This window comes from Vipera berus (genome assembly GCF_964194415.1).
Source record: "Vipera berus genome assembly, chromosome: Z".
Classification (NCBI taxonomy): Eukaryota; Metazoa; Chordata; class Lepidosauria; order Squamata; family Viperidae; genus Vipera; species Vipera berus.
The window spans coordinates 8,517,305-8,634,804 of NC_138205.1; the positions used below are offsets into that span (position 1 = coordinate 8,517,305).

At 45.3% G+C, this 117,500-nt stretch overlaps 1 protein-coding gene across 3 annotated transcripts; it reads right to left on the reverse strand.

The window, feature by feature from the left end:
* Window positions 1-4,403: 4,403 nt before the first annotated feature.
* LOC308677424 (vigilin-like) lies at window positions 4,404-100,229 on the reverse strand. 3 transcript variants are annotated; one of them, XM_081343792.1, is made up of 29 exons: window positions 100,006-100,229; window positions 55,798-55,877; window positions 54,275-54,387; window positions 53,901-54,049; window positions 51,029-51,244; window positions 49,832-50,038; window positions 45,257-45,472; window positions 43,259-43,465; window positions 40,940-41,047; window positions 39,505-39,609; window positions 37,775-37,853; window positions 36,564-36,703; window positions 36,322-36,426; window positions 33,972-34,085; window positions 33,686-33,772; window positions 32,751-32,882; window positions 28,886-29,104; window positions 26,062-26,283; window positions 25,198-25,416; window positions 19,748-19,886; window positions 19,376-19,503; window positions 17,789-17,893; window positions 17,683-17,697; window positions 14,802-14,936; window positions 14,262-14,405; window positions 12,975-13,154; window positions 12,126-12,242; window positions 8,949-9,080; window positions 4,404-6,015 (listed from the first exon to the last, which is right to left on the reverse strand). In XM_081343792.1, the coding sequence occupies exons 3-29, from the start codon at window positions 54,348-54,350 to the stop codon at window positions 5,923-5,925; spliced, it is 3,789 nt and encodes a 1,262-aa protein (XP_081199918.1). In that variant the 5' UTR covers window positions 54,351-54,387; window positions 55,798-55,877; window positions 100,006-100,229; the 3' UTR covers window positions 4,404-5,922. The 3 variants fall into 3 exon arrangements, with proteins under 3 accessions (XP_081199918.1, XP_081199919.1, XP_081199920.1); XM_081343793.1 differs by lacking the exon at window positions 100,006-100,229 and adding an exon at window positions 56,512-56,551; XM_081343794.1 differs by lacking the exon at window positions 17,683-17,697.
* Window positions 100,230-117,500: the final 17,271 nt, after the last annotated feature.

Genomic DNA, 117,500 nt, shown 5'->3' on the forward strand with positions numbered 1-117,500 from the left:
GCCACCTCATTCTCTGTTGTCCCCTTCTTCTATTGCCTTCAGCCTTTCCCAGCATGAGGCTCTTCTCCAGTGAGTCCTTCCTTCTCATTAGGTGGCCAAAGTATTTGAGTTTCAACTTCAGGATCTGGCCTTCTAAAGAGCAGTCAGGGTTGATCTCCTCTAGGACTGACTGGTTTGATCGCCTTGCAGTCCAAGGGACTCGCAGGAGTCTTCTCCAGCACCATAGTTCAAAGGCCTCAATTCTTTGACGCTCAGCCTTTTTTATGGTCCAACTTTCACTGCCGTACATTGCAACTGGGAAGACCATAGCCTTGACTATACGCACTTTTGTTGACAGGGTGATGCCTCTGCTTTTTAGTGTGCTTGTGGTTACTTTTAACTACCTGTAAAAGCAGCTTGTTGAATATCCCGTAGGCACGCTTGATTAGAACCTGGCTCCAAACCATGCTTCTTAATTCGGCACAGAAAACCAGGTCTGAACCTGAGTTTCCTCTGCCAGGGTGATTATTGGCTCAAAAGGCACCTGGCAAAATGAATTCGGTGCTGGGCCAAGCCGGAGATGCAATAGGGCTCCTGGCCAAGGCCAAGCATCTCTTTTTGCAGCCATATGGTGTTAAGAGGGACCAAAAATTGTCCTGGTCGATGGCCAGACCTGGTGGATGAGGACTTCCACCTCATTCCAGCCTTTTTAAGTTGATGGCAAAGTACACCTAAACCTGCTGCCAAAGAATGCAACTTTGTCATTTCGGCAAAGGGAGCCCCCCTGTGGGTTTTTTTCTCCTCCCTCTAGCAACTGAAGAAGAGTGTGCTTTATACAAGGGAAGGACCGTGTTTTTCAAGCTTGCTGTCAATTAAAGATGCCTCCTGCGTCCTTGGTCCGCTGCTTTGTGTTTTCATTTATGTTTGCAAACTCCCTTTTCACATTTCCTGTGGTACATAAAGCCATTTGCATTAAAATAAAAACAAATCAGGGATGAAAGGGACAGGCTCGCCGGAAATAGCTGCTTATGTAGGAAACGGCCGGTGATTAGCCAAATTGAGATAGTGCCAGAAAGTTACTGTGGGTTATTGCAGCTCCCTTGTCCCTTCTTGGTGGGCTGCACAAGGCAAACTTGTGAGACTCACCTTCAACGTGTGTATATGTAATCAGTTTCCATTATCATAGTTTGCTGGATAATGACCAACAAGGGGGGTCCATTCGATATGTTAAGCCAGCGGTAGGCAACCTCGGCTCTTTTATGACTCATGGACTTCAACTCCCAGAATTCCTGAGTCAGCATGGCTCAGCTTGGAAACCTCTCCCTTTTCCCTCAGCATAGCTGACTCAGGAATTCTGGGAGTTGAAGTCCATGAGTCATAAAAGAGCCGAGGTTGCCTATCCCCGTCCTAAGCCATAAATAGCATCGGCCAAGTTCCTTAATACATAAAACAAAAAACTGATGTGGCTTTTGGAGGGGTGAATGTGTCTCCTGGTAGATGCCTGGATTAGTCGCTGCAGCTTTCTTGGCGAGGTTTTTCAGAAGAGGTTTGCCGTTACGTCCTTCCTAGGGCTCAGCCACAGTGACTGGCCCAAGGTCACCCAGCCCGGCTTTGTACTTAAGGCAGGACTAGAACTCACCGTCTCCTGGTTTCTAACCTGACGCCTTAACCCCTACACCAAACTTTCTCCCCCCCCCCTCTTTTTCTCTCACTTTAATTTCTTCCTCTACAACCAGCCATCTCACCTAAGTGAGTCTCATTAGGGCCCGACAATTTCTGATCGTTGTGATTTAACACTGTTACGAGACAGGCTTGACAGAGCAAGGTACAACTTTTGCTAAAGGATCACCTGAATGGTGAATTTGCCTCCCTCCCCCCCGCCTCACAATTTTAAGCATTTGGTGGAGTTTTGGTGAGATGAAAGACACCCTAACCCGCCCATAACTGGCTGTGCTGGTGGGCCCTCTCCAGTTTCGTAAGTAATTATAGTGGAGGAAAAGCAGAAAGCGAACAACGGCTTGAGTTGTCCTGGCCGATCCTCTGAAGGGAATCGGCGCTGAGCAGAGCCCAGAACTGCTTTCCGCGTCCCAACCTTGGCCTGCTGCTTTGACCCCGTAGGATTAGAGAGTCAAATCTGTCAACCGAAACGGCAGTTCTTAAGCAGATTGGATTGCGTTTCCAAACAGGCCGGAAAGACCTCATTTGGAGGGCTGAGAAGAACACAAAAGAGTATAGTGTGATGGCTGTTACATAAGATGGTTGCCTCAGCTTGGTGTTTCTTTAGCACAGGCCTTTTCAACCTTTTCACACCCACTGTACCACTTTTAGGATATGGCCACATCCGAGTACCACCAGTCGCCTAGCAAGGTGTCAAAAACTTGACGACCAAAAAAAAAAAAAAAGTGATGAAGTACAGGTAGTCCTCGACTTACAACAGTTCGCTTAGTGAAAAAAGTGTCCCCCCCACACCACAGCCGAGCAAGACACCTGCCTGCCCGCCCGGCGGCGCTCTTCCTCCTGTCCGAGGTTTTCATTGTTGTGAGCATTTCTGTTGAGGATTGGCAGCGGGGGTGGGGTGGGGTGTGTTTGGTTTTTATTCCCCCCCCCCTCTGCTGGGTGGTTGCAGCAGGTTTTGGTCACTTCACACGACCCTGGGACACTGTGACCGTCATAAATAGGAATCAGTTGCCAAGCATCTGAATGTAAATCACAAGACCCTGGAGATGCTGCAACATGCCAGCTGATCGGCGCTTCTTCTGGGCTCAGCAGAAGCGCCGGGATCAGCGCCGAGCTCCAGCTGGAGCCTGGCGCTGATCCTGGCCCTTCCGCTGAGCCCCGACAGCCCTGCAGCTCCAGCCGTCTCTCGCTCAGGCTTGTGCGGTGCTGCCACCGGTTCAGCTCATTCCCCTCCCCCACTACCACTGTTCTAGGATGGTCGCGTGTCACCTGCCAGGTGCCAATGTACCACAGGTGGTACCTGTACCACTGGTTGAAAAGCCCTGCCTTAGCGACTACAGGCAGTCCTTGACTTACAACTTGCTTAGTGACCGTTTGAAGTTACAGAAGCACTGGGAGAAAAAGTTGACTTGGGACAAGTTTTCATATTTAGGACTGTTGCAGAATCCTCCTGGAGGTCACGTGGCCAAAATTCAGGTGCTGGGCAACTGGCGTGTATTTATGACAGTTGCGCTGTGATGGGGACATGGGCTCACCATTTGTGACCTTGCCCGCCGACATGCGACAAGCAAAGTCAATGGGGGAAGTTGGATTCCACGTCGACAGCACGCTTTACTTAACGACCAGTGATTTGATTATAAACAATCGGGGGGGAGGGGAAACCGACCCGACCTAAAAACCTATTTGTTCAAGCCGGCCTGGCCTGATGGGTTTTGTTTTTAATTATTGTTTCAATGTAATTTATTTTCTACATTTGGGCACTAGGGTTTAATTTGTTTTAATTTCTGTATTTTGGGTATTTTGATATTTATGTCCCTGTTCACCGCCCTGAGTCCTTCGGGAGAAGGGCGGTATACAAATCAAATAAATAAATAAATAAATAAAAGGACCATATAATAGGATGAAGCTCACTTTTAACAACTCCTTGGCTTAGCAAAGGAAATTCTGGTCATTAAGTCAAGGATTAACTGTGCATGCCAGTTGCCAAGTGTCCAAATTTTGATCATGTGACGGTTGCTAAGTGAGATATTTGTTTTGCTGCATTTTATGACTTTTCTTGGCCACATTTGTTAACCAAATCACTGCAGTTAGAATAGGATAACAAGAGTTGGAAGGGACCTTGGAGGTCTTCTAGTCCAACCCCCTGCTCAGGCAGGAAACCGGGCCAGGGGTAGGCAACCTTGGCTTTTTAATGACTCGTGGGCTTCAATTCCCAGAATTCCTGAGCCAGCATGGCTCAGAAGGGAAACCTCTCCATTTCTCCTCAGCATGGCTGGCTCAGGAATTCTGGGAGTTGAAGTCCACGAGTCATGAAAGAGGCAAGGTTGCCTACCCCTGCCCTATACCATTGTTAAATTGTTGTTAAATTAGTAATATGGTCGTTAAGTGAGTCTGACTTCCCCCATTGACTTTGCTTGTCAGAAGGTCGGAAAAGGGGATTGCATGACTCCGGGATGCCGCAACCGTCATAAATGTGAACCACCTTTCAAGCATCTGAATATGAACATGGGTATGGTGCAACAGTCATTAAGTGCAAAAATGGTCCTAAGTCACTTTTCTTCAGTGCCGTTGTAACTGCGAATGCTCACTAAATGAACGGTTGTAACTCAAGGACAGCCTGTATTCGCTTCTCCACTGGAATAGCAACAGAAGAGCAGCTACAACCATTTGGATTTCCCTTTCAGCTTGGACAAAGTCAAAAGACCCTCAGGCAGCTTGACTGGCTCATCAAAAATCCACCCAAAAAGTTTTATTTTCCCCACACTGTTTTTTTTTTTATTTGGAATTAGAAAAAAAAAAATTCCGGTCACTGCGTGACCTACAGAGTTTGCATATTTCCTTTTGTCAGACTTAAGTTTCTTTTTTCTCCCTCTTATGCCCCACCCGGTTGTTGTTGTTTTTTTTCCTGTTTAAGGCCAATAGTGTCTTCTGATTTTCGTCATATTTTCATTTCTCCCCAAAACCCTGCCTTCTTCAGAAGAAAAAAAGAAAAAGAAAAATGAAAAAAAAAAAACAGGTTATGTCGCTCCGCTAAGTTGAGTTTCTTTTTCCTTTTTTTTTCATTTGTTACGTTGTGCCCCGTCACGCAGATAGGGCAACATGGACGTGGGGAGGGGGGGAAGAAGAGATGGAGCTGGGGAGGGGGGGGGTCTTAACTCGCATCTTCGCCTTTCTCGTTTACCCGCACTCTTGTGTGGACACACACTCAAAACACACACATACACACTCTCACTTGAGAAATCACAGTTTAAAACCTGGGAAGGATGATGAGGACTAGTCACCGAAAGGGAAGGAGACTTTGCCTTGCATATTTTCCCCCCCGACACGGTTCAAAGCAAGTGGAAGGAAGACACGGGGAAAGGAGAAAAAGGGGGATCCAGGGGGGAGGGAAGAGGAGATGGGAAACAGATGAAAATGGAGAAGAGGAAAAAAAATATTAAAAACATTCTCAGACTCCAGATGGATGTGAAAAAGGGAGGAGGAGGAGGAGGAGGAAGGCTGCTAGTTGCCAAAGTTTCTCAGTGCTAACTGCTTCTAAAGTGGGACTTTCACCCACACCAAGCCAGAATCTTGTTCCTAGACCTTCACACACACACTTCCTCCTTGCAACGATGATGCTTCTTCCACTTTTGCTGCTCCCCAGCTCCAAATTCACTAACGGGGGGGGGGGGCAGGAAACAAGCCAAGATTAAGCTGCTCCTGGCATCCGAAAGCAGAGGGCGATGGTTTGGGTGGGCAAGGAGGAACTGTGCTTCAACCTCAGCAAGTCCAAACCACCCCCCACCCCCCCAAAAAACCCCTCCGGCTCTTCCAGGAGATCTGGAAGCGTGCCCACGCTCAGCACCACGGGGGGGAGAAGGGACCAGCTAAGAAAAGTTGGGGGCCTTACGCCTTTCTCGGTTGAGAGGCGGAAGTGGGGGGGGGTCTAGCTAGGAGTTGTAATGCCCTGAAATCTGGCAAATGGAGAGGAGGAGGAGGGGGGGGCAACCCCACTAGCTGCACGAGGCTCCTTTACATACGTGTGCTTACAAAACCTGGCCTACTTTTGGCTCCATGAGAAGAACAGGAGGGGGGCTATGGCTTTTTTGATCGGTTAATGGTTTTGCAGAGTCGCGGAGAGGAGTGCAGGCGAGGAGGAGGACGAGGAGGAGAGAGTCTTGGACAGCAAGAGGCAGCTGGCGGCAAGAAGCTGAGGGTGCCACGGAGCCCCCGCCCCGCCCCACGAGGCCTTTCCTGGAGAGCCAGCCGTGGTGGTGGTCCCTGACCTCAAAACTTCTTGGGGCCCCAAACCGATGCCTGCTTAGGGACCACGCCGGTGCCAAAAATGGGGAACTCTTCGGCGCTGCTCACGTCGGGGGCCTGAAACAAAAAGAGGAGAGTTGAGTTCGGAGCGTGTGCTTTCTTTCGGTACCCCAAAATGAAAGGGGACACTTTGGATGATCTGCACTAGATAAGTTAGTGCAGCTGACGCAAAGCTAAGTCCCTTCTTTCAGCTACCGTATTTCCCCGAAAATAAGAGCCTGTCTTATATTAATTTTTGCTCCAAAAGATGCATTAGGGCTTGTTTTTCAGCTGATGTCTTAATTTATTTCATGTACAACAGTCTACATATAATGTCAATAATATTTGTTTATAATTATATTAGTATATATTAGTATATTATTAGTATATTAGTATATATTATATTAGTATTATTAAAAGGGACACGGTGGCTCAGTGGGTTAGGACGCTGAGCTTGTCGATCAGAAGGTCGGCAGTTTGGCAGGTCGAATCCCGAGTGCCGCGTAACAGAGTTACTCGTCCCAGCTTCTGCCAACCTAGCAGTTCGAAAGCACGTAAAAAAAATGCAAGTAGAAAAATTGGGACCACTACGGTGGGAAGGTAACAGCGTTCCGTGCGCCTTTGGCATCTAGTCATGCCGGCCACATGACCATGGAGACGTCCTCGGACAAGCGCTGGTTCTTCGGCTTTGAAACAGAGATGAGCACCGGCCCCTATCATTGGAAACGACTAGCACGCATGTGCAGGGGAACCTTTACCTTAGTATTATTATTTTATAATTCAATACGTCCGTCGTGTGTTGCAATGGACGTACTAAATGCGTCCATCTGGTTGACAACTGGGGCTGATTTGGGGGGGACAGGGCTTATATCATGAGCATCCTGAAAAACCACATTAAAGCTTATTTTCAGGGAAACATGGTATGTCTATTCCGGTCAATGAAAAAAAGGAAAAACTCAGTTGCTGAGTTTATTTCCCCCCCCTTATTCCTTCCAAGCCTACTGTCTTTTAGATGACAGCCCAAGAGCAGAAGCTCTGATGTGAATCAGGAATATTCCCCTCGTATGGTATTGTGGTTTGGTATGCTGGTCTGACAGCCACGGATAGGAAAGTATTACAGAGGGTAGTGAGCACAGCACAAGACATTGTGGGCTGTTCCCTGACACCACTGGATGACATCGCCAGGGCTCGTTGCCTTGGAAGAGTGAGGAAGATTCTCAGGGATGACTCACACCCTGGACGGTATCTCTTTACTCTCCTACCATCCGGTAGGAGATATAGGAATATAGCCAGCCGTACCAACAGGCTGAAAAATAGCTTTTATCCGTGGGCTGTTAGGCTTTTAAATGGGACGTAATCTTATGCAGAATTGACTTGGGAGGCTGGTGTGTGGTGTAGTTGGTTCACCTAGTGTGGTGGGATGGAGGGTTTGTTGTCACTGTGTGTTGGGGGGAGGGAGCACGGGGGGGGAGGCTCAGCTAATCTCAATGTACACATGTTGTACTTTGACAATAAAGGTTTATTATTTATTATTTAAATGATGGGCTGCTTTATTCAGGGGCAAGCTGAGAAATTAAAAATGCACCCAGCGTTTCACACAATGCAGGCAGTCCTTCAACTTACGACCACAATTGAGTGCAACATTGCTGCTGCTAAGGGAGGCATTTGTTAAGGGAGTTGCGGCCCATTTGACGACCTTTCTTGCCATTGTTGTTAAAGTGAAGCACCATGGTTGTGAAGTCAGCAACGTGGTCGTTAAGTGAATCTGGCTTCCTCCATTGATTTTGCCTGTCAGGAGGTCACAAAATGGGATCACCTCACCCGGGACAGTGCAACTGCCATAAGTACGGGTCTGTTGCTAAGTGTCTGAATTTTAATCACGTGACCATGGGGAGGCCGCAACAGCCATGCGAATGCCATTGTAAATTTGAACGGTCGCTAAATGAACTGTTGTTAAAAGTCAAGGACTACTTGTATTTGTTTTTAAAATCCCAAGACCTCACACTTCTCAAAATAACAACAACAACAACAACAACAGTACAGGTAATCCTCAACTTACGACCACAACTGAGCTCCAAAATTTACGTTGCTCAGTCAGTGAGAAATTTCGTTAAGCGAGTTCTGCGCCATTTTACGACTTTTCTCGCCGCAGTGGTTACTAAGTGAATCCCTGCAGCGGTGTTAAGTCACACGGTCGTTAAGGGAATCTGGCTTTCCCCGTTGACATTGCCAGTCAGAAGGTCGCCAAAGGGGGAATCACGTGACCCCCGGGACGCTGCAGCGGTCATAAATGCGAGTCAGTTGACAAGGATCCGAATGCAAATCGCGGGACCACGGGGGCGGGGATTGCTGCAATGGTCGTAACTGTGAAAAGGGGTCATAAGTCACTTTTTTCATTGCCTTTGTAACTTGGAACGGTCACTATAAGCAAAATGCTGAAATTCGAGGGCCACCTGTAATGTAGCCCATCTGCCTATCCTGGGTCTTGGAGAAGGACTCAGTAGGGGGATAAAGGTAAAGGTAAAGGTTTCCCCGCACATGCGTGCTAGTCGTTTCCAACTCTAGGGGCCGGTGCTCATCTCCGTTTCAAAGCCAAAGAGCCAGCGCTTGTCCGAGGACATCTCCGTGGTCATGTGGCCGGCATGACTAGACGCCAAAGGCGCACGGAACGCTGTTACCTTCCCACCGTGGTGGTCCCTATTTTTCTACTTGCATTTTTACGTGCTTTCGAACTGCTAGGTTGGCAGAAGCTGGGACGAGTAACAGGCGCTCACTGCTACGCGGCACTCAGGATTTGACCCGCCAAACTGCTGACCTTCTGATCGACAAGCTCAGCGTCCTAATGCCAAATTCAATCTATAAACATCTGGCTACTGTGGGATCAACCCCAAATAATTTGGAACTAGGGAGATGGATCTCAGTCCTCCAACTCGTTATCAAGATCTGGTCAACTGGTCAAGCTAAGGGGATAGCGGTGAAGGAGGGACCCCAGACGGTGTTGTGTGGCCAACCTTGTTCCCAGAGGCGTTCCAGGGAGCGTCACGCACTACAAAGCCCTTGGCAGGGCCCCGAGGCTCCTCTTCCAAGCGGGAGGGGGGCTTCATGTATGCAGCCATGGTTTCCGTTTCCACCACATCCATCATCTGCAATGAGACAGCTGTCCATTAAGAGCCAGAGAAGACACTGTTGATGTATTCAAAGATTCCTGGCCTGTGGACGATAACTCCCCAATTTTTGTTTTGCTGTGAGATGGGCAGCTATATAAATTTGATAGGTAGATGAAGATAAGATATATAGATAAAGACAGATGATAAATGGACAATAGATGATAGATAATAGATCGTAGGTTGACAGATAATATAAATTAATGATAAATAGAAACACATATAGATGATAGATTGATAATATAGATGGCAGATGATTCATAGGTGATAGCTAGATACAAGATAGAAGATAGCTAGATTATCATCTATAGGGAGATGAGATATAGATAGATAGATAGATAGATAGATAGATAGATAGATAGATAGATAGATAGATAGATAGATAGATAGATAGATATAGAGAGATGATAAATATAGAAATAGATATAGAAAGATAATAGATATAGATATAGATAGATAGATATAGAGAGATGATAGATAGATGATAGATAGATAGATAGATGAATGATATAGGGAGATGAGAGATAGACAGACAGACAGACAAATAGATAGACAGATAGATAAAGTAGACAGAGATGAGAGAGAGAGAGAGCGGAGGAGAGATATTTTATTTTGGGGATGAGAAAGTCATGCCTGTTCTTGCCCTCTAAAAGAAAATCAGCACAGAGTTTTTCTTCAAAGAAACAGACAGCTGCTTTTGGAGTCCACCACTAGAGTCGGAAATACATCACAACTGTCACGTCACAAGAGACTGCGAGGCTGAGCACTTTGTAAACAACAAACAAACAGACTGATTCATGCTGGTTATTATATGGCCACTTCACTGCCTTGCCTGGCAGGGCAGCTGGCACGACGTCCTCTTTCCTGCTCTTGCTTGAAGAGGGCATTTGAGATGCAAATAACTGGTATCTCATTTCCTTTGGGCACTGGGTTTTGGGGATGCATGTCCAGAATATGCAATTACTACTTTCACACCGCACAGCTGGATTACCGAAACCTGCCATTGTCAAAGATCTCACCACGCACTCAAGCGTTAAACTTATGAAACAGGTTGGATCTGTGGAACAGGTCAAGCTGTTTGTAAAACCCAGCCAAGATTAAGATTAACGAAAGCTCACTCTTTTGTTTAAATGCACCTGCTGATCAGGTCAGGGGTTTTGTGGAAGCTACAGTTAATGATTCTACCTGCAACTACTGTATTTCCCTGAAAATAAGACCGGGTCTTATATTAGGTTTTGCTCCAAAAGACGCATTAGGTCTTATTTTGGGGCAAATACGGTACTAACTGTGTCCGTCTGGCTGACGATCTTAACTGGGTTTTATTTTTTGGGGGTAGGGGTATAGTACGAGCATCTTGAAAAATCACGCTAGGGTTTATTTTCCAGGTAGGTCTTATTTTGAGGGAAATACAGTAGTGGCAAAAGAGGAAGTAAAGAGGCTAGCCAATAATAACCAACGAAAGTTTAACTGTCTTGTGGAGTTGGTTTCTTCTCTTGGTCTATGCTGGTGAGGCGGGGACATGAAGCAGCAACCTTGGGAAAAGGTTTTTCACTGGGAATCTGGTCTCAAAAAGTCTCCCCACCACGCCAGCTGCACAGCTGACGAGAAAACAGTGAAGTAGCAGAACAAAAAGATGCAGATCCCTTCTACTCTGTTCATTCAACCGCTTTCTAATCAGTTTTTATTTTATTTTATTTTTTTAATTTTAATTCCATTTACCGTATATACTTGAGTATAAGCCGAATTTTTCAGCCCACTTTTTGGGCTGAAAAATTCCACTTCGGCTTATACTCCAGTCAACAAAAAAACGTGGCTTGGGAGAGGTGCGCGCGATCCTGGAAGCACCGAAGCAAGTCCTCGGTAAGCTCCGGGCGGTCACTTGCTTCGCGTCTCCTGAGGGAAGGGGGGGTGACTGGAGCGGGCGTGTTTCCTCGCCTGCTGGGCGCCGCGATTTGCCCGGGGAACGCGCGGGCCCCGAATGGCAGCGTGGAGCGAGGAAGCGGACAGCCAGGGCTTCCCCGAGAGCCGCAGCCACACAGGGTATTCCTGTGTATTCAGGCTTGCAAAATGGCGGATCGAGCCTCTGCTGGCGGCAGAGGCTTGCAGAACGGCGGATCGGCTTATACTCGAGTCAACAACTTTTTCCAGTTTTTGGGGGTGAAATTGGGGGTCTCGGCTTATACTCGAGTCGGCTTATACTCAAGTATATACGGTATATCCCGCCCTTCTCCGAAGACTCAGGGCGGCTTACAAGCTTAGCAGTAGCCTTCATTCTATGTATATTAATTTTTAATTTTAATTTTATTAAATTTATATACTGCCCTTTCCCGAAGGACTCAGGGCGGTTTACAGGGTATTTAAAATCAAACAGTACAAAATACAAAAGTTAAAAAAAATTAAAAAAGATTAAATTATCCCTTAACTAAAAACCTCAGTTAAAAATTCTCAGCCTGGGCCGGAGAGCTCAAAGAACCAGGTCTTCAGGTCCCAGCGGAATGAACGAAGGTCAGGGGCGGTCCTAAGCTCCACGGGCAGCTGGTTCCAGAGGGCAGGCGCACCCACAGAGAAGGCCCTCCCCCTGGGTGTTATCCGCCGGCAATCTTTTACCGGCGGCACCCTGAGAAGACCCTCCCTGTGTGAGCGCACTGGACGAAGGGAGTTTGATGCTGGCAGGAGGTGTTCCCTCAAATATCCTGGACCCAAGCCACTTAGGGCTTTATAGGTCATCACCAGCACCTTGAATATGCCTGCTTATTAGGGCTTTCACACACACCCCAAGCGGCATTATTACAAAGTCAGCTTAATTGCCCCCAACAATCTGGGTCCTCATTTTACCTACCTCGGAAGGATGGAAGGCTGAGTCAACCTTGAGCCTGGTGGGACTCGAACCTGCACTAATTGCAGGCAGCTGGTGTTACTTAAGGAGGCATTAGCCCACTGCTCCACCCGTCTCTCTCTCTCACTCTCTCTCTCTCTCTCTCTCACACACACACACCAAAAAAACCAATGCAAATTCCCTCTCACATATTCCTCTTCCAGGTTAAGCATGTGGTCAATTGCGTCATCCACGTTTTCAGGCAACCCTGTCACGGTGACTCTGTCCGGGTCACTGGAACCCGGCTGTGGGAAGCGGATATCCACCTGCCAAGAAGAAAAAGCTCTCTTGAAACAAGGTAACCCCTTACCTGATCTTGGCTGGTCTCCAGAAGTTGACTGAGAAAATCCCAGAGCTTTAAAATCCCAAACTGGGAACTTAAAATAAGAGCCAGTCACATTTGACCTCTTGTAGTCCAAACAAAGCCACAAAGCCAAGGAGATGTTACTTTTTAACATCTTTAACAAGGCGAGTTGATTTTTCTTTCCACACATAAAGAAAAAAAAAAGCCTCTGGCTACCGTTTCACTCAGCCGTTCCTTGTGCTAAGCAAGACGTTTGTTAAGGGAACTGTGCCCCGATTTCCGACCTTTCTTGCCACAGTTGTTAAGCGAATCACCGTGGTTGTTAAAAGTTAGAAGCGCAGCTGTCAAAGAGAATCTGGGCTTCCTCTACATTGTCTTTGCTTGTCAGAAGGTGGCAAAAGGGGAATCAGGTGACCCTGGGACAAAGCAACCGTCGTAAGTATGAGTCAGTTGCCAAGCGTCTGAATTTCGATCACGTGACCATGGGGTCGTTAAGTGTGAAAAACGGTCATAGGTCTGCGTAATTTTGAACGGTCATTAAATGAACTGTTGTTTAAGTCAAGGACTACCTATAGTAGATGAGCAGAGCAGAAACGGAGGTGGGGCACCATGGCTTTGTGGCTTCTTTCCCAGAATTCCCTGGGAGGGGAAAGTCCCCTGCACTGTCTCCCACCTAAGCCGAAGAGACCCCTACCCGGAATTCCTCCATGAGCTTGCGGATAGCTTTGCCTCTCCCACCGATGATGCGGGCATGGACTCTGTGATCCAGGTGGACATCTTCGCTGACCATCTCCTCAAGATCCGCCACGATTTTCAAGATGGCGTCTCGGGCAGCCTCGGCGTTTTTCTTGTAGCCGGTGATGGTGATGAGGTCCTTAGAGGAGGCAGAGTGGGAATGAAAGCAGCAAGAAAGAGAATTCATTTTCTTGTTATGTCTTAGTTTAATGAAGAGAAGGACCAGGGGAGAGATGATAGCAGTGTTCCAATATCTCAGGGGCTGCCACAAAGAAGAGGGAGTCAAGCTATTCTCCAAAGCACCCGAAGGCAGGACAAGAAGCAACGGATGGAAACTAATCAAGGAGAGAAGCAACCTAGAACTGAGGAGAAACTTCCTGACAGTTAGAACAATTAACCAGTGGAACAACCTGCCTCCAGAAGTGGTGAAGGCTCCAACACTGGAGGTTTTTAAGAAGAGACTGGACAGCCACTTGTCTGAAATGGTATAGGGTTTCCTGCCTGAGCAGGGGGTTGGACTAGATGACCTCCAAGGTCCCTTCCAACTTCTTCTTCTTCTTCTTCCTTCTTCTTCTTCTTCTTCTTGCTGTTGTTGTTGTTGTTATTATTACTACTACTATTATTATTATTATTATTATTATTATTATTATTATTATTATTATTATTAGTCCAGCCATGGTTTATTCAAAGAAAGAAGCAACCTGGAATTAAGGAGAAACTTCCTAACAGTGAGGACAATTAACCAATGGAACAGCTTGCCTCCAGAAATTGTGGGCGCTCCATCACTGGAGGTTTTTAAAGAAGAGACACAACAGCCATTTGTCTAAAATGGTATAGGGTTTCCTGCCTGAGCAGGGGGTTGGACTAGATGACCTCCAAGGTCCCTTCCAACTCTGTTATTCTATTCTATTCTATTCTATTCTATTCTATTCTATTCTATTCTATTCTATTCTATTCTATTCTATTCTATTCTATTCTATTCTATTCTATTCTATTCTATTCTATTCTGTTCAGGGGTCTCAGCCCTTGGCAAGCTCCCATTTTATCCTTATGAATTTTATAGCAAGCCAGGAAACTGACTAGCCCCATTTGGAATGAGCAGTTCAGCAAGAGGGGAGGAGCCAAAGCAACCTTTGCTTTTTGTGTGAAACACGAGGCGCCTCATTGGAATGCCAGCTAGGTATTTTTCGGCCGCCACCACCCCCGAGATCCCACGCTCAAAGAGGGAAGAGACCCCCCCACACACCTGATGCTCATCCCCTTTGTCGGGGAACTGGACAGTGACATCATGGTCCTTGCGGATCTGGGAAATGACGGCCCCCTTTTTGCCGATGATCTTGGGATGGTACTTGGGCTCCACGCTCGCCGTCAGCTTGAAGCCCCGGAGGGCCTGGAGAGGAGAGGAAATCAGCAGGTTGTGTGTGTGTGTGTGTGTGTGTGTGTGTGTGTGTGTGAAGCAGCAGGCGGGGGGGGAGCTGCCACTCTTTGTGGGAGACCCAGGGCAAGTTCTGACTTGAGGTACCGGATCTCTTTTTTTTTTTGGCAATCACAAGAGATATTTCACGTCTGCTGCAGAGGAAATCAGAAGCAGCTTCGGCTTCTTTTTTTTTTACTCTTTCTTATTCTGCTTTCCTTCCTTCCTTCCTTCCTTCCTTCCTCCCTCCCTCCCTCCCTCATTCCGACTCTTCCTTCATTCCCTACCCCCCCACCCTCACCCCCAACCTGGTATTAATTTGTGCTTGTTTTTTATGTCTTCTTCGAAACTTTTTTTTTTTAAGGGAAGTACCCGATCTTCTTGCTCAGCCTGCAGCTCTCTGACCCTGTCCAGGAGGCCCGCCTTGGCCCGCTCCACGTTGGGGACCAAGCCAGTGACCTTGATGATATCGGACTGCTGCTCTGGCTGCGGGACAGAGATGGTCACCTGCGGGATGGAAAACCGTCATGTTAAAAAAAAAATGAAAAGAGGACAGCTGTGGTCCATTTCCTGGGAAACAGACGGCCAGCAAGGAGGAGGAGGAGGAGGAGGAGGAGGAGGAGGAGGAGGAGGAGGAGGAGGAGGAGGAGGAGCTGCCCTCTGCATCTGATCCTAGGACCATGGTGGCGAACCTATGGCACGCATGTCACAAGGGGGGGGCACGCAGAGCCCTCTCTGTGGGCACGCGTGCCGTCGCCCCAGTCCTAGGCCTTCAGCTGGGTTTTATAAAACCTTTTCGCTTTAGGCCTCCGCCGCCGCGTGCAAAAAAAAAAAAAGGTTCAATCAATCAATCAATTTCAACTTCTCGCGGGGAAAAAAAAAGATCTCGCAAAGTTAGAATTGATTGATTGATTGAACTTTTTAGTCCCACCCAGTCTGCCATTAAACCACTGTAGCCACGCCCACCCAATGGGGCACGCCCAGCCAATGGGCCACGCCCACCCGGCACCCGACGACACGTAAGTGGGTTTTGGGTTGCAGTTGGTGCACTTGGTCTCTAAAAGGTTGGCCATCACTGTCCTTAGAACAGGCAGGGCAGAGAAAAGGCTGGAGCAGCGAAGGCCAGCCAGACTACTCAAGAGAAGACCCTGCCTGTCTCGATGGGCTGCACCGGAAAGCTGGCTATTTATCACAGCAGATAGAGGGAGGCGCTGCTTGGAAGAACAACGTGCGGGCTTTCCAGCTGTTTGTTTGATTGTCGTGATTCCTGTTTCACTTTGGGTTGACATTGTGCTTGGAATTAATATTCCCCATCCTTGAAGACTCTGAACCTTTCTTGCCACGTGAGGTCTCTTGCGTGTGGGTTTAAGTTTTGCCCGGCGGAGTTATTTTCCTTGAGCAACTTTCAATTGCTTTGTGGACCATTAGACCTTGGCCTGGGACAGTTCTGAGTTTTTGGTCGAGGGAATTGCTGGGGAACATATTAATAAGCTCGCAAAAACACAGTTACACGCATGTGTGAATGAGTGGAGCAGCACATACGAGTTAAATCTGCTGCAGAATGAAGTGGGGGAGCGTGGTCTGGGCTGTTTATTAAGCAAGATCGTTGAAATCCTCATTTCATGGGAGGGAAGAAAGGAGAGGAGAGGAGAGAGGGAAGAGAGTAGAGGAGGGGGAAGGAAGTAGGAAGGTTGGAGGGAAAGAGGAGGAGAAGTGGGGAGAAACGGGAGGGGAGTGGTGAGGGAAAGAGGAGAGAGAGGAGAGGAAGAAGAGGGAAGTAGGAAAGAAAGGAGAAAGGGAGAAAGAAAGTAGAGAAGAGGGAAGAGAGAGGAGGAGGGTGGATACAGTGAAAGGGGAAATGGACGAGCAGCACCCAAACTTACGTGTATGTATTTATGTATGGCGATATATAATACCTACAGCATTACTGATATAACAAATGTTAAATACCTGAAAAAAATGTTTATATTTCATTGGTTAGTTTGTGGTATATTAAAGGAACTGTGAAAAATAAAATAAATTTTTTTTAAAAAGAGAAATCCTCATTTCAAAATTCAGAATTTTAGAATTTTTTTTTTCCTAAAAGTTCGCCTCCAAACAGAAATTCGCAAAGAATGCGCCAAGCTCGAACCTAACTCCGACCGGCGCGCGCTGGGTTGATATTTGATTCCTTGTTTTAGCTTGAGCAAGTTGTACCAACAGAAGAGAACAATTTCCTTTGTAATAAGTGGCGAATATGCACGGCTCAGGTCTGTAAGATGAGGCTGGAGTTCCTTCTCTGAGCTTCTGCGTCTGTTTCCAAACATTTCGTTACCAGGCTAGTTAACGTCTTCAACCGGGTTTAGGGGGATGTCAGTGTTCTTCTGCTTGTAAGGGCTTCATGTGGTCAGTAAGCCTTGTGGTGGGGAGGTCGCGTCAGGTGAGGTTTCACGACCGGTGAGGGTCTCGTGATGGGTCTTGTAATGGGTCAGGTGTGGTTTGCGTCAAGTGAGGGTCTTGTGATGGGGCATCCCCTCAATTCTGCTGAAGGTGTTACCCAGCCCGATAATGAAAATTCGGGAAAATACAACCCGCCAGCTGGGAGAATGAACTTCCACCCTCAATTTCCTTTGCATAAAGAAAAACCTCCCGATGAGGACAATGAAGACACCAAAGACTCTATTTCAGGAAGCCAATTAGCTTATTGAGATACGATTCTGAAGATACTTATTAGGGCTGTTCATGACAACAGAACTGATCCAAACTACTTCAGGACTCTTGTCAATCACATTAATCTTTATTAGTTTGTTTTTTTTAAAAAAATAGCTTATTCCTCTTCCTCTTCCAAGTTGATGAACAGACAGGAATAAACTATTTTTTTAAAAAATAAAAAAATCTGCGAGCTAGGGTTAGGGTTAGACCGCTGCGAGACAGGAGGCCTGTAAATTTAATAAATAAATAAAATTTAAATAAATCGAGTGATTCTGGGAATCATCTTTTAGCAATGATTTTTTTTTACCTTCAAGCATTCCTTTTGTTTCTCTCCTCTGATCTCTTAAAAAAGGGCCTGACGTTTTTGAGATTGTCTAAGCCTACGTATGTCACTGCGGATGATTCACACGTCAGTTACGACGACGTGGTCTTCGTCAGGGGACAAAACTCTGCTGCGCTAATAGCTTAAGGACTGTCTGTGAATCGGCTTTGCTTCAGCGATCTGTTGCAAAGCTAACGGTTCTGCAAGCAGCAGGAGCCCAGAACGTTCCATGAAACTCACCCAACCGTTTAAAATCTGTCAAAGCAAAAACATCCAATGTTTGCAGCGTTGACATCCAGATTTAGATTAAGAGCAGAGGTTCACAAGTAGGGTCGTGTCCCCCTACCTCGTATTCTTCCATCATCTTGCGAATGCCAGTTCCCTTTTGCCGAATGATGTAGCGATGCAGGTCAAAGGGAACGTCAACATCCATGGTGATGGGAACCAGAGCCTATGAAGAGAGGAACAGAGCAGAATCAAGATCACGTGAAGTATTAATACCACTTTACAATGCCTTGGTAAGGACACACTTGGAATACTGCATCCAGTTTTGGTCACCAGGATGTAAAAAAAGATGTCGAGACTCTAGAAAGAGTACAGAGAAGAGCAACAAAGATAATCAGGGGACTGGAGGCTAAAACCTATAAGGAACGGCTGCTGGAATTGGGTATGTCTAGTTTAATGAAGAGAAGGACGAGGGGGGACATGATAGCAGTGATCCAATATCTCAGGGGCTGCCACAAAGAAGAGGGAGTCAAGCTATTCTCCAAAGCACCTGAAAGCAGGACAAGAAGCAACGGATGGAAACTAGTCAAGGAGAGAAGCAACCTAGAACTAAGGAGAAACTTCCTGACAGTTAGAACAATTAACCAGTGGAACAACCTGCCTCCAGAAGTGGTGAATGCTCCAACACTGGAAGTTCTTAAGAAGAGACTGGACAGCCATTTGTCTGAAATGGTATAGGGTTTCCTGCCTGAGCAGGGGGTTAGACTAGATGACCTCTAAGGTCCCTTCCAACTTTATTATTATTAGCTCTGAATGCTTAAATGGCAGAGCAGTTCGTACTTCTGTGTCTTTGTAATACAGGCAGTCCTCGACTTATGAGCACAACTGAGCCCAACATTTCTGTTGCTAAACGAGACATTGGCTAAGTGATTTGTGCCCCATTTTCCAACCTTTCTTGCCACGGTTGTTAAGCGAATCGCTGCAACTGTTAAGTTAGAAACGGAGGCTGTTATGTGAAATCTGGCTTCCCCCGTTCACTTTGCTTGTCAGAAGGTCACCAAAGGTGATCACATGACCCCAGAACCCTGCCACTGTCATAAGTATGAATCAGTTGCCAAGCATCTGAATTTCGATCATCTGGCCACGAGGATGCTGCAACGGTCATGTGAAAAACGGTCCTAAGTCACTTTTTTTCAGGGCCATTGTAACCTCGAACAGTCACTAAATGAACTGTTGCAAGTTGAGGACTACATATAGTAGATGGACAGAGCAGAAAGTGAGTGCAGTTGCAACTTCAAATGGTCACTAAACAAATGGTCGTAAGTCAAGGACTACATTAATGGTGAAGTATTTCTCTGGTTCGGCACTTGTAGCAGGTAACTAGCAGAAAGTCCAGCTTGGTTTAGGCCGGGGTGGGGAACCTTGGCTCTTTTATGACTGGTGGACTTCAACTCCCAGAATTCCTGAGCCAGCATGGCTCAGCATGGAAACCTCTCCCTTTCCCCTCAGCATGGCTGGCTCAGGAATTCTGGGAGTTGAAGTCCACCAGTCATCAAAGAGCCAAGGTTGCCCACCCCTGGTCTAGGCTAACCAGCAGAGCACAGAAGCTAAAGCCAAGAAAATTCTAGCCAGACTCCTTCCGTTAAAAACAGGTTAGAAAACCAATGAGGTCACATGTACTAGCCCAGTAAGAAGACAGGATCCTAACCAGCAAAGCTGATCGGGCAGCCTCACACTTCTCCTTGCGCCCAGAAATGAGGATGATGTCACACTTGCGAGGACTCGTGTCCAGTTCGGGCATCACATCGCCGTTTTCCTGAGACTGTGCTTCTGAACCTGCTTGTGAGGGGAAAAAGAAAAAAAGGAAAGAATAAAAGAAGAGTCCCGAAGGTGGGTTTTTTTTTCCCAGGAAGCAACTAGACTTTGGGACAACCAGGATCTGGATGGCTGAGAATCCCCATCGGCATTTAGCGACAAACTTTGGGATGTGACGGCCCTTCACTGCCCTGAATTTCTTTCTGGATTTGGAGGGGTGGGGTGGGGTTGAAAACCACGTCGCCCACCTCGCCATCCCACCCACCTGGATTGTCGTCTCGCTCCGGGAACTTGACGAGGACATCGTGATCCCGGGTGATTTGTTGTACCTTGTAACCTTTCGCTCCCATGACGACCCGATGGTAGCGCTGCGGGATGATGCATTCCAGGATCACCTGGGCCTCCTGGGGAAAAGGTGTGAAATCAAAGCCCGTGGGCTGGTTTATTTATTTATTTATTTATTTATTAGGTTCTTAATCTTGCTTTTATTACTTTGTAGGTAACTCAAGGCGGTGACTGTTCATACAGGTGGTCCTCGGCTTGTAAGAGTTCATTTATTGACCGTTCAAAGTTACCACGGCACTGGGGGGAAAAAGCGACTTATCACCATTTTTCTCACCTAACGACCTTTGTGGCATCCTCGTGATCACGTGATCAAAATTCAGAGGCTTGGCAACTGACTCATACTTATGATCGTTGCTCTGTCCCACGGTCACATGATCAGCTTTTGTAAACTTTTGACAAGCAAAAATCACATGGGGAAGGCAGATTCACTTAACAGCCGTGGTACTAACTTATCAACTGCAATGATTCACTCGACAACTGTGGCTAGGTTGTAAAATGGGGCAATACTCGCTTAACAAATGTCTCACTTAACAACGGAAATTTAGGGCTCCATTTTGGTCATAAGTCGAGGATTCTCTGTAATACTTCTTACGCCTCCTGTTTTCCCCACAAAAACATTGTGAGATGAGTTGTGCTGGGAGAGAGAGAGAGTGGTCCAATCACCCAGCCAGCTTTCATTCCTAAGGCAGGACTAGAACTCATAGTCTCCTGGTGATTGGCCCAAAGTCACCCAGCTGGCTTTCATGTCTAAGGAGGGACTAAAACACATTGGCCCAAAGTACAGGATCTGGACAGACTCGAACACTGGGCACTATCTAACAAAATGAAATTCAATTGTGAAAAAAGTAAGGTTCTACATTTAGACAGGAAAAATCAAATGCACAGGTATAGTATAGGTGGTACCTTGCTCAATAGTAGCAACTGTGAGAGAGATCTCGGAGTCCTAGTGGACAATCACTTAAATATGAGCCAGCAGTGTGCTGCAGCTGCCAAAAAAGCCAACACAGTGCTAGGCTGCAATTAACAGAGGGATAGAATCAAGATCACGTGAAGTACTAATACCACTTTACAATGCCTTGGTAAGGCCACACCTGGAATACTGCATCCAGTTTTGGTCACCACGATGTAAAAAAGATGTCGAGACTCTAGAAAGAGTACAGAGAAGAGCAACAAAGATGATTGGGGGACTGGAGGCTAAAACATATAGGAAACGGTTGCTGGAATTGGGTATGTCTAGTTTAATGAAGAAAAGGACTAGGGGTAACATGATAGCAGTGTTCCAATATCTCAGGGGCTGCCACAAAAAAGAGGGAGTCAAACTATTCTCCAAAGCACCTGAAAGCAGGACAAGAAGTAATGGATGGAAACTAGTCAAGGAGAGAAGCAACCTAGAACTAAGGAGAAACTTCCTGACAGTTAGAACAATTAACCAGTGGAACAACCTGCCTCCAGAAGCGGTGAATGCTCCAACACTGGAAGTTTTTAAGAAGAGACTGGCCAGCCATTTGTCTGAAATGGTATAGGGTTTCCTGCCTGAGCAGGGGGTTGGACTAGATGACCTCCAAGGTCCCTTCCAACAACTACTTCTTCTTCTTCTTCTTCTTCTTCTTCTTCTTCTTCTTCTTCTTCTTCTTCTTCTTCTTCTTCTTCTTCTTCTTCTTCTTCTTCTTCTTCTTCTTCTTCTTCTTATTATTATTATTATTATTATTATTATTATTATTATTATTATTATTATTATTATTGTCACCCAGCTGGCTTTCATGTCTAAGGAGGGACTAAAACTCATAGTCTCCTGGTGATTGGCCCAAAGTCACCCAGTTGTCTTTCATGCCTAAGGAAGGACTAGAACTCATTGTCTCCTGGTTTCTAGGCCAGGACTCCAACCACTACACCAAATTGGCCTTCTAGTTGTGTTCCAGATACGTTTGTCAGCCACGTTAGGTGTATTGCTTCTAAAAACATGCCTACAACAAACACATTCTTGGGGGAAGGAGATTCCATACAAAAACAAAATTGTTGACAAGCCAAGTATGCTGCTTCAGCAACAGCGATTTCTAGCAAGGATTGGTCCTGCTTAGATGCTGGATGAGCAATCACCAAGAAGTCACAACACTGCAGGCCAGACTGAGAAGTTGAAGAACATTCCAGAAGTAGAGAAGAACAACCCTTTTCCAAATTGTTGCCAAGAAAACTAGATGGACAAAGTCATCAAATTGGAGCACAACTGAACGGAAATTTAAATTATCCTCACTTCTATCGTTTTGATTTTTTTTAAAAAAAAACAACCCATGCTTTGTAACTGATTCTGCGCAGCCTGAAGAGCTTCAGTTACAGGCTGATGCTCATCATAAAATTTATCACTGCCGTAGTCCTGATGCCTCAAAAGAAAACAAGCAGAATTTGTAATGTATGATTTTTTATTGGCAGATTTGAAGTGTGAACTTGAATTTACACAATAGGCAAAGCCACAATGTGGCTTGCTTGTTTGATCAGCTTAACTTGTGGGTTGCATCTAGTTCCTGTGGTATATGAATCATCGTTCAATTGTTCAACGTTAACATCTGGCTTGATTTGCATAAAAGATCTGCACAGCTTACTACCAACTCCTCTCCAGGGCAGTGAGTATGCAAAATCCTAGGAAGAAACCTTACTCACCAATTCCTTTTAAGCAGGAATGGCAAAAATAAAACCCTAACCTCAGTAACTGAGTTTAAACATGCTTGGGATAAACATAAAACACACACACACACACACACACACACACAAACCCTCAAAGGGCAGATTCGACAGGCCAGTTAGGTCTTTTACTGCTACCAGTTTTCTACATTTCGGAGACCTTTATGAATGCAGAACAATTATAATCATCCCCCTCTATAGTTACTGCGGTTTATGAATCCTAGTTCAACATAACGTCTGGGCTTGATTTACATAAAAGATCTACACAGCTATAGATCCAAACTCTACAGATCTTTCTGGTGGATGTCAATCTCTACCAACCCATCTTTTAGATCAGGGGTGTCAAACTCAATTTCATCGAGGGCCGCATCAGCATTGCGGTTGCCCTCAGGGGGCTGGGTGGGTGTGGCCTGGGTGGGCGTGGCCTACTGGGTGGGCGTGGCTAAAGTGCTTATGGCCTACTGGGTGGGCATGGCCAGCTCTACATCGTTCGCATCAAGGGTGCCTATGGGGGCCTGGGCAGGAGAGGGGCAGATCTGAGGGTCTCTGGCAGAAGGAGGGTCTCTGGGCCAGGTCCAAGGCAGTGGGGGCCGTTCCCTCACTGTTTCCAGGATGGCTTCGCGGGCCGCATGAAACCACTTTGCGGGCCGGATCCGGCCCCCGGGCCTTGTGTTTCACATGTCTGTTTTAGATGTTTGAAGAGAAGATCCACTACATTGATAGAAGTCCTTGTGGCTCATGGTCGCTCAACACTGAGAGTCTAGCTCCCTTCGTCCAGTGCGCTCCCACAGGGAGGGTCTTCTCAGGGTGCCGCCGGTAAAAGACTGCCAGTGGATAACACCCAGGGGAAGGGCCTTCTCTGTGGGTGCGCCTGCCCTCTGGAACCAGCTGTCCGTGGAGCTTAGGACTGCCCCCGACCTCCGCACATTTCACCGGGACCTGAAAACCTGGCTCTTTGAGCTCTCCGGCCCAGGCTGAGAATTTTTAACTGGGGTTTTTAATTCTAGGGATGATTTAATCTTTTTTAATTTGTTTTTAACTTTTATATTGGTTGTTTTAAATGCCCTGTAAACCGCCCTGAGTCCTTCGGGAAAGGGCGGTATATAAATTTAATAATAAATAAAAATAAATAAATAGTTGAAGCAGGCAGAGAAGCGTCTGCTTTTTTCTGCGTTGCATGAGAAAAGCACATCTTCCTTCCCTTGTCCTTAACCACTTCCTATAGAGGGACAATTGAGAGCATCGTGTCGTATTGCACTACCGTCTGGTTTGGAAGCATCACTGCTTCAGACAGGAAGGCGGTGCAGAGAGTGGTGAGGACAGCAAAAAGGTTATTTGGTAGTTCACTTCCTTCTATCCAGGACATGGCATATAAGCCACGCTTGAGCACGGACCACAATATCGTCTGGGACACTACGCATACTGTCCATGACCTGTTTTCCTTGTTACCTTCTAGGAGGCGGCTTTGTGGTATCCGAAGCAGAACATCCAGAGTCAGTCACAGCTTTGTTCCATACAGTATCAACCTTGTGAACTCTCTTTCCGCTATGTATTCAAAATGGAGTGATTAATGCATAGATACATACATATCTATACATACATATCTATACATACATACATATCAAGGTGCTGGTAATGACCTACAAAGCCCTACATGGCATGGGTCCGGAATACCTTAGGAAGCACCTGCGGCCGGCATCAATTTCCCTCCGCCCAGTACGCTCCCACAGAGAGGGCCTCCTAAGGGTGCCACCGGTCAAAGAATGCCGACTGGTGGCCCCCAGGGGGAAGGCGTTCTCTGTGGGCGCCCCGGAGCTATGGAATCAGTTGCCGGTTGAGCTCCGGATGGCGCCCGACCTCCGCTCCTTCCGGCGTGATCTAAAGACTTATTTGTTCGAACAAGCTGGCCTGGCCTGATGGGATGGGGTCGGGTTTTATTACTGTTTAATGTATTTTAACCTATTGTTATAGTTTTGGGGCACTTTGTTTAATCTCTTTTAATTTTTGTATTTTTGTCTTTTAACATGTATTGCCCTGTTCACCGCCCTGAGTCCTTAGGGAGAAGGGCGGTATACAAATAAAATTATTATTATTATTATTATTATTATTATTATTATTATTATTATTATTATTATTATTATTATTATTATTATTATTATTATTATTATTATATTATTATTATTATATTATTATTATTATTATTTGCGCATGTGTGTGTACAGCATGTATATATGTGTGCATGTGTGTATGTGTGTGTGTGTATGTATATACATGTCTATACTTGTGTTATGTATGTGTATGAGGACTCTCTCTCTCTCTCTCTCTCTCTCTCTCCCTCTCTCTCTCTCTCTGTCCCTCTCTCTCTCTTTCTCTCTCTCTCTCTCTTTCTCTCTCTCTCTCTCTGTCCCTCTCTCTCTCTGTCTTTCTCTCTCTCTCTCTCTCTCTCTCTTTGAGACTGGGCAACCAAATTTCATTTTTAATGTGTGCCAGTAAAAAAAGACAATACAGGTTATCTAATCTATCTTATGTTGCTGTGAGCTCTAGGGATTTGTTCATTAAATGGGACATTCTCTGCCAGCAGATTCATGACAGAAGGATGGGAAAGGTGCTTTTTTTGTGAGGTGACTCACGCTCTGATCCACCCGAGGGTGACTTTTAATGCCCACTGCAATCCAGAGGTGCAGCATGACCTACCAGGTCACCGATGATCTCCAGGATGCGCTTCTTGGCCGCCTCCACGCAATCTTTGGCTCCCTTGAGCGTCACGCGATCACTCTGGACACCTGTCCGGGGGAAACTCACAGTGACCCCACCGTACTCTTCTGCAATCTCCCGCAGCACATGTCCCCGACGGGCCACAAAATGGCGGTGGTACTTGGGATCCACCACCATCGAGTCTTCAATGACATTATCCTAGAGGGGAAGTAGCGGGTGGGGAACAGAAGGAGTCACTAAGCTTTCGTGCTTCTTGGAAGCTGTTTCTCCTCCACCTTTCAGAATTCGATCCCGTCTGGGAAGAGAGTATTTGGCCTGGTAGAACCATTAGCGGCAGTATCGTTACAAGGAATATTGAGAAATGAGGAATAAGGGGAGGTTTCAACCCCTATAAAAACAGTGACTGCAACTCCTGCAATCACAGCTATAGGGTAAGGAGGTTGTGTGGAAAGAATGCAGGTCTTCCCGCTTATCCAGCATCTCACCCAGCTCCATCCAATAGCTCAGGGATCTCCAAACTTGGTAACTTTAAGACTTGTGGACTTCAACTCCCAGAATTCCTAGGAGGAGCCCTTACCCATCAATTCCTACTGGTGTCTCTTAAGCAATCAATTGCAAAAATAAAACCTTCCTCATGCAGAAGAGTTATAGTTATCCCACCCCCTCCAACTAGAGATAATAAAACTCTACAGATCTTTTTGGCGGTCCTCCATCTCTGCCCACCCATCTTCTAGAAGAGAAATGGGCTAAGAGAAGATGGTGCTATGAGCTCTAGGGATTTGTTCATTAAGCTGAAGTCCATGAGTCTTAAAGGAGATCCCTGCAAAAGCTTATGACCCATACCAAGTTACGAATGAGACTCTCCAGTTCTTGTTGGGCCTGCCGTACTGCGTCCTCCTTGCCCACAATGGTGATAACATCCTGGTCCTTATCTTCAGGGGTGGGGAAGATAATCCTGGCACCGGTGTGGTCCCTAACTTTGCGGATATTAGCACCTCCACGCCCAATCAGGAACTTGTGGTAGTCTGGCTTAGCGTGCAGTTCCACTGAGTGGTTGTTGATTTGCTGGAGGAAGAAAACACGGACATGCATCAGTCCTCCAAAAGACCTCATGTAGGACAGGTGATCCTCGCCTTCTATCACCTGAAGTTATAACGGCACTGGAAAAAAAGTGACATCTCTGGTCTTCACACTTTACGACCATGGAGGCATCCCCACGGTCACATGGTCAAAATTTGGGTGCTTGGCATGCATTCTGTCAAGTGCCGGGGAAAATTCAGGCAGTTCAAATGAGTATAAAGATTTTTTGCAAGCTCTCTACAAGAATCTGAGCTACTAACGGTCCAGGCAAATGAGCGGGAGCTAAGAAAGGAATTCAAGTAGGGCTGGACTTAGATCTGTTGCGGGCGCGCAAGGACTTGTGACTTATGACGCCTTTGACCCCTCCCTCGGGCTCAGTCTGGTCATCTCCTACATATTTATGACAATTGCAATGTCGCAGGGTCAGGTGATCGCCATTTGCCAGGCAAAATCAACGGGAGAATCTGGATTCATTGGACGACCATTGATTCGTGGCCTGCAGCGATCTGCTTAACAGCCATGGCAAAAGTGATTGTAAAATCACTTAACGTTATTTTCCGTTACTTAGCAATGGAAATTCTGGTCCCGATTCGTCATCGTTAAGTCAAGGACTACCTGTACTCAAGATAAAGATCAACTCCTACTGCCAATATTTGCTTCTCCATGTATTGCACATATTGAAAACGGAATTTGTGTTCCAAAACATAACTTAGCTACTCTCCATTGTCCACTTGGCGAATCCAGAAAAAGGAACTCCTGGGACATTATTTTACCAAGAGCATAAAACTTTACTGAATAAACCACATTGGCACAGAAGAAGCAAAACCACCTCTGGATTTCCCGCACAAAAGCAAGCGTAGTTCATTCCCCCTGTTCCCTTCGGGCCAAAACGTCCACCAATCTCGTCTGTTCATTTTGTGATGGGAAACAGCCAGCCACATGGGACATCTGCTCGGTGTGTCCTTGAGATGACAGCCTTGTCTCATGAAAGCCAAGGGATCCTTGAATACCATTCTTTCCACCACCCCCTGCATTCCATCCACCCCCTCCGTTATTGTCAAGCTGCCAGCAAAAGAAAAAAGTGAAAGTGCAAGTCAGTCTTGACAGCTATCTATTCCTAACAGAATTAAATTTTGTGTATGTAAGCGATCTGTGCTCCAATTCCAAGTTCTGGAAAAACACAAGGCAATGTTTAAGTAGAAAAAAAAATGAGGTCTACGTAGAAAGAAGACCTAAAATCTTTGGCAACCAAAACACTTCAGAAAAGGCATACATTTAAGGTTGACTACCAGAAATGACAGAGCCACTCAGAAAACACAAAATGCAACCAGTGAAAACCCACTTATTATCCAGAGAACTCCAGTTTGAAAACTGGTTTCTTAGGTCACTTTGTAGCATTTTGCATTTCTGTTTAGCTCTTTGGATTTATTGTAGTTGATAATAGATAAATCTATGCTTTTCCTGAAGGCATCTCTTTTATTAGCACTAATTCCTGCTTTCTTATTAGATTCAGCTTAGCGTCTGTGGATATTCCTAAAAATCTGAGCGATTCCTAACTTGAGGTGTCCCCCTCAGCCCTTCCACAACTTAACTGACAAGACATTAAAACTCGGAAAGCGTTGAAACTGAAATGAGATTTAAAAATTCAGTTTTCTCCCAGGCCGGATCCACAACTGTACTAAAAATAAACTTAAAAAAAATATTATTGATGTAATGTTAAATAACAGCCCTATTGTCCTATAACAAAGCAAAGAAAAAAATGCAAATTTTTGACACTTTGGAATGCCTCTTAAATGCAATTATTATAAGAGGAAAAAAATACAAATATTAATTGAAACCTGAAGTGTGGCAATGAAAGAGTTAAGGGCATGAGAGCTAAGGAGAAAAACTCTATGGTAGGGATGGGCAGCTATGGCAACTTTATGACCTGTGGACTTCAACTCCCAGAATTCCTGAGCCAGTCATGCCAGCCGTGCTGGCTCAAGAATTCTGGGAGTTAAAATCCACAGGTCGTAAAGTTGCAATAGTGGCCCAACCCTGGTCTATGGTGTCTCTCCTTTCCCTGGTACCCTAAATACCTGATTGGTTTGCTTAATGGTTAATTGGTTAATGGTTAATTCAAGGCTAGTCCACAAATATAATGCTGTTTATATTGTGGTCCGTGCTTTGCATGCATTAAAGGTAAAGGTAAAGGTTCCCCCGCACATGCGTGCTAGTAGTTTCCGACTCTAGGGGCCGGTGCTCATCTCCGTTTCAAAGCCGAAGAGCCAGCGCTTGTCCGAGGACGTCTCCATGGTCATGTGGCCGGCATGACTAGACGCCAAAGGCGCACGGAATGCTGTTACCTTCCCACCGTAGTGGTCCCTATTTTTCTACTTGCCTTTTTACGTGCTTTCGAACTGCTAGGTTGGCAGAAGCTGGGACGAGTAACAGGGGCTCACTCTCTTACGCGGCACTCGGGATTTGACCCGCCAAACTGCCGACCTTCTGATCGACAAGCTCAGCGTCCTAACCCACTGAGCCACCGCGTCCCTTTAACTTCTCTGCAAACCATCAAACTGTAGATGGAGGTTTACCAATCACCTACCTTTTCCTCGGCAAGATGCAGCAACTGGCGCTTCGCTCTTTCCACCTCTTCACCGGGCCCTCGGATGGTGACTTTCTCACTGCCCGAGCCTTCGGAAGGGAAATGAATGTGCACCCCGCCACATTCCTCCATGATTGAACGTACCAGCCGCCCCTTGGCCCCAATCAGCGAATTGTGCAGTTTGGCTGGGATGGAGATATCCACTTCCTTGATGTTGGCCTGAGGGTGAGAAGAGAAAAGCTATAAAATCCAAGTTCAAAATGAACGGTGGTGACCTGGCCTCCGCGCCAATTCATCATGTTTGATTTCTCTTATAAGAGAATATTTGTAGCTCAAGGGTTGAACTGTGAGGTCCTGGGTGCTCTCTGAGCTTGGAGGTTTTCGTAGAGACGTTTCGTTACCAAGCTAGGTTACGTCCTCAGTGTTCTGACGACGTGACCTAGTTTGGTAATGAAACACCTGGAAGAAAACCACCAAGCTCAGAGAGCATCAAGGACCCCCACCAATTTCTCTTCCTCATTCCAACAGGTGATACCCTTCGGTGAGAGACTCAGCAGTAAATGTAATAAAAATGTGCTAGAAAAATAAATAAAAATAAAACGTTTATGGGTCTAAAAATTCCCAAACAGGGGGGGGAAAAAGGTGGAAGGATTCAAATGCTTTTATTTAAACGAAGGTTGCAAGCGTAGAACAGAGTTGATGTGGTGCAATCCCATTTCCCCAAAAATAAGACCTAACTGGAAAATAAGCCCTAGCATGATTTTTCGGGATGCTCGTAAATATAAGCCCCACCCCAAAAATAAGCCCCAGTTAAGATCGTCAGCTAGACGGACACATTTAGTACCTTATTTTCCCAAAAATAAGACCTAAGTGGTACCATATTTTCCGGCGTATAAGATGACTGGGCGTATAAGACGACCCCCTACATTTCCTGTTAAATTATAGGGTTTGGGCTATACTCGCCGTATAAGACTACCCCTCTTTTCAACGCACACCAAATGAAAATTAAAAAACATCAGATTTGATTTTAAGATGGTAATTTTAATTCAAATGCTTATGACATGCAGGTACTTAGTAGGAAAACTGTCACTTATAAACATAAGGCTGTTTGTCATCAAACATGTAAAAATAAAACAGCGCAAGTGGATTAAACTTTTCCTAATTCACTCTAAAGCTTTCCCTGCGCAGACCAAATGGGAGATCCGCTCCAGGTTTTCCAGCCAGCCCGCCCAGTTCCTGAGTCAAATGTGTCCTTAGAGCTAAGCAGCTGCTCTGACTGCTGCATTCCCCACCTGCCTTTCAAGTTGGGATAGACTGCAGCTGCTCTTCAACTTTAGAAGGAAAGACGCCCAGACCCCAGCCTGTAAAAAATCACAGACTGCAGCTTCTTCTCCAATTGGTCCCGCTTTCCCTGCGCAGACCAAATGGGAGATCCGCTCCAGGTTTTCCAGCCAGCCCTGTCCCTAAAGTTTCAGCACCCGGTGGCGTATAAGACAACCCCTGACTTTTGAGAAGATTTTCATGGGTTAAAAAGTCGTCTTATACGTCAGAAAATACGGTATATAAGACCCAGTCTTATTTTGGGGGAAATACGGTAACAGTATTAAAAAGGACCAACCTGACTTGCTATCGAGGATGGAAAGTCTGCAGATGAATTTACATTTTTTTTAGAAGGGCATCACTTAATACAATTTATGACCAGCACAAATGCATGTCACGCTGGACAACTGGTAGGGTTAAGTCCTTGACTTACAACTGTTCACTTAGTGACCGTTTGAAGTTATGGTGGCACTGAAAAAATGGCTGGTCTTCTCCCTTACTACTGTCATAGCATTCCCCAAGGCCACATGATCAAAATTTTCGGTGCTTGGCAACCGGTTATGTATTTGCATTGGATGCAACATCCTGGGGTCATGTGATTGCCATCTGTGACCTTCCCAGACAGCTTCTGACATGCAAACTCAATGGATTCACTGAAAGATCACTTAACAGCTGCAAGTGATTCGCTTAACCACCATGGCAAAATAGGCCATAATGTCAGGTGTGACTCACTTAACGACCGCCTTGCTTAGCAACAAAAATTATCGTCCCAATTGCGGTTATAAGTCGAGGACGACTTGCAACTCACCATTCTGGTGTTGCCTAGATAATTTTTTTCAATTTTGAGTACAACGCTTTGGGAACGGCTGAAGAAATCCAATGTAAAACATCTATTTATTTCAGGTGGGTTTTACGTCTAGGAAGCCCACATATTTATACCCAGAATTCTTAAGGACAGGCAAAGCAAGAAAACTCACAATTATCCATAGCTAAAAGATGACATACGGCACTGTACTTTGTTATTTGAAATAGGATCTGATCTGCCATTCTCTCTGGCTTGCTCAAGCACGGATAAATCAGAATCCGTAGTTCAGAAACGCACGTCTAGGGGTGTTGCACTTCCCTAGCACTCAGAAGCCCCCCAAGTTTGGGCCATTAACCTGAAAACTATACCAGGTTTACAATTTTACAAGTGTATTTCTGCTGTATCTGAAGTCTGGATTTCTTTTTGTGGCTAGTAGGAAGACAGGTATGGCCCGGGGCGGAGTCAAGAGAGATATTAGCCCAGAATCATTCCCTTTCCAGTAAACCTGACCAAATGCACTATGGACAAGATAAGATAGCCTTTATTTTCATTTTTTTTTTACTGTGGGCACACATCAAAAATGAAATTTAGTTGCCCGCTCTCAAAGTGAAACACATACATGACACACACCTAACCATACTATATACAACATATAAAAAATTATGCTTGTTTAAGGGAGGGAATGAACTCCTTGGGCAACGGGAAAACTTTTCACAACATAATTTTAGTGTTTTTTTTTAAAAAAAAAGTCATCTACAATTATTTCTTTAAATCTCCCTTTTTTGGGGTGGGGGGTGTGTGTGTGATGGGAAATTTAGAGAAACCACATCACGGGGTTTCTCTGTCAGTAGCAACCTAGCGCCAAGCCTCAAAAAATCACCTGTAAGAAGATCTCAACTGACTTATCAATTTTGTGCAAGAAAAAGCTGTGATTCAGACAGACCAGCTGCAAGTCAATATTCAAAAAATGTTCTGTTCTATTGTTCTGAAACTGAACAAAGAGCCAGGAATCCCTGGGTAGGAACAGATTAAGTTGATGGACCGCCTAAGTGGGCTTGATAAGAGTTTCCAGGTGTGCTTCAAAGGTAACCCAATAATACACCTTGTTCCCGATTGCATCCTGAGTGGGAGGCATTCAGATAGCTTCATTCAGAGTGTGGAGGAGGAGGAGGAGGAGGAGGAGGAGAAGGAGGAAGAAGAGAAGGAGGAGGAGGAGGAAGAGGGGGAGGAGGAGGAGGAGGAGGAGGAGAAGGAGGAGGAGAAGGAGGAGGAGGAGGAGGAGGAGAAGGAGGAAGAGGAGGAGGGGGAGGGGGGGAGGAGGAGGAGGGGGGGGGAGGAGGAGGAGGAGGAGGAGGAGGAAGAGAAGGAGGAGGAGGAGGAAGAGGGGGAGGAGGAGGAGGAGAAGGAGGAGGAGGAGGAGGAGGGGGAGGAGGAGGAGGAGGAGAAGGAGGAAGAGGAGGAGGAGGGGGAGGGGGAGGAGGAGGAAGAGGGGGAGGAAGAGGAGGAGGAGAAGAGGAGGAGGAGGGGGAGGAAGAGGAGGAGGAGAAGGAGGAAGAGAAGGAGGAGGAGGAGGAGGGAGGAGGAGGGGGGGAGGAAGAGGAGGAGGAGAAGAGAAGGAGGAGGGGAGGAAGAGAAGGAGGAGGAGGAGGAAGAGGAGGAGGAGGAGGGGAGGAAGAGGAAGAGAAGGAGGAAGGGAAGGAGGAGGGGGAGGAGGAGGAGGAAAATGGTTCACACACCCACCAGCTCTCTCTGGATGGCCAAGATACGATCCCGAGCGTCCTCACAATTGGCCTTCTTCCCAGTGATCAGGATCACTTCAGAATTGCTGTTTTCTGTAGGGAGGTCAATCTTGGTATTGGTTTCCTCTCGAATCTATTGTGAAGAGACAACATCAAACCCCAGAGCCTCAAGGCTAGACTACTCTCATGAGCTCTACAAGGGACTGCCCTCAGAGATGATGGGGCTGTGTCAGGAACCTACTTGGACCACATATTCTGGGTGGGTGTTGATTTCTCCTATTTAAGTGTCCCAAATACGGGAAGAATCTCCAAATCCAAGGGCCCAGGGTCCCTCTAAATGGGAATCACAACTGTTTTGGAATCCAGTGTGAGCTGGGAGTACTCTAATGTATATAAGACTGCAGTGTAACGTTCTAGATTTACATAGGTAAAGGTTCCCCCGCACATGCGTGTTAGTCGTTTCCGACTCCAGGGGCCGGTGCTCATCTCCGTTTCAAAGCCGAAGAGCCAGCGCTTGTCCGAGGACGTCTCTGTGGTCATGTGGCCGGCATGACTAGATGCCAAAGGCGCGCGGAACACTGTTACTTTCCCACTGGAGTGGTCCCTATTTTTCTACTTGCATTTTTTTACGTGCTTTCCAACTGCTAGGTTGGCAGAAGCTGGGACGAGTAACAGGCGCTCACTCGTTACGCAGCACTCGGGATTCGACCCGCCAAACTGCCAACCTTCTGATCAACAAGCTCAGCGTCCTAACCCACTGAGCCACTGCGTCCCTTCACTAGATTTACATACCTAGGCTTAAATCCTTGACCCATTGGCCCTTTTCATAAAAAAGGGATAGGTACCATTACCAACATGTATGTGCACATGTACCCGTACACGCACACAGAAGACAAGAGTGTAGCGGGTGAGGTGGGGAGAGCCTCCCCCTTTTACCTTTTTGATATTGGCGCCTCCTTTCCCAATGATATTCTTGTGGAATTGCTTGAAAATGGGAACCGGGATGGAAAAACTGTTTTCGATCTAAGGCGCAGAAAAAGGGGGGGGGAAGGGAGTTAAGCAGAGAGATTTCGTTTCCGGCTCTGTTCATCTCTATTAATGTACCTGGCCTTGTAGTCCAGCCTTTGACTAAAAAAAAAAAAAAAAAGAAGCCTCTTGTTTTACCCCAACAGAATAAAAGGCTCTCAAATGCTTCTCCGGAAGCTGAGTCAGCTAGACTCACCAGCTCTGCAATGACTTTTTGTAGGTACTTTCCACATTTCTCCACCTCGTTTTTGGGCCCACGCAACTGTACGATGTCGCTCTTCTGTGAAGGGTCGGGGAAATTGATGATCACCTGTAGGGTGGAGTGGCAGAACATGTGAGTTTTGAAAAGAAAGTGGTGAATTCATATCTAGATCTCTATTATCTCTTATCTATCATCTATCTATCTATTAATTTATCTATCTATTTATCTGTCATCATCTATTTGTCTATTTATTATCTATCTATCATCTCTCTCTCTCTCTCTCTCTCTCTCTCTCTCTATCTATCATCTTTCTGTGTCTATTTATTATCTATCATCATCATGTCTGTCTATTTATTATCTATCTATCATCTATATCTATCTATCTATCTATCTATCTATCTATCTATCTATCTATCTATCTATCTATCATCTTTCTGTGTCTATTATCTATCTATCATCATCTGTCTGTTTGTCTATTTATTATCTATCATCTATCATCTGTCTGTGTCTATCTATCTATCTATCTATCTATCTATCTATCTATCTATCTATCATCTATCTATCTATCTATCTATCTATCTATCTATCTATCTATCTATCTATCTATCTATCCATCCACACACACACACACACACACACACACACCTTTGTTTAAATCCTATTGCAAAGCAGAGACTTGGCAAGGATGGGAATGGTACAAAACTCCAGCCAAATTTACATTCACCTTGTTTTGAACCAATTTTTTGGATTGAAGTCCTCTTCCTGTAACAGTGAGCTATACAGTGTCTATTCTCTCATTTATAATTTTTCACTCATATATGGTCAACGCACTTTCAAACAGCTCTTATTAATTTGATTTATACCTCTCCCCCCCCCCAAATCCCACTTCCCCTCTGGCAAGTTTTCAAAACAGCTGATTACATTTAAATGAAACCAAAACAACATATAAAAGTTGATACAAATTAAAAGGAGTGCCAAGACCATTAAGCAGTTGTTAAAAGCCCAACAAAATAGTTGCGCCTTTAACGCTTTTCTGCAGTGTGTGTCCTTTTCTTTTAAAAAGCCAGAGATTCACAGAAAATACATTCTGCATTAAACATAAACTAATTTCCTCGAACATCAAACAATATATACATATATTTGTCTAACAGCATCTGCAAAGGCTGTGATACAACAAAGCTGTAAAGAAGACAAAATTGTTCAGTTTCAGTCTAGTATTTTGCATGTAAAGGGTGTCCAACGCTAAACAGAGAAAGTTTGATTTTAGGATTAAAGAAAGCTCAAGGTTCTATGCAGTTAAAAAGGGCTATAACCTATAACCTCAGAGGGCTATTGCTATGGGAATAAAATGAGGTGAGACTTGCACATATGACTTTTTTGCTAGGAAACTGTCAGCTGGAAGGTGGGGTCAAGCAGGGAATCAGCCTTGAGTCCTTGCACAGTTGAAAGAGAATTAATCTGACCGCTTGTCCTCCCAAGATCTATGAAACCTTATCTGGTTGTTCCCAGGGGAAAAAGTAAAAAGGCTGGTGAGACTCTTGTAATATAGGTAAAAAAAGGTAAAGGTTCCCCCGCACATGCGTGCTAGTCGTTTCCGACTCTAGGGGCTGGTGCTCATCTCCGTTTCAAAGCCGAAGAGCCAGCGCTTGTCCGAGGACGTCTCCGTGGTCATGTGGCCGGCATGACTAGACGCCAAAGGCGCACGGAACGCTGTTACCTTCCCACCGTAGTGTTCCCTATTTTTCTACTTGCATATTTACGTGCTTTCGAAGTGCTAGGTTGGCAGAAGCCGGGACGAGTAACAGGCGCTCACTCTGCTACGTGGCACTCGGGATTCGACCCGCCAAACTGCCAACCATCTGATCGACAAGCTCAGCGTCCTAACCCACTGAGCCACCGCATCCCTTTTATATATATCCCTTTTATATATATTTTATATATATCCCTTTTAATATAGATAGAAGTCAATAAATTGATGACTTGGGCTATTCATGAGTGACTCTGGTTGTCTGTACCTGACACTTCTCCAGTGTCTCAGAAGATGAGCTGCTGGACAGCCATTTGTCTGAAATGGTATAGGGTTTCCTGCCTGAGCAGGGGGTTGGACTAGATGACCTCCAAGGTCCCTTCCAACTCTACTATTATGATTATGATTAAAAACAATAAGTTGAAATGCAAAACAAAATATGTAATTTAAACTAAAATAAAGCACTAAGCCTCAAGGCTACCCAGAAACCACAAAACCAACTTTTGTATTTGGCCAGAAATCTGGAAAGAATATTTTTTTTTTTTTGCAAAAGCCCCAGAACGTGCTTTTTTTTGGGGGGGGGGGGAAATTCCTTACTTCTGGAAACTTGTCCCGGACCTCCTTGATTTTCTCGCCTTTTTGCCCGATGATTGTCCGATGAAAGCGCTGTTCGATGATCAGATCCTTGGTGCGTTCGTTTTCCTAGGAGAAGCCACCGTTCGTGAAAAGCATGGCACCCTATCCCAAAGCAACCGTTTCTTTGGATCCCTCCCCTCAGGACGTCTAGCAAATACACAGGGAGATGCTTTGAGGCCGATCAAGGCACCGTTTCTCCTTACCATCCGGGCCGCCATTTCCAGCAGCTCCTTACGAGCCAGCTGTACCCCTTGGGGGTCTCCTTCGATCCGGATCAGGTTGCTCTTCTCGCTGTCGGGAGGGATGCGGACTGAGACTTTGTGTTGTTCCTTGATGCGGTTGACTGGGGGAGGGGGAGGGGGAAGAGGAAAAGTACAGAAAAGAGAGCATTAGAGGAAGTCCTCTTCTTCCTGAGGAGGGCCGCCATCTTCCCCTCTCTCCCGCAAAGTGGGATGGGGAACACCCAAAGAATGGAGGAACCCCAAGTTTCAAATTCTAGCTAGCCACTCAACTCCCTCGGGGGGACCATCAATTAGGAATTCTCTAACTTTGCTGTGATTTTCACACCCCCGCCCCCCCAAAAAAACCTAAATAAAAGTGAATTTGTGTGGCTCCCATGAACGAAACCAACAAAGTCTTTAGGATTAGAACTGAGCAAGAAACAAAGACCGCTTTCACTTTGAATACAGGTAAGTCCCACGACTTACAACCGTTCATTCGGTGACCACTCAAAGTTATACGACAGCACTGGAAAAAAAGTGACTTATCGTCATTTTACAACTTTTTTTTTTTTGCAGAATTCCCATGGCCACGTGATCAAAATTCAGACACTTAGCAACCGGTTCGTGTTTAAGACAGTCGCAGTGTCCCTGGGGTGGTGGTGGGGTGTGTGTATGTGTGCGTGTGTGTGTCACGTGATCACCTTTTGCCACCTTCCGACAAGCCAAGTCAACGGGGGAAGCCAGATTCCACTTAACGACCGAGTGACTAACTTACAAACTGCGGCGATCGACTTTAAGAACTGTGGCCAGAAATGTCATAAAATGGGGCGAAACTCAGTTAACGAAGGTCTCGGCTTAACCACAGAAACTTTGGCCTCAGTTGTGATTGTAAGTCGAGGACTACCTGTAGTTAAAATTTTAAGGTAATGCATCAGAGGGAGCTTCAAAACTATCAGAAAGGCAACAAAGCCAAGAGATCTCACTCTTGTCTGTGAGAGGTTGATCAGGTCTTTCTTAAAAATCTGACACACACACAAACCCCCGCCCCGCCCCCCCCTCTTCAAAATTGCCCGGGAGCCCTGAGGATCCTTGAGTGATCAAGTCATCAGCAAGAACATGAACTTCACCCCAGCCACCTTAAATCCTTCAGCGTTCTTTTATTCCTCTCTAGACTTCTGATCAGCCTGACTCACTGTTAGCTCCGTTTTTCCCAATCAGATGGCGATGAAATCTCTGGTCGATAAGCACTTCGGTGTAGTCCATCCGTCTGAGCTGCAGGCGAGGATGGGACAGTGAGACACGAGACTTGCAAGACGAAAATGGAGCCTCAGACAGCAGGCACCAGCAATTGCACTAAAGACTTGTGGACTTCAACTCCCAGAATTACCCAGGCAGCCATGGGAGTTAAAAGTCCACAAGTCTTAAAAGTTGCCAAGTTTGGACAGCCCTGCATTAACGTACAACTGAGTAGGCTTGGCACACTCTTTCACGTCCCTCGCCTCCAAGGTCCCTTCCAGCTGTATGATTATATGACTCGCTTATCCTAGCAAACAACAAAGGTGTTGGTACTTACCTTTAAAGCCCTACATGGCCTAGGCCCGGGATATTTGCAGGACCGTCTACTGCTGGGAACGACTTCCCATCGCCCAGTGCGCTCACACAGAGAGGGCCTCCTCAGGGTGCTGTTGGCTAGACAATGTCGGCTGGCGACCCCCACGGGGAGGTCCTTCTCTGTGGGAGCGCCAGCCCTGTGAGCTCCGGATGGCCCCGGATCTCCGGTCCTTTCGCCGCGGCCTTAAAACATTCCTTTTCCATCAGGCTGACCTGGACTGACAGGGATTTTTAAAATATTTTTAACTTATTATTGGGGCTGCTAGTTTAATTCTTTTTTTAACTTTTGTATTATTGTATTTTTATTGTTGTTAGCCGCTCTGAGTCCTTCGGGAGATAGGGCGGCATATAAGTCCCCAAAACAAATAAATAAATAAAGCTCTTCTGAGAGCCTTAAAAAAAAAAGCCAAAACTGCTTCTCGGTGGATTTTCAAACGTTCACAGGTTCTGAATGGATGCCCGAATTGGAATCTATTTGCTCCCCCCATACAGTTTTGCTAAGGCTTTCCAAGAGATCCTTGTTTTCTGGAAAATCCAGTGCTTTTTGGCAACATGGCAATAGTTGTATACGTTTCCCCTGTCCAGTCCTGTCCGACTCTAAGGGGTGATGTTCATCTCTGTTTCTTAGCCGAGGGAGCCAGCATTGTCCAAAGACGTGTTTTTTTTGTGTGTGTGTGTGGTCATGTGGCCAGCATGTCCATATGCCAAAGGCGCACGGAATGTTCTTCTCTTCCCACCGAAAGTGGTACCTTTTTATCTACTCACATTTGCATGCTTTCAAACTGCAAAGTGGGCAGGAGCTGGAGTAAGGAATGGGAACTCACTCCATTGCACGGTGCTAGGTCTCGCATTTGGGCTGTCACCTTTCCAGCCATCAAGCCCAACGGCCTTTAACCGTTGAGCCATCACCCCACTCTCAACGTGGCAAAAGCTGCAGGCTGATAGGGGAGATAACCCACCGGACTTCAGCTTTCTAATTGGACCTCTGCTGCCCGGCAGGACTTTTTAATTTCTGGATTACATTTCGAGGAAGTTTTAAGAGACCAAATAACACCCGGGGGAAAAAAAAAGGGACAACGTGGGTGTTTTAAGCACCCTCTTCTGCAAATAGTTCTGCATCATCTCTCCAAACGGGTGATACCCATAATATCACTGGCCACAATTCACACTGCCGCCAAGGAGGAAACAGATAAAAATTTCTGACCTGGATCTACATTTATTTATTTATTTATTTTGCTCTTCCTGCTATAGTGATGGGTCTGATGAAAAAAGAGAGAGAAAGTACACACGTAAGATTCACAGGAGAACTCACCAGGTCCCGAATGATTTCCTGAATCTGGCTTTGGGCCAATTCCACCTCCTCGGTGGGTCCCTCCAGATTGATCTTCTCATCGCCGTCCGTGAATTCAATGTGAACCTGAAAAGTGGATGAGCCGGGCCATCAAAAACGTGTACACCAACAGATCTCAATAAGCATCGTTTTTAAGGGGAGGTGCCAGTCTCGTCATATGAAGCTTCCAGGAAACTCATCCGCAGGTAGTCCTCGACTTACGACCACAACTGGGGCAAGAGCTTCCATTGCTGAGCAAGGTAGTTGTGAAGAAGAGTGTGCCCAGGTTTATGACTTTCTCTGGCAAAGTCATTAAGCGAACCCCTGCGGTTGTTCTGAATCATGTGGTCATTAAGCGGATACGGCTTCTCCCATTGACTTTGCTAGCGAGACGTCAGTTGGGAAGGTCACAAATGATGGTAGCATCACACACACACACACACACACACACACACCGGGTTGCTGCGACGTTTGGAAATACACTCCTGTGGCCACGGGCCCAAATTTTGATCCCATGACCACACGGGTAGAATAGAATACAATAGGAGGGACCTTGGAGGTCTTCTAGTCCAACCCCCTGCTCAGGCAGGAAACCCTACACCAGAGGTCCCCAACCTTTCTGGGCTGCCGGCCCAGAGAGAAAGGGAGGAGTAGGGAAATGTGTGTGCATGCATGTGCGAACCGCACTGGTGGCAGTGCTGGCACCTGCGTGCATGCGCAAATGGGCCACTAGTGCCCGGGTGACGCTGGTGGTGCTAGCGCCCCGCACATGCGCAAACGGGGCCACTAGCACTGCGGGGCAGCCCTAGCGCGAGTGGGGAGGGTGCATGCACACGTGTGCACGCTTGGCAGCCATTCCCGTGATCCGGTGGCCAACAGGTCACTGACCGGTACCGGGCCTTGGCCCCACAGGTTGGGGACCCCTGCCCTATACCATTCCAGACAAACTGCTGTCCAATCTCTTCTTAAAAAAACTTCCAGTGTTGGAGCATTCACAACTTCTGGATGCAATTTTTTCCCCACTGGTTAATCGTTCTCATTGTCAGGATTATTTTTTCCCCCACCCTTAGTTCTAGGTTGCTTGATGCTATATGATGGTTGTAAATGTGAGAACTGATTGTAAGCTGAACGGTCACTCAGTGAATGGTTGCAAGTTGAGGACTACCTGCATTAGAACCCTTGTGGACCTGAAAACCACACATTTGACGTTTAAGGTGCTCCATATGATCTATTAAAGGAAGGGGCAAAGGGCCCAACGGACTCTTCAAATTTAGTTCCTGCTTTTCCAGTATCCTCAAGGGAGAGAGGCATGCTTTTCCTTTTTTAAAAAAACAATATTTCGTGCATCAAACCAGAGTTGTGTTTTTTTTTACTCTCGCTATTTTATTTGTAACCATGTTATTTTAAGAATACTTGCCTTAGGGAGTTGCTGGGTAATTCTGCCAATATTCTGTCCTTTCTTCCCAATTATAAAACGATGCAACCAGGCTGGGGCCATTACTTCAGCTACCATCACACTCTTCGCCTAGGGAAAAGGGACAGGACGGCAGGAAGAGTTTACCGGCTTCATTCATAAGAGCGGCTTTGAAAACCTGGCTACAGACAGGTCTCCCATTCGAGTGAGACACCAAGGCTGGCACATCTTTATGCCAGCAAGTGTTTTTTTTAATGCTGCAATACCTGCATTCCGCCTCCAGGTGGCATCGTTGCAACATTCTCCTGTTTGTTTTTCTTAATTAGATTTGCAAGTTGCCCAATTACACTAAGCCAGAGTTGATTAATCTTCGGCCTCTAGGATTCACATAGCCATTAAATCCCCATTTTGTGTCCCTCAAACCTATCCAATTTTGCTAAAACTCAACTTTTCTCCCGTTCTGCGTTAGGAAACAAATTTTATTAAAAACGGGGGTGGTGGTGGTGGTTTAGAATGAATGAACCTTTATTGAGCCTTGGTGGAGCAGTGGGCTAATGCCTCCTTAAATAATACCAGCTGCCTGCAATTAGTGCAGGTTGGCATCCCACCAGGCTCAAGGTTGACTCAGCCTTCCATCCTTCCGAGGTAGGTAAAATGAGGACCCAGATTGTTGGGGGCAATAAGCTGACTTTGTAATAATGCCGCTGGGGTGTGTGTGAAAACCCTAATAAGCAGGCATATACATAGAATGAAGGCTACTGCTAAGCTTGTAAGCCGCCCTGAGTCTTCGGAGAAGGGCGGGATATAAATGCAATTAAAATAAAAATAAATAAAAAAATTGTCAAAGTACAAACATGTATATACTTTGAGATTGGCTGAGCCTCCCTTCGTGCCCCCCACCACAATTCACAGTGACAACAAACCCACCATCTTGTTACACCAGGTGAACTAATTGCACAACACACCGGCCTCGCAAGTCAATTCTGCATAAAGTTTATAAAAATTATTTCCCCTTTCAAAAGCCTAAACAGCCCATGGATAAAAGCTGTTTTTCAGCCTGTTGGTGCGGCTGGCTATACTCCTATATCTCCTACCTGATGGTAGGAGAGTAAATAGATACCATCCAGGGTGTGAGTCATCCCTGAGAATTTTCCTCACTCTTCCAAGGCAACGAGCCCTGGCGAGGTCATCCAGTGGTGTCAGGGGACAGCCCACAATGTCTTGTGCTGTGCTCACCACCCTCTGTAATGCCTTCCTATCCGCGGCTGTCAGACCAGCATAAAAAACGGTAAAGGTTTCCCCGCACACGCGTGCTAGTCGTTTCCAACTCATCTCCGTTTCAAAGCCGAAGAGCCAGCGCTTGTCCGAGGACGTCTCCGTGGTTATGTGGCCGGCATGACTAGACGCCAAAGGCGCACGAAACGCTGTTACCTTCCCACCATAGTGGTCCCTATTTTTCTACTTGCATTTTTACGTGCTTTCGAACTGCTAGGTTAGCAGAAGCTGGGACAAGTAACAGGCGCTCACTCTGTTACGCGGCACTCGGGATTCGACCCGCCAAACTGCCGACCTTCTGATCGACAAGCTCAGCGTCCTAACCCACTAAGCCACCGCGTACAAAACCACAATACCATACGAGAGGACGCTCTCTATAGTTGACCGGTAAAAGAGGGTCATAAGCCGTTGTTCTACCCTGTTCTTCTGCAAGACCCTGAGAAAGTGATGCCTCTGTTGGGCCTTTCTGGCCACCTAGGTTATATTATTCTCCAAAGCCCCTATGTTTCCTTAAATAAAGTGGCCCCACATTCTTCCCCCCCCCTTTAAGTGCCACTTTTGACCATCAAAGTTTTCCCATCTCTACTTTTTCACAGTTTGTTTAATGTGGTTTCCTGAAAAAACAACACAATTTACTAAGTTCACTAGGACACCACATCCTGTTTGTGATTTACAATGGCCAAATTCACATAAAGCCTTAATCTAAACACAGTGGACCTTGCTTGATAATTTAATACCAGTTTATTTTAAACAAAACAGCAGGTATCCATCCATCCAAAGGAAAAGTGAGAGGAAACACACATACGCACAGAGAGAAAAATATCTTTGCTGCACGGATCCAACGTTTTTTACCCAGCTGGTCTTTAAAGTTGATGTGCATTTTGTTTTCAGTTATCTTGCACAAATTCTAGAGGAAAAGCCGGATTTATTTTACTGACTTTAGCACATCAATCAAGGTGCCTGGCTGCCAGTGATACTGCTGTGCTGGGCCCATGTGAAATATCCCTGGCTGACTAGGCCTTTTATGTGACCGTGGCAGATGGATACCTTGGCATAGACCTGAGTTAGGGCTGGCCCCAGTTTGTCTGGCTCTCCACGCAGAATGATGGTCTCCGAGCTGCTTTCAAGGGGCGGCATCTCCACCGAGACTCCAGTGGTATCTAGGATTTCCTGCAAGGTGTTTCCTTTTGGACCGATGATGTACTTGTGCTGGGACTTCTTCACCTCCACAGAGATGGTGGTGGTCTTGCGCTTCTGAAAGACAACCAGAGGCAGCTTCTCAAAGCCAGAAACGATGCAAAGCCAACCTTAATCACAGCCCCCCCAATAATCAGATGGGTAGGGAGCAGAGTGGAACCGTTTGCGCTTTGGTCTGAGATGCAGACAACACAGGCTCATCCCCAACAGCCTGAGCCTGTCTTCCACAGTGAAGGGACACAAGGCAAAAAAACACAACATCCTCCAGCCAAAAAGGCCCCACACACATTTGCACCACTCAGGTGACCCTGAGGACACAGGTAAACCTCCAAATGGCCTCAATGACTCTCTAAAAGAAGGCAAATGACCAGCTGTCTGCAAGGAGTATAAATCCTTCCACTGCCCCACCATCCAGTCAGAGCCGAAGAAGCTTCTGGGATGAGAAGCGAAATGTCTTCAAAGAAAAAACAAGAAAGTCCAGTTGCCTCTTGAAAAAGCACCCTTGGGACATACCCTTCGCACAATTGCTTCCTTCCCCAATTTGCCCTAGGATTATTAGCCATTTCTCTATTCAGACATCCAAAACATCTGCTCAGCGAAAACACAGATGCGGTCACGCAATGTATAGCAAGGTCATAGAATATATTAAAAGCAGGGGTGTCAAACTGCCGGCCCGCGGGCCAGATGTACCACAGCGAAACCGTGCCCAACCCATTGCTGACAATGGCAAAAAGGTCACGTTACGTCGCGACACGTCATGCGATGTTGCGAGTTTGACACCCCTGTATTAAAGCATCTGGAAATATTTACCTGAAAAAGACAATTTAGAGAGGATATGACAGAACTACCTTAAAGGGAAGTCATATGAAAAAACTCAAGGTTTGTCCTTTGTCAGCCCAGAACACAAGACATGGAATAATAAAGGATCTGAATTACCAGAAAGCAAATTCTGATTAAATTTTGGAAGAAAGTTCCTAATGTTAGAGCGCTTTGAGCAGAGAACCAATGTCTCAGACTGTACCTTCACATCTGTACCATCTACAGGTAGTCCTCAACTTACGACCACAATTTCTGTTGCTAAGTGAGACATTTGTTAAGTGAGTTTTGCCCCATTTTATGACCTTTCTTGCCAGGGTTGTTAGGTGAATCACGGCAGTTGTTACATTAGTAGCACGGTTGTTAAGTGAATCTGGCTTCCCCATTGACTTTGTCAGAAGGTCACAACAGGGGAATCCCGTGATCCCATGAGACTGCAATCGTCTTAAATATGAATCGGTTGCCAAGCGTCTGGAATTTTGATCACCTGACCATGGGGATGAGGCAATCGTTGTTAGAAAAATGGCCAGATGTCACTTTTTTCAGTGCCGTTGTTACTTCAAACGGGTCACTAAATTATTGTAAATTGAGGACTGCCTGTATGTTAATTTAGCCCCTTCTAACTCCAGGATTTTATAAAATTCAAACATGTGAAAATGTTTTGCTCCTAATGTGTCGGGCACGAACAATCAGATCCACACGTGAAGGGTTCAAGTTATGCTTTATTGCTCAAGACTATACCTAGGAATCATCTCAGGCTAATGGCTTGAACCTGGGAAAAACTAGATAAGGCTCAACGGCACTCGAGGGAAGTTGGGCTTTAGCCTCTTGTGACTATGCAGAGATTCCAAACTAACGCCTCACTTGACTCCTTCCCTTTGGCTCTGCCAATCTCTCTACCACAAAGTCTCAGCAACTCTGCCTCTGAGAAGAGAGGGGAAGTGAGGAAGCCAAGAAAGGAAACTGCTGCCACAGGGAAGTTAAAAAAAATATGGCGACAGATACTCCAATGGGGATCTTTCAGGCACCTACCTTGTCCTCGTAGATCTTGCGGATGCGCAGGAGAGCCTGGGAGACGGGTTCTTTCTCCCCCGTAATGATGATCTCATCCTTGCTGACGCTGGGCGGGGGGATGTTGATGCGTGCTCCCGTCTCCTGCATGATCTCCTGGACTGTTTTGTTGAAGGCCCCAGAGATGAATGGGTGAAAGACCTTCTCCAGGTTCAAGCGTTCCACGGCTCGTTTGTCCTAAAATAAAACCACGGAGAAGCCTCAGCCTGACTAGACACGAGCGGACAGATGGAACCATCCACCACACTTCCTTCCACTCTATGTGACACACCTGAAGCTCTTTCGGGTATTCATTGGCATCCCGCTTTTATTATTATTATTTTTTTTATAAATACAGGGAGTCCTCGGCTTACGAACCACAACGGATACCCAGAATATATGTTGCTCAGTGAGAAATTAGTGAAGTGAGTTTTTTTTTGTCCCATTTTACAATTGTTCTTGCTGCATTTCTTAAGGGAATCCCTGCAGTGGTTGAATTAGTAACATGGTTGTGAAGTGCATCAGGCTCCCCCACTGACGTTTTTTTGCCAGAAGGTCAGGAAAAAAATTGATCACATAACTCTGGGACAACGCAACTGTCATAAATATATGCCAGTTGCCAAGAGCCTTAAATATTGATCGTGTGACCGTTGGGGATGCTGCAAAGGTCGTAAGTGTGAAAACCGGCCGTAAGTCACTTTTTTCACTGCCTTTGTAACTCTGAACGGCCACTAAACAAACGGTTGTAACTCAAGGACTACGTGTAACTCAAAGTGGAGAACATATCCGACACAGCTTCCTCCTCCTATTTTCCTCAGAACAACCACCCTGTGAGGTGGGTTGGGCTGAGAGAGAACGACTGGCCAAAGGTTACCCAGCTGGCTAAGGTGGGGGAACTTGAACTCATGGTCTCCCATTTTCTAGCCCCGGGTGCCTTAACTACTAGGCCAGACATGTCAAACTCGCGGTGTCACGTGACGTCGCGCAACGTATCGGGATGGTTCTGCCACTGCTGGCAATGGGGTGGGCACCATTGAAGTTCAAAGTCTGCTTCATTTTTTGCGCACAAGAAAAGCTTCTCAAACAAGCACATAGGAGATGATCATAATAATTGCAATCTTCTAGTGCCAGGCATGACTGTACAGATAGTCCTTGATTTGCAACCACTTGTTCAGTGATGGTTTGAAGTTACCACGGCACGGGAAAAAGTGACTTATGACCATCGTGGCATCCCTGGGGTCATAATTCGGATGCTTGGCAACTGGCATGTACTTATGAGGGTTGCGGGGTCCCGGGGTCATGTGATCCCCATTTTGTGATATTATGACAAGCAAAGTCAACGGGGAAGCCAGATTCACTTAACAACCGTGTTAGTGACTTAACATCTGCTATGATTCACCTAAGAACTGTGGCAAGAAAGGTCATAAAATGGGGCAAAACTCATTTAACCACTGTCTTGCTTAGCCATGGAAATTTTGGGCTGAGTTAGAATAGAACAGAATAGAATAACAGAGTTGGAAGGGAACTTGGAGGTCTTCTAGTCCAACCCCCTGCTCAGACAGGAAACCTATGCCAGTTCAGACAAATGGTTGTCCCACCTCTTCTTAAAAATTTCCAGTGTTGGCGCATTTACAACTTCTGGAGGCAGGTTGTTCCACTAGTTAATTGTTCTCAATGTCAGTTAGTTCTAGGTTACTTCTTTCCTTGATTAGTTTCCATCTGTTGCTTCTTGTCCTGCCTTCGGGAGCTTTGGAGAATAGCTTGACTCCCTCTTCTTTGTGGCAGCCCCTGAGATATTGGAACACTACTATCATGACACCCCTGGTCCTTCTCTTCATCAAACTAGACATACCCAATTCCAGCAACCATTCTTTTTATGTTTTAGCTTCCAGTCACCTGATCATCTTTGTTGCTCTTCTCTGCACTCTTTCTAGAGTCTCAACATCTGTTTTACATTGTGGTGATCACAGCAGGATGCAGTAATCCACGTGTGGCCTTACCAATGCATTGTAAAGTGGTATCAACACTTCATATGTTCTTGATTCCATCCCTCTGTTAATGCAGCCAAGAACTCTGTTGGCTTTTTTGGCAGCTGCAGCACACGGCTGGCTCATATTTAAGTGGTTGTCCACTAGGATGCCAAGATCCCACTCGCAGTTACTACTAGTTGTGATCATAAGTCATGAACCACTTGTAATTATTGATTTATTTTCACTGCAAACCTGCTAGAAAAAAGCCAGCAACTCTTCCCCATGAAATCAAAAGGGAACTAACGTATAGGAAAGTTTCATTGCTTTTTACAGGGAAAAAATGAAGTACTTGTCTCTTTGCCTCTTTATCTAGCACTAAGAAGAAACTTCCTGACAGTTGGAACAATTAACCAGTGGAAAAACATGAGTCCAGAAGTTGTGAATGCTCCAACACTGGAAGTTTTGTAGAAGAGATGGTATAGGGTTTTCTGCCTAAGCAGGGGGTTGGACTAGAAGACCTCCAAGGTCCCTTCCAACTCTGTTTATTCTATTCTATTCTATTCTATTCTATTCTATTCTATTCTATTCTATTCTATTCTATTCTATTCTATTCTATTCTATTCTATTCTATTCTATTCTTTTCCATATTCTATTCTATTCTATTCTATTCTATTCTATTCTATTCTATTCTATTCTATTCTATTCTATTCTGTTCTGTTTTCCATATTCTATTCTATTCTATTCTATTCTATTCTATTCTATTCTATTCTATTCTATTCTATTCTGTTCTGTTTTCCATATTCTATTCTATTCTATTCTATTCTATTCTATTCTATTCTATTCTATTCTATTCCATTCCATTCTATTCTATTCTGTTCTGTTTTCCATATTCTATTCTATTCTATTCTATTCTATTCTATTCTATTCTATTCTATTCTATTCTATTCTGTTCTGTTTTCCATATTCTATTCTATTCTATTCTATTCTATTCTATTCTATTCTATTCTATTCTATTCTATTCTGTTCTGTTTTCCATATTCTATTCTATTCTATTCTATTCTATTCTATTCTATTCTATTCTATTCTATTCTATTCTATTCTATTCTATTCTGTTCTGTTTTCCATATTCTATTCTATTCTATTCTATTCTATTCTATTCTATTCTATTCTATTCTATTCTATTCTATTCTGTTTTCCATATTCTATTCTATTCTATTCTATTCTATTCTATTCTATTCTATTCTATTCTATTCTATTCTATTCTTTTCCATATTCTATTCTATTCTATTCTATTCTATTCTGTTTTCCATATTCTATTCTATTCTATTCTATTCTATTCTATTCTATTCTATTCTATTCTATTCTATTCTGTTTTCCATATTCTATTCTATTCTATTCTATTCTATTCTATTCTATTCTATTCTATTCTATTCTATTCTTTTCCATATTCTATTCTATTCTATTCTATTCTATTCTGTTCTGTTTTCCATATTCTATTCTATTCTATTCTATTCTATTCTATTCTATTCTATTCTATTCTATTAATGTAAGAAATAAAATAGAATCTATTCTATTCTATTCTATTCTATTCTATTCTATTCTATTCTATTCTATTCTATTCTATTCTATTCTATTCTATTCTATTCTATTCTATTGTTTTCCATATTCTATTCTATTCTATTCTATTCTATTCTATTCTATTCTATTCTATTCTATTCTATTCTATTCTATTCTATTCTGTTTTCCATATTCTATTCTATTCTATTCTATTCTATTCTATTCTATTCTATTCTATTCTATTCTATTCTATTCTATTCTTTTCCATATTTTCTATTCTATTCTATTCTATTCTGTTTTCCATATTCTATTCTATTCTATTCTATTCTATTCTATTCTATTCTATTCTATTCTATTCTATTCTATTATTTTCCATATTCTATTCTATTCTATTCTATTCTATTCTATTCTATTCTATTCTGTTCTGTTCTGTTCTGTTTTCCATATTCTATTCTATTCTATTCTATTCTATTCTATTCTATTCTATTCTATTCTATTCTATTCTATTCTGTTCTGTTTTCCATATTCTATTCTATTCTATTCTATTCTATTCTATTCTATTCTATTCTATTCTATTCTATTCTATTCTATTCTATTCTATTCTATTCTATTCTATTGTTTTCCATATTCTAGTCTATTCTATTCTATTCTATTCTATTCTATTCTGTTTTCCATATTCTATTCTATTCTATTCTATTCTATTCTATTTTCCATATTTTCTATTCTTTTCTATTCTATTCTATTCTATTCTATTCTATTCTATTCTATTCTATTCTATTCTATTCTATTCTATTCTATTCTATTCTATTCTATTCTATTCTATTCTATTCTATTCTATTCCATTCCATTCCATTCCATTCCATTCCATTCCATTCCATCCCATCCCATCCCATCCCATACCGTTTTAGAACCAAGATGTTGCAGGAGACGTTCAAAATATCAACTGCAGAAGACCTTCAAAGTTCTCCCACCAACTTCACGTCTCCACCCTGCCGCCTTTAGAGAGATGGACAGGTGCCCAGCCGCTCACCTGCTCTGCTGAGATGAGCAAGATCTCATGACGTGCTTTCTCGATGCCTTCTTTGGTGCCCATAATTTTGATCTGGCTGCTGAGGTCCTCGGGCCGCGGGATGTTGATCTTGGTGGCCGTCTTTAGTTCAAGCTCCTGCAGTTTCTCGCCATTCTTGCCAATCACAAAGCGATGGTGCTCTTTGGGGATTGTGACAGTAGCTGAAGCCTGTGGAGAGGAGAGAATGATGGGGAGGGGGATTTTCAGTCCTCCAGGTCATAGTTATCGCAAGGGGGCTTATTTTCACGAGGCGACTGGACTTTTTTGTTTTGCTCTGAAGACGCGTTGCTTCACCTGAGTGGTGCGAAGGGATACGACATCATCTCTCTCCAGTCTACAACACAATCCTTTCAGCAGTTCCAAGAAGGCTCCACACCCATTTGCACTACTCAGGTGACCCTGAGGACACAGAAAAACCTCCAGGTGGCCTCAACGACTCTCTTAAAAGAAGGCAAACGACCAGCTGTCTGCAAAGGAAGATAAATCCTTCCATTCCCCACCATCCAGTCAGAGCTGAAGAAGCTTCTTGGACGAGAAGCAAAACGTCTTCAAAGCAAAACAAAAAAAGTCCAGTTGCCCCCTGAAAAAAGGACCTTTGGGATGGGGAGGGATGGAAGCCTACGAGGGGCGGATTCGCTAGAAAAGCAGAGGCAGAGCAGGAATTTACACAAGGTCAAGTCTCACCTATAGCAACCGTCTTGGAGGAAGTATTTGGCCCAACAGAAGAGGACAGGGGCTGTTTGCAAAAACTCCTAAGATCAATTCTGGATAAACTTGGAGTAGAGCTGTCTGTCATTATGGAGAGTCTCTGCCAGGTTGCCAGTACTAGACTAAGGATAGCCCTTCCAGATGTCATAAGACTACAGAATGCTGCCTAGCATGATGAGAAAAAATAGGCCAACATCTGTAAGGCCCCCAGACTCTTCCTATGTGCTCCAGCCGAACTGGGCCAATGGCACGACTCTGTTGAAGGCAGCCTCCTTGCAAAAGATCTGATTTGCTGCCAGTTTTCAAAGGACGACTACAAAGTCAGCCTGTCAGCCTGGAAACCCTCAAACAATGTTAGTTGCAATGTTTTTAAGCGCTGAATTGGGAGCAGGAGATGGCAAACTGTCACCAACAATGGCCCTGTGGAACAAGGCAGCTCAACTGTGTTACCTGGGTCTGAAGCCGAGCGACAATTTCCTTCCGCGCTTTCATCACAGAGTCGAGTTTGCCAGTCACCATGATGGACAGGCCCTGGTCCTTGGCCAAGGAAAGCTCAATATGAGCCCCCGTCTTCTGCATGATGTCCACACAGACTTTGGCCTCATCGCCTTCTCCAAACTGGCTGTTGTCCTTATAGCGTCGCTCTTCCAGAGGAACATGAAACACCTGTCGAGAAGAACTAAGCACTAACTAAGAACTAACTATAGAAGAATGGACTTTAAAAGTTTCTAACTTGGCGGAAATGGCAAAGATTTCAGCGTGTTTTTTTTTAAAAAAAATCCATTTATATCCCGCCCTTCTCCGAAGACTCAGGGCAGCTTACAAGCTTAGCAGTAGCCTTCATTCTATGTATATGCCTGCTTGTTAGGGCTTTCACACACACCCCCAAGCGGCATTATTACAAAGTCAGCTTAATTGCCCCCAACAATCTGGGTCCTCATTTTGAAAGACCAATCGCAACAGAGATACATTGTGGAATGGAGGAGATGGATTGAATATATTCAGAATAAATATGGGACTAAAAAGTTTCATTTAGCATTTGAATAAGTAGTGGATCCATATGATGTATAATTAGTTAATAATTATTTTATTAATAATTTGACGATGGAGAGTTAAAGTGCGATAGAACTTAATGTTTTATTGTTGTTAGCATATTTTAGATTATGTTTGTTTGTATTTTTATACCCTGTATTCAGCTCTGGGAAGTCGGGGAGGGGGGAGGGGAGGGGAGGGAGGGGTTGGGGAGAGGGGAGGGGGGGTTGGGGAGAGGGGGGGGGCTTTTTTGTATTTAAAAATGTATTGTAAAACTTTTCAATAAAAAAAAGAACTAAGCACTGTTATCGAAACGCTACGACATTTCCAGACGAGAGCAGGCCTTGCAGGATCCTAAGGGAAATCCTAAGGGGGCCGCCACAAAGAAGAGGGGGGGGTCACCTTATTCTCCAAAGGACCTGCAGGCAGGACTTAGAAGCAATGGATGGAAGCTACTCAAAGAGAGAAGCAACCAGCACTAAGGAGAAATTTCACTGACAGTTAGAACAATCAGTGGAACCTCTTTGCCTCCGGAAGTTGTGGGTGCTCCACACTGGAGGGTTTTTAAGCAGAGTTTGGGCAGCCATTTGTCTGAAATGTCATAGGGTCTCCTGCTTGAGCAAGGGGTAGGACTAGAAGACCTCCAAGGTCCCTTTCTCCTCTGCTACTCAGATCGCGCCAAAAGAACTGATCCGGAACACAGCCTTCTTTGCCAGAATTGGAGCCCACCCATGTTTAAAGTTGCTGAGGGTGAGAAACGTTGCTCCGGACTAATTCCCTGGTTATCACAGCAGGATGCACAAAGCTCTTCCCCCCAAATTCCTCTACTTCTTTCTAAGCAGAATGCAATCGAGGGGATTTTAAATGGGGGGTGGGTGGGTGGGTGGGTGGGTGGGGGGATATTGGAATTCTGTTTTTTTTCATGTCCCTGTCATGATTAATTTTCTAGACCAGTGGCCCTTCAATGGTTTGACCCAATTACCCCTTTTCTCAATCGCCAACAACCCCCCACCCCACCCTCACCCCCACAAAAAACAGACTCTGAGGAATCCCCGGTGCTCTCTGAGCTTCTTTGTTTTCTTGCAGACATTTCATGGCCCAAACTAGGTAACATCATGAGGAGGAGGAGGAGGAGGAGGAGGAGGAGGAGGAGGAGGAGGACAACGACGACTGTGGGATTCTTGGTGCTCTCTTGAGCTTTTCTTGCAGACATTTCATGACCCAAACTAGGTAATACCATCAGGAGGAGGAGGAGGAGGAGGAGGAGGAGGAGGAGGAGGAGGAGGAGGAGGAGGAGGAGGAGGAGGATGACGACTGTGGTATTCTTGGTGCTCTCTTGAGCTTGTTTTCTTGCAGACATTTCATGACCCAAACTAGGTAACACCATCAGTGGGATGATGATGATGATGATGATGATGATGATGGTGATGGTGATGGTGATGATGATGATGAGGAGGAGGAGGAGGAGGAGGAGGAGGAGAATGACTGTGGGATTCTTGGTGCTCTCTGAGCTTGGTTGTTTTCTTGCAGACATTTCATGACCCAAACTAGGTAACACCATCAGTGGGATGATGATGATAATGGTGATGGTGATGATGATGATGAGGAGGAGGAGGAGGAGGAGAATGACTGTGGGATTCTTGGTGCTCTCTGAGCTTGGTTGTTTTCTTGCAGTTGTTTCATGACCCAAACTAGGTAACATCATCAGAGCTTGTCACTAACACTGCACTGCATTAGCACTGATGATGTTACTTAGTTTGGGTCATGAAACGTCTGCCAGAAATCAACCAAGCTCAGAGAGCACCAAGGACTCCTCATTTCAAATATGAGCTACAAATATTCTCCTTTATTGGTTAAAAAAAAACAAAAAACCAGAGTGCCTTGTGTTTTATGCAAGCATCCCAGAGGCATCCAGCCCTAACCGGATCCTCAATTCTCAAACAAGCCATTGCAAATGGCTTCATTATGCCCCAATGACTCCCACTGTTCTGAACCAACCCGATCCAGCTTGGATATCCTTCAGGTGCATGAATCAATGCCCATAATTGTCTTTAATTGGGGATGGGGGCCTCTTCCACTGGTTGGGGAGGCATGTTTTCATCCTAAAATGATGGTATTCCATTCTCCTGGCAGGAGCGTGATTACGCTGCCTGAGGAATTCTGGGTATGTAAAAGTCCACCCACTTGGAGGAAACCAGATTGGCCGAGGTTGCTCCCAACCAACAATTCCTTTTCTGTGGGAGATCACACCCACCACTGTGCACTGCACCCACCTCCTCTGTGCACTCACCTGGGTGATGACTGAAGATTTGATAGGCCGGATTTTGTTCCATACTCCAGTGAACTCACTGGACCTCTCAGCTGGAGCCCCCTTTTCCGGGAGCGGAGGGAAAGCTTCCAAATAAGTTGGGATATAGGCCTCATCTTCCGGGACACCTCCTGCTTGGAGCAGAGACCACAAGGAAACCAAGAGAGAGAAATGTATAAAGACAACGTCTCCTTTGAGAGAAGTTCAATTAAATACTATAGGTAGGCCTCAACTTACAACCAGTCATTTAGTTTACAGTTACAACAGCACTGAAAAAAGTGACTTATGACCAGCTTCGCCTCTCGCTGGCCGTGAGGATGTCCTTTCTACATCCTCCACCGGCGAGACCATCTCACCTCGTGATTCTTCGTCCCTCAGGCCGCTGCGGTGCTCAGCAAAGCTCTCGGGTGTTAACACGGCGACCGAACTCATTGTTTCAAACCCAGATTTGCGCGTTTCCGATATTCCACTGGAAAGAAAGAAAGAAAGAAAGAAAGAAAGAAAGAAAGAAAGAAAGAAAGAAAGGAAGGAAGGAGGAAGAAAGAGAAAGAAAGAAAGAGAGAGAGAAAGGAGTGAGGGAGAGAAAGAGAGAAAGGAGGGAGGGAGGGAGGGAGGGAGGGAGGGAGGGAAAGAAAGAAAGAAAGAAAGAAAGAAAGAAAGAAAGAAAGAAAGAAAGAAAGAAAGAAAGAAAGAAAGAAAGAAAGGAGGGAGGTAGAAAGAAAGAAAGAAAGAAAGAAAGAAAGAAAGAAAGAAAGGAGGAAGAAAGAAAGAAAGAAAGAAAGAAAGAAAGAAAGAAAGAAAGAAAGAAAGAAAGAAAGAAAGAAAAAGAAAGAAAGGAGGAAGAAAGAAAGAAAGAGAGAGAGAAAGGAGTGAGGGAGAGAAAGAAAGAGAGAAAGGAGGGAGGGAGGGAGGGAAAGGAAGGAAAGAAAGAAAGAAAGAAAGAAAGAAAGAAAGAAAGAAAGAAAGAAAGAAAAAGAAAGAAAGAAAGGAGGAAGAAAGAGAAAGAAAGAAAGAGAGAGAGAAAGGAGTGAGGGAGAGAAAGAAAGAGAGAAAGGAGGGAAGGAGGGAGGGAAAGGAAGGAAGGAAGGAAAGAAAGAAAGAAAGAAAGAAAGAAAGAAAGAAAGAAAGAAAGGGAGGAGGGAGGTAGAAAGAAAGAAAGAAAGAAAGAAAGAAAGAAAGAAAGAAAGAAAGAAAGAAAAAAGAAAGAAAGAAAGAAAGAAAGAAAGAAAGAAAGAAAGAAAGAAAGAAAGAAAGGAAGGAAGGAAGGAGGAAGAGAGGGAAAGGAAGGAAGGAAGGAAGGAAAGAAAAAGAAAAAGGAAGGAAGGAAGGAAGGAGAAAGAGAGAGAAAGAGAGAGGGGAGGGTGGGAGAAAGAAAGAAAGGAGGGAGGTGAAGGAAGGAAGGAAGGAGGGAGGGAGGAAGAAAGAGAGAAAGAAAAAGAGAGGGAAGAAAGGAAGGAAGAAAGGAAGGAGAGAGAGAGAGACAAAAAGAAAGAAAGAAAGAAAGAAAGAAAGAAAGAAAGAAAGAAAGAAAGAAAGAAAGAAAGAAAGAAAGAAAGAAAGAAAGAAAGAAAGAAATTGTCAGAGTTGACCAAACTCCTTTGGAGGAGGCCTTGGCATTATTTAACCCTGAGCATGGCTGGTATTTTACTCACAAGATGCCAGCTCAGCTCTGCTAAATTATCAGCGTGGATCTATCCAAACTTCAAATGTGTCCTTTCGCCTTGCCCAAGGCTTCATTTTTACAGCAAGCAATCCAGGTGCCAGAGATCGCATTCACTACTAATCCATCAGATTTACATCCTGGCACAATCATCCACGCTCTGCTGGCTGCCCACTCCTAACTCAGTGGGGCAAAACACGACCTTCCTCCTCGGCTTACCTGCAAAATGGTCAAATGCCGGAAAGGTCCGTCCGAAGCAAGGCTACCTGTGGCGCTTCAGCGTGACAGCAGTTTTGGTCCTGCCAGGAGAATGGAATACCATCATTTTAGGATGAAAACACACACACCCCATCCAGTGGAAGAGGCCCCCAGCCCCAATTAAGGATATACACAGGTAAGTAGAATAGCAATGGAAGACTATTTAAAAATTATGGGAGCGTGTTGCGTATCTTCCAAAAGAACTTATTTTTGTTCTATGACATCTCCCTGCGGCCGTGAGGCTTCCTGCACCCTCCAGGCATTCAGTGGGGAGCGTAGAGGAAACTATTAGGCCATTGGGATCCTAGTCCTCATGACCCGAAGAAAACAAATCTACAATGCAATCTAAAAATAGCCATTTCTTAGAAAACAAGCAGTCTCTCCGAGATAGAGCCGGTTTGGTCTATATTGGTTAAGGCACCAGGCTAGAAACTGGGAGACTGTGAGTTCTAGTCCCGCCTTCGGCATGAAAATTGGCTGGGTGACTTTGGGCTAATCTAGAACCAGGCTAGACACAGGCTCTGGTGGACTGTGAGTTCTAGTCCTGCCTTAGAGATGAAAGCCAGTGGATGACCTTGAGACAATGACCAGGAGACTGGGAGTTCTAGTCCTGCCTTAGAGATGAAAGCTGGCTGGGTGTCTTTGGGCCAATAATTCTCTCTCAGCCCAACTCACCTCACAGGGTGGTTGTAGTGAGGAAAACAGGAGGAGGAAGGAGTATTAGATATGTTTACCACCTTGAGTTGTTTAGGAAAAAAGGCAGGATATAAATAAATTAAAATAACATTAAAATAAGAGACATAATCATTAAATAATGCTGCGAAGCCACACCAGTCTCAGAAAAGTCACCGACTAAAGGAACTAAGGCCCTCTTTAAAATGAAATCTCACTTCCAGATCTTTCTGGGTGCAACTAGAATTGTTCCTTTACTCAAAGGGGTGAAGTGGTTCCTGGCATCCAAAGCCGAGTGCCAAAACTGAGAACTACAGTTATGAAACTGCGACAGGCTATACACAGCATAGGTAGTCCTCAACCTACAACCGCAAATTTCTGTTGCTAAGTAAGGCAGCCGTTGAGTGAGTTGCACCTCATTTTGCAACCGTTTCTGCCACCGTTGTAAGTGAGTTGTTGCAGTTGTTAAGGGAATCACGCAGTCGTTAGGAGAATCTGGCTTGCCCCCATTGACTCTGCTTGTGGGAAGCCAGCTGGGAAGGTTGCAAATGGTGATCACATAACCCATGGGGCACTGCAACATTCGTTAAGTGCATGCCAGTTGCCAAGCTCCCAAATCTATCACGTGACCATGGGGATGTTGCAGTGGTCCTAAGTGTCAAAACCTGTCATAAATCACTATTTTTTTCAGCGCTGTTGTAACTTCGAACTACAGAATAACAACCTAGAACTAAGAAGAAATTCTCTTGACTATTAGAACTACTTGCCTCAAGAAGTTGTGAATGCCCCAAACACTGGAAGTTTTTAAGGAGAGATTGGACAACCATTTGTCTGCCTGAGCAAAGGGTTGGACTAGACGACCTCCAAGGTCCCTTCCAGCTGTTATTCTATTCTATTGCAACTGCAACAGAATAACAGCAACAATAAACTCTGTTTATTTTTTTCTGTTCTGTCCTGTCCTGTCCTGTCCTGTCCTGTCCTATTCTAACAGAGTTGGAAGGGACCTTGGAGATCTTCTAGTCCAACCCTCTGCTCAAGCAGGAAACCCTGTACCATTCCAGATCAACGGTTGCCCAATCTCTTCTTAAAAACCTCCAGCGTTGGAGCACCCACAATGTCTGAAGGCCTATCATTCCGCTGGTTGTTTATTTACGGTTTATTGTTCTAAACCAGGGGTCTTCAAACTTGGCCCTTTTATGACTTGTGGACTTCAGCTCCCAGAATTCCTCAGCCAGACACACTGGCTGAGGAATTCTGGGAGTTGAAGTCCACAAGTCATAAAAGGGCCAAGTTTGAAGACCCCTGTTCTAAACGAATGCATTATAGGTCAGTGACTGCCTATAGCTTTTGTGACGCTCCAGCTGCAGAAGCAGAGAGGCATTACAGGTTTCCTGGAAATATTAATTAATGTGCAGATGTACTGGACTTTTCTACTCCCAGAATTCCCCAATGGCATAGACCAGGGGTAGGCAACCTCGGCTCTTTTATGACTCATGGACTTCAACTCCCAGAATTCCTGAGTCAGCTATGCTATGCTATGCTGACTCAGGAATTCTGGGAGTTGAAGTCCATGAGTCATAAAAGAGCCGAGGTTGCCTACCCCTGGCATAGACAAAAGCCTATATCAACAACACGCTCAAGAAGATGCCCAGCGAGAGAACGCTAACAATATTCACACGGTTAGGATAAGCTGGGGTTGCCTCTCTAATCAGACACGACAAAACCTCTTCCTTGCCCACAATGCTATCTTGTCTCTTTTCCCATCGCCGCCTAGCTTTTTTTATTTAAAGCACAGCACCGCGTAAGCTTCCTAGGACCCAAACTACAGCAAGGATTTCAGAGAAAGCCTCTTGTGGCCATCGGGAATTAATCACGCTTGGTTCTTACCTTCCCATCAGCCCAGAAGCGAGTGGCAGGGCTGCAGGTGAGGTGGGGAAGTGTAGGAGGACACGGACACCCAAACACACACACTCGGTTCATGGAGACCGTACATTTCTAATTGGGGAATACGCTTAAGTAACAGAGAGATCCCTCTGTTTGATTCTTTGGGTAACTCTTTCCAATCCACATTAAGGCCATAGCAAAAAGAAAGGCAGAGAAAGAGACTATTTTATCAAAAAAACAAAAAAACACCCCACAACCCTGGGTGGGTGAGTGGGAACAGATGCCACACAATGCACAACGGCCTGAAACCAACAGTTTAAACGTAGAAGGTAAAGTAGACAGGTAGTCCTCGATGTACGACCACAATTCAGCCCAAACTTTCTGCTACTAAGAGAAACATTTGTTAAGTGCCTGGCTTTACCACCATTCTTGCCGCAGTTGTTCAGTGAATCACGGCAGTTGTTAAGTTAGGAACGCTGTTGTTAAGGGATTCTGGCTTCCCCCGTTGAATTTTTGCTGGTCAGAAGGTCGCAAAAGGGGATCGCATGACCCTGGGACACTGCAACGGTCATAAATACGAAGCAGTTGCCAAGCGTCCGAATTTTGATCATGCGACCACGGTGAAAAAACGGTCGTAAAGTCACTGTTTTCGGTGCCATTGTAACTTCGAACAGTCAGTAAATGCAACGTTGTAAGCCGAGGACAACCTGTATATTCTGAAAGCATGGAGTTAGTGTGTGTGTGTGTGTGTGTGTGTGTGTGTGCGCGCGCGCACGTCTCCAAGAAAGTTTAACATCACCAGAACTGACAACCTCCCATCGGCTTTGTTTCTTTCCTTCAGAGGATGGAAGCTGAGGCTGCACGTGTCACAAAATGCAAAAAAGCTCATTAGTTTTTGCACAGGGATGTCACCCGTTGGGAATGTGCCTTTCTACAAAATGCATTCATTCAGAATCTGCCCTTCGCCATTGCTTTCCAACACCATTCTGTGCTGGGGGTGGTTGGGTGGGGGGGAGAGAGAAGGGTGACTGTGCATGCCTGGAAATATTGCCTGTTCAGAACGCTTTTTGTAATTAGTCCTTTACATTCAGGCAGGAGTGGAGTGGAATGGAATGGAATAGAATAGAATAATTGGAATGGAATGGAATGGAATGGAATGGAATGGAATAGAATAGAATAGAATAGAATAGAATAGAATAGAATAGAATAGAATAGAATAGAATAGAATAATAATTGGAATGGAATGGAATGGAATGGAATGGAATGGAATGGAATGGAATGGAATAGAATAGAATAGAATAGAATAGAATAAAATAGAATAGAATAGAATAGTAATTAGAATGGAATGGAATGGAATGGAATAGAATAATTGGAATGGAATAGAATAGAATAGAATAGAATAGAATAGAATAGAATAGAATAGAATAGAATAGAATAGAATAGAATAGAATAGAATAGAATAGAATAGAATAGAATAGAATAGAATAGAATAGAATAATAATTAGAATGGAATGGAATGGAATGGAATAGAAGGAATGGAATGGAATGGAATGGAATGGAATGGAATGGAATGGAATGGAATAGAATAGAATAGAATAGAATAGAATAGAATAGAATAGAATAGAATAGAATAGAATAGAATAGAATAGAATAGAATAGAATAGAATAATTGGAACGGAATGGAATGCAACGGAATGGAACGGAACAGAGTAGAGTAGAACAGAACAGAACAGAACAGAATAATAATTAGAATGGAATGGAATGGAATAGAATAATAATTAGAATGGAATGGAATGGAATAATTGGAATGGAATGGAATGGAATGGAATGGAATGGAATGGAATGGAATGGAATGGAATAGAATAGAATAGAATAGAATAGAATAGAATAGAATAGAATAGAATAGAATAGAATAGAATAGAATAGAATAGAATAGAATAGAATAATTGGAATGGAATGGAATGGAATGCAATGGAACGGAACGGAACAGAGTAGAGTAGAGTAGAGTAGAGTAGAGTAGAGTAGAACAGAACAGAACAGAACAGAACAGAATAATAATTAGAATAGAATGGAATGGAATGGAATAGAATGGAATGGCATGGAACGGAACGGAACAGAACAGAACAGGACAGGACAGGAGTTGGAAGGGACCTTGGAGGTCTTCTAGTCCAACCCCCTGCTCAGGCAGGAAACCCTACGCCATTTTAGAGAAATGGTTCTCCAGTCTCTGCTTAAAAACTAGACCTGAAGGAAGTTGGGTTTGATCGAGAAGCAATACAGGTAGTCCTCGACTTACAACAGTTTCTTTAGTGACCGTTCAAAGTCACAAGGGCACTGAAAAAAGTGACTTATGACCCTTTTTCACACTTACGACCGTCGCAGCACCGCCACGGCCACGTGACTGACATCTGGATGCTTGACGAATAGTCCATGTCTCTGATGGCTGCAGTGTCCTGGGGGCACAGTGTCCCCTTTGGCCATCTTCTGCTGAACAAAGTCATCAGGGAAGGCCGATTCACTTAACAACTGTCAGTCGGCCAGTTGCTAGGCGCCCAAATTTTGATCACATGACCATGTAAAAAAGGTCATAAGTCACTTTTTTCCAGTGCTGCCCAAAGGTACTCCAAAGGTACTCCCCCCCCAAAAAAAAGGCAACTGGATTTTGTTTTTCTTTGAAGCCATTTCGCTTTTTATACAAGAAGCTCCTAAAAAAAAACACTTTTGGGACAACCATGATCCGGATGACTGAGACTCTCCATAGCCTTTTTTCCAGCGCTGTTGTAACTTCGAAACAGTCACTAAATGAATGGTTGCAAGTCGAGGACTACCTGTAGCTGGAACATTCCTGTCCCAAAATATTTGTTCCCTTGGAAGATATCTCTGACTTCTCATTTATTTCCTTCCCACCTTGACTTGGAAGGCCGACCAAGATGGGGATGGTTTAGCAGTGGTGGCAAATCCTCACAGCCACGAGGACGCTGAACCCAAGAAAATTCAGCGGTTCACCCTAATGAAATTCCCTTGAGTAGGTGGAGCATTGCTTCCCCAAGACAGGCACAGGTGGTCCTCGACTTACAACTGCAACTGGAGTCGTGGCTAGGGGGGCATTTGCACAGATTCGCCTTATATACCAATTGCGCCCCTTTTTGGACCGAGATGCCCTACGTACAGTCACCCATGCACTCGTTACCTCCCGTATAGATTACTGTAACGCTCTCTACATGGGGCTGCCCTTGAAGACCACCCGGAGGCTTCAGCTGGTGCAGAATGCAGCTGCACGGGTTGTGATGGGAGCACCCCGATACTCCCATATTACACCCCTCCTGCGTGAGCTGCATTGGCTACCGGTTGCCCTCCGGGTGAGATTTAAGGTGCTGGTACTTGCCTTTAAAGCCCTACATGGCTTAGGCCTGGGATACTTGCAGGACCATCTGCTGCCGGGAACAAATTCCCATCGTCCAGTACGCTCACACAGAGAAGGCCTCCTCTGGGTACCGTCAGCTAGGCAATGTCGGCTGGCGACCCCCAGGGGGAGGGCCTTCTCTGTGGGAGCGCCAGCCCTATGGAATCAGCTCCCCCCTGAGCTTCGGACGGCCCAAAACCTCCAATCCTTTCGCCGCGGCCTCAAAACACTCCTGTTCCACCAGGCTGACCTGGACTGACAGGCATTTTAATTAATTATATTTAGAATTTTTAATTTACTTTTAATTTTTAATTTTAATTTATTGCACAGATGATTTTAATTTCATTTTTATCTTGATTTCTGTACTTATTATATGTTCTGTTGTTAGCCGCCCTGAGTCCTTCGGGAGATAGGGCGGGATATAAATCCCATCAATAAATAAATAAATAAATAAATAAACTGAGCGCCCAACATTTCTGGTGTTGTAACCGAGACATTTGTTAAAGTGAGTTGGGCCCCATTTTACGACCTTTCGCTGCAGGTGACAACTTAGTAATTCGGTTGTTAAGTGACTCTGGCTTCCTCCATTGACTTTGCTTCTCAGGTGGCGGCAAAAGGGGATCCAATGACCCCGGGACACAGCGACGGTCGTAAGTATGAACCAGTGGCCAAGCGTCTGAATTTTGATCACGTGAGCACGGGGATGCTGCAAAGGTCGTCACTGTGGGAAATAAGTGGTAAGTCACATTTTTCGGTGCCGTTGTAACTTTGAACGATCCCCAAATGAACTGTTATTTATTTATTTATTTATTTATTTATTTATTTATTTATTTATTTATTTATTTGAATTTCTATACCGCCCTTCTCCCGAAGGACTCAGGGCGGTGAACAGGGCATATAAATAGAAGTACAAAAGTTAAAAAGGATTAAATTGTTGCCCAAGTTAAAACAATCAAAATATAAAAACATTAAAACCCTAACATTCCTCCCTCAGGCCAGGCCAGCTTGTTCGAATAAATGGGTCTTTAACCCGCGCCGGAAGGAGCGAAGATCCGGTGCCATCCGGAGCTCAACCGGCAGTTGATTCCATAAGGCCGGGGCGCCCACAGAGAAGGCCCTCCCCCTGGGGGCCACCAGCCGGCATTCTCTGACCGGAGGCACCCTGAGGAGGCCCTCTCTGTGGAGGACCTCTAAGTCGAGGACCATCTGTACTCCACCAGAAAAACCCCTGACTTCTCAATGACCTCCCTTCCCACCTGCCATCCCTTCTCCTTGATGCAGCCTGTGGCCATCAATAAATAAAGATGAGAGAAGCGGCCGGGGGGGGGGGGGGGGGGAGAGACACAAGAATGGGAAGTAAGAAAGAAACAAACCGGTTCTGCATGAGAGAAAGGGCAGAGGACCAGCATCTAAAACAGGAGTTTGGACATTTAGATTAGAATAGAAATAAAAAGAGAATAACAGAGTTGGAAGGAAACTTGGAGGTCTTCTAGTCCAACCCCCTGCTCTGGCAAGAAACCCTATGCCATTTCAGACAAAGGGTTGTCCAATCTCTGCTTAAAAACCTCCAGTGTTGGAGCATTCACCACTTCTGGAGGCCAGTTGTTCCACTGATTAATTGTCCTCACTGTCAGGAAGTCTCTCCTTAGTTCTAGTTTGCTTCTCTCCTTGATGAGTTTCCATCTGTTGCTTCTTGTCCTGCCTTCGGGTGCTTTGGAGAATAGCTTGACTGCCTCGTCTTTGTGGCAGCCCCTGAGATATTGGAACACTGCTGTCATGTCACCCCTCATCCTTTTCTCTTTATTAAACTAGACATACCCAATTCCAGCAACCGTTCCTTATATGTTTTAGCTTCCAGTCTCCTAATCATCTTTGTTGCTCTTCTCTGTACTCTTTCCAGAGTCTCGACATCTTTTTTACATCGTGGTGACCAAAACTGGATGCCATATTCCAAGTGTGGCCTTACCGAGGCATTGTAAAGTGGTATTAACACTTCACATGATCTTGATTCTATCCCTCTTTTAATGCAGCCAAGAACTGTGTTGGATTTTTTTTTTGGCAGCTGCAGCACATGGCTGGCTCATATTTAAGTGATGGTCCACTAGGACTCCGAGATCCCTCTCACAGCTGCTACTATTGAGCGAGGTACTACCTATACCAGGGGTAGGCAACCCCGGCTCTTTTATGACTCATGGACTTCAACTCCCAGAATTCCTGAGTCAGCATAGCTGACTCAGGAATTCTGGGAGTTGAAGTCCATGAGTCATAAAAGAGTCGAGGTTGCCTACCCCTGACCTATACTGTACCCTTGCATTTGGTTTTTCCTGCCTAAATATAGAACCTCACTTTTTTCACCACTGAATTTCATTTTGTTACATAGCGCCCAGTGTTTGCAAGATCTCAAAAGGACCGGTGGTTTGTAATCCGCATAAGCCCCCAGTCCTCAAGGAATTAGAGAGAGGCGTTTGAAAGAGCAGACTTTCCATTCCCAGCTTTACAAGAATCAGAACTTTATACAGATAGACCTTGATTTGCATTCATTTAATGACTGTTCGAAGTTACAGCGGCACTGGAAAAAGTGACCTATTGCTGTTTTCCACTTATGACTGTTGCAGCCTCTTCATGGTCACGTGATCAAAATTTGGACACTTGGCCATTAAGCATGTCTTTATGACACGCCTGCAGGGTCCCAGAGTCAGGAGATCATCACCATTTGTGATCTTCTGGACAAGCTAAGTCCATGGGGAAGCCAGTGTCACTTAACCTCCGTGTTACTAACTTAACAACTGCAATGATTCACTTAACAATTGTCAGAAGAAAGGTCATAAGATGGGGCAAAATTGAGCTAACAACTATTTTGCTTAGCAATGGAAATTTTGGCCTCAATTGTGATGCTTAAGTTGAAGACTACCGGTAATTATTGATTTGTTTTCACCGCAAATCTTCCATGGAAAAAAAAAGGCAGGCCACCATGGTGGGGAAGTGCGACAGGCCCAGGAGAAACCGGAGTGTGTCGCTCATAACTTACTGCATGGGCCTCCAAATTTGTAGACTTTAACTCCCAGAATTCTGGGAGTTGAAGTCCACAAGTCTCAAAGTTGCCAAAGTTGAGAAACACTTAAGCAGAAAAACATTTTAATTGTAATCGCCTTCTAGGAAATGAATATGTGCGACCTATAATTTCGACAGGATCCATTTCCAATAGGATGAATCCTAAATACCTTTCGAAAACAAGTTCTGCTCCTATGTAAAATAAATCCTATTCAAAATTTATTTTCTTTAAAAACTAATGACTGCCCGCCCCTCCCTCCCCCATTAATTGGGACATCATTTTCATCAATTGAATCCAATCCAATCTGCAGACACAGCTGTCATCAATTCCCTAAACTCGCCGTCAAACACAGCTGTCCTTAACGAGCTCTGGGAGTTGAAAGCCACATGTCTGAACGATGCTCAGAGTCCAGAAGGCTCATCTGGAAGCATCCCCATGATCAGGCGATCAAAATTCAGACGCTTGGCAACCGGTTCATAGTTACGACCGGTGATTCACTCAACCACGGTGCCAAGAAAAGTCGTAAACTGGGGCCACAAACTCATTTAACAAATGTCTCGCTTAACAAGGGAAATTTGGGGCTCAGTTGTGGTCGTAAATCGAGGACTACCTGAATTATGGAGATCATACAAAGGGTTTTGCCTTGAGATTCCTGAAGGAAGAGAATTTATACATCTAACCTAAATGGGAAAGGGACGCGGTGGCTCAGTGGGTTAGGACGCTGAGCTTGTTGATCAGAAGGTTGGCAGTTTGGCGGGTCGAATCCCGAGTGCCGCGTAACAGAGTGAGCGCCTGTTACTCGTCCCAGCTTCTGCCAACCTAGCAGCTCGAAAGCACGTAAAAATGCAAGTAGAAAAATAGGGACCACTACGGTGGGAAGGTAACAGCGTTCCGTGCGCCTCTGGCATCTAGTCATGCCGGCCACATGACCACGGAGACGTCCTGGGACAAGCGCTGGCTCTTCGGCTTTGAAACGGAGATGAGCACCGGCCCCTAGAGTTGGAAACAACTAGCACACATGTGCAGGGGAACCTTTACCTTTTAACCTAAATGGACAGAGATGTCTTATTGCCCAAAGCCTAACCCTGATTACATTTCCTAAAGTATGCTGATAGGGTAAGATAAAAGGCCCTTAACCTAATTTCAAAGCAATCACTTCAGACCCCGAGCAAGGTAATCTTGATTAGCTCCAGCTCCGTCAATTACCAGTGTGTAGTCACTGAAGGAGATTATGCTCAAGGAAATGTAGGCTAGCAGGGCGGGGGAAAATATGTCTCTATCTCTCTATTTGGAACTAATATTGCCACGAATGCAAGAATTCAACAAGGCAAGGCACAGATTCCTCCCTCAGAAAACTGTACCTAAGATTTAAGGGCATGTTTGGTTTAGCTGCACAGTTGGGAATGCAAAACCAGGGGTTTGGAAAGAGGAGTGTCGCTTCACAGTGCCTTGGTAAGGCCACACTTGGAATACTGCATTCAGTCCTGGTTGCCACGATATAAAAAAAATATGTTCAGACTCTAGAAAGAGTGCAGAGAAGAACAATTAAGATGATTAGGCAACTGGAGGCTAAAATATACGAAGAATGGCTGCTGGAATTGGGGATGTCTAGTTTAATGAAGAGAAGGACGAGGGGGGATATGATAGCAGGTGTTCCAATATCTCAGGGGCTGCCACAAAGAAAAGAGGGTCAACCTATTCCCCAAAGCACCTGAAGGCAGGACAAGAAGCAACGGATGGAAACTAATCAAGGAGAGAAGCAACCTAGAAACTAGAGAGAAATTTCCTGACAGTTAGAACAATCAAATCAGTGGAACAACCTGCCTCCAGAAGTTGTAAATGCTCCAACACTGGAGGTTTTTAAGCAGAGACTGGACAACCATATGTCTGAAATGGTGTAGGGTCTCCTGCTTGAGCAGAGGGTTGGACTAGAAGACCTCCAAAGTTCCCTTCCTACTTTGTTATTCTGAGATCAAACCATAGGGGGCGAGTAAGGCTGAATTACCCTTGGTAGACCGGGGCGATAACATACGTTTGGAATCCGGGTCAGCTCAAAGGTGTTTCAGGCTCTTTCATACAAGTCAGAAACCCCCGTTATGGTGAAGGACTACGTCAGGGGTGTCAAATTCAATTTCATTGAGGGCCATATCAGCATTGCGGTTGCCCTCAGGGGGCCGGGTGGGTATTGCCAGGGTGGGCGTGGCCTACTGGGTGGGCGTGGCTAGAGTGCATATGGCCTACTGGGTGGGCGTGGCCAGCTCTACATCGTTTGCATCAAGGGTGCCTATGGGGGCCTGGGCAGGAGTGGGACAGATCTGAGGGTCTCTGGCAGAAGGAAGGTCTCTGGGCCAGGGCCAAGACAGTGGGGGCCGTTCCCTCACTGTTTCCAGGATGGCTGCGCGGGCCACATGAAACCACTTCGTGGGCCGGATCCGGCCTTGTGTTTGACATGTCTGGACTACGTCTATCACCAGGTTCCCAACCTGGGCACTCTGCAGATACCTGGATCAACTTCCGTAATTCTTAGCAGCCCTGAGGGGAGCCAATGGCGGCTGAATGTCTGTGGCTAAGACGCTGGGATTGTCGGCTGGAAAGCCAGCAGCCCAGTTTGAGACCTGAGTGCCAAGCAACAAGGTAAGTTCCAGTCCTCGTCCCAGCTTCTGCCAACCTAGCAGTTGGACAGCATGCAAATGCAACTAGATCAATAGGTACCACTTCGGTGAGAAGGTAACAGTGCTCCGTTGATTCACGCTGGCCACCTAAGCACGGAAATGTCTTCGGACAGTGCAGAATGGCCTTGGAGATGAGAATCCCCCCTTACGGTCGGGAAGAACTAGCAGAGTAAAATCTGCAGGCACTCCTTTACCTTGTTTTACTGGTGGGAACAGAAGCCCACCCAACCGGAAGCTGGTCAGGCTGAGGGTGAATTGCCTATATGAGGAATGCCAAGAGGATAACTGGAAATTGCTTCCCTGGCTTTTTCAGAGCTACCGAGGCACAAAGAATAAAGCATTCTGAGTTTTCAAGGTGACGCCACCGGAGGCCGAGGGAAGCCCCTGACTTTCTACAAATGAAGGCATCCAACCTGACATGAAAGAGAAGATGGCGTAGGCGCAGGAGCGACCACGGAGTTTGCTTAGAAACAAACCTTCCGTTGTGCTTTTTTTTTTTTTGCTCAGTCAGTCTGAGCAACCCCAAATTTCATACGGTGTGCGGCTCACACCTGTTGCAGAAACGCCTCGTCAGTGTATATACCTCTGCCAAGTTATTACACAACTGCACTAACGTACCGGGTGGCAGACAGTAAGGCGAGAGCGGATGCCACGCTGCCTTCTGGCTTACTCCCACCACTTTGAGTTGCTGATCCTGGAAGGACACCTAGCTCTCTCGGCACGCTGAGCTACTCTATCTCCTACCTAGCCATAATCTAGAGGTATTTATTTATGCACGCATTTGTAAAACACCAATTTCCCAAAGGCTTCAAGATGGTTTACGGCATGGTGCAATGACAATAAACATGCAACAATTACACCGGCCTTGGCAATTTGCTAGCTAGTTAAGGCACCCCGGCAACAACAGCAGCAGTAGCTAAAAGCTCTGAGGAGTAATGATGTTTTAAAGGCAGCAGTTCTCAACCTGGGCAACTTTTAAGATACGTGGACTTCAAGATACATGGAGTTGAAGTCCACTTGGCTTAAAGTCCTCTCTCGATTGAGAAACACCATTTTACGGTCTCTCTACAAATCAGGAGTTGGGGATGTTATCTTGGTGACGGGTGCTCAACTGAGAAGGTGCTCCTAAGATGTCCTCTCCATGGGGAGGACTCCTCACTATTCCTTTCCTTAAAGAATCCAAAGGACAAATCAAGGTTGGGAGAGATGGTCCTGAAGACCTTTGGATTAGGTTCATCTATCTATATCAGACCGAGCTAATTATGATTTATTGAACACATCCAACTGATTGGGTTGACCCAACAGTTTATGCCATGATCTAGAAGTGAGGGACTTACAACTCACTTGTAGGGGGTCCTCCTACAAGTGGGGTTCCCATTGAACATAAGAGATATCCTCAAAGATAATAGCTTCCTGAGATTTGGAAGTAGAAAGCCCATGTGGTGGAAACATAACCCATACAAGGGTTACACCCCAAAACTTGCTTCTGAAATCACCTCTGTCCAGATGCTCTTCGTGACTATCAGTCTTCTTAAATGCATGAAGGCCCCCAGCCACCAAAAAACACAGCTCTCGCCTTACTATCTTGCCCTAAGCCCATTTACATTTACTCATGTAAATGCTTAAGCCAAATTGCAGTTTTACACAATGCAAATAGTCCTCAACTTACAACAGTTCATTTAGTGACTGTTCGAAGTTGCGACGTCACTGAAAAAAGTGACTTGAGGCCGTTGTTCACACTTAGGACCATGGCAGCATCCCCATGGTCACGTGAACTATAGTTGGCATGCTTGGCGATTGCTTCATATGTATGACAACTGCAGTGTCAGACGGGATCATGTGATCACTTTTTGTGACCTTCTGACAAGCAAAATCAATGGGGAAGCCAGATTCACTTAACAGCCATGTTATTAAATTAACAACTGCGGTGATTCACTCAACGGTGGCAAGAAAGGTCGTAGAATGGGGCAAAATTTACCTGACAAATATTTCACTTAGCAATAGAAATTGGCGGCTGAATTTTGGTCGTGAGTAAAGGGCTGCTTTTATGTCAATTTAAGGGACGCGGTGGCTCAGTGGGTTAGGACGCTGAGCTTGTCGATCAGAAGGTCGGCAGTTTGGCGGGTCGAATCCCGAGTGCCGCGTAACAGAGTGAGCGCCTGTTACTCGTCCCAGCTTCTGCCAACCTAGCAGTTCGAAAGCACGTAAAAAAAATGCAAGTAGAAAAATAGGGACCACTACCGTGGGAAGGTAACAGCGTTCCGTGCGCCTTTGGCGTCTAGTCATGCCGGCCACGTGACCACGGAGACGTCCTCGGACAAGCGCTGGCTCTTCGGCTTTGAAACGGAGATGAGCACCGGCCCCTAGAATTGGAAACGACTAGCACGCATGTGCGGGGGAACCTTTACCTTTACCTTTATGTCAATTTAAGTTTGGCTTAATTCCATAAGACTTCTCCTGTTCTTGACACCCCTCGTGGAGACACCATATTAGCTGGAAAGCCATCTTCATAAATTAGCTGGCAATTCTCCTCAAAGAGCCTTGGTGGAGCAGTGGGCTAATGCCTCCTTAAGTAACACCAGCTGCCTGCAATTAGTGCAGGTTCGAGTCCCACCAGGCTCAAGGTTGACTCAGCCTTCCATCCTTCCGAGGTAGGTAAAATGAGGACCCAGATTGTTGGGGGCAATTAAGCTGACTTTGTAACAATGCCGCTTGGGGTGTGTGTGAAAGCCCTAATAAGCAGGCATATACATAGAATGAAGGCTACTGCTAAGCTTGTAAGCCGCCCTGAGTCTTCGGAGAAGGGCGGGATATAAATGGAATTAAAAAAAAAAAAAAAAAACTCCAAGGGGCGTAAAGCAAGCATACGGTAGCAATTTTTGCCCCTTCTCCCTTCTTGTGTTGACACATTTCTGCACCCTCTTTTGCAGGACCAAATTAGGGGAATTTAAAGCAAACTACCACCGGATGAGGAAGAACGTTGTTGGTATGGAGAGAAAAATGGCATAAACGCTGAAAGTTGCCCCAGGCTTTTTCCTGGCCCGTGCTGAGCGATCAAACCCAAAAAGCACTTGAGTTTCGACAGACGGAAAGCAGAAAATCCTTCCTCCAAATCTAAAGTATATTAATGCACCAGTTCTTTTTCACAACGATCTGAAATTGGCTATTTAGGGTAGCTTCCTCATTATATGGTCTTCCCAGTTGCAATGTACGGCAGTGAAAGTTGGACCATAAAAAAGGCTGAGCGCCAAAGAATCGAGACCTTTGAACTCTGGTGCTGGAGAAGACTCCTGCGAGTCCCTCGGACTGCAAGGCGATCAAACCGGTCAGTCCTAGAGGAGATCCACCCCGACTGCTCTTTAGAAGGCCAGATCCTGAAGCTAAAACTCAAATACTTTGGCCACCTAATGAGAAGGAAGGACTCACTGGAGAAGAGCCTCATGCTGGGAAAGGTTGAGGGCAAGAGAAGAAGGGGACGACAGAGAATGAGGTGGCTGGATGGAGTCACTGAAGCAGTGGGTGTGAGCTTGAATGGACTCCAGAAGATGGTAGAGGACAGGAAGGCCTGGAGGAACGTTGTCCATAGGGTCGCGATGGGTCGGACACGACTTCGCAGCTAACAACAACAACAACAACCTCATTATATCTAATATTTTTTATTTTATTTTATTTTTTTATTTTTATTTTTATTTTATTTTATTTTAATTTTATTTTAATTTGTTAATTAATTATTTTAATTATTTTAATTTTATTTTAATTTTAATTTTATTTTAATTCCATTTATATCCCGCCCTTCTCCGAAGACTCAGGGCGGCTTACAAGCTTAGCAGTATGGTATCTTGTAATATGGTAGAGATCCCTGATAAATACAAGAAAACTCCCGGCTTCTAAAATCTACCTATCATCTGATTTCTTTTTATTATGCTAAATGGGAACCATATAGCACAAAAAACACCCCTCAGGCTACCCATCAACTTGTTCTGCATCTTTTTAACTTTTAGGTCACACCATCCCGGCTGATCTTGTAAATATAAAAGCCAGCAGATTGGATCTACTAATGTACTTGGGTGGGATGCCTCAAAGAAAGCCAGGCTGTATAATCTAGGCTGGAAGGTTGAGGGAGGGGGAAAAAAAAGGATGGCATCATCATCTGTTTCCATACTATTAACAAGATGATATTTAGCTTTTTTTTCCCTGTGCTACCAAAACATAATACTAACTACCGTATTTTCCGGCGTATAAGACGACCCCCCCCAACTTTTGAGATGATTTTCAAGATTTTTCGTCTTATACGCCGGAAAATCAGCGAGCCCGGGAAGGCACGCCCTCCCTTCTCACTGTGGAGGAAGCAGGGCAGGCTGGCGTCTGGCGGGGATGTCCTCGGGGATGCTGCCTCAAGAGGGAAGAGCATCGGGCAGGAGCCGGCAGGGCAGTCCTGCACACGCGCGCACTCCCCGGCTGCTAAGGAGTGCTCCTTAACAGCTGGGGAGCGCGCGCGTGCGCAGGACGCCAGCCTGCCCTGCTTCCTCCACAGTGAGTGTTCTGTACCAGCCTGCTACCGGCCTTGCAGAAAAGGCAACCCCTTTACAGACGGCAAGAGGCTGGAATACGTCTGCCAAATTTATTACAAAAACAAACAAGACACGAACCAAGATACACTACCAAGATACACTATCTGAGCGGTTGCTTTCAGCAAACCAGCCCTCCCCACACAAGTCCTTTATAAAGAGTTCAGGGCGTGGCTTCTCTCTCCCTCCTTCCGAGAAGCCCCATTGCCTTCCTCTGTTTACTCCTACTTGACTGCCTCCTGCGTCGGGCGTCCTTGAACAGGGCCAGCTGTGGGTCATCTTCATCCACGCTGTCAGGCTCACACAGCTGGGTCTCCACCAGGTGGGAGGGGCCTGGCTGGGGGCTCTGCGGAGCCTCAAAGCCATCATCAGCAAGTTCTTCAACACCCCCCTCCTCCCCCTCATCTGAGTCATCCGACCCAACTGCCGAACCCACAGGCTGACCCTGAATCACAACAGTGAGAGGGGAGGGCGTGCCTTCCCGGGCTTGCTGATTTTCCGGCGTATAAGACGACTGGGCGTATAAGACGACCCCCCAACTTTTGAGATGATTTTCATGGGTTAAAAAGTCGTCTTATACGCCGGAAAATACGGTACCTGCTAATCCCTTTAAAGCAGCATGGTTTGGTTTTTGGAGACTGGGTCCAAAAAGAGCCACCATATTAAAGATCTTCATCAGGACACTATTTTTTTAGGTAAAGTGGACATGAGCGCAGGCAGTCCTCAACTTACAACAGTTCGTTTCGTGACCTTTCAAAGTTAGAACGGCTTTTGAAAAAAGCGACTTCTGACTGTTTTTCACACTTACGACCGTTGCGGCATCCCAATGGTCATGTGATCAAAATTCAGACGCTTGGCAACCGGTTCATCTTTATCACAACTGCAGTGGTCCAGGGTCATGTGATTCACCTTCTACGACCTTCTGATAAGCAACGTCAGTGGGGGAAAGCCGGATTCACTTAACAACCGTATCACTAACTTAGCAACTGCAGTGATTCGCTTAACAACTGTGGCAAGAAAAGCCATAAAAATGAGGTAAAACCCGCTTAACAATCAGAGAACAAAGACCCGTGATGGCGCGGGGGTTAGAATGCAGCATTGCAGGCTAACTCTGCCGACTGCCATCAGTTCAATCCTGACCCCTCAGCCTTCCGTCTTTCCGAGGTCGGTAAAATGAGGACCCAGATTGTTAGGCTGACTCTGTAAACCGCTCAGAGAGGGCTGTAGAGTACTGTGAAGCGGTATATACGTCTAAGTGCTATTGCTAACCAATGTTTCATTTAGCAATAGAAATTTTGGCTTCAGTTTGTGGCCTATGGAGATTCTCAGTATATCCAGGTCATGGTGGTTGGTCCCAAAGGTGCTTTTCCCAGTTGCCTCCTGAAAAAGCACCTTTGCTTCAATTGTGGTCGTACATCGATAATCGTACGTCATCTTTATCCAAGTCAAACTCAGATGCCCCTGTTCAGCAAACATCTCTCATCATCTGCCTTTCAAACACATCCGATCGTCCACATGACTTAAAACAACAACAACAATTCAGCAGCTTTGGCTAAGAGTCCGGCTAATCCCAAGACCTTTCCAAGAAAACCTAGGGCTGGAAGGGACCGTGGAGGTCTTCTAGTCTGACCCCCTCCCCATGCCCGAGGCAAGAGTCCTCATACCATCTCGGAGAAATGGTTGTCTTGAAAAACCATCAGCAAGGGAGTCACCCACAACTTCAAGAGGTGACAATCGGATGGGGCTCAAGACCGTCCCACTGGCCTCTAACCAAGGAAAGGAATGGTGGCCCAGCTGGTGTTGAAGCAATGGAGGACTAATTTGGACAAAAGGGGGAGGGGGCGATAAATTAATTCCCGTGCTTGCGCAGAATAACGTCTTTGGCTAATGTTGATGGCTGAGCAACTTTCCTAAACCCATCTGTGCAGTGATAGAAGAAGAAAGTAAAAAAAACAACAACCCAACTACAACACACTAACTTCCAATTGGAATTAATGAGATCCCAGGGCCTTTGACCTCGGATTAGTAATGCTGCTATTCCTACGGTTTTCCTGAAGACTACAAAGCTCACAACTGGTTTCGTAATCTGATGGATGCTAATTGCTGTCTGCACCCTTCTGCTGAGAATGAGCACAATTAGCAACGGCAACAAAAAAAAAAGGGGGGGGACTCTTGATTTTTTTTCTTCTTCAAACTATGGCGTGCTGCGTGACGAGGATGTTTTTTTTTAAAAAAAAAACCACAGCTACATCTGCATGCTCAACGCAACTAAAGTACAGGTAGTCCTCGACTTACGGCCGCAACTGAGCCCCAAACTTCGGTGGATAAGCGAGACACTTGTTCAGTGAATTTTGCCCCATCATTACGATCTTTCTTGCCACCGTCGTTAAGGGAATCACTGCAGTTGTTAGGTTCGTCACACGGTGGTTAAGTGGATCCAGCTTCCCCGTTGACTTTGCTTGTCAGAAGGTCGCAAAGGGGGGGGGGGGGTCACGTGACCCCGGGACACTGCAACCGTCATAAATATGAACCACGTTGCCAAGTCTCCGAATTTTGATCACGTGCCCTCAGGGATGCTACAACGGTCGTTAAGTGTGAAAACCGGTCAGAGGTCACTTTTTTCAACGCCGTTGTAACTTTGAACAGTCCCTAAATGAACTGTTGGAAGCCGAGGACTACCTGTAGAGATCTAGTGAGTATATTTTCTGCTCTCTCTCGAGTTTTTTTTCCCCTTGCAGACGTTCCATGACCAAACTAGGTAACGTCATCATCAATGCACTGATGATGTTACCTAGTTGGGTCATGAAACGTCTGCAAGAAAACCACCAAGCTCGGAGAATACCAAGGACGCCACCGGGTGCGATTTGTCGTCCATCTACACACAGATTACTGAATGATGCCCTGACTCAGGTAGCCCCATTCTGCTATAGACAAGATGTCGTGACCAAGTTCAACTTCCTATTTCAGCCTTCATAATTTCATTGCGAGAGCCAGCCTGGTCTATTGGTTAAGGCACCAGGCTAGAAAGCGGGAGGGTGTGAGTTCAAGTCCCGCCTTGGCCGCGAAAGCCAGCTGGATGATTTTGGGCCAGTTTCCCCACCCACTCTCTCAACCCAACCCAACCTACTTCATAGGGTTGTTGTGTGGGGAAAAGAGGAGGAGGCATGTGTGTTAGATATAGTCACCAGATATGTTCACCACCTTCAGCTGTTTGTAAAAATAATCAAATCGGGGGATACAAATAAATAAATTTAACCCCCAGGGCAAGAGTTAATAATAATAATAATAATAATAATAATAATAATAATAATAATAATAATAATAATAATAATAATAATAATAATAATAATAATAATAATAATATAAAGTTGGAAGGGACCTTGGAGGTCATCTAGTCCAACCCCCTGCTCAGGCAGGAAACCCTATACCATTTCAGGCAAATGGCTGTCCAGTCTCTTCTTAAAAACCTCCAGTGTTGGAGCATTCAACACTTCTGGAGGCAGGTTGTTCCACTGGTTAATTGTTCTAACTGTCAGGAAGTTTCTCCTTAGTTCTAGGTTGCTTCTCTCCTTGACTAGTTTCCATCCGTTGCTTCTTGTCCTGCTTTCAGGTGCTTTGGAGAATAGCTTGGCTCCCTCTTCTTTGTGGCAGCCCCTGAGATATTGGAACACTGCTATCATGTCACCCCTCACCCTTCTCTTCGTTAAACTACACATACCCAATTCCAGCAACCGTTCCCTATATGTTTTAGCCTCCAGCCCCCTAATCATCTTGGTTGCTCTCCTCTGTACCCTTTCTAGAGTCTCGACATCTTTTTTACATCGTGATGACCAAAACTGGATGCAGTATTCCAGGTGTGGCCTTACCAAAGCATTGTAAAGTGGTATTAGTACTTCACGTGATCTTGATTCTATTCCTCTGTTAATGCAGCCTAGCACTGTGTTGGCTTTTTTGGCAGCCGCGGCACACTGCTGGCTCATATTGAAGTGATTGTCCACTAGGACTCCGAGATCCCTCTCACAGTTGCTACTATTGAGCAAGGTACCACCTATACTATAACTACGCATTTGATTTTTCCTGCCTAAATGTAGAACCTTACTTTTTGTCCTCGGAGGTTTTGTAGAATTTCACCAGACAATTCAACTATTGTTTTATCCGCAGAAATGGCTATGGGAGACAAGACACAGCACAGCTGGATTTATTCGTCCTCCTTCTTGCACGGGGGGGGGGGAAGAAACCCCAACCAAATGCATTCTTTGAACTGGCCCTGAAAATACCAAGCTATTCCAATGAAAAGTGAAGGAGAAAAGCACCTTGTAAGGACACAATCTTTGTAAGCGTTGAACAGACACCCCCGCAGAAAACATCACCACAGCATCGAACTCTCTGAACAATGTGACAACAAAGCAAACAGAATCCGGTGACACTTCAGGGAAAAAAAAAACCTGATAAATTGGAATAATAGCTTCGGTATCACATGTCACACAACATTTGAAGAAGCAAAAAAAAAGGAAGGAAGGGGAAGGAACTCAAAACTGAGCATTGCCGAAATCCGAAGAGAGATTTGAAACTAGTGGACATACCCCTAGGACAGGGGTCTCCAAAACCAGGCAACTTTTAAGATTTGTAGACTTCCTGACAGTTAGAACAATTAACCAGTGGAACAACCTGCCTCCAGAATTTGTAAATGCTCCAACACTGGAAGTTTTTAAGAAGAGACTGGCCAGCCATTTGTCCGAAATGGTATAGGGTTTCCTGCCTGAGCAGGGGGTTGGGCTAGATGACCTCCAAGGTCCCCTTCCAATTGTTATTATTATAATAAAACTTTTATTCATTAAGCATGAACCTCAGTCAACTGAACACTCAAACTGACTGGCACTAATGGTTGATGTGGGCTGCTGCCAGCATCCTAGGTATTAAACAGGTATCTCCTTAAAATGTAAGATGTTCTGAGTAGCGCAGGTGTTTTTTTTTGTAGCTTTGCTGGAGTTATTGCAGGAAGCTGGAATTTCTTGATGTATTTTGCAAAGCTTTTGGACATTGTTCCCAGTGCCCCGATGACAATGGGTATCACTGTTACGTGTTTCATCCAGAATCGCGTGGTTTCGATGGCCAGGTCGCGGTATTTCGTAATTTTTTCCAGTTCTTTTTCTTCAACTCTGGCATCTCCTGGTACAGCGATATCAATCAGCTGTACGCTTCAGTTCTCTACGACTGCGATATCTGGCGTGTTGTGTTCCAAATGGCGATCTGTCTGTATTTGGAAGTCCCACAAGATCTTCACCCTCTCATTCTTGACAACTTTTTCCACCCTATGTTCCCACGACTTTTCGGACACAGGCGAATATTTATTATTATTATTATTATTATTATTATTATTATTATTATTATTATTATTATTATTATTATTATTATTATTATTATTATTATTATTATTATTCCCAGAATTCCCCAGCCAGCATGGCTATGGAATTCTGGGAGTTGAAGTCCACAAGGCCTTAAAAGTCGCCTGGTTTGGAGACCCCCTGCCCTTGGACAAAACAACACAGCCCAGTCAGAAGGACACCTAAACAGAGCTCTGGTTCAGGCGGACGCATCAGTTGACCACCGTCTTCTGCCATGTTGTCTACCCCAGGGGTCCCCAACCCCAGTCCATGGACCGGCACCAGTCCACAGCGTGCCAGAAACCAGACCGTGCAATCAAGCGAAGCCCCATCTGCGGGGATGCAGGCGACATGTGAAACCACACCCCCTCTGGTCCACGGAAAATTCTTTCTCCACGGAACTAGTCCCTGGTGCCCAGAAGGTTGGCGGTGGCCACTGATCTGGCCTGACCTGGTCTCTCTCTCTTCTGTCTGTCTGTCTGTCTGTCTATCTCTGTCATCTCCCTATATCATCCATCCATCCATCTATTCTACCTATCTATTCTACCTATCTATACTACCTATCTCATCTCTGTCTGTCTCTGTCATCTCCCTATATCATCCATCTATCTATCTATCATCTATCTATCTATCTATCATCTATCTATCTATCTATCTATCTATCTATCTATCTATCATCTATCTATCTATCTATCTATCTATCTATCTATCTATCTATCTATCTATCTATCTATCTATCTATCTAATCTCCCTATCTGTCTGTCTCTCTGTCATCTCCCTATAACATACATCCATCCATCCATCCATCCATCCATCCATCCATCCATCCATCCATCCATCCATCTATCCTACCTATCTAATTACCTATCTCATCTCCCTGTCTGTCTCTCTGTCATCTCCCTATATCATCCATCCATCCATCTATCCATCCATCAGTATGTATGTATCTCTCACCTACCTACCTATGTCTGTCTACTAGTATATATGTATGCATGCATGTATCTCTCATCTACCTACCTACTTACCTAGCTAGCTAGCTAGCTATCAATTAAATTTATGGACCACCCATCTTACCATAGGGTAACCCTGGGCGGCCTACAGTTACATCTAAGTTAAAACCTAAAAAGTTAAAATCAAACCTGAATACCAAAGACACATGGGGGAGGGTGCAAGGGGAGTGGGGAGGGATTGGTTATTAATCAACCACCTCCATCATTGTGCTGTTCCCCCACTGCCCCCCCCAAGTTGGCTTTTACGAAAAGATAAGAGGCCACCTCACATTGGGGGGGCAAGATGTTCCTGGGGGCAGGAACAACAGCAGATATGGCCATCCTCCTGGACCTCTTCTGCTGGCACAAGTGGTACGGGCCAATCCCAGTGGGGTGACAGGGTCCCTCAAGTAGCCCGGACCCCTGTCACGGAGGGCTTTGAAGGTGAACACCGACACCTTGAATTGCACCCGGAAGCGGGCTGGTAACCAATGCAGCCCGGGGAGCAGCGGTGTCACAGGGACCGTTCTTGTGGAGCCCAAACCTACCCGGGCTGCCCCACACTGCACCAGCTGTAGCTTCCGGATGCCCTTCAAGGGTGGCCCCGTGGAGGAGAGCGCATTACAACAGTCCAGTCAGGAGATGAGGATGGGCTACATTCCGCTTGGTCTGCCGTCAGCCTCTTTGTGCTTGCTGCTTCACTGTAGGGCAAACCCTGCTTGGTTAATAGACCTTAAGCAAGTCACAGTTGGAGACAGGGATCTGGGACGGTCTCCCACGCCTCTGATTAAAGCCACCGCAGGATGTGAGTCTACCTTGACAATGTTTTGCACCCGAAGGCTGCAGCCTTTGGCTGACCACAGTAGTAGCCTTCCTTCGGTTGTTGCTAGGTGACGGCACACATGCCCACATTTTTCTCCTACAACCGCTAGCCAGAAACGGACAAGGGAGACGCCAGCACATCACTGCGAAGGTACAGGCTCTCCTTGATAACTACTGTCAATCAGCCTGGCCAGGAATCTGCACTCGTTAGGAGTCTTTTTGCTCTTAGGAGTCATTTAAGTTTGAAGGAATAGAATAGAAATAGAATAACAACTTCATTGTCACTTTAAAGGTAAAAGTAAAGGTTCCCCCGCACATGCGTGCTAGTCGTTTCCGACTCTAGGGGCCGGCGCTCATCTCCGTTTCAAACCCGAAGAGCCAGCGCTTGTCCGAGGACGTCTCCGTGGTCATGTGGCCGGCATGACTAGATGCCAAAGGCGCACGGAACGCTGTTACCTTCCCACTGGAGTGGTCCCTATTTTTCTATTTGCATTTTTACGTGCTTTCGAACTGCTAGGTTGGCAGAAGCTGGGATGAGTAACAGGCGCTCGCTCTGCTACGCGGCACTCGGGATTCGACCCGCCAAACTGCCGACCTTCTAATTGACAAGCTCAGCGTCCTAACCCACTGAGCCACCGCGTCCCATATTGTCACTTTAGATGTACATTAATCAGCAGACATGAAAATGAGATTTCACTGTATACAGCTCTCACAGGGTAACCACCTCCAATATATACTGCATAAACATGACAATATTATGCAGGTGCCCTCAAACACACACACATATGACCCTGTGAAACAACACAGTCTAGTTCGTACGTGCATATATACATGGCGAGGGAAACGAGTCTTGCACAGCCACAGGTCCCAAATATTCAGCTTTCTTGAACAGGATAACCATCCCATCCAAAAAAAGGTAGTCTCAACTTAGAGCGGTTCGCTTAGTGACTGCTCAAAGGCACAACAGCCCTGAAAATAGGGACATAGGACTGTTCTTCAGAGTTACGACCTTTGCAGCATCCTCATAATCAGGAGATCAGAATTCAGACGCTTGGCAACTGACTCATATTTTATGACCGTCACAGTGTCCCGGGGTCATGAGATCCCCTTTTGCGACTTTCTGACAAACAAAGTCAATGGGGAAGCCAGATGCGCTTAACAACCCGGTTACTAACTATATCAGGGGTAGGCAACCTTGGCTCTTTGATGACCTGTGGACTTCAACTCCCAGAATTCCTGAGCCAGCATGGCTCAGCATGGAAACCTCTCCCTTTCCCCTCAGCATGGCTGGCTCAGGAATTCTGGGAGTTGAAGTCCACAAGTCATCAAAGAGCCAAGGTTGCCTACCCCTGAACTATATCAACTTCCCTTAACAACTGAGGTAAGAAAGGTCATAAAAGGGGGCAAAATTCCCTTAACACACGTCTCACCTAACAACGGAAATTTGGGGTTCAGTTGTGGTTGTACGTTGAGGACTACCTGTGATTATTTCACGATTTTTTTACCTGCCTTTTGAAGGGTGTTGGCTTTTTATAAATAGGGGCTCAGTGCTGAAGAAATGCAGGTCGAGTCAATGTTTTTGAAGTCCAGTATAGGAAGAAAAGGGATGCGGTGGCTCAGTGGGTTAGGACGCTGAGCCTGTCGATCAGAAGGTCGGCAGTTTGGCGGGTCGAATCCCGAGTGCCGCGTAACAGAGTGAGCGCCTGTTACTCGTCCCAGCTTCTGCCAACCTAGCAGTTCGAATGCACGTAAAAATGCAAGTAGAAAAATAGGGACCACTATGGTGGGAAGGTAACAACGTTCCATGCGCCTTTGGCGTCCAGTCATGCCAGCTACATGACCACGGAGATGTCCTCAGACGAGCGCTTGGCTCTTCGGCTTTGAAACGGAGATGAGCACCGACCCCTAGAGTCGGAAACAACTAGCACGCATGTGCGGGGGAACCTTTACCTTTATAGGAAGAAAGGTATAAAGAAAGTCCGGTATCAGATGGCACCATGGATCAGAGGTTAAGATGCGGGGCTTGTCGGCAGCCCAGGTTCAAGACCGTCCTCACCGAGCTCCTCTCAACCTAGTAGTTTGAAAGTAAATGCAAGTAGATATACTGTACAGGTACCACTTCCGTGGGAAGGTAACAGCAATCTGTGACAGCATGCTGGCCACATGACTGTGGAAATGTCTTTGGACAGCACTGGCTTAATGGCCTTGAAACAGAGATGAGCACCACCCTACAGAGTTGTCAACTACTAGGGTTAAAATCCACAGGGACTTTTTTGTTTTTTACTATAAGGAAAAAAGGTGCCAAAACATAACACATATGCCCAGTATCGAAATACTTTTTTCCTTTCCTCGAATATCCAAAGGAGAAGAAACCCAGAATTTAGAACTCCTATTTAGTCAGAATAAGAGCTGGAAGGGACCTTGAAGATCTTCTAGTTCACCCCCTTGCTCACAGTATAATAAGAAATCAAAGATACTACAAGTAAGTAAAAGTTGTCCACTCAATCAGGACAGGGGGAAAAAAGAAAACCTCTCAAGAGGTTTTTATAGAGCTTAAAGGTAAAAGGTAAAGGTTCCCCCGCACATGCGTGCTAGTCGTTTCCAATTCTAGGGGCCGGTGCTCATCTCCGTTTCAAAGCTGAAAAGCCAGCGCTTGTCCGAGGACGTCTCCGTGGTCATGTGGCCGGCATGACTGGATGCCAAAGGCACACAGAAGGAACGCTGTTACCTTCCCACCGTAGTGGTCCCTATTTTTCTACTTGCATTTTTACGTGCTTTCGAACTGCTAGGTTGGCAGAAGCTGGGACGAGTAACAGGCGCTCACTCTGCTACGCGGCACTCGGGTTTCGACCCGCCAAACTGCCGACCTTCTGATCGACAAGCTCAGTGTCCTAACCCACTGAGCCACCGTGTCCCTTTTATAGAGCTTACTGCTACCCAATAAGATGCTGGTCAGTGCGCTCCAGATATACTCAACTAAGGCTGTGTTTACAGAACGACATAAACTATGACTAGCGAGCCACAACGTCTGTGTTCTCACAAAGCACTGAGCCACAACTGATGCTGCAAAAAACCTCAATGGCTGGGTTTACACAATTTGGCGAAGTCAAAGCAAACCACAAAACGGTCTCTGATTCATACAACAGACCAAGAGGTAACGTAACGGATTAGCCACTCCATTTGCAAACCACATTGCGTTGTTGCCAACCCAACCTTATGGAAGGAGGCAATCGCAGACCACTTCTGAAATCCTGCCAAGAGAACTGCGGGGCTGTTGCCAGGAGTTGTGACTGATTCGAAGGCGCACGCACAAATGTGCTTGGGTGGATTGTAGCAAGGGGCTCTAGCGAGGGGATTGTAGCAATCCTTGTGGGCTTGCAAAAAGAAGCAAGATTTAGACTACATATTTTTAGGGCTGGAATAAAGGAAGGACTGAAGCTCAGAGATTGTTTTCCGGGATTTCATTTATGATTGTTCCCTCTGGCTTCTCAAGAGCCTTGCAACATCAGGAGCATTTAATTGGCCTCTGTGGGTCTCGCAGACTCAGGCATGTGCAGCTACTAAAAGCAGCTTTTATTTTCATAATCATTGGTAGCCAGCCTTTCCCACTTGAGTTGAAATACACAGAGCATTCAGAAGCAAGTGAGGGAGAAGGCAGGGAATAAATATGTTGTTGTTAGTTGCGAAGTCGTATCCGACCCATCGCGACCCCATGGACGATGTTCCTCCAGGCCTTCCTGTCCTCTACCATCTTCTGGAGTCCATTTAAGCTCACACCTACTGCTTCAGTGACTCCATCCAGCCACCTCATTCTCTGTCGTCCCCTTCTTCTCTTGCCCTCAACCTTTCCCACCATTAGGCTCTTCTCCAGTGAGTCCTTCCTTCTCATTAGGTGGCCAAAGTATTTGAGTTTTAGCTTCAGGATCTGGCCTTCTAAAGAGCAGTCAGGGTTGATCTCCTCTAGGACTGACCGGTTTGATCGCCTTGCAGTCCAAGGGACTCGCAGGAGTCTTCTCCAGCACCATAGTTCAAAGGCCTCAATTCTTTGGTGCTCAGCCTTTCTTATGGTCCAGGTTTCACTGCCATACATTGCAACTGGGAAGACCATAGCCTTGACTATACGCACTTTTGTTGGCAGGGTGATGTCTCTGCTTTTTAGTATGCTGTCTAGATTTGCCATAGCTTTCCTCCCCAGGAGCAAGTGTGATGCCTCAAAACACTTGGCAACAGATATACCATTACACCCTTGCAATCTGCCTACAGTCAACACACCAGTTGTATACAGCTGACCAAATTCACCCCTCCTTTGAGTTAAGATGCTTGGTCTGTCACCCTGTTCTATGTCGGCTCTATTCTATGTCTGGCAGAATACACACGGAACAGAGTTCAAAAACCACTTTTAGATCCCAGCTTGAGTTGTTGACTAAAACAAGCCAGGACAATTAAAAACATCAAAACACCTCTTCAGAAATCCTACATGCAAGGTTTACCTTCTCTGTCTTATCCACAATTTCTTTAAGTGGGTTTTCTTCGATAAGTGGTGAATGGTCAGGGGCAAACAAGCCTTGAAACCACCATTTACAAGCCACAAAGGCCAGATTCACGTCAAAGCCAAAACTCATGGTATGATAACTTAGCACAATGTGCAAATCCAGCCTCATCCACACTTGCCTTCAGTACTTTATTGTAGAATAAGGGTCAAAGACAGATTTTTTTCTCTAAACTGGGACAAGAATGACTCTTTCAGGCTTCCATTTGGACAACCTATAGATGGGAACACACATTAAAGGTAATACTCAACCTTGGAATCACACTTAAAAGTGTCACTGAGGCCATCAAGTCCAACTCTCTGTTCAACGTAGGAATACAAGGTTGAGGAAAGATCTTTTTATATTCCAGATCAGCTGCAGAATTGAGTTCCATCAACTTCCGCCAGCTTTCTATCAAGATAGAATATGGCGAGCTAAACTTTTAACACACCAACATGCAGAATGAACTTCTGAATCATCCAAAAGCACCTTACGCATGTAACATCAGACAATGGCTTGGGAACAGTCTGCACAGCGACAGACACAAGTGCTAAGGTTTCTTGGAAGATCTGACAACCCCAATCAGAAAATGTCCAGGATTACAGTAAACCACCTTCCCAAAGATGCTACAATATTTAATTTAGATTTTCTACCCTCAGCAGATCTAACTTGGCGACATATCTATCAGCCATGGCTATTACTGGAGAGTCATCCATGGTGTTGTTGATGTCAACCAGGGAAATCCTTAATAGATGATGGTTGGTTGAGGATGGCTTTAAAGTGTTCAGACCATCTCTGAAGGATCTGAGCTTTCTCTGTAATTAGTCTTGTCATCTGTACTTGGGAGGGGGCGACTCCCAAGAGATTGAGGTCCACAGAGAGCATTGAGGGCTTCCCAGAACTCTTTCAAGTTGCTTCTGTCTGTGTCTCCCAGTACTTTATCTGGCTTGGTGTTTGGCCAGGCATCTTGCATTACACAGTTTATTCTGGACTGTCCTGTGAGCTCTGATAAAGGCATGTTTCTTGGCAGCTGATGAGAAGTCATTCTGATGGGCCTGATGAAGTAGAACCTGTATCTGCTCATTATTCTCATCCAAGTAGTCATGCTGCTTATGGGTGGAAGGCCCTAGCATCTTTCTTCCCTGCAGATGAACGGACAGCACACCTGAAGCATTCCCTCCAATGGTTGGAAACCAACCAAAGAGAGAAGCACCCCGGAATTAAGGAGAAACTGCCCAACAGTGAATTAACCGGTGGAACAGCTTGCCTCCAGAAATCGTGGGTGCTCCATCACTGGAGGTTTTTAGGAAGAGACTAGAGAGTCACTTGTCTGAAATGGTATAGGTTCTCCTGCTTGAGCAAGGGGCTGGACTAGAAGACCTCCATGGTCCCTTCCAGCTCTATTCTATTCTATTCTATTCTATTCTATTCTATTCTATTCTATTCTATTCTATTCTATTCTATTCTATTCTATTCTATTCTATTCTATTCTATTCTATTCCATTCCATTCTACAAGCCGGTGGTCAGCAAACGTGGTTTCTAGATCTTCAGTTCTTCTAGATCTTGAGGCTGTACCGGAGTTTGCACTACTGGCGAATATCTGTAGCTCAGCTGTAGGATGCGGGTGAAGGTTCATTCTCCGAGCTCGTGGGTTGGTTTCCAAACGTTTCGTTACCAGGCTAGGTAACATCTTCGGCAGAGGTTAGGGGATGTCGGTGTCAGTGTTCTTCTGTTTATAAGGGCTTTGGGTGTGGGTGTGCCAGGTGAAGGTCTTGTGATGGGCCAGGTGTGAGTCATCAGTGAGAGGCTTGTGATGGGTCTTGTGATGGGGAGGTTACATCAGGTCAGGGCCTTTGGGAGATGAACAGATGGTGTGGGGCTTGCATGGGGTCGGTGCTGTCTCTACTTGGCTGTGTGGTTGATTTGGATTCTGAGGGGGTTCATAGGCTGGTTGTAGGTTAATGCGTCTGTTGACGGAATTGCTTGGGAAGTGCCAGGCTTCGACGAATTCATGAGCGTGGCAGGTGGTAGCGTGGCCGATGCTGGAGTTCTTCAGCCTGGCCACACTGATTCTTATCGTAGCCTTGTTTGGACACTTGGGTCTAATACGGATTTTTTATTTTGGAGACCGCGAGCCTCTGATCTGTCCAACAGATCAGCATCACACATGGCTTGGTCACTCTGACATCCTGCCTATCTTTTCTCCTAACAATGACATAGAATCACTGGGAGGGAAGAAGACTTGGTCCAGCTCTCTGCCCAAGGCAGGAGACTATTGTACCATGCCGGTCAAGAGGTTATCCAATCTCTTCTTGAATGTTTCCAGCAATGGAGCACCCATAACTTAATGAGGCAAGCTGTTCTCATTGTCAGAAAAATCCCTCCTCATTTTCAGATTGGATCCCCTTCGGCTGAGCTTCCACCCATTGCTTCCTGTCCTGCCCTCACGTGCCTTGGAGACATAGTCAATAAGATTCCAATATCTCAGGGGTTGCCACAAAGAAGAGGGAGTCAACCTATTCTCCAAAGCACCTGACAAGGACAAGGAGCAATGGATGGAAATTAATCAGAGAAAAGCAACCTAGAACTAAGGAGAAATTTCCTGACAGTTAGAATAATCAATCAGTGCAACTACTTGCCTCCAGAAGTTGTGAATGCTCCAACACTGGAGGTTTTTAAGAAGAGACTGGACAATCATTTGCCTGAAAAAGTATAGAATTTCCTGCCTGAGCAGAGGGTTGGACGAGAAGACCTCCAAGGTCCCTTCCAACTCTATTATTATTATTATTATTGATCATCGCACATGTTCAGACTGGATTTGGCATTTTTGTCTACCTATCGAGTCCTTACCAAGGACCTGGGATTGGCAGATGTGGATGTTTGATGGTATTACAGATATCATTGCAGGATGGAAGCAGTTCCTAGTAAAGCCACCTTTTGCAATTGACTAATGGCAAATTTGTCAATGCCGATGGTGTTCAAGTGGTGCTCCAGTTGTTTTGGGATTGCACCCAAGGCACCTATTACAATTACTTGCTTCCAGAAGTTGTGAATACTCCAGACACTGGAAGTTTTTAAGAAGACACTAGACAATCATTTGCCTGAAATGGTATAGAGCCGTGGTGGCGAACCTATGGCACGCGTGTCAGAGGTGGCATGCGGGGCTCTCTCTGTGGGCACGCGCGCTGTCGCCCCAGTCCTAGTCCTTCAGCTGGATTTTATAAAACCTTTTCGCTTTAGGCCTCTGTCGCCGTGTGGAGAAAAAAAAAGATTCAATCAATTTCAACTTCTCGCAGGAAAAAAAAGATCTCGTAAAATTGGAATTGATTGAACTTTTTAGTCCCACCCAGTCTGCCGTTACCACCACAGCCATGCCCACCCAATGGGCGATGCCCACTCAATTGGCCACATCCAGCCAATTGACCACACCCAGACAATGGGCCACACCCACCCGGCACCCGACAATACATAAGTGGGTTTTGGGTTGCATTTTGGGCACTCGGTCCCTAAATGGTTCACCATCACTGGTATAGTGTTTCCTGCCTGAGGAGGGGTTTGGGCGAGAAGACTTCCAAGGTCCCTTCCATTATTATTATTATTATTATTATTATTATTATTATTATTATTATTATTATTATTATTATTATTATTATTAACTCTAACTCTGATTTTTAATTTATTTTAATTTTAATTTTAATTTATTGTACAGGGGCCTTTAATTTTATCTTAACTTCTGTATTTATTGTATGTTATTGTTGTTAGCCGCCCTGAGTCCTTCGGGAGATAGGGCGGCATATAAGTCCCAATAATAAATAAATAAAATAAATTATTATTGTTGTTGTTGTTGTTGTTGTTATTTAGAGTGGGGGTGCACACAGGAGGTCTTGTTATGGATAGGCAGACAGGAAGCTGTGTTGGGGAGAAGGCAGTGTGCTACCCAGGATGAGAAGTGAAACGTCTTCCTCGAAGAAAAAACAATCCAGTTGCCTTTTGAAAAAGCATCTTTTGAGACAGCTATGACCTGGATGACTGAGAACCTCCACAGATATTACTAAGAGTACATCACTATTCTTATACCTGACCACTCTTGTGTCTTCCAACAATATCTTACCAGACTGCAGAGTGGCCCCCTAGGCTTGCATCACAATCACCGGGCAAGATCAGATTGTCAGTGCTGCTCAGGGATGATGGCAGGGCATCCAGTTCTCCATAGAAGCGGTTTTTCGTCTCATCTGAGTAACTCACAGTACTAGCAGAAGCACCCATCAGGGCAGCCTGACTCCTAACAGTGAGGACAATTAACCAGTGAAACAGCTTAGCCCCCAGAAATCGTGGGTGCTCCATCACTGGAGGTTTTTAAGAAGAGACTGGACAATCATTTGTCCGAGATGGTATAGGTTCTCTTGCTTGAGCAGGGGGCTGGACTAGAAGACCTCCAAGGTCCCTTCCAGCTCTCTTCTATTCTATTCTCCAGCAGAAGCTCCAGTGTCACGAACTGGTCATTCACGCCCTTGGGCAAACTGGCTCCTAAACAAGATATTCATATTCATGCAACTGTTGAAAATTTCCCGCAGGCTGGATCTGTTGTGATTCAGGGTCAGCCTGTGGGTTCGGCAGTTGGGTCGGACGACTCAGAGGAGGAGGAGGAGGGGGGTGTTGAAGAGCTTGCTGAGGGGGTTGGACAGCTTGATGAGAGCCCCCAGCCAGGCCCCTCTCACCTGGTCACGACGCAGACCCAGCTGTGTGAGCCTGACAGCGTGGATGAAGATGACCCACAGCTGGCCCTGTTCAAGGACGCCCAACGCAGGAGGCAGTCAGTCAGGAGTAAACAGAGGAAGGCAATGGGGCTCCTCGGAAGGAGGCAGAGAGAAGCCACGCCCTGAACTGTATTTAAGGGGGAATGCGTGGGAGGGCTGGTTTGCTGAAGGCAACCGCTTGAAAAGCTCCTGTTTCTTGGTTCGCGTCTTGTTCTATTTGTTTTTGTATCATTAAATTTGGCAGGCGTAATTCCAGCCTCTTGCCTTCTTGTAAAAGGGGTTGTCCCTGCCTTTTCTGCAGGGCCGGTAGCAGGCTGGTACAGAACAGGATCCGGCCGGGCATGTGGCTTCAAACACCCAGAATTCTCAGCAACTGGCAGAGGAATTCTGGGAGTTGAAGTCACATTTATGTGCGTGTGGGAGGGGGTGTGTGTGGAATATCCAAACCCTTGCTGCACTTTCTAGGTTTTGGTTTCTGTTCATTTATTTTTTAGTCTGTATTCCTTCTCATCTTTTTAACTGTAATGCTAAATAAAATTGCCGTGAACGTTAAATGAAGTATTTAATCTGGTTAATGTGAAATTAATTATTAACTCTTTCTAAAGTGGCTTAAAGACAATGGATGTTGAACACTAAAAATAGAATGGGTTGTACACTCTAGGGCACAAAACAGATTTCCTGTGAGCTGCTCTTCGGGAGAGTGACAAGAAGGGGAAATCTCTGCTTTGAGTCAGGCTCTGTGCTGTGTGGTTACATATCCATCCTGTGTGTAATGGTGTAGAAGTGGACTTCTGTTGCCTTCATCCAAACCTCATGAAAACCAAAGCAAAACCGAACTTGGACCACACCTGGAACATTGCAACCAATTTTGGTCACCATACTACAAAAAAAGACGTTGAGACTCTGGAAAAAGTTCGGATAAGAGCAGCTAAGATGATCAAAGGCCTGGAGATTAAAATGTATGAAGAACTTGGGTTTGGCTAGTCCAGGGGTAGGCAACCTTGGCTCTTTTACGACTCGTGGACTTCAACTCCCAGAATTCCTGAGCCACCATGGCTCAGCTTGGAAACCTCTCCCTTTCCCCTCAGCATGGCTGGCTCAGGAATTCTGGGTGTTGAAGTCCACGAGTCACAAAAGAGCCAAGGTTGCCTACCCCTGACCTAGGGATAGGCTAGGGGTAGGCAACCTTGGCTCTTTTATGACTCGTGGACTTCAACTCCCAAAATTCCTCAGTCAGCATGGCTGACTGAGGAATTCTGGGAGTTGAAGTCCACGAGTCATAAAAAAGAGCTGAGGTTGCCTAGCCCTGGGCTAGTCTAAAGGAAAGAAGAAATGGGAGGTGACATGATAGAAGTAATCCAGTATTTGAGGGGCTGCCACAAAGAAGAGGGGGTCAAACTATTCTCCAAAGCACCAGAGGGCCAGACAAGAAAGAATGGATGGAAACTAAAAAAAGAAAAAAAGCAACCTGGAGTTAAGGAGAAACTTCCTGACAGTGAGGACAATTAACCAGTGGAACAGCTTGCCACCAGAAATCGTGGGCGCTCCATCACTGGGGGTTTTTAAGAAGAAACTAGACAGTCATTTACCTGAAATGTTATAGGACAGTTCTCCTGCTTGAGCAGGGGGCTGGACTAGAACAGAGATAGGCAACCTTGGCTCTTTTATGACTCATGGACTTCAACTCCCAGAATTCCTGAGCCAGCCATGCTGAGGGAAAAGCTAAGTTTCCAAGCTAAGCCATGCTGGCTCAGGAATTCTGGGAGTTGAAGTCCATGAGTTATAAAAGAGCCAAGGTTGCCTACCCCCGGACTAGAAGATCTCCAAGCTTCTCTTCTCTCTTCTCTAGTCTACTCGTAGTCCTCCATTTATGACCGCAATTGAGCCCAAACTTTCCGTTGCTAAGACAACCGTTAAGTGAATTTCATCCCATTTACCACCTTTCTTGCCACTGTTGTTAAGCGAACCCCTGTAGTTCTTAAGTTAGTATAGTAACATGGGGGCTAAGTGAATATTCCCCATTGACTTTGCTGGTCAAAAGGTTGCAAAAGGCGATCAAATGACCCGGGATACCGCAACGGTCATAAACACATGCCAGTTGCCAAGCGCCCAAATTTATATCACGTGACCACGGGGATGCTGCAGCGATTGTGAATGTAAAAAAAAAGAAAAATGTCACTAGCCACTTTTTTGCACTGCCATTTGTAACTTTTGAACAGTCACTGAATGAACGGTTGCAAGTCGAGAACTACCTGTGTAATATTCTACGACAGGCTTGTGCACCCCGCCGTTGTAGTGTGAATGCAACTCCGGGTGTTTCCTCCTTGCGTTGGCCTCATGCTGTGGGAGACGACATGGAGGAACAATAGCCGTGGCACACATCCTTCCGTTGAGGGAAGAAGACCCCAAAGTTACCTCAAGAGGAAACTCCACCCAACCCTTTGGTTTCCATCCCCGCAAAGGCAAAATCTTCGATGGAAAAGCTTAGGACCAGTCAAGACGTTTTAAGGAAGGAAATTCTCTCGAGCCTGAAATGAACATTCTCAAAACCAAGCTACAAACTACAATCCAAGTTACTACAGCATGTGGAACAGAGGTGGCTCCAAATACAGTATCCCAGAATTCAACCATACTACCGGCAGCTGGGGAATTCTAGGAGTTGGGAGACTGCACCTCTTAAAAGTTGCCCTGGTTGAGAAACAGCGATCGAGATGTCTTGCCCAGAAACTGTAGTCAAAGGGGTTCTCCTTGTCTTCAGTTAAGTCAGACATGTCAAACACAAGATCCGGCCCACGAAGTGGTTTCATGTGGCCCATGAAGCCATCCTGGAAACAGGGAGGGAACGGCCCCCACTGGGCCCTGGCCGAGACCCTCCTTCTGCCAGAGACCCTCAGATCTGTCCCACTCCTGCCCAGGCCCCCATAGGCACCCTTGATGCGAACGATGTAGAGCTGGCCATGCCCACCCAGTAGGTCCTACGCACTCTAGCCACGCCCACCCAGTAGGCCACGCCCACCCTGGCCCTACCCACCTGGCCCCTTGAGGGCAACCGCAGTGCTGATGCGGCCCTCAATGAAATTGAGTTTGACACCCCTGAGTTAAGTGATTATGATCTATTCCAGATTTCTGCATCATTGCATCCTAGAAGTGGACAGGAATGAAATTATGGTACTCCCAGTTTGAATGGATGGAACCTATTATTAGCCCATACATCAAGTCAGGAAAGATGAAGTTACTCTGATTATCCACGGGTAGATAAAATAATAAATAATAAACCTTTATTGTCAAAGTACAACATGTGTACATTGAGATTAGCTGAGCCTCCCCCTGTGCTCTCTCCCCCCAACACACAGTGACAACAAACCCTCCATCCCACCACACTATGTGAACCAACTACACCACACACCGGCCTCCCAAGTCAACTCTGCATAGGATTACATCCCATTCAAAAGCTTAACAGCCCACGGATAAAAGCTGTTCTTCAGCCTGTTGGTACGGCTGGCTATATTTCTATATCTCCTACCGGATGGAGATAGATCTTCTGAGTTGCGTCCTCCTTGATCCAGCTCTACCAGTTCAATCAGAAATCTTCCTGAAATTTACTACTAAACCAGTTGCTGATTCTTACTCTGCAAGGGAAGTTTCTCCTCATCGTCAAAACTCTTATCTTGCTATCTTTGTGAACAGCCGATATAATGGCTAAGATACAGAAAAAGGAAAGTAACTAGGAAAAGTGTATCATTGTTTTTGGAGAGAAGACCCCTTGATGCAGATCAAGCCCTAAGCTTTGGTGTGCAGGGCACAGCCAATGGTTAGATCAGGATGGTCCAACCTTGGCCACTTTGAGACCCGTGGACTTCAACTCCCAGAATTCCTCTGCCGGCAGGGCTGGCTGGGGATTGCTGGCAATTGAAAACCACAAGTCTTAAAGTGGCCAAGATTGGACACCTCTGGCTTAGATAGTTGGCCAATCCAAGGTCTAAGAAAACAGATTTACGGCTTAAGTTGCCTGCCCAAAGATGGATGGCTGTTCCACCTCGGGAAAGCACCACACAGAAGACTTCATTAAGCTGCCATGACCTAAAGGGAAAATTCAAGGACACACGTCAAGTCCCAAAGGTGCTTTTTCAGGAGGCAACTGGACTTGTGTTTTTCTTTGAAGACATTTCACTTTTCATTCTTCAGCTCTGACTGGATGGTGGGAAATGGAAGGATGGTGAGGAATAGAAGGATCCCCACCATCCGATCAGAGCTGAAGAAGCTTCTTGGACGAGAAGCGGAATATCTTCAAAGGAAAACAAGAAAGTCCAGTTGTCTCCTGAAAAAGTACCTTTGGGACAACCGCGACCTGGATGACTTGAAAATCTTCAATGACAGGTGTCAAGGTTGCCACCTGTCTCGCCGACAACACCTTGCTAATTCTATGCCCAAACGACACACCCATGGAGTGCTCCAATCTCAGCTCCTTGAGATGCAGACGGTTGTACTTTTCTCGATCGCCTATCTCCAAACCTCTGGAGATACACACACCAAGGCTAGAGAAGTCTACTTAAATGACCACAGACTCTCGACCCCATCCATTGCCCCTGAAACACAGATCGTCTTTGTGATTCTCTCCTGTGTGCAGACTTCGCCTTTCCCTTCTCCTGGCTGAGGGATGTTCTTTCACTTGTTTTTCCATTGCCGTGCCTCAAGGGAGAAGTCCTCCGCCTCCAGTCACCCACTAGACTAAGCTGGCACATTTCCAGTCTGAACTTCTCCCTCGTTTCTGCCTGTCCTCTCTGTCCCCCAGGCACAAAAGGAGCCGGGAAGGAAACCAAGAGATGGGAGAAGAATGCAGCTGAACAAAAAAGCTTGCAGCGTAACTCCTAACCAGCAGGAATAGACAGACCCCGAAGAGGATTAGGGGCCATTTTTTGAGCCTCATGGTGCAGGTAGTCCTTGACTTACAACATTTCATTTAGTGACTGTTCAAAGTGACAGCGGGACTGGAGGTGGGGGGGAAATGACTCGTGACCATTTTTCACACGACCACCGTTGCATCCCCTTGGTCCTGTGATCAAAATTCTTAACACTTGGCAACTGACTCATACTTATGACGGTTGCAGTGTCCTGGGTGTGGGTATTTATTTTATTTATTTTATTTTAATTCCATTTATATCCCGCCCTTCTCCGAAGACTCAGGGCGGCTTTACAAACTTAGCAGTAGCCTTCATTCTATGTATATGCCTGCTTATTAGGGCTTTCACACACACCCCCAAGCGGCATTATTACAAAGTCAGCTTATTGCCCCCAACAATCTGGGTCATTTTACCTACCTGGGAAGGATGGAAGGCTGAGTCAACCTTGAGCCTGGTGGGATGCGAACCTGCACTAATTGCAGGCAGCTGGTGTTACTTAAGGAGGCATTAGCCCACTGCTCCACCAAGGCTGTATGTGTGTGTGTGTGTGACGTGATCCCCTTTTGTGAACTTCTGACTTGCAAAGTCAATGGGGAAGCCAGAGTCACTGAACCACTGTGTTACTAACTTAACTGCGGTGGTTTGCTTAACCTCTGTGGCAAGGAAGGTTGTAAACGGGGCAAAAATTCACTTAACAGACGCCTCGCTTGGCAACGGAATTTGGGGGCTCGATTGTGGCTTGTAAGACAAGGATTACCTGTGCTTCTTTGCAAGGCAAAAGAACCTCACCGGTGTCTACTCTGGAGCAATCAGCTCCACTTCTGTTTCTCCAATGACTAATGGTGGATCTATAAACCTTCGTCTTCAAGAGAGCTCGCCATTTTCCTTCTGCTTCCAATTCACACTTTTTTTTTAATCCCATTTATATCCCGCCCTTCTCCGAAGACTCAGGGCGGCTTACAATTTAAAGCACAAATCAATGTGCTTAGCAATAGCCTTCATTCTATGCATATGCCTGCTTATTAGGGCTTTCGCCCCCCCGCCCCCAAGCGGCATTATTACAAAGTCAGCTTATTGCCCCCAACAATCTGGGTCCTCATTTTACCTACCTCGGAAGGATGGAAGGCTGAGTCAACCTTGAGCCTGGTGGGATGCGAACCTGCACTAACTGCAGGCAGCTGGTGTTACTTAAGGAGGCATTAGCCCCCTGCTCCACCAAGGCTCTTTGAATAATAAGGATTTTCTTTTAACTTTTGTATTGTTGTTTTTATTGTTGTTAGCCGCCCTGAGTCCTTCAGGAGATAGGGCGGCATATAAGTCCCAAAATAAATTAATTTCAAAGCAGGTAGGCAGGCAGGCAGGCAGGCAGGGTTCCCAATAGAAGTGGGAGACTCTTTCTCCACCAGCGGAGATCCTAATGGAATGGTTAGTGGGTTTAACCAGGTTGAGGCCTGGGTTCAAATCCTTCCCCAGCCATAACCCTTTCCTCTGGCTCCACTTCGTAAGGCTGCTGGGAAGATAATATGACAATGAGAGGCAGAGTTCTGCGGATCCCTTTGAAGGAAAAGTAGGACGCAGGGGTGGCCCCTGACTTATAACCATTTGTTTGAAGTTACAATAGTACTGGGGAAAAATTAATGAGAGTTTTTCACACTGGCAACCATCGCGGCATCCCCGCGATCAAAATTCGGATGCTCGGCAACCGGCACGTATTTGTGATGGTTGCGGATCCCGGAGTTGTGTGATTCCCTTTTGTGACCTGACAAACAAAGTCAACGGGGAAGCCAGATTCACTCAACCACCGTGTGACTAACTTGACCGCGTGGTTCAGTTAACAACGGTGGCGAGAAAAGTTACGAAATGGGGCAAAGCTCTCTTGTCTTGCTTAGCTACGGAAAATTTGTGTTCGATTGTGGTTGTTTATTTATTTATTATTTGGATTTATATACCGCCCCTCTCCCAAGGGACTCTGGGGCGGTATACAGGGCAATTAACTCAAGGACTACAGTACCTGTACAGGTAATAAATAAATAAATAAAGCAAATCTACATGTACAGTGGCTAGAAAGCAACTATTTACTTCAGGAATTGAGGATTAAACTACAGTAGTTGTTCCTTAGAAACTCTCTGGTGAAACTGCTAGGCAACCTGAAACCTGACGGAACCTAATCTGAACGTCTACAGATTACTCCCACATTCCAACAAGTTGGTAACTAGATGAAAACTCCGTCAGCTTCAATATCAGCCTTTCCCCCCACACACACCTTCTTTCTTCCTTCTTTGTGGGTGTTTTTGTTCACTATCTTTCCCAGCAAAGAATTAAAAAGAAAGCAATTCCACTGCTAACAGAGAGATGTGGTCCTAATCTTTGTTTTGAAAGAACGTCTAAGCAAAATTCATGTTATACGGAAGCTAACGTGGAAACTGTAAGAATGCAATGCTGGAATGTAATAAATATGACTGATATTAAACATTGTTAAAGACTTAACTCCCTCAATCGTGTGAGGTACTAATAAAAGGTAAAGGTAAAGGTTCCCCCGTACATGTGTGCTAGTCGTTTCCGACTCTAGGGGCCGGTGCTCATCTCCGTTTCAAAGCCGAAGAGCCAGCGCTTGTCCGAGGACGTCTCCGTGGTCATGTGGCCGGCATGACTAGACGCCAAAGGCGCACGGAACGCTGTTACCTTCCCACCACAGTGGTCCCTATTTTTCTACTTGCATTTTTACGTGCTTTCGAACTGCTAGGTTGGCAGAAGCTGGGATGAGTAACAGGCGCTCACTCTGCTACGCGGCACTCGGGATTCGACCCGCCAAACTGCCGACCTTCTGATCGACAAGCTCAGCGTCCTGACCCACTGAACCACCGCGTCCCTTGAGGTACTAATACCACTCTATAAAGTCTCAGTAAGACCATACCTAGAATACTGCAACCAATTTTGGTCAACACGCTATAAAAAATGGATGTTGAGACTCTAGAAAAGTACGGAGAAGAGCAATAAAGATGATCAGGGAACTGGAGACTAAAACATATCAAGAATGGTTACAGGAAGTGGGCATGGCTAGTCTAGTGAAGAAAAAGACCGGAGAGACATGATAGCAGTGTTCCTATATTTGGGGGGGGTCTCACAGAGAGAAGAGGATTAACCTATTTTCCAAAGCACCCGAAGGCCAGACATGGAATAATGGATGAAAATAATGGATCAATGAGAGATACAACCTAGAAATAAGGAGAAAATTTCTGACAGTGAGAACAATCAACCAACGGAACACTTTGCCTTCAGAAGTTGTAGGAGCTTCATCACAGAGGGCTTTCAAGAAGTTGTCAGAAATGGTGTAGGGTCTCCGGCTTGGGTGGGGAGGTTGGACTAGATGACCGACAACAGGGGTGTTAAAACTGGCGGCCCACGGTCCGGATTCATCATTTGCAGACCACGTTCACCCCGGCTCCGCAAAGGCAAAAAACGTCATGATACGTCAAGTTTGACACCCATGTCCTACAAGGTCCATTCCAACTCTGTTATTCTATTCTAACACCTGAAGTGGTAAAAGAGGAAGTAAAGAAGACTTAACGTTGACATTATGTGAACAAGGGAGGCTTGTGGGATGATTTTTGCACTTTCTTTCATGAGTAACACTAACCTGAAAATATCTTTGAGAACATCTGATTTCTTGAGGACCCGGTCATTTCCAACTGTTTTATTGATTCCTTGACACTCAAGTGCAACTGTAGTCACAGGCCTAGATTTTATTTCCACATACATTTCATTTCACCCAACTCCAGTAGTTTTATTTATATTTATGTTTTTAATAGATTAATGGTTTTAAGGCTTTGTTCTTAGTTGTTTTGTTTCTACTGTACACCACCCAGAGTCACATCCGTGAGATCAGCAGATATTTAATAAACAAACATCTATCCATGCAAGGCATTTGGATGGAATACAATTTAAAAGTGGAATTACAATTCCTGCCTCAGGAAAGGAAATAAAATTGGAAGCCATTGCTTAACCTCCTTTGGATCTTTCCTGAGGAACATCTTGACCTGAATATAAATAGTTGTCTACAGATTTACCCGACAAAACCCTTCCAACAATCTACTCTCTGCAGTTTACATCAAGACATAAGGCTAAAGCTTAAGAAAAAAACCTGTTTTAAATGATGTGATTTTCAGGCTACAGCATTTCGTTATTCCATATCAACAACTGAACGAAATGAAACCATCTTTGGAAAGTTGTCGCAACCTATCTGGTTAGGGAATTCGGGGAGTTGGAAGTCCACGCATCTTAAAAGTTGCTAAGGTTGAGAAACGCCACTGTAAACCCTTACAGAAGAAAACAAAGGTTTCCAATCTCAATGACAAGAGATGTTTTTTTTTTTGGGGGGGGGGGAAAGCCCAAGTTGGCAAAACCCACCTACATATTCTCATTTAAACCTTGCTCTCCATCATGCTCATCAAGCCTTGGTGGAGCAGTGGGCTAATGCCTCCTTAAGTAACACCAGCTGCCTGCAATTAGTGCAGGTTCGCATCCCACCAGGCTCAAGGTTGACTCAGCCTTCCATCCTTCCGAGGTAGGTAAAATGAGGACCCAGATTGTTGGGGGCAATTAAGCTGACTTTGTAATAATGCCGCTTGGGGTGTGTGTGAAAGCCCTAATAAGCAGGCATATACATAGAATGAAGGCTACTGCTAAGCACATTGGTTTGTGCTTAAATTGTAAGCCACCCTGAGTCTTCGGAGAAGGGCGGGATATAAATGGGATTAAAATAAAAAAAAAATCACCGCTACCCCAGAATTCTTAGCCAGCAAGAGCAGGGAATTCTGGGCGCCGCAGTTCCAGCATAGCCAAAGGATCCCAGATTTATTCTTTGTTCCGATTTCCTTTTATTCAGTTTTGGACAAAAACATCCACTTTAACGTCAATCTCCTTCTCCAGCAGCCTCCCTCTTCCCAATTTGAACCCCCCCCCCTTTTTTTTTGGTCACAAAGCCATCCCTTTGGTGTCATTCTTTACTCTGATGCAAAACTCGCCTCCCTCTAATCCCTTGGCTCAACCACTCCCCTCTTTGTGGCCCTCATCCTCTCTTTCCCCATCTTCTCCTCCTGCACTCCTACCGGAAGGATCTCCCTCCCGAACTGGGATACACACTAATTCCTGCCGTCTTGGACAGGCAATCACCCCCATTCCCTAGACCAGGGGTAGGCAACCTCGGCTCTTTTTATGACTCATGGACTTCAACTCCCAGAATTCCTGAGCCAGCATGGCTGGCTCAGGAATTATGGGAGTTGAAGTCCATGAGTCATAAAAGAGCCGAGGTTGCCTACCCCTGCTCTAGACGCTCCACACTGTTCCCCTCCTTGGTTTGGACAGCCACATGGACCACCTAAAAATCCCCAATTTCTTTAGTTGCCCTTTGGAAAAGCAGAGAAGGGGACCTTAAGTTCTCACTTAACCATCTCCTTGAGAAACAAGAGAGAGAAAAGCAATATTGCTCTTTAGCCAGACCTTAGCAGAGACCCTCCCCCCCCTCCCCGCTATTATTTATTTATTTTATTTTATTTTAATGCCATTTATATCCCGCCCTTCTCCGAAGACTCAGGGCGGCTTACAAACTTAGCGGTAGCCTTCATTCTGTGTATATGCCTGCTTGTTAGGGCTTTCACACCCCCACCCCCAAGCGGCATTATTACAAAGTCAGCTTAATTGCCCCCCAACAATCTGGGTCCTCATTTTACCTACCTCGGAAGGATGGAAGGCTGAGTCAACCTTGAGCCTGGTGGGATGCGAACCTGCACTAATTGCAGGCAGCTGGTGTTACTTAAGGAGGCATTAGCCCACTGCTCCACCAAGGCTCCAAAGGCTCACCTTTGAAGGATAATCTGACCTATTTAATATACCTATATATATATATATATTTATTTATTTGTTATTTTATTTTAATCCCATTTATATCCCGCCCTTCTCCGAAGACTCAGGGCGGCTTACAAACTTAGCAGTAGCCTTCATTCTATGTATATATATGCCTGCTTGTTAGGGCTTTCACACACACACACACACACACACACACACACACACACACCCAAGCGGCATTATTACAAAGTCAGCTTAATTGCCCCCCAACAATCTGGCTCCTCATTTTACCTACCTGGGAAAGATGGAAGAGGAGCCTTAAGAGACATCCTTCCTTTGGGCCCAGCCTTGCAAACTCTGCCTCCCCCCCCCCCACCGTCCCCGATCGAGCTGATGCACCTGCCCATCACCGGCCCCAGAGGGACTACAGCTCCCATCCTCCCTTGCCAGCACCGAAGCGCCCTTCTACCTGCACCAGGTAGATCCTGCACCAGGTAGATCCCCTCTGCAGAGAAACAGGAGCTACACCTTCCCATTCACCGAGGAGCCCGATGCTCTCCAAAGGGGCAAAAGCCACTGCTTCGGCCTCTCCAAAAGCCCGGGGCCTGGTAACTCAGGCCGACCGCGGGAGGGGATGGAGGAGGTGGGGTGGGAAGCCGGGCCGAGCCTGCAGCCCTCCATGCAGCCTCACCTGCGCTGCTGCGGCGGAGGGGCTCCAGGAGAGGAGCTCAGCGTGGCGGCGGTGGTGGCGGCGGCAGCGGCAGCGGCCGCCGCTCGGAGCCGGGGGAAAGGAAGCCGCGAAGGGGGCGGCGGCGGCGGCGGCGACAGCTCCTTCACCGCCGGGCGCTGTCGCCGCTTTCGCTGCTGCTGCTGCTGCCGCTGCTGCTCCTGCCGCAGCCTCCGCCCCCTGCCGCTGCCCAGCGCCGACTGACAAGCCCGCGCGCCGACTCGCCTCCTTTCTCTCTCTCTCGCTCTAGGCACGCCCCCTTTCCCACTGTCCGCGCCCCTTTCCTCCCTCTCGGGGCCAATCATCGTTTCCGTTGCGTAGCCAACTCCGCCCACTCTCGTTTACCGGGGCGGGTTGGGGGGCGGGGTTTGCTCAGCTTCAGCGCGCAGACGCCGGTTTAAAGCGTAAGGTGGCGGTGGGGAGGGGCGGGGTTGAACCATTCGCGCAGTGGGGTGGAGCCGCGCGCTCCGACTCTCCTCCTTGTCCTTAGGGAGCCCTGAGGAACAGAGAGAGAGAGAGAGAGAGAGAGAGAGAAGCCTTCACTTCCGGTGTTGTTTGTAAATGCCGCCATGTGCGGGGCGACAGCGTGGCTGGAAAAAGGGGGAAGGTAACGCGTCGCTCAGGACTGAGCTGGCAAAGACAAGAAATCAGAAGATCATCATAATAGAGGGGAAGATAAGAAATGCCATGTTTTAAAGCAGGGGTCTTCAAACTTGGCCCTTTTATGACTTGTGGACTTCAACTCCCAGAATTCCTCAGCCAGGCATGCTGGCTGAGGGAATTCTGGGAGTTGAAGTCCATGAGTCATAAAAGGGCCGAGTTTGAAGACCCCTGTTTTAAAGGGATACCGTTGATATCTCCCAGCATGCCTGTCGGTTTCCAACCCAGGTCTAGTAACGTGCAAATGGAGAACCGGAAGTAAAAATGTTTACTTGTGCGCTTTCACTAGCTTAGGATGAGATCCTTCTGCAGAAAAAGGCACAATTTGAATAATCTTTGGAAGAGGGGACATTTTCAACTAATTTATTCTACAGGGTTTCCATCAATAAGGCTGTCACTCTCTGAAAGAATAGAATAGAATAGAATAGAATAGAATAGAATAGAATAGAATAGAATAGAATAGAATAGAATAGAATAGAATAGAATAGAATAATTTCTTTCCCCTTTCACCAACAATCAGCCAAATGTTCAGACTGATTTCAGGTCTCTGATTTTGGGGATCAGCTCAAAGTTGACTACTTACAGTGAAGATGAAAGAGGATCTTTATTGCCTGGTCAATAGGAGATCAGTTGCTGACCCCTCTGACCATGTTGAGCCACAGCAACCACAAAAGCTTTCTCAATCAGAATAACACAATGACAAGAGTTGGAAGGGACCTTGGAGGTCTTCTAGTCCAACCCCCTGCTCAGGCAGGAAAGTGAGGAAACCCTATACCATTTCCAGGGCTTTTTTTCCTCATAGAATGCTCAGAACGGAGTTCCGGCACCTTTTTCGGATGGAACCTTGTAGGGTAGGCAAAGGGGGTTGTATGACATGTGCGAGTTCTGGCACCTTTTTCTTTTACAAAAAAAGCACTGACCATTTCAGACAAATTGTTGTCCAATCTCTTCTTTATAACTTCCAGTGTTGGAGCGTTCACAACATAACAACAATAGAGTTGGAAGGGACGCCCTGCTCAGGCAGGAAACCCTATACATTTCAGATAAATGATTGTCCAGTCTCAAAACAACCTCCAGTGTTGGAGCATTTACAACTTCTGGAGGCAGGTTGTTCCACTGATTAATTGTTCTAATTGTCAGGAAATTTCTCCTTAGCTCTAGGCTGCTTCTCACTTTGATTGGTTTCCACCCTTTGCTTCTTGTCCTGCTTTCAGGTGCTTTGGAGAATAGCTTGACTCCCTCTTCTTTGGGGCAAACCCTGAGATAGTGGAACACTGCTGTCTTGTCACCCCTCGTCCTTCTCATCATTAAATATTTGGAGCCAAATTGTTCCACTGATTAATTAGGAAGGAAATGTACCTGTGATTTATGGGAAGAGATTTGTGGTGAAAAAGTTTGTGTATTAAGGGGCACATGACATGGATTTTTGCAACTTAACATAGTTACTTTGTATTTTAATTTGACTTATTTTTCTCTCTTTTGAAATTATGTTCAAGTTCATTACAGACTGGAATGTACAAAAACTGTCGCTGTACATTCCTACACTGAAAAGATAAACTACAGAAGGATCTCCTGATAAGGAAATGTTTCTTAGTGTCAACTGGCATCTGGTTATCTAACTTCAAACAGGCTTTGTAGTTGATTTACTATGCAAGGAGGTGTTACACTTATCTTGTCCAAGCAACTTTTCTCATTCATTTTTCTTTGTTGTGTTAGCTATATAAAAAAAAAGTCAGATGGGTCTCAAGGCTCTCCCTTTTCATCAGGAGATCCCACTTTATAAGGATACCCTATTTAATAAACTGCTTTTAAATGATCTTCCAACTAGGTTGCTTATTGGGAAGGTAAACCGAGGCAAAACCGAAGGCCAGATTTGGCTATCACTATGAATGGGATCATAGATCATGCTAGGTAAAGGTTCCCCCGCATATGTGTGCTAGTCGTTTCCTACTCTAGGGGCCGGTGCTCATCTCCGTTTCAAAGCCAAAGAGCCAGCGCTTTTCCGAGGACGTCTCTGTGGTCATGTGGCCGGCATGACTAGACGCCAAAGGCGCACAGAACGCTGTTACCTTCCCACCGTAGTGGTCCCTATTTTTCTACTTGCATTTTTACGTGCTTTCGAACTGCTAGCTTGGCAGAAGCTGGGACGAGTAACAGGCGCTCAATCTGTTACACGGCACTTGGAATTCGACCCGCCAAATTGCCGACCTTCTGATTGACAAGCTCAGCGTCCTAACCCACTGAGCCACCGCGTCCCTTAGATCGTGCTAAGCTTGTGCCAATTCATTTATAGTGGTTTATGCAAACCCTGCTAATTGTGGTTTGTAAGAAGATGGTTTCTCACTCAACCAACTTCTCTCTTCAAATACATGACCCCAATTGGAGCCTTCATAAAAAACAAGCATATACATGAAGCCCAGTTTTCAAAAACTATGCCTTCTCTTTTATTTATTGTCTGGAAAGACCGAACAAGTTTTCTGCTGAGGAATAACTATTTATTTATAAGGTCATCTTTATCCAAATGGAAGACCACACTGAACTTATAATGGCCCCAAAAGAAAAATGAAGTAAAACAAGAAGAAGAAAAAAAAGCCTGAATCCAGTACTTTAGGAGGAGGGCAATCTTCAATCTTCCCCCAATGTCCTCAAATTGTACTGCTTAAATTCAGAGGAATGATGATGTCATTATGGTCTACGGCAGTGTTTCTCAACCTCGGGAAGGATGAGATTTGTAGACTTCCACTCCCAGAATCCCCATGGCTGGCTGGGGAATTGTGGGAGTTTGAAGTCCACACATCTTAAAGTGGCAGAGGTTGAGAAAACACCGGTTTAAGTCAAGGACTAATAGATCAGGGTGGCTTTACTTTTATTTTATTCCCCCCCCCCACATTTTATTAAGTACAAAAGTTTAAAAACATTGAAGGTAGTGTATCATCTTTGACATACATCTTTGTCTGATCATTCCATATTGGTAACATTGCATGTGGTACATAAGAAAGTAACTACAGTATTACATGTTTATATACAACTATACATTCCCAAGAGGGACGCGGTGGCTCAGTGGGCTAGGACGCTGAGCTTGTCGATCAGAAGATCGGCAGTTTGGCGGGTTGAATCCCGAGTGTCGCATAGCAGAGTGAGCGCCTGTTACTCGTCCCAGCTTCTGCCAACCTAGCAGTTCGAAAGCACGTCAAAATGCAAGTAGAAAAATAGGGACCACTACGGTGGGAAGGTAACAGCGTTCTGTGTGCCTTTGGCGTCCAGTCATGCCGGCCACATGACCACGGAGACGTCCTCGGACAAGCGCTGGCTCTTTGGCTTTGAAACGGAGATGAGCACCAGCCCCTAGAGTCGGAAACGACTAGCACGCATGTGCGGGGGAACCTTTACCTTTAGTATACATTCCCAGTTAACCTTTTCCTACGTATATCCATTCTATCAACTTCCTTCTTTTTCCCCTCCATTTGTAAAATTTATTCCATACTATGCAATATTCTGTTTCATCCTGATCTTTTAGTTCTTTTGTCATTTTGTCCAGTTCTGCACAATACAAGATTTTCCTTATTAGTGCATCTCCACTAGGAGCCTCAGCTACTTTCCAGTTTTGAGCAAACAAAATTCTTGCTGCTGTTATGACATGTATGATTACTTTTATTGTTGTTTATTAGATAAGGCAGTATTAAAATCACTCCGAACTGCTGGCTTCCTGTTCTGAGCCATACAGCATCACCAGGCACGATGCACTAGTGAGACAATTGAGAAAAATTATGAACAACTCACTCCTACTGCTGCATGCTGAGCTTCCACATTTATCATATAACTATAAATATATAAACATATAAAGAACAGTTGCTGGAATTGGGTATCTCTAGTTTAATAAAAAGAACTAGGGGTGAGATGATAGCAGTGTTCCAATATCTGAGGGGTTGCCACAAAGAAAAGGGAGTCAACCTATTCTCCAAAGCACCTGAGGGCAGGACAAGAAGCAACGGATGGAAACTAACCAAAGAGAGAAGCAACCTAGAACTAAGGAGAAATTTCCTGACAGTTAGAACAATCAGTCAGTGGAACAACCTGCCTCCAGAAGTTGTGAATGCTCCAACACTGGAGGTTTTTAAGAAGAAACCGGACAACCATTTGTTTGAAATGGTATAGGGTTTCCAGCCTGAGCAGGGGGTTGGACTAGAAGACCTCCAAAGTCCCTTCCAACTGTTCTGTTCTCAGCTGGAAGACTCAAATCCAGAAAGCCTTCATTGGCATTTGCACAACATCTGCCCAACAACTGTAACATCGATTCCGATTGGAAAGCCAAATGGGTCACTGAACGCCCAGACATAGGAAGACACCTAAAGGACTCCATAAAAAAAAAGGAGCAAGGCTTTGAACTACCACGACAGCAATGGATAATCCTGAACAGGATTCACACCTCACATGGCCGGGACTCTGTATAAATGTGGCCTAGTGTGCTCCCCTTAGGGTGATTGTGGGGTCCCACGTCAAACTCTAGATCAGAGGTCCCCAACCCTTTGGGTACCAGAGACTGGTTCCGTGGAGAGAGGTTTTTCCACGGACCAGAGGGTGCATACTTTTGTGTGCTGCCTGCATCCCGTGGATGGGGCTTTGCTTGTTTGTGCGGACCGGTTGCTGGCATGCCGCAGCCCAGTACTGGTCCACGGACCAGGGGTTGGGGACCCCTGCTCTAGATCACATTGTGACTGGCAGCAAGCTGTGGGCATATACCGGTCTAAGATCTGTGTTTTTTCCAAATAAACAATGCTGCGCTTCAATGGTTAAATGGCCCAGACATTGGTCTTTGAACATACATCTTTTTAAAATTTATACTTCATTATGTCTTGCTATTCTAGGGGAAATCTTAATGTACAGGTAGTCCCCGACTTATGACTATAACCGAGCCCAGAAGTTTTGTTGCTAGGTGAGACAATTCTTAAGTGAGTGTTGCCCCATTTTCTTGCCACATGTGTTAGGTGAATCCCTGCAGTTATTAAGTTAGAGACATGGCGGTGAAGTGAATCTGGCTCCCCCACGGACTTTGCTTGTGAGAAAAGGTGAACCCAGGGCCCCATAATCCTGCAACCCTCATAAATTGGTTTGTGCTTAAATTGTAAGCCGCCCTGAGTCTTCGGAGAAGGGCGGGATATAAATGGGATTAAAATAAAATAAAAATAAAATAAATATGAACCAATTGGCCAGCACCCAAATTTTGATCACGTGACCAGGGGGAAAGCTGCAATGGTCGTAAGTGTGAAAAACGGTCGTAAGTCACTTCTTTCAGTGACGTTGTGGCCTTGAATGGTCAGTAAATGAACTGTTGTAAGTCGAAAACTACCTGTATATTTGCTAGTTCATGCAAGGTATGCTATACGCTGAATAAATAAGGGAAGGCAGCGCCATCTAGGGGACAGGTATCCATGTTGCAACTGTAGCCAGAAGAAGCTAGGAAAAGCCCATATTTTTAAAAAAACAAAAACTGCATTTAAGGGGGCCTTCTTAGATCCATTTTACATGGGGAGAGAGCCACAGTGTGGTCAAACTTAGAATTGTTTAACTGGGTGAGGCAATGAATGAGAAGCTAGGAATTTTCAGTGGGAAAAATCAAACCCCTGTAAGAATAATCAACCGCATATTAGGAAGCTGTATAAGAAGAATCTTTTTCCCCTAAATGTTTTTCCCCCCCTGTATATTAAAAGGGGGGGAAACAGCTCCAATTTACTCACCATGCCAAGGGGTGCTGCCTGTTTTATATTTCTTCATTTTTTTAATAGTTTACTCAAAAGATTAAAATGCAAAATCCAAATAAAAATAATTAACAAAGACAAAACTAGACAAGAACACTAAAAATTAAAATCTGAATTTAAAAGGATACGAAAAACACACATATTATCGCAACAGTAACAGCTTCCGTCCTTGCAAAGCAAATCCAAAATTTATAAGCTTATACATCTATTTACAACTCAAATTTCCTTTATACACTGTACGTAACGTAAGGACAGGGGCACTGCCAGTTCTGATCATGAAGAGAGAACACTAAGCCACTTGGATTAATTCATCCTTATAGTCAAATGGAGCATAGAATAAATTAATTCAGAGTTCTCCCTTGAGCCACAAATGACCAGGCTCAAGTGATCATATTTTGGACCATATGAAGGCCAGCTCCTTTGGGGAAAACAATCCATAATATTGGGAAAAGTGCAAGGAAAGAAGACATTAGTATCTAGGTGGATGGACTTGGTTATAGTAGCAATGGGTTCATTTTCTGAAGATCTGAAGGACCAATTTGGGAATAGATCATTCTGGAGAAAAATCTGTCTTTCTGGCTGCTAAGAGTCAACCCTGATTTGAGGCACATAATCCATAAATTGATCAATTAGAATCTGCAGGAGGGATGTTAAGAGCGATTTGAAACCCAAGTTCCTTGAGGAAAGATATGACCTTACGTGGCAGGGAAACCAGAGTGAAATGGAACGACGGTATTGAAAGCTGACTCATTGCATTAAGTGACTTTTAACCATGGTTAGTTGAGCAAACCATGGTGGCGGTTCATATGTAATGCCAAGTCACAAATGACTGGTACAATGACTGGGTTCTTCTTTCTATCCTGCATAGAACAGCTGAGTGAATCCAGCTGTTGCGGTTGGTTATGGTTTGGCACGTTATTCAAACACAGCCACTTCTGGAGAATTGATGATGATTAAGCAAGCAATGGTTTTAGCATGATTACAGAATATCAGTTTTGAAGCGTAGGAGGTTAAGCTTTGCCACCAGATTCTACCCTTCAATTTGAATTTCTCTTACCAGACTGGGCGCCTGTTCTTGCATGCTAAACTATGATTATTTGAAAAAAAATGGTTTGCTGTATTAACCCATTTCCTAGCTTGATATCACATCCAAACTCTGCAAGAAAACTCAATGTGTTGTATAGACTCAACGGTTCATTACAACACAGAAATCGACTTTGAAGCATCTATTTACAATGGTGTTTTGGTTTCAGAAATACAAAATTCAAATACTTTTTTGATCGTTACCAATTATGCGAGTAATCCTGATAATCCCCAAATTTCCATGGCGAAGCAAGACAGTTGTTAAGTAAGTTGGCCTTCGTTTTATGAACTTTTTTTGCCACAGTTGTTAAATGAATCGTGTGGTTCTTAAGCAAATTGAATTTGAATTTGAATTTATTAAATTTATATGCCGCCCTTCTCCCTAAGGACTCAGGGCGGCTCACAACAATAAAAAGTTAAAAACATAAAATACAAAATTTAAAAAAGAATTAAACAATGAAGTAAATACATAACAATAGACCCAGTAAAACCAAATTTAAAACTACAGACAGTCCAGGCCCGATTGTTGGAACATCCATGTCTTCAGGTCACGGCGGAAGGACCGAAGGTCAGGGGCCGTCCGCAGCTCCGGAGGCAGTTCGTTCCAGAGGGTTGGCGCGCCCACAGAGAAGGCTCTCCCCCTGGGGGTCGCCAGCCGGCATTGCTTAGCTGACGGCACCCTGAGGAGGCCGACTCTGTGGGAGCGAACCGGGCGATGGGAGGTTGATAATGGCAGCAGGTGGTCTCGCAAGTACCCCGGGCCTAAGCCATGTAGGGCTTTAAAAGTGATTACCAGCACCTTGAATCGCACCCGGAGGACAACCGGAAGCCAGTGCAGCTCGCGCAGGAGTGGTATAACATGGGAGTATCGAGAAACTCCCATAAGCACCCGCGCGGCCGCATTTTGCACCAGCTGAAGCCTCCGGGTGCACTTCTAGGGCAGCCCCATGTAGAGAGCGTTGCAGTAATCCAGGCGAGAAGTGACAAGGGCGTGGGTGACCGTGCATAGGGCATCTCGGTCCCAAAAGGGGCACAACTCTGGCTTGCCCCATTTATTTTGCTTGTCAGAAGCCAGCTGGGAAGATTACAAACGGTGATCACATGACCCCAGGACAGTGCAACCGTCATAAGTACACGCCAGTTGCCAAGGGCCCAAATTTTGATCACGTGACCATGAGGATCCTGCAATAGTCCTGTGAAAACTGGTCATAACTTACTATTTCCAGTGCCACTGTGACTTTGAACGGTCACGAAACAAACAATTGTAAGTTGAGGACTACCGGTATTCTTGGGGGGAGAGAAAGGTGGTCCTGAAATGCAGGCCTTCCTGCACAGTTTTCTAGATCTTTCACTGTCAGCCTCTTTTTAGGCGGGGAGACAACTTCACTCGGCCTTCGGGCCAAAGGAAGTTGAGATTTGATAAGCTCAAAATGGAATCCGTTCAGGCCTCCTTCAGTCTCGTGAGGAATTTGGTCACCCCGCAAACCTTGTAATTAAACTCCCCGGCTGAAGAGAGCAGCTGCCTGATTGCAGTGGATTATAATTCATCAGAACTTGGAAACTCTGCCAGAGGTGAGGTAATAAGGCTGGATTTGTCAAAGGTTTCAACACTAACGTGTGGATCCCTAGGTGGTTTTCCTGCAATAGTCACTCTTCCATCAAGCTTGGCCTCCAGCTACATCAGGGGTCTTCAAACTCGGCCCTTTTATGACTCGTGGACTTCAACTCCCAGCATTCCTCAGCCAGCATGCCTGGCTGAGGAATGCTGGGAGTTGAAGTCCACGAGTCATAAAAGGGCCGAGTTTGAAGACCCCTGAGCTACATGGACAATGTAATGGTATGTGAGAAAGATCTTGGAAAACAGGGACCAGAGACCCTGTTTAGGGAATGGTGAGATAAGGAACAGCATAGCTTATAGCTGCATAATGGGTGGAGAAAGCAGCTCAGAATGGGACCTTGGAGGTCTTCTAGATCTATCCCACCTCCCTGCTTGAGCAGGAAACCTATACCATTTCAGGCAAATGGTTGTCCAATCCCTTCGTAAAAACCTCCATGGATGGAGCACCCCCAACTTCTGGGGGAAAAAGCCATTCCACTGACAACTTGTTCTCATTGTCAGGAAATTTCTCCTTAGTTCTAGATTGGTTCATCCTTGATTAGTTTCCATCCGTTGCTTCTTGTCCTGCCTTCAGGGGCTTTGGAGAATCGCTTGACTCCCTCTTCTTTGGGGCAGCCCCTGAGATATTGGAACACCGCTATCGTGTCCCCCCTCATCCTTCTCTTCATTAAACTAAAGGTAAAGGTAAAGGTTCCCCCGCACACGCATGCTAGTCATTTCCGACTCTAGGGGCCGGTGCTCATCTCCGTTTCAAAGCCGAAGAGCCAGCGCTTGTCCGAGGACGTCTCCGTGGTCATGTGGCCGGCATGACTAGACGCCAAAGGCGCACAGAACGCTGTTACCTTCCCACCGGAGTGGTCCCTATTTTTCTACTTGCATTTTTACGTGCTTTCGAACTGCTAGGTACTTGGATGTTGCCATATCCTAAAAGTGGTACAGTGGGTGAAAAGGTTGAAAAGCCCTGCTCTATCCTATCAGATCCAATCTTTCCATCCGCACCATTCAGTCACAAGCGATAAAGCTTTTTGGATCAGAAGCCAAACATCTTCTTCTTCCTCAAGGAAAAAAAGAGTCCAGTTGCCTTTTGAAGAAAAAAACCTCTTTGAGACAGCGAGACTCCTGATTTTGCAAGGAAAGATGCAATATTTATATTCTAGATTAACTTTCAGCTTGTGGTTTGCAGACGAAGGATGGCGTATATATACAGAAAGTTCTCAGCTTAGTTCGTTTAGTGTCCATTCAAAGTTACAATGGCAGTAAAAAAAGTGACTTATGACCGTTTTTCACACTTACGACCATTGCAGCATCCCCTTGGTCACGTGATCGAAATTCAGATGTTTGGCATACTTATGACGGTTGCAGTGTCCCGGGGTCACGTGATCCTCTTTTGCGACCTTCTGACCAGCTAAGTCAGTAAGGAAGCCACGTTCACGTGACGACCATGTTGCTAACGTTAACAACTGAAATGATTCACTGAACAACTGTGGCCAAGAAAGGTCGTAAAATGGGGCAAGACTCACTTAACAACTGTCTCATTTAGCAACGGAAATTTGGGACTCAGTTGTGTCGAGGACCGCCTGCACTGACTCCAAGACATCATCAAAGTGCTTGGCCTCCATCCCTTAAGTGCAATCTTTAATACTTTGCTGGCACTGTTATTACTGTTGCGCAATCATCTCTGAGAGTTTTGCCATTGTTGCAGCTGGCAGTCAGTGGCTGAGGACAAAGGAATGACTACCGAGTCATGTCTCAGCACCTGAGAGGCTCTTTACGTCAACGCTCACAGCCTGGTTGGTGAGTTCCTTCTCCTTCCATGATAGATGCCTTCAACCTCATCATCTCCTGCCCTGGAGCAAGGGAACCGAGATGACATCTTGGGAACAGGCTCTAGCCTGCCCCGTGTGTGGTGACTCATCCCTCTACACTCGGAAGGACGTACAAATAGGAGATGCCTACCAGGTTGGAAGGCATTGCCTTTGCAGCTTCCTTGCTAGAGCAGTTTTCCTGTGGGATACAAGGACACAAACAACAAGGATTTGCCAGAAGGATAGCATCACTCTCGCAGAGATTCCACCCAGCCCATCAAGAGTAGCCTTCTTAATGCCAGCTGAAGATCTTCAGATGAGCACCAGCTCAGAAAAAGCATGGCCAGTTTGCAGAGGACATTTCGTCTACTTAAAAGCAGATGATTTGGCCCATCGGCCTGCCAATCAAACCAGGGAGCCCTTGACAATGGCTCAACTAAAGGATATGCAAGTTTTCGACTCCTTCCAGCTAAGCCCAAGGAAAGAAGGTGACCCTGAGGTGGTCTCGGACTACTTAGAAGGTCGTTGCAGGCCCCGTAACAGCGAAGCATACGAACGCTTCCTCTTCCGTACCCGTTTCCAGGAGCTTCGTGAGCCATTCGAAGATTTTGTGGCCGACTTGCAGTACAAGAGTCATTTCTGTAACTTTGGAGACCAACGTGTGTCTATGGTGAGGGATCAGGTCATCATGGGCTGCCGAGACTATCTAGTCAGGCAACAGTTGCTTCATCGTGATCATCTGGGTCTTGAGGAAGCTCTGCAGATTTGCCGTTGGGCAGAGGAGAAGCAACCTCAGCCTACTGAGGATTCCTGTAGACATCCCAAAATGAGTTCAGATGAGGAGAAGGCTTTATTCCAGAAGGGGCATGCCAAAGAGAAGAAGCACCAGACCTCACGAAGGAAAGCACGGTGTGTCCGGAAGATGGGCAAGATGCTAAACCATTGGCCTCAAGAAGTTGACAACCGCCCTAGGAAGGAGTCCTTCAAAACATACGTTTGAGCCAGACGACTAGTTTGAAGGAATGCAGTATTGAATAAATGGAGCATTGAGTGAAACACTGAAGCCGTGCTAGATGGTTAGTTCATTCTTCCGCCATGTAGACCTGGACCACTGAACCTTCTCTGAGCATCTATGTTGTATGATGGAGGTTGTGAAGGCAATAGGTGGAAGGGAGATGGTCTTCCTTAGGTCCCCGGAAAAAGCACCTGTTGTGTCGTTTGTAAAATGGAGGCTAAGGTCCTATGCAAAGTTGGGTAAGTCACTCAACCCTGATTCCCCATCTAACAACCGCAAATAAACCTCTACTAAGTAAATTGACTTCAAATGTCACGTGCCGGAATTCCAGCAGAAAGCTAAGCCTAGAAGATTATAGGGAGACACCCTCTAAAGTTGCCCAGTTATTTGATTCAGTTGACTTAAACTGGGACTCTTCCGATTCTTGAATTCTACTGGCATACATCTAAAAAGACCAAGTGCAACTTTCAAATTGGGAAAATTAGCTTATGAATGACTAAGCCTTATGTTCATTTCATCAGAGGGAAGAGAGAGTGACTTTTAAAAGACAATTAAATTACTTGAAACAGTTTAGTTTTGTTGGGGGTAAAGATCTGAGAAACTAAGCCGTAAAGATTCCCTTTTTCCCAATTCTTAGAGATATTAAAAGCTGTCGAGAACTATGTGTCAACTTTCTGTTTTATATTGTTAAATTATGCAGAAGTGTTTGTGGCTACAAACCTACTGATGTCTACACATTTATCTACCAAGTTATTTATTATCCCAAATAAAAATTTGACTTTATTACTAGCATGGTTTGGTGCTTGGGTCTTTTAATTATTTTAGATTGCTATCCTCTACACATACAAATACCCAGAGGAAAATAATGAAAACTCCATTGAATGTGCTTGGATATAACTTTTGAAAAAGTTAATTAGGGTAAGATGGTTTTCTGTATCTATTTCTGCCTGCTAATTTTCTGAACCCGCCTCTCACAAAAGCCTCTTTAAAAGGGTTAGAGACCCCACCTGAACAGTACAAGATGGGGTAAGTATAATTTCTAAGCTGGCTCAGGAATTCTGGGAATTGAAGTCCACGAGTCATAAAAGAGCCAACGTTGCCTACCCCTGCCATACCCTATCGACAATTATCAGAACTTAAACTTGGAGAATATTCAACAATGGCAAAATGAACAGAAGGTGAACCCAGTGTAAGCAAGAACGGTTTGCGTATATAGTTTATATTCACAACAAGGCATTATATTTAGAGTATAGTTTTGAAGGGGAAAAGTAAATTGATTAAAGTGAAATCAGAAATACACAAAGCGAGTGTAAATGTTTGGAAATATTGTATATCAGTTAAGTACAATAAAGGGGAAATTAAATTACGGTGACCTGCTTCACAAATGTCATGAGTTATGTGACTGAAATTGCAAGCTAAGTTATGATCATAAGTATGCTTAGCGATTGTAGAACATTAACTCACTCTTCAGAGAAGGAATAATGTACAGGTAGTCCTTGACTTACAACCGTTCGTTTCGTGACCGTTTGAAGTTACAACGGCACTGAAAAAAGTGTCTTATGACTATTTTTCACCCTTATGACTGTCACAACATCCCTGTGGTCACGTGGTCAAAATTTGGGCGCTTGGCAACCAGTTCATATTTATGACAGGCAGTTTCCCGAGGTCATGTGATCACCTTTTGCGACCTTTTGACTAGCAAAGTCAATGTGGGAAGCCAGATTCGCTTAATGACGGCATCACTCACTTAATAATGGCACTGATTCGCTTGACAACTGTGGCAAAAAAAGTCGTAAAATGAGGCACACTTAAAAACTGCCTCATTTAGCCATGGAAATTTTGGGGTCAGTTGTGGTCATAAGCTGAGGATGGGTTGGGAAAGGTAAGCAAAATGGCATGTTCTGGATACGGACATTGTAGTCTGGTTCAGTGAACAGAAAGGATTCACACTGCAAGAATGAAAGCAATGTGATCTTAGCTTCCTGCTTTCCCGGCCACAACTTCTTGCATCAAACTGTTCACATCCCATCCAGAAGTCCTTCCTTTTTTCCGCAGGTGGCTGTGGATTCTGGGCATCCCTCTCTCCCATTTCACTTTTGGAGAAGTGCCCAGGCATGTTGTTGAACTGAGCTGGAGAAGTTACAAGAACAGCCTCCATCCAGATTCTTGGGAAACATTGCCTGCAGGACATCTATGCATGGGAACCTAGAGACATGCCTTCGCCACCGCCTGAGCATGAAAAGACTTTGCCTGGAGCATCAGGGAAAAATAAGAAGTATGTTAATACTTCTGTGTTGAGTCTGCAGGATATGCTCAAGCGTGTGCCTTCAAAATGGTATCTGGTCTGGAGAAGCCGGACAGGCATCAAAGCTGGGTTGACACGAAGGAGACTGACCCAATCATTAGCCACTTTCAACTCCTTGCGGCTCCTGTCTGCCAATTAATTCCCAGAGGACGGATGTTTCTGACTAAACTCCCATGGAAAAGAGAGAGAGACAAAAAAAGAACCCATGTTATAAGTAGTCCTCAACTTATGACCACACTTTTAGCCCAAAATTTCTGTTGCTAAGTGAGTTTTATGACCATTCTTGCCGCAGTTGTTAAGTGAATCACTACAGTTGATAAGTTAGTAACGTGGCTGTTAAGTGAAACTGTCTTCCCCATTAACATTGCTTGTCAGAAGGTCGCAAAAGGGGATCACTTGTCCCCGGACACTGCAACCGTCATAAATATGAACCAGTTGCCAAGTGTCCATAGGGATGCTGCAACGGTCGTAAGTGTGAAAAAATGTCCATTAAGTCAGTTTTTGCAGTGCTGTTGCAACTTTGGACAGTCACTAAATGAACTATTGTAAGTTGAGGACTTCCTGAATTTTGCTCAGCAGTAGAAAAACAGGGAAAAGAGAATTCAGCACCAGGGTTGACCTCTTTGTAGATTTACTACAAGTGTGGACATTTCTGAGATATTTCACACATGGATTAAATTAAAGAACTGGAATTTCCCATAAAGCCACAGCAATGGTGTTGGCACTTAACTATCAAAAATTATAGCTATAGGTTTGAGATGAAGATGGATTCACCCAAAAATTGTATTCAGGACATGTGGGATTCCCCAAAGAATTTGTTTAAAATGATGGACATCAGATTTTTTTTTAATGCAGAAGACATAAAAAATTTGAGGGGTCCCTGACTCACATTATATGCTCCTGTGATCATTTACTTTCGTTTAGAGTTAATATATTAATATATTAATTATATTAAGCTTAATTAATTATATTATTAATATAAAGGTAAAGGTAAAGGTTCCCCTGCACATGCGTGCTAGTTATTTCCGACTCTAGGGGCCGGTGTTCATCTCCGTTTCAAAGCCGAAGAGCCAGCACTTGTCCGAGGACGTCTCTGTGGTTGTGTGGCCGGCATGACTAGACGCCAAAGGCGGACAGAACGCTGTTACCTTCCCACTGTAGTGGTCCCTATTTTTCTACTTGCATTTTTACGTGCTTTCGAACTGCTAGGTTGGCAGAAGCTGGGACAAGTAACAGGCGCTCACTCTGTTACACGGCACTCGGGATTCGACCCGCCAAACTGCCGACCTTCCGATCGACAAGCTCAGCGTTAATTTAATACAATATTATATATTATATACTTAATAATATATAATTAATATTTGTTGTTGTTAGCTGCGAAGTCGTGTCCGACCCATCGCAACCCCATGGACAACGTTCCTCCAGGCCTTCCTGTCCTCTACCATCTTCTGGAATCCATTTAAGCTCATGCCTACTGCTTCAGTGACTCTGTCCAGCCACCTCATTCTCTGTCATCCCCTTCTTCTATTGCCCTCAATCTTTCCTAGCATTGGGCGCTTCTTCAGTGAGTCCTTCCTTCTCATTAGGTGGCCAAAGTATTTGAGTTTCAACTTCAGGATCTGGCCTTCTAAAGAGCAGTCAGGGTTGATCTCCTCTAGGACTGACTGGTTTGATCGCCTTGCAGTCCAAGGGACTCGCAGGAGTCTTCTCCAGCACCACAGTTCAAAGGCCTCAATTCTTTGGCGCTCAGCCTTTCTTATGGTCCAACTTTCACTACCATACATTGCAATAATTAATATTACTTGTATTAAATACTATATTAAGCTGAGGTAGGTCATCTCAGACTGTATACTAAATAGTATACAAACTTCTAACACAGGGAAAAAGGGAAGTGCCCCCTTTATACTTATGGCAACCAATCATAGCATAGATTACCTCATAAATGAATCAGCACTCTCTAACTAATCAATCACAACTTCCGGCTTATTGTACACTTTACTGTTCCAGCTACTAAATGTGTGTGTGTGTGTGTGTGTGTTTGTATATGTATATGTGTATGTGTACTGTATGTGTATGTCTATGTATGCATGTATACATATATACACACACATATATATATTTATACATATACATACACACACACATGCACACATCGCTGAACGCTGGGTACGGCACCCCCCTTTTTTAATGTGACAGAAGGGAGAGAGAATTCAACCCGATTTGAAGTGGTGCTATCAACTACTTTTAATTTTACTGCAATATCAAGAAAGCGAAAAGTAATGTTGTTTTTACCCTGAGTCTGCCAGGAAGCACGGGCTCAGCCATACCCACAAAACCCAAGTACAGGTAGTCCTCAACTTATGACCGTTCACATAGTGAGCATTTAAAGTTACGACAGACCCCCCCCAACCCAAAATGAGACTTACGATCTGGATTTGAAGTTCCAACCTCTGCTCCCCCCACCCCAGGATCATCTGACCCCTTTTTGAGTGCTCAGCCGCTAGTTTGCACTTGCAGCCATTTGCGACATCCCGACCATTGTAAATGACAGTTTACAATGTTTTTTTGCCAAAAAACAATATCTACTTTGGGTTTCCGGCAAAAACTGCCCCATGGGGAACATTCAGTTCACTTGACGATCGCAGCATTCGCTTAACAACCGCAAGAATAAAGGTCGTAAAAATCGGATGTGGTCACGTAGTGTTCTGCCTTACGACTGTCAGAACCTATGACTAAAACCAGGGGCTGAAATATGGTTGTAAGTTAATTCAGGGGTCTTCGACCTTGGCAACTTTAAGACTTGTGGACTTCAACTCCCAGCTGGTTGAGGAATTCTGGGAGTTCAAGTCCACAAGTCTTAAAATTGCCAAGGTCGAAGACCCCTGAATTAAGGACTCCCTGTATTACTCTTGAAAACTTGTTTATTAGTTCTAAAGTGAATACCAATCTTCAACAAAGTTAAGAGTGAAGGTAAAAAGTCTTAACGATTCGTCATCCGCGTCATTGCCAGACTTAGCTGACCCTGCCAGTTTTACTGGAAAAATCTCTGAGAAATCTGAGAAGAACACCTTAGAAAAACTGCTTCCTCAAAAAAAAAAAGTCTTCACAATCCAGAGGTTTTTCAAAGAAGAACTTAAACTGGCTGGCCTCTCCATGAGCAATTTTTATATAATATTTATATGACGATATTTTATTCATACGAATGTGCCATATTTTG

Coding starts and splice junctions, on each gene's coding strand:
- LOC308677424 (XM_081343792.1), bottom strand. CDS start 54,350: ATGAGTTCGGTCGCCGTGTTAACACCCGAGAGCTTTGCTGAGCACCGC. Junction 25,417..26,061: donor AGAGTCTCATTCGTAACTTG/GTATGGGTCATA, acceptor CTTCCCCTCTAG/GATAATGTCATTGAAGACTC. Junction 17,894..19,375: donor CTGCCCGATCAGCTTTGCTG/GTTAGGATCCTG, acceptor CTCTCTTCATAG/GCTCTGGTTCCCATCACCAT.